Source organism: Magnolia sinica, chromosome 15 (genome assembly GCF_029962835.1).
Source record: "Magnolia sinica isolate HGM2019 chromosome 15, MsV1, whole genome shotgun sequence".
Taxonomy (NCBI): Eukaryota; Viridiplantae; Streptophyta; class Magnoliopsida; order Magnoliales; family Magnoliaceae; genus Magnolia; species Magnolia sinica.
In genome coordinates, this window is record NC_080587.1 from 9,071,882 (window position 1) to 9,216,060 (window position 144,179).

At 40.9% G+C, this 144,179-nt stretch overlaps 3 protein-coding genes and 1 long non-coding RNA gene across 8 annotated transcripts in view; 1 reads left to right on the top strand and 3 right to left on the bottom strand.

Annotated features, from left to right (window-relative positions):
• Positions 1–25,917: 25,917 nt before the first annotated feature.
• Positions 25,918–85,850, top strand: LOC131228092 (cleavage stimulation factor subunit 77). Its single transcript, XM_058223923.1, has 23 exons — positions 25,918–26,200; positions 30,933–31,010; positions 31,107–31,169; positions 33,014–33,123; positions 35,209–35,309; positions 41,838–41,899; positions 42,034–42,174; positions 49,989–50,117; positions 59,313–59,359; positions 60,175–60,238; positions 61,479–61,599; positions 63,181–63,239; positions 63,342–63,410; positions 63,504–63,644; positions 74,369–74,433; positions 74,637–74,733; positions 77,228–77,287; positions 79,453–79,605; positions 82,995–83,061; positions 83,146–83,262; positions 83,696–83,872; positions 84,964–85,176; positions 85,603–85,850. The coding sequence occupies exons 1-23, from the start codon at positions 26,195–26,197 to the stop codon at positions 85,767–85,769; spliced, it is 2,307 nt and encodes a 768-aa protein (XP_058079906.1). The 5' UTR covers positions 25,918–26,194; the 3' UTR covers positions 85,770–85,850.
• Positions 85,851–88,979: 3,129 nt separating this feature from the next.
• On the bottom strand, positions 88,980–102,540 carry LOC131227475 (signal recognition particle 19 kDa protein-like). Its single transcript, XM_058223261.1, has 4 exons — positions 102,432–102,540; positions 99,573–99,767; positions 98,634–98,733; positions 88,980–89,354 (listed from the first exon to the last, which is right to left on the bottom strand). Exons 2-4 carry the CDS (start codon positions 99,756–99,758, stop codon positions 89,224–89,226), a joined length of 417 nt encoding a protein of 138 aa, XP_058079244.1. The 5' UTR covers positions 99,759–99,767; positions 102,432–102,540; the 3' UTR covers positions 88,980–89,223.
• A 9,682-nt stretch (positions 102,541–112,222) lies between these two features.
• Positions 112,223–122,422, bottom strand: LOC131227377 (uncharacterized). 3 transcript variants are annotated; one of them, XM_058223168.1, is made up of 4 exons: positions 122,158–122,422; positions 119,917–119,990; positions 116,800–119,626; positions 112,223–115,068 (listed from the first exon to the last, which is right to left on the bottom strand). In XM_058223168.1, exons 3-4 carry the CDS (start codon positions 119,542–119,544, stop codon positions 112,858–112,860), a joined length of 4,956 nt encoding a protein of 1,651 aa, XP_058079151.1. In that variant the 5' UTR covers positions 119,545–119,626; positions 119,917–119,990; positions 122,158–122,422; the 3' UTR covers positions 112,223–112,857. The 3 variants fall into 3 exon arrangements, with proteins under 3 accessions (XP_058079151.1, XP_058079149.1, XP_058079150.1); XM_058223166.1 differs by having other exon boundaries at positions 119,917–120,023; XM_058223167.1 differs by lacking the exon at positions 119,917–119,990.
• A 19,802-nt stretch (positions 122,423–142,224) lies between these two features.
• The window catches only part of LOC131227989 (uncharacterized), a 3,711-nt gene continuing 1,756 nt past the window's right edge, over positions 142,225–144,179 (bottom strand). Inside the window, exons 1-5 of one of the 3 annotated variants that reach the window (XR_009162664.1) lie at positions 143,675–144,179; positions 143,475–143,546; positions 143,370–143,388; positions 142,992–143,234; positions 142,225–142,609 (exon numbers count right to left, since the gene is read on the bottom strand). The exon at positions 143,675–144,179 is cut by the window's right edge and continues 1,383 nt beyond it. This is a non-coding gene — a long non-coding RNA (uncharacterized LOC131227989). The other 2 variants (XR_009162665.1, XR_009162663.1) reach the window with 2 other exon arrangements.

Below are 144,179 nucleotides of genomic sequence, written 5' to 3' on the forward strand. Positions count from 1 at the left end.
TATTTCAAAATTTAGCATCAACCCCTAAAATGATCTAAAAAAACTGATGGACGGTGTGGATAAACTAAAAATTTCAAGATGGGCCCCACATGATTTACTTAGAGAGATAAAAACGCAACTTCTTAAAGAAGCTTTACACCCGCCACATAGCTTCTTAAAGAAGCTTTATAAAAGTAAAGCCTGTTGCCTGTTTGTAGCTAGCCTATAGCTAGTGTCAGCTATCTAGCTACTCTAGGTACGTGTCGTGCGAATACAGCACGGACGCTCCTCGAGCTCTGAGTTGTAAGAACGGTTCAAAGGAGATCAAAGTTACATGGGCTCCACAGTGATGTATTTATTATATCTACACCGTTTATCTATTTTTAGAGATTATTTTAGAGCATTATTGTAACACCCTGGAAATCGGGGGTCATGCATACGCTCGACTCTCGAGTTCCCGGGTGTTACAAAATGGTATTAGAGCAATAGTTTAGAATCCCTTGAGCCATGGGTCATGAACTCACTAACACGTCCGCTAACTTGAGAGGATACGTATTAGAAAACGTAACAGGGACTTAGAATGCTAGGAAACATCCCAGACCCTGAACCAACAATTGTAGACGGAGGGTAGGACTTCCAAGGAGTTAGGAATGGGTAGCAAGAGAGGGAATAATGACGCTAGAGAAGGAGATCCGAGAGTTTTACAATGTCACGACTCATTCTCGGGCAAGAAATTGGAAACCTGACGGCAAGACTCAATATGATTGACTAGGAGATTTAGCTAGTTTAATCCACCAAATTCCTAGGGCCCGTTAGGCCAACTGAAATAGGTGGGATTAGGGTGAAATGAATTTTAGAGTAACGATAAATGCACGTGTAAGGTATTGTCCCTAGGATGAGTGCATCCTATGTTTTATAATGCCCCGTCGGGAAGTATTCAATTAAGGATAAATCCCGGGTCTTCCTTCCCAATTATGCTTAGAAATTCGTCATCTTGGGATTTGAAAATTCTACATTACACCGTCCAACGCATGGCTCATTTAGCAAAGCCTGTGAAATAAATGTGAGTCCCATCCCGTACTCGTTCCAGACATGTCATTCTCAATCTTGAGCTGGAATTGGCATTGTAACCCCAGTTAGTACAACTTCATATCACTGGCCAAACTGGCCTAAGTCCAAATTCCTCTCCCCAACCTATCCCCTTAAAATCTTCACCTACCATCACTCTGTCCTTTAGTCTTTTCAGGACGTTGATAGAAAAAGAGCCGGATACTGAACGATTTGACGGTCAAAACCATTGTCCTAGATCAAATGAGCGAGTATTGGGCCAAGTTTGATAGTTTTGACCTATTTAGGGGTAAAGGGTTAGGGGCGAACAAAAATTCATCGAAAATAGTGAAACTGACAAAAAATAGGATTTTGGCCCCTAACCGAGGGGAATTTTATGAAATAAATAGGCTAATTACGTAGATCAGATCCTCCTACCCCAAATTCATATATGGCACATTGCGTAACTCATTCGGGTTTACGAGATATGGCCGTCGCAGCCCCCGCCTACCCGCGGGCTCCCCGCCGCCGGTCCGTGGGGCCCCCGCCGACTCGCGTTGCCCCCGCCGGAATTCCTGCGAATTTGGGTTAACTTCGAAAATTCATATCTCATTCGTTACAACTCCGATTTAGGTGATTCAAAAGCCAGATTAAATCTGGATGAGTCGAGTTTTATATAAAAATAAGAAAGAAATAAAATAAAAATTATAATATAGTTAAAATTAAGATGTTTTACCAACTATCCAAAAATTATTAATTTCGGACAGCTGTTGCTCCTGGAATTTTAATAATTTATTTGCAACTTTAAATGATGTGAAATTTTATGGAATGACTTTAAAATTAGTGGTGAAACATTATAAAAATTTTAAAAATATCAAGTTACCAAAAGAACAAGAAACCTTACAAGAAATAGAGACATTTTTACAATCATACAAAAAAAAATTGTTAGTTTCAGACAAATGTCAATTCTAAGGTCTTAATAATTTTTCTATAACTCAAAATGAGATAAAATTTTGTAATATGATAGTAAAATTACTGATAACTTATTATAAAAATTTAGAAACTAGTTTAGTTACTATAAATATGAAAGACTTTACCAGAAATAGAGGTATTTTAGAAACAAATAAAAAATCATTGGTATTGGATGACTGATACTTCTAGAATTTTCATGATTTTTATGAAGCTTGAAATAAAATAAAATTTTATAGAATAAAATTTAAATTATTAATGAATCACTATAAAAATTATTTAAAATAATAATAATTTAGTAGCTAAAGTGGCAAGGATTTACTTTCAAATAACACTTGAATTGAACTAGATGAAGCAAAAATCCATCATCCATGGGATTGGTAATCCCATCTCACACTTTCTAACACAAGGCTCATTTTCCACAGCCTAGAAAGTTAATTTTAATCTCATCTCAAACCCCTTCCAAACATGTCATTTCCAATTTTAAAGTGGGATTAGTAATGCAATCCCATTTGATACTACTTAATACCACTGTCCAAACACATTGGGAGAATCCTGGGTTCTAAATCCCGGGGGGCTTTAATTCCACTGACCAAACAGGCCCTTAAGGGGTGTTTAGCACATGATATTTAATAGGATTAGGTGGGATAAAATTGCATTTGGTCTGTGTAATTACATCCAACATTGAAGAGGATGGAAAGGGTAAGATTAGGTGGGATGGAATTGCATTTAGTTCCATGAAATTACATTTGATCTCATGCATGAATTCCATGGATTCTTGAAATCTACTACACATGTAGGCCCTACATTGAGGCATGCGTTAAACCATGCCATCCATCATATGCATCATTTACATGTGACATTCTGATTATATATGTTTACAAATGAACGAAATCCGTTGTAAATTTGGTTTGCTGATTACAAATTTCATGGTCCACCAAACATGATTTAGCTTAATCCGGTGTTTTCCGTGGCAATTTTTTTTTATCCTAAACATGGGATTAAATGGCTGCAATACCATGGTATTTCCAGACATGCAATCATTGTGAAATAATGATGTTAATCCCATCTAATACAATTCAACACCTTTCAATTTTACTAACCAAACAAGCCCTTAGGCTTCCAAATCCCAACCCATTTCCTCCCTATTCCACTCACCTCTCTTAAATCCAAGGGCTTCGTGGGGCCAATGTCATATATGGATTGTATCCATGCCATTCATTCAGTTTTTCCGAATTATTTTAGGGTATGAGCCAAACAAATAAACGGCTGAAGTGAACCACACAGTGAGGACTGAACTCCACCACTAAAAATATTTTTGAGGTATATGTGGAAAACGACATGTCAAAGAATGCACTCTACATGTTCCATAATATGGGGAGGTGTGGATGAGGCCTATTTTGAGATCCTGTAACAGTCTCTTCAATAATTTGGTTAGGAGCCGTGAAGCCCGTGTAGCAATTCATGTGTATGATCAGATAATTTGAGTTAGGATCATGCCTGATCTTTTCACCTTTACAATGATGGTGAATGTTTGCTTTAATAATGAGATGATGCATAGGTCAGCTGAGTTTGTTGCAGGTATAGAAGATAAGGGGTTTGAGCCAAAATGTGGTTACTTGTAATTCATTGATTGATGGATGGTTTGAGTTGGGTAAGACAGAAGTTGCATCGGACATTTTGCTGTTAATAGGTGAGAAGGGTGTTTTGCCGAATGAGGTTAATTATACCCGTTGATTAAAGCTCATTGTAAAGAAAATGAGATTTAAAATATATATTTGTATATACATGATATATCTCATTTAACTCTATCGCCTAATTTGCCTGCTCGACTTTACCATTTGAGGTGTGCATGTAATAGTTGTGTTGGGTTTAGTACTAGATGAGACCATGTTAAGATGCGAGGGTAGTCAATGTGAGGCTCCGCCATGGCCGGCTCCTGGATCCTAGTGTGTCATATCTCGAGTACTTCCCTAAACGCAGACTATAAAGCATTCGCACACACCCTCGTTGCGAATGAGTCAGCCTACCACCATAGTGTAGTCACGCTATTTTGGAGAGGAGAGTAACATAAGAGAGCCTTCAAGGTAAGAGAATTTGTTATACTATAACTGAAGAATGAGGTTTATTTGGTTTGTTACAAATGAGGACCCGTCTTCCTTATATAGACCTAAGATCCTTTTAGGTACCTTACATGGATAGTTAAGATAAGGCTTACGATGTCATCCTGCGGCTGAGAAAACTTTAGAAACCATCTAGATAATTCTACGTAGTCTCTACAATACATTCTTTTACCACTCTAGAATTTTCTATACACGTAGGAACCTCTTAACCTACAAAATGTGCCAAAATGCCTAGTTTTATGGAACAACCTCCTTGTAATTTCTGGTATACCCATATCATCAGTTAACAGATGAAGATTAATGCCCTGTAGGTTGCCAATGAACCAAGTGTATTTTTTTCATATTTGAGTTTTAGTATTTTGTTTCTTTTTAGAAATTACTTCTAACCATGATAGAAATCGTCTTGTATGATTAAATTAGCTTATTTTTAGTATATTTTTCTACTTCAAATAGTTTCTAGTACTGTTGAACTTTGACTCTTGAATAGGGTTGAGTTTGATTGTTTAATTCTTTCTAAGTTCATATTCGATGCAGACTTCACTAAAATATTGTAAGTTTTCTTATTTTCTTATGTAATCAAGATTCATACCACATTGAGGAGATGATGTTCTTCCTTTTTTCATTCCCGCGGCCTTTCTAGGGTCACCATCTCTTATAAACCCTAGAGAGAACTCTCCCATTCTAGATATACTTCAAACCCATCTCAAACCCCATTCACAAATCTAACACTAAACTCATTTCATTTTTCCAAAAACATTCTCATCAACAATCCATTTCCTTGCCGAGGGAAGTGACATTCGTAGCAACTGTTGCCTCCTTCTTCTTCATTCTGGTGTTCTTTCCGTCATGAGGAAGAAGCACGCCCACCCTCGTCTGACCCAGAAGAATAAAAGCTTAACACACGGATAATTAGTAGTTTGTTTTGAGTCAGTTAGGACTATTTCCATGTATTGAAGGATAATTATAACTTTTGCTTGACTAGGTTATATTTCCCTTACGTTTGGAATATCTATGCTGAAATTCATACTGTAGGATGTAATTGGCCATGCTAATGGCACTTTGAATCCAATATATAGGTATGGATTGCCTTGAAATTTTCTTGTTGCCTTGTGAATGCTTGTATGTATGATTGCCTTACTGTGTCGTTATTAACATTATTTACACTTCAAACCACCAGAATACTTTAAAATTTTCGACTATTCCTTCATTTTTGAAATTTATGAAACTAAAGTACAATCTGCTCTTAACCCACTAGACATGAGACGAAATTGTGATATACATATAAGATTTTATACTACTAGAAACCTTTTTAAGATAATCATTTGACCATAAGCACCGTTGGAGATTTAAATCACTAAGTTAGACAAGAATTAAAATGAGAACTCTCTCGGACCAAGACCCAAAGGACAACCTTATAAATAGGGGATTTAAACATTCCAATAATGGCCGTTTCCTAAACATTTAGATTGATCGGACTACGGAATTACGGAAGTATACACCTGCGAAGCATTCGCGGCTTGACTCAATTCTCAATCCTATGCGACTACCAATGGACTCACTGCTTTAGCCGAGCAGATGACCAGGATCCACCAGGGCGAAGAAGGGATACGATGAGCCTTCTACCCTGGCCAGGTAGATGATTGACGTATCGGGTTCAAGCCTACTACAACCGTCTCTCTGTATTGGTCTACCATTGAAAACAAATATTTTTACTCCAGATAGAGGAAAACTGTCGCCATGAATCTAAATCTTTATAAATAAATTTTAGTAAACCATCAGGGTGAAAAAGTTTTAAGGAGGGTAGACTAAAATGAGCCAGCCTAGCATAGATAGTATACACCCTACCATGCATATAAACTTAAAATCAACAAACCTGGGCAAATGAAATAATGAAGCCTTTACTTACTACCCTTAGGTAATTTTGGAGATGAAATTGTTTTTAAGGGGGTTAGACTGTAACATCCTGGATTTTCACTATTTTGGATTTTCAAAAATCCATCAATTTTTATTTTTATTTTTAATTTTATTTAATTAATCTAAATATTACTTAATAACCATTAGCACTCAATGTCAGTGTATACAAGGTTGGTACCAGTAAAGAGCTACACCAGTCCGATTAATCAGCTGTAGGAAGCCAATGAATCCGCCCGATCACTCAAACATCAGGTGTAGTGTAACATCCCGCCCAACCAGAATAGTGTCTTGGGGCGTCCACGTAGGATTTGCCACAGGACCATTCGTTTAAGCCACTCATAGTGAGGTATCAAAAATAAATTAGACAAAGATTAGCCCAATTGAATAGGTCAGATGGGTCCTGATAGAACCTGGTGCGGGCCTCCAAGCCAGATGGCCGTTAACACATAGCGACAGCCCGTGCAGGCTATACCGCGACACGGGAAGTGTAAGACTCGTATCCTAGCCTGTACCATTCCATAAACTTCCGCGGTCCTCCCAGTCGAATTTCGACGACCTGCGACGCGTAGATAACATTGGCACACGCTCTTGAGTCACATCCTGTAAACCCAAGCCGACTCAAAACGAGACCTATGTCATTGCGACCACGGCATCGCCGCGGTTTCGACGACGCGTCTCGTGCGTCAATGCGATGCTCAGATTATGAGATCCGGCCCGTGCATTATCTAGGTCGTTGATCGCTTGATCATGGGACCCACCTACCCCTATTGTTGTACTTTCCTAGAAAAAATAATTACTATGATGTCACCCTAGGGGTGACATCACCCTACCCTACCACCTTACCTTCCCTTTTCCCCATAAGTCAAACTCATTAATTCCCATTACCTCACCATACCTCTCTCCCATCACTCCCTTACATCATTTCTCTCTTTCACTTCTCTCCATTCCAAGCAATCCCTCCATGGAGCAACCCACGTCCATGGCTCCCATGAGAGAGCTAGTGTGGCCCACCTCCCTATCTCCCATCTCCACCATCCAATGATCATCTCCACCATTGAAATTGTTTCTTTGGGGCTCTATCATGCATTGGCGGAAGAAGGAAGGAGAGATCTCGAGGTGGGTGCTTCTCTCTCTCTCTCTCTCTCCTCCTCATTTTTTTCTTTTTTCTTGTGTGATGTGTGGCCCACTTGGATGAACCCCACCTTGAGGTATGTTTTATCCAAACCATCCAAGTCATGTGGGCCCTACCTTATGGCGGTGGAAATACAAGTATCGGTTTGATTTAAATCAGGTAGGCCTCGTTCATGTGAGGACCCACTTTGATGAAATATGGCCACATCGGCATGGGACCCACCACTGTGTTTATGCATGCCGTCCAGCGTCCAGGGATGCTGGACGTGAGGGTGGCTAACGTGAAGTGTGTGTTTTGGCATTGGCGTGTACTATCTGTACAAAAAAAAATATGCTTTGCTTTTAAAGTTTAGGGTGGGTCACTCATATAGGCCCTACCTTGATTCATAGAACTAATCTACACCGTCCATCCCATTCCTTAGCCTATTTTAAGCGTTGAACCGAAATTTGAGACCGATCTGATAATCAAGCAGGCCATACCATAGGAAATAGTAGTACTGCCATTAAAACCCACCGTGATTCTTCTATGCATCAAAAATATGTCGCATATTGGTCTCAATAGGTTGGTCTGAGGCCGTAGAACACAATAGACGGGTTGGATTTTTCAAATCCAGGCCCTATATATGAAAAACCACAGGAATTTTTTTTTTAAAAAAAAGAGATTTGGCAGCAGCGCCTGCTGCTGCCGCTGATGCCAGCAGCGTCTCTGCCGAGCGGATGCCAAACGGGCAGGGATCACGGGTCCCAGCCGTGGGTCCCACCGTGATGTGTGTGAACATCAGAACCGTGCATTTGGTGGGTCTCCCTCCCGGCTATGGCCTACCCAAAAATCAGCCGTATACGGAACTTATGTGGGCCATACCATTTAAAATCATGTGATAACATGCCTAAAAATATAAAATCATCTGGTGGGGCCTTCTTGAGTTTTGGATGTGATTGAAACTTGGTTTGGGCCCCTAATTATATGGGACACCTATAATGGACGGAGTGGATCTGATTAATGTGGGTCCCACCTAGTATAAAAAAAATAAAATAAAAATAATAACAATAAAAATTGCTTTGACGTCCAGAGGAGTCTGGACGTCCAGCGTGAAATAGGGAGGCCCCCTTGGCCTCAATTGTGGATCCTACCATGATGTATGTTCTACATCCATGCCGTTCATTTAATAGGTCTCTTTTTATGATGCGTTGGTTCCAAAAATTAGTCATAAAAAGTTCTCGGATGGCCCACACCATCACCTTTCATGCAGTGGTGTACCAAGCCACATGGAATCAACTGCTGGGGTCCACATGCAGCTTGGATCCACCTGAAACTCGGTTTGGACCCTTAAATTGGTGGGACACACACAATGAGTGGGTTGGATTTGTGAACTACATCACGGTGGACCCCCGGGACCACATAACCATACCAAAAAAATTTGGTGGATAAATAAATATTACGGGCCAAATGCCCACGTGACCTTAAGAAGGTTGAATGGTAAGTAAACATTGCGGTGGGCCCTGGCCCATGCGACTTTATCAACAGTTGGATGCAAGTAAACATTTCGGTGGGTCCCATGATCATGTGACCCTATCACAAGGTTAAAAATAATAATAAAAATAATAATAAAAATAAATAAATAAATAAATCGTAGTGGGCCCATTGTCCGTATGACCTTATCAACAGGTTTGAATGGAAATAAACATTATGGTGGGCCCCAGGTCTATAAGACCTTATCAACAGGTTGGATGCAAATAGATATTATAGTGGCCCAGGTTGGATGATAAATAAATATTACAGTGGGCCCTAGGCCCATATGACCCTATGACTAGTTTGGATGGAAGATAAACATCATGTTGGCCTCATTTTGGATGGACAGTATGTTGGGCCCTAGGTTGGGTGGAAAATAAACATTTTGGTGGGTCTTACTTAAGACCTATTTATGTATGTGTTGTGTCCACAACTGTGGACCTCCATCATGGAACATGTGACTTATCTATTCCTTCCATCCCTATGGGACCCACTATGATGCATGTGTTTCATCCAACCGTCCAACCATTTTTTGGAAAATGATCCTTTTTTTAAAGGTTTGGGACGAAAATAAGTCAGATTTACTTATCAAGTGGACCATAGTGCACGGTGAGGATTGAACGGCTATATTTGAAATCTTGAGACCCTATGATTTGATTAGATGGGAAATAAATGTTATGGAGGACCTTGAAAATTTTAGTAGTGGAAATCATTATCACCACTTATATTGAGTGTGGCCCATTTGACATACATGGGGCTCATTGATGTGGCCAATTTGATGTATGTATGACCATGTTATGAGGCCTACTTTGATGTATGTTGTGGCCCATTTGTCAGGCCCACTTTGATGTATCTTTATCCACGCCATCCAAGGCAGGCACCCCATTATGATATATATATCAGGGCCCATGGGTCGAGGCCCATTAGTGCTGCCTATTTGATACAACCCACTTGATGTGTACGAGGCCCATTAGGGCGGCCCATTGATGCAAGGCCTATTGTGACATGTATTGGGCCCATGACGCGTGACCCATTTGATGTGTATAAGACCCATGGGTAGGGACCACATATTATGTATTTGAAGCCCATGAGCAGAGCCCACCTGAGGTTTATATATGGGCCCCATTAATGTGACCCACTTGTATTTGAGGCCCCCGGGTTGCGGCCCATGGGTCGTGGCCCATTGTGATATATACTCGGCCCATACGTCGTGGCCCATTGAGATGTGTTTCCGACCCATTTAGTGAGGCCATTGTGAAATATTCCTACTCTTGTGATGAGGCCCATTGAGATGTATTTCTGGCTCATTGATGCGGCCCACTTGTTGAATTGAGGCCCATTGGTGTGGCGTGCGGCCCAATGTATCGACCCACCGTGATGTGTAGGTCCACGTGCTGTATGTGTAAGGTCCACTTGTGATGACTATTTGAGGCCCACTTGTTGGATATTTGGGCCCATCTTATGTTTGACTCTATGTGGACCACTCCTTGGGAGCAATGTTGGTTAAATGTCCACATTGCTGGGCAGTGATGGTTGGATGTCCACATTGTGACCCTTCCTTAGGCCTTATCAGGCCCATTCTCGTCATTCTCTTAGTGGGTTAACCCAAATAAGTGGGGCCCATTTACCACGGACGGATGGCTCCATGCTACCAGATTTGATATAACCACGGCCGAGGGCTGATCTTTATATTATGGTTGATCAGATGTTCATCTATGGACCCAGTCTTGTCTATATGACTGGTCGTCGGTGTTGATTATCGATGCTGATTGTCGGTGCTAATTATCGATGTAGATTATCAGTGTCGATTTGTCGAGGCCGATTGTCGAGACCTATATGATGTATATGTGACCCGTAGTTGAGGGCCATTGTGATATGTATTAAGCCTATGATGCATGGTCCATTTGATGTATTCAAGACCTATGTGTAGGGCCCACATGTCCTGTATTTGAGGCCCATGGGCAAGGCCCATCGTGATATGTATTAGGCCCATGAGCAGGGACCACCTGTTGTGTATATGTGACCCTTGAGTAAGACCCATTGTGTTGTATATTAAGCCCTTGTGTGAGGCCGTGGGCCCATTATATGTTTGACTCTATGTAGGCCATTCCTTGGGGGCAATGTTGGTTAAATGTCCACATGATCGAGGTCGATTATCGATGCTGGTTGTGGATACTAGTTGTGAGTATATGGCGGCATAGCATCATGATACATGCTCATACGCATCATCTGCATGTTTGTTATGAGAGGTGGTTGATCATTGCATATGTCATTGAGCATGTTGTTATGAGACTCCCTGATAGGTGGAGATTATCTCACATGAGCATGTGCAGGATTGATGCATAACTGGATTGCATGACTCATGCATCTCGCATTATTATTACTGTATGCCCTAGCGACATCAGGGCCGTAGCCTCCACAGACATATCGTGGATGGCCAATGGGACACCGGAAATGTTTGGTTCTAGCATACGGGCGCCATAGATGTCCCTGGGTGAAAATTCCTAAACCTCCATGGCCAGGAGACGCCCCAACGTCGAGACCGAGTGGATACATGAGCGCCCGAGTGCCGAATACCAGGAGGTCGCGTCTCCCACTGTGTCGTGGTCGGTTGGGAGGGGGTGTGGCCTTACCCGCCCGAGGGTAGGGGGCAATATTAGGCTGAGTTTGACCAGCTCGTGAATGGGTCCACTATCGACGTGCCGGATAGGTATTGGCAGACTATTGGCCAGGCGGATAGTGAGGTTTCTTACGCTCACTTGGACTGTGCGGCCAGGAGAGCGGCAATGCCATTTGGAGTGTACTAAACCCCGGTGATGATCCCAGAGATGAACTATACTGATATGTGGATTTAGGGAGCAAGAGTTGCATACTCATTCATGCATTCATTCATTCACTATCCACTCGGGTTGGTGGTGCACAACTATTTGTTACATGTGCCTTCGCAATGGCCAGGATTTCGGTTGGGGCGCGCGACTAACCTGAGATCAGGAGTTTACCACATTGAGTCTTACTATCCAAATTAGGTATGGGACTAGTTTGGATAGAAGTTCCTTGTGATGGATCCCATAGCCTGCGATACTACGTACTATCATCCCGACTTCACACTCCAGCATGGTCATTCCATTCGCACCGCATATTGCATGACATTCGCGGCATATGACATTTTGGGTTATTGTGTCCCTGCATTTATATGGTTTGGGTACGACTGATGCTATTTGTGTTACTCATCAGAAATGTATATTGTATTGCAACCTCTACATCTGATATTTGGCCATCTATGATTCCTCACTTGCATAGTTGTTCTACATTGCATATTCTGACATTAATTGACTCATGGACTTGTCCGTATTTTCGCTTACTCTGTTATCGTATGTTTGTGATCATGTCGACATTCTGTTTACTATGACAATTCATGCTCTTGTCAATATTTCTGCTTATTTCGACATTATACAATTTATGGATTACAAGTACTTTCGATATTGTGTGATTTATGACATTGCATCCTCGACATCTAATATTTGGCTCGCTTTAATTCCTTATTTGCACAGTTGATCTGTGTTATGTACCCTGATATTGTATGATCCATGGATTTATTAGTACTTCCGCTTAATTTGATTACTCTGATATGGAATACTTGGCACTTACCTTGTACACACACTTACACCACCCTCTAAGCTTTCTATAAACTTATGCACGATAGATGCGTGCAGGTGATGTTAGGTTACAGCAGTGTTGAGCTTGGAGCGTGCAGCGGTCTTCTGGAGCTTGATTTTTTATTGATGTATTTTCCTTTCAGCATTGTACTCAAATGATTATATTAATGGATATATGATGGTGATGTTGTCTTTGTGAATTGGGTAATCTTGTGGTTATGCTTATTACAAATTAAACGTACATTGTAAAAAAAATAAAAATAAAAATCCTCCTTATAAGATCACAGGATCGGAATCTGGCGTATGAACGCTAGGAGCCGAGAATGGGGTACTATGGAGGCTGTCGGCACCAGATTCGGCAATCGGAATTCCTGTGAATCCGATTTCCGGGTTTGGGGCGTGACAGGAAGGTCAGAAAATTATAAAAATTTAGGGGAGCATAGATCTCACTGGGCTTGGGGACCATCGCTGACCATGGACCCAGTGGACACGCAGAAGTGGAATCTGACACTTGCCAGATGCACCCCACCAATGCCAGAATTGGAATCTGACATGGGTAAATAAAATCGAGATTTCAGGCATTTCAGCTGTCAAATTTCTTCCAAATTTATGGTAAAGGTTTAATGCATTTTTCTATGCTCGCCCACAAAATTTGGGTCCCGATCGTGGCATGGTGACCATTGATCGTGAATCAGACCCGTGCGACTAAACCCCATATCCGATCATCCCCAAATTTTACATGGTCCTTCATTGGGACATGGAGCACCTATCCTATAAGTTTCATGGCCAAAGGGCCACTAGAGCTGCCCCGATTCTCCAAACAAGCTCTAGACCGCTCGTTGGCGGGCCACTAGTTCTAAAACTATAGAATAATGTCCGTTTCATTGGGCTTGACATCCATCGCGGGAATCGGACCTGAGGACTGTCCAGAACCGGTCAACTTGAGCTGAATGACGAGTTCATGAGAAGTGCAAATACCCTAAAGGAAGGAGTTGGAACTTAAGTGAATTAAGTCGTCCACTCTTATGCAAAGTTGAGGATTTCAGACCGTCGGTCTGCGACCAAACTTTACCCGTGAAGTAAGGATATTTCCCTGCTCATATCCGTATAGTCGCGGCCCCGATCGACTATCGGTGACCGTTGAACAAACTTTTAATTATATCTGTCGATCAGCGCGTCCAAATGGCGGGCCGATCATATACATACGCAGATCATCATTAGGGCCAATTATCCAACGGTGGGTGTCGACTCCTACGCCCCATAGTGGGCCCTAGAGCTTAGAAAGACCCTCTTATAGGTCTAGTATAGTAAAAATCTAGCACTTGGGGCCATTTGTACCAATCTGGCATTATAAAAGGGCCTCATTTGGGGCACCCCTCTCCCCATACGAATTTGCCCTAAGGAAGGAAAGAGAGAAGAGAGAAAAGGGAGAAAGAAGAGAAGAAGAAGAGAGGAAGGGAGAATGAAGGAGAGTGAAGGTGGGCCATAGATCAAAGTGGGGCCCAAGGGAGTCCCATCTTGCAAAACCCTACCTCTCCCTCAAGAAAATCTATCATCCACAACCGAGAGAAGCCCTCTCCGCCAATTGGGTAGGTAAATCTCTCATCTTTTTGGAAACCCCTCATGTTGAGGGAGGTTTTGCATGAGATTCTAACATGCAAGTGTATTGTCTTAGGATTTCGGCCGATCAACATGGAGTTCGGCGCTTCTAGGTATTTTTCCAAGATCTCAACGATCCATAGGTGCGGACTATTATCCTTAGGTGGCCTAACACCAATTATAGTTGGAGGTTAATGATTTTGTTTGCTTGGTATGTTGTATGGAAGAATCTAGAGGAACCTAGGGATGATATGTTGTTGGAATTGTATGAATTGCATGTTTATTTCTCTTTGATGTTAATCTTGCCTCTCTCATGATCTAATGCATGGATGATTACATGCTCATGTTTGGTTGATTTCTTTTTCTCATATGTGTTGCTTTATATTGTGTATGATTCATTTGCTCTTATGTATTTGATCCCTTGAGGTGTAGGAAGTACTTAACTTCCTCACCAACCCACACTACACACATACACCTCATTCATGATATTAATAGTTTGCTTGCTAGATAAATTTGAATTGTATGTTGAGCAACATGAGAACATAATATTGAATATGCTTGATGTTACATTGATAGTTGGCATGCTATGAATCACTATTCTTACCCTTGGGTTGGTCAGGAACATGAGGAGAGCGAAGGTGGTTCCGTTGGTAGAACTACCTTGAGGCTAAACCCATGGGTTTGGGTGAGTGCATGTGGGCGGCAGTAGTTAGAATATATGGATCGCTTGTACCCGATGTCGTTCCGCCACGTACTTGCCTGGGCTCGTGCGGTTTAGTCCACTGGCTGACCCCCCTGGTTTGTTAACCTTGTTTGCTCACATATGTATGAAAACTGAAATACCTTACCACCGTTGTAACCCATTGATAACGAATTGAATATCGATCCACTGTCTCGTGAGCCGGGTATGGTGGAATGAGACACTATGTCCGAGCTGTCGGCCTACGCTAGGGTGACGCGCCTCCCCGTAGTGATCGCGAGCAATCCCACATTCAGCACCGCCCATGTGCTTGAAGTCGGGGATGAGGGAAACCCGACGAGGTCAAGGATCGCGGGGTCTCGGCCTCACACATTGAGGAGCATTGGCCTCGCAACTAGTTCAGGGCATTTGATACGTGGGGTGTATCAGATTCCCAAATCTTCTGGATGAATGGACTTAACTAAGAACCCGGTTAACATCATCATTGCATGACATTAGCTAGGTTGGCGACTTGGCAATCGAGGTCCCTCTGAGGGAGTGTTGACATACGCGATCGTTAGACGGAGTCGCTTGAGAGAGAGTTGTGGCGAGGGCATACATCATATCATATACCATGCATGTGCATTAATAAGATTAGTTAGGTGTTTGTGAATGATTGCTTTTCATTAAATTCTTATTATAATTGATGCTTGTTACAACTTATGGCTAATAGCACCCATTGAGTTGATCACTCACTCCCACTGTAACACCCTTGATTTTCACTGTTTTGGATTTTCAAAAATCCATCAAAATTTTTTATTTTTTTTATTTTATTTAATTAACCTAAATATTACTTAATGACCATTACCACTCAATGTCAGTTTATACAGGGTGCACCAGTGAAGAACCGCACAAGTCTGGTTAATCATGTAACGTCCCGTCCAACCAGAACAGTGTACTGAGGCGTCCTCGTGAGATTTGTTGCAGGACTGTTCGTTTAAACTACTCATGGTTTGGTGTCATAACTAAATTAAGTTAGGATTAGCCCATTAGAGTAGACCAGTCGAGTTGTGATTGGGCCAAGTGCGGGCCGTCAAGCCAAATGGCCATTTACACTTGGCAGCAGCCCGTGCGAGCAATACCGCGACATGGGAATGTCAGAAAATTATAAAAATTGAGGAGAGTATAGATCTCACTGGGCTTGGGGACCATCGCGGACCACAGACCCAGTGGACACCCAGAAGTGTAATCTGACACTTGCCAGATGCTCCCCACCAATGCCAAAAATTGGAATCTGGCACGTGTAAATAAGACTGAAATGTAAGACATTTCAGCCGTCGGATTTCTTCATAATTTACGATGAGGGTCTAATGTATTTTTCTACGCCCGTCCACAAAAATCTGGGTCCCGATCGTGGCACGGTGACCGTTGATCAAGAATCAGACCTGTGCGACCAAACCCCATATCTGATCATTTTCAAATTTTGCATGGCTCTTCATCGGACCATGGAGCACCTATCCTATAAGTTTCATGGTCAGAGGACCACCAGAACTGGCCCAGTTATCCAAACAAGCTCTAGACCGCTCGTTGGTGGACCGCTAGTTCCAAAACTATAGAATAATGTCCATCTCATTGGGCTTGACGTCCATCGCGGGAATCGGACCTGGGTACGATCCAGAACCAGTCAACTTGAGCTGAAGGACGAGTGCATGAGAAGTGCAAATACCTTAAAGGAATGAGTTGGAACTTAAGTGAATTGAATCGTCCACTCTTATGCAAAGTTGAGGATTTCGGACTGTCGGTTTGCGACCAAACTTCACACATAGAGTGAGGATATTTCCCTGCTCATATCCGTATAGCTGCGGCCCCGATCGACCATCGGCGACCGTTAAACAGACTTCTCATCGTATCTGTCGATCGGCGCATCCAAATGGCGGGCCGATCATATCCATATGTAGATCATCATCAGTGCTAACTATCCTACGGTATATATTGACTTGTATACCCCATAGTGGGCCCTAGAGCTTAGAAAGACCCTCTCATAGGTCTAGTATAGTAAAAACCCAACACTTGGGGCCATTGTCACCAAATCTGGTATTATAAAAGGGCCTCATTTGGGGCACCCCTCTCTCATACGAATTTGCCCTAGAGAAAAAGGGAGAGAGGAGAGAAAAAGGAGAAGGAAGAGAGGAAGAAGAGAAGAGAGGAGAAAGAGAGAAGGAGAGAAGAAAGAAGGGAGAGAAAGGTGGGCCAAAGGGAGGTGAGATCTAGAAACTCCTCTTCCCTTTCCTCAAGAAACTCCACATCCACAAATGCAAGCGATTTCCATCCTATTAGGGAGGTAAGCACCCATCCTTTTTATAATCTTTTGTGTTGAGGTAGGATTTGTATGAAATCCTTATATGTAAGTCTATTGTCTTAGGATTCCGGCCGATCAACATCGAGTTTGGCACTTTTAGGTCGTTTTCCAAGATCTCAACGATCCATAGGTGCGGACTTTTACTCTTAGGTGACCTAGCACCAATTTTAATACGAGATTAATGATTTTGATTGCTTGGATGTTATTTCTGAAAGCCTAGGAAATCCTAGGAATTGTATGTTGGTTGATATGATATGGATTTATATGTTTAACTCTCTCTCTCATGATGTCGTTTATGTTTCTCACATGATTTGATGTATGGATAATCGTATGCTCATGCCGTGTTGATTTTTATACGTTGTTGCTTCATATTTCGTATGATTTCATTACTCTTATGTATATGATTTCTCAACATGGAGGAAGTGTTAACTTCCTCATTAACCCACACCACACACATACACTTTATTTATAATATTAATGATTTGCTTGTAGGGAAATTTGAATTGTATGTTGAACAACATGAGAACATAGTGTTGAATATGTTTGATGTTACATTGGTAGTTGGTATGCTATGAGTCACTATTCCTACCCTTGGGTTGGTCAGGAACATGAGGAAAGTGAAGGTGGTTCCGTTGGTAGGACCACCTTAAGGCTAAACCCATGGGTTTGGACGAGTATGTGTGGGTGGCAGTAGTCAGGCTACATGGGTCACCTGTACCCGATGTCGTTCCGCCACATACTTGCCTGGGCTTGTGCGGTTTAGTCCACTGGTTGACCCACCTGGTTTGTTAGCCATGTTTGCTCACATATGTATGGAAACTGAAACACCCTACCACCGTTGTAGCCTAATCAATACCGGATGGAATATTGATCCACAGTCTCGTGAGCCGGGCATGGTGGAATGGGACACTATGTCCGAGCTGTCGGCCTACGCTGGGGTGACACGCCTCCCCGTAGTGACCGCGAGCGACCCCTCATTCAGCACCCCTCATGTGCTTGAAGTCGGGGATGGGGGAAACCCGACGGGGTCAAGGATCGCGGGGTCTCGGCCTCACACATTGGGGGGTCTTGGCCTCGCAACTAGTTCAGGGCATTTGATACGTGGGGTGTATCAGATTCCCAAATCTGCTGGATGAATGGACTTAACTAAGAACCTGGTTAACATCATCATTGCATGACATTAGCTAGGTTGGCGACTCGGCAGTCGAGGTCGCACTGAGGGAGTGTTGCATTGGCGATCGTTAGATGTTGTCGCACGAGGGAGTGTTGTGGTGAGGGTATACATCATATCATCCTGCACACATGCACATTAACAAGACTAGATAGATGTTTATGATTGATTGTTTTTCAATAAATTCTTATTATAATTGATCCTTGATGCGACTTAAGGCTAATAGCACCCACTGAGTTGATCACTCACTCCCACTCTGGGACGGTGTTTTAAATCACCAACCGGACTCTATTATAGATGCAGGTGATGACGGAGTCTATACATCTGAGATGGACTTCTTTGACGAGCAGGAGGAGTTCCCTTACTTCCAGTTGATGAGCAGGACCCCATCGGATCAGTAGATGGGTCGTTGGATCGCTGCGCAGAGGGCTCAGCTTTATTCCTTTTTGTCATATTATTCTTTATGATTTTATTAGGTGACACCATGTGTGACCCTTTATATTTTTCTTGGTCATGTATATGTGTGTATATATATATGTATGCTAGTTCTCTTTCATTTCAGTCGGCAGGTGCATTTGTGCTTCATGTTCCAGGAACTCCAGGCTGCGCATTTAAACATAGATTAATCGCATATTAATGAAAATCGATTACAAGTGACCCTGGAAACTCGGGAGTCGGGCGTATGCACGACCCCCGATTTTCAGGGTGTTACACCCACTCTGAGACGGTGTTTTAAAACACCAACCAAACGCGCTTGTAGATGCAGGAGATATAGATTTCGTGGAGCCTGGTGATGCGAGTCTTGTAAAACCCTGGAAATCGGGGGTCGCGCATCCGCTCGACTCCCGAGTTCCCGAGAGTTACCATTTTCGGATATTCATTAATGCGCATTTGATCCGTTTGAGTTGCGCATCCTGACGTCCCTTGGACATAAAACATGAACGCAAAAGTCTGCTGAAATGAAGAGGTCTCACATAAACGTATACAAGTCCAAAAATACAAATGGGTCGCGCATGGCGTTGCCCACAAATCAACAGAAAAATATGATGTCCAAAAGAAAGGGGCTGAGCCCATAACCCAGCCATCCAATACCGCTCCTCAAGCGGGCGGCGATCCCTCCATCAGCTGAAAGTACGACAGCTCTAACTCCTCGTCCAGGCTCGTCTCGCTAGGCTCCTCCAGTCCTGTGTCACCTGCATCTATAAAAGGGCCTGGTTGGTGTTTTAAAACACCGTCCCAGAGTGGGAGTGAGTGATCAACTCAGTGGGTGCTATTAGCCATAAGTTGTAACAAGCATCAATTGCAATAGGAATTTAATGAAACGCAATCAATCATAAGTATCTGTCTAGTCTTGTTAATGCGCATGCATGCAGGATGATATGATGGATGCCCTCCACCCAACACTCCCTCGTGCGACGCCATTTAACGATCGCCAATGCCAACACTCCCTCAGTGCGACCTCGACTGCCGAGTCGCCAACCTAACTAATGCGATGCGATGCGGTCGTGTTAGCCAAGTCATTAGTTAGGTTCATTCATCCAGCAGATTGGAGAATCTGGTACACCCCATCTATCAATGCCCTAATCTGGGTGCGAGGCCTAGACCCCCCTAATGCGTGAGGCCGAGGCCCCGCGGTCCATGATCCCGTCGGGTTCCTCATCCCCGACTTCAAGCACATGAGGAGTGCCAAAAGAAAAGGGATCGCTCGCGGTCACTACGGGGAGGCGCGGTACCCCAGCGTAGGCCGACAGCTCGGACACAGTGTCCCATTCCACCATGCCCTGCTCACGAGGCTGTGGGCCGATTTCAAGTGGGTTGTCATTAGGCTATAATGGTTGTGGGGAGTCCCAGGTTCCATACAGATGTGAGCAAACAGGGTTAACAATCGTGGTTGGCCAGGCAGTAGACTAACCCGCACTAGTCCAGGCAAGCGTGTGGCGGAACGACATCGGGTACAAGCAACCCACGTAGTCTAACTACAGCCACCCACACACACTCGCCCAAATCCGAGGGTTTAGCCCCAAGGCGGTCCTACCAACGAGACCACCTTAGCTTTCCTTATTTCCCTGGCCAACCGCATGGTTTGAATGGTGGTCCACAACATATCAACGGACGGAAATATCAGCAGGCAAGATCGTCATGTTCTCATACCTCAATCATATAATCCAGATTCACCTAATAAGCAAGCTAACAATTTGAGTAATGGTGCAGGTGTGTAGGGTGTGTTGGTGGGGAAGTTGCTCACTTCCTATAACTCATGGAAACAACTATGCATGTGGTAAATAGGGCATTCATACCATAGGGCACTAATCACATGAGCAATCCAACAAGTATCAACAAGTAATCATCAAGTTTCAACAAGTCATGTAAGAACCACGAATAGCATCATGTGAGGAAATCAAATAAACATACAATTCCACACCATTAAAATAAGCATAAATCCCTAGGTTTTCTCTACACTCTCTAAATGCATCAATCAGACAATCATAATCATTAAACTCATATTGAAATTGGTGCTAGGCCACCTAGGAGTAATAGTCCGCACCTATGGCTCGATGGAGACTCGAAAAATGCCCTAGGAAAGAGGGCTTTCGGGTAAAGCGATCGGAATTCCTAAATCAAGCTATTGCATGTTAGATTTTTCAACTCAATTCCACATTACTACTTGAACTTCAAGAAGGATGGGGGAAAAACTCACCTAGGCAACCCACGGATGGTTGTTGAGGCTAAGGAAAAGAGTTTTCTCCTTGCAAGAGTGGTAAGGTGTTGGAAGGGTTGGCTTCCTTGGGGCCCACCTTGATCTAGGGTCCACCTTGGATCTCCTCCTCCTCTCTCTCTTCCTCTTTACTCTCCTTTACTCTCTTTCTCTCTTGGTAGTTGTAGCAAATGGGAGAGGGAGTTATGAGGGATAGGGTTTATTCCCTAGACTTGGGCCCTTTGGCTTTAAGTTCCCTCATATTCCCAAAATAGCCTACAAGGTCTCCCTTTTAAGTTGGAGCGGCCTTGACACTCTTTTGGCCACCAAATTTGGTGGGTAGGTGCCTCATGGCCCGTCTAGGGTCCACGTAAAATTTGGGAATAAACGGATAGACGAAAATGGGATTTGAGTCAAAGGCTTTGATCTTTAAACGGCCTTGTGGGGTCCATTTTAGTGATTCGAGTAATCCTGGTGGTCCCCAGGCTATGAAGTTTTTAGGATGGGTGATCCATGGCCCGATGAAGGGCCACGCAAAATTTGGGGGCGATCGGACCTGGGGTTTGACCACACGGGTCCGATTTGTGATCGACGGTGACTGGCCCACGATCAGGTCCCAGAGTCAGTGGACAGGCGTAGGAAAATCCATTAGGCCTCCACGGTAAATATGGAAGAGATCCAATGGTCGGATAACCTGGAATCTTAGTTCTATTTACAAGCGCCAGATTGGTCCTGGCATGGTTGCGGTGCATTAAGTCGGTGCCAGATCCCACTTCTAGGTGTCTGCCAGGTCCACGGTCCGCGATGGACCACAAGCCCAGTGAGCTCAATGTCTCCCTAAATTATTAGATTTTTCTGACCCTTCGGCGTCGCGGTACAGCATATATGGACTGTTGTCCAGTGTACATGGTCATCTAGCTTGGCGGCCCGCACTTGGTCTTGCCATGGCCTGTCCGGTGCAGGCAAATGGGCTAATCCTAAATTAATTAGCTCATTGCATCCCTGCCACGAGCGTTTCAAACGTTCGGTCCTGCGGAAAAGTCCTACGTGGACGCCTCAGGACCCTGCCCCGATTGGACAGGATGTTACAAGTCTCGAGGAGGAGGACGAGTTCCCTTACTTCCAGTTGATGAGCGTGACCCCGTCGGATCAGTAGATGGGTCATTGGATCGCTGAGCAGCGGCACAGCTTTATTCTTTTGGACATGCCATTCTTTTTGTGATTTTATTGGGTGTCACCTTATGCGCTCATTTGTATTCTTTTAGACATGTATATATATGTATAGTTGATTTTCTTCCATTTCAGTAGACTTGTGTGGTTGTGCTTCATGTTCCAGGAAATTTCGGAATGTGCATTTAGACTGGATTAATCGCATATTAATGAAAACTGGTTATAAGTGACCCCGGGAACTCGGGAGTCGAGCGTATGCACGACCCTCGATTTCCAGGGTGTTACAATTATCCAAGAAATGAATCATATCTAAAGATCATTTGGACCACACCATAAATAGTGGCGGAGATAATGATTTTCACTTTTAAAAATTTTGTAGGCCCACCATAATGTTTATTTTACATCCAATCTGTTCATAAGTTCACAAGTACCTGATTGAAAAGGAAAAATAAATTTCACAAGGTCACACGTACCTGAATGAAGAGGAAAAACAAATTTCATATTATTCGAAACTTCTGTGACCCTGGAAAGGGCTTCAATGGTAGACGTTCAATCTCTCACTAGTTTTTGCAGTGTGGTCCAGTTGATGGTTAGATATGTCTTATTTTTTGTCTCAAGCCTTAAAATGAGATCGCTAAATGAATGGACGGTTTGGATATAAAACATACCTCGCGATCAGACCCACAGAACTTGCTAACGTTACACGAGCCGATTCGTTTCGTACACCCTTCTTCAATCAATACCTGCTGCAACTCTCTTTCTCTTTCCCTCTTTCTCTCTTCCAACAAAGAAATCCAAGATCCAAAACTCAACGGCAGAAAGAAAAGGATTTGATCTACGGGACATCTAGCTAGCCTTCTTCTTCAACAGAAATAGAGAGACAGATATAGAGAGAAAATCACATATATTGAGAAAGAGAGAGAGATAAAGTTGACAGGCTTATGTGTACATTGGGCAGAATTTTTTGGCACCGAACGTAAAGCCTAGACGGTAAAAGTAATATATATATATACATATACATATATATATATACACACACACACACACACATACACACACACACACACACTCACTAATATATATATATATATATATATATATATATATATATATATATATATATATATATAGTCCTCGGGCCATATATGAAGTTTCGAGCTGAATGGGTGGTTGGAACCCTGTGATCTTGCATTCTGGACTAATATAATTCGGATCTGGATTACGCTACCCGATCCTGACCGATCCTGACCATTGGTTCTGTTCGAATCGGGTCGGATCGGGCTGGATCCACCGGTTCGAGTATGAAATGCTCAGCTCTATTTAGGGGCCGCGTTGGGGCGTGGCATTGTCAAATCATTCTGATTGGGCCGAGTCATCGAATCGGGTCAGCTCAATTAGTTAGGTGAATACATCTCAAATTTTCTAGATATTTGAGAATAAATTAAAATTTAACCCAAGATTAATGGAATTAGATTGAAATTGACCGTAGGTGTTAGGTTTTCTCCAAAATCTTGCACATTTGAGCGCTCTAATTTTAGGAACCATAACCCAATAGGTGTAGATTTACCTTTGAAGTTTTTAATTTTGGCATCTTAGTTTCGTATATGCTTTGTATTATTGTCTTAAACTGTATGTATCTCTAAATTCATAATTACATACGTAAACTAGAATGCTTCTATTGAATATGAACCTTATCATTCTTCCTTTTATATAACATGTGTTGGGTTGCTAATATACTTAGAATCATGGATATCCATGTGGTTTTAATTAATATTTTTATGAATTATTCACGTGGATTTAACTACCGCCATTATGAAGCGACAAAGTATACCTTGGACTAGCGGCTAGTCTTATGATATTCATTTGGACCTATTTGAGGAATATCATATTTTGGTATTTGTGCCATTGTGGCTTTTAAGATCAATTATTTTTGGCCGTCCTTTAATCGGACTTTCTTTACCTGAGAGGTTTTCTTGTTGGGTCGAATCCCTTTCACATATTTGTAATTGGACTACTGGGTGGAATTGATTGTTTCATATATTTGATATATTTTGTTGTAATCCATGTGGGAATGACCACTAGTTGAGGGGTTACTATAAGTTAGACTCTATGTAAAATATAGTGCTCATAAATTGGGTTAATTGTACCTTATATTATTTGTAAACTTAATTAATAATGGTTAGACTAATCATGCATACACGGCACACAGACTTTACTGGGTGACCGACGTAAGACACGAGGCTTCTCAAGTCACTTTGGTCGTACCTTAGTGTATTTTACCGTATGACGTTGAGTTATCAGCATGTGTTGTTGTCTGCTATGGGTGCCATTTCACATGGATTTTATTGGGCGGTTGGTTACTATAGGTGTACCTTAATGTATTTTATTGAATGACCAACTCATTATAAGTGTCCTTTTTGCATGGACCTTATTAGGTGACTAGTCAATATATACATACCTAGTATTTTACCGTCTGTCAAGTTTATTATAGGCATCTTTTTGGTTGGATGTGCATCTCCAAACTAAATGTATTTTGTGTATTCATGCATTTAAATAAGATAAACTTATATGATTTGTGTGAATACCACGGTTTCTCACTTGCACTTATACTTATTAACACGTATAAATTGCACGCTTAGAAATGCATATGTGCAGTAGAACTTTATTTGGCTAATATGTCACGTGTTTAATTATGAGAGTATTTCTTTGATATGTTAGTGACTAATGCCTTTTATTTATCGTATACAAATGACTCATCAGTAGCTCCAGGTGCTGGTCTTGATGATGCCCCCGTCGAGTCCACCGAAGAGTTGAGAGATAGCGAGCTCCAGTATAGCATGGCTGAGCTATATGAGTTCAATCATAAGCTCACTAGCTCACACCCAGATCCATTCAACTGGTAGACCAGTGGAGATACCTCGTTTCAACACTTGAGGTCTTGGTATCGATCCCTACTGGGGGTGGCTAACATCGGAGTGTTTGTACTGACATGGGTGGGTGCTGACAAGCTAACCCCAAAAAAAAGAAAAATAAAAGAAGCTCGCTAGCTCATTTCCTTTCGATATTTTGAATCAGATACACATTAATTAATGCGGTTTGTATAGTCCGGGTGGGAGAGTTCCAATTGCATATATATATATATATATATATATATATATATATATATATATATATATATTTATATCTGGGCTTGTAATCCACTGTATTGATTAGCCCATGACGAGGTCTTGCACAGAACTAATGATGGATATTCCATTCCAATAGTTTTGTGGTATGGATTACCTTAGTTTTTATTACGATGATTTTTTGAATCAACGGTTAAAACGAGGCAGAGTACCTTATGGACGGGGTTGATCCATTGAAAGTTCTTCCCATGTTGCTCTCGCTCTGCAAAAGTAATCCGGTAGTACCTAGTGCCAATTAGGTGTATGGCACGGGCAGGCCCCACCACCAAAGATGTATCTATTTTATCCATACCGTCCATCCATTTTTCTATATCATCTTAGGGTTAAGTCCTAAAAATAAATAAGATTCGAAGATGAAGTAAACTACACAATGGGGATTCAACACCCACCGTCGATAACTTATTGGGGGCCACATATGTTTTGGAGCAAGCTGATATTTGTGTTTTCCCTTTATCCACGTCTTCCTGACCTTACGAACAGGTTGGATGGCAACATCACGGTCGGCTAAAGAAGATTTCAACGGTGGGTGTCATTATCACCGGTACTTCTTTTGGTGTGGTCCACATAAGCTTTGATCTTCCGAATTTTTGGTCTTGTACTCTAAAATGATGTGAAAAAATAGATGGACGGTGTGGATAAAACCCATACATCACGGTGGCCCCTCAGAGCCCCTGCCGGTGCCGAACTCGAGATGGGAGGTATAGTACCATCCCTTTCTAAAACCCTCATCCGAGGGCCGAGCCACCTTCTTCTACCCGCGGAGAGTAACGGTACACTGCGCTGTATATATGATCGGCTACACCTGCAACCCCATCGGTTAACCACAACGGTGGCTGGACTCTTGAAGCATTCATCCACAGTCTATCAACAGCTACAGTCGATCAACGGAGAGAAAAAAACCAGAGCTCTGCTCTAAATAGCAATTTCAAAGGGAAATCTTCATCTCTCATCACGTCGCAAGAGAACGTCGGCTACTAATCCATCTGCTGCTGGCCGGAAAATAACCTATGGCGGTGATCTTTCTTCCCTTGCCTAACTTCGTTTTTGGTTCTCCTATTTTCGTTTGATTAGAATCACAAATCCGTTTCGAAATGGAATCGAAAACTGTGGGGAATGGTGTCACCACGCCTCGCAGCGAACGTTATTCAGGTAGACCTTTCCAGGCATGGCGGGTACCATGGTTTTAGGACTCGTCGGAGTTGATTCGGACTCGAAGGCACCCGATCCGGTTCTAGACAAGGATTCGGTAAATAGGGTGGGTGACTCGGTCCGAGTCGGGTGAGACTGTTGGGGAACCATGGAAGTACACAGAGACGAATCAAGCAAAGTACTACCAATCGCACAACCAAGTCAAAACGCAAACAATCCGAAAAACCCTTTTGGGAAAAAACCATGGCACGAAGCTACAAGTAATGCACTATGAAAGTAGAAATACAAGAGATAGAGCGTTACTGATTCGAACAAGGCTCGAATCCACTTCACAAGCCCAAACTATGCGCTCCTAAGTCCTAACCCTTAGGAAGGAATTAGAAAGCCCTAGAACTCTTCTACCCTTTTACAAATCCCGATTACACCCGATATATATAGTATCACAATCAGAATAGGAAATAAATCCCGCACTTATGCAATTCTGTACGCGCTTGAGGGGACTTTGATGGCATCGACGATTTGTCGATAGCATTGAACAACTTTGATGACATCGACTAACAACACCAAAACGTTTTAGCAACCAACATGTATTTTTTTGAATTTTTCGATGGCGTCGAGCATCTGTTGATGGCATCGACCTCTGCTCATGGCATCGAGTGGTTTGTCGATAGCATTGACAGACCCTATTGCTTACAGATTTAAGACATCAACAACAGAGACTTGGGTGATTCAACCAAGTCTGATCGAGTCAACCTAGTGGTCTCTCTGAGAAAAGACTCGGGATAAGCTCGAACCTATTATAGGGACCATGCATCAGGATGTCTATGTGAGTCATCTGCTCCATCCATCACTTTTGCAAGATCATGTTAGGACACGATGCAAAAAATGAGGTAGATCCAAAACTCTAGTAGTCTACACCATGGGAAGTGATGGCGATGACACGCCCACCATTGAAAACCTTCCTAGGGCCCACTGTGACGTTTACATGCCATCCAACTTGTTCATAAGGTCATTTCCACCAGGGTGAAAGGAAAGCATAATGTCAACCTGATACAGAACTGCTGGGGCTCCAAGAAGGTTTCAGTGGTGGGGGTTTAATCCTATTGTTTCATGCAATGTGGCTAATGCACCTAGAACAACCCGTTTGGGAGCTTGTAAATGGAGGTAAATGGGAAATGGAATTGGAGGTGAATGAATTGGGAGTAAATGGCGTACTTAGTTGTGTTTGGATGTAAATAAATGAAATGCATTTGAAATCCAAATATTCTGTTTGGATGAGAGTAAATGGGAGGAATTGGAATGCATTGGAAAATTTCAAATATATTTATAAGAACATATGTGATATCCGAAATCAGCTTTAATATTTTAAATTTGTGTACATATGTGATATTTAATAGATTGATTGTAATAAGCCCATTGAAATATATACTTCAGCCAAAATTTTTTTAAAAAAAGAGCTTTGGGTGGGCCACAAATGTAAGGATCACAAACAAACAGCTTGCCAATGGTTTTTAACCATCAATTTATATGGCCAACCTTTGGACGGTTTGGATCATTCTGTTGGTGTGATTTTAGTGACGTAGTTGGTAATTGAATTGTTTCGAAGTCTCATTCACATGCCATGTGTATGGAGGACATGAGCGTAGCGCTACCTTTGTTTACTTGTGCGACTCTCCAAGGGAGCTCAAAAAGGCACTTCATCCCATTTACTTCCAAATTCACTCTTGTAGAGAGGATTTCATTTACATGTCCATTTACTTCCATTTCATTTCATTTCCATGCATTTACTTCCAACCACACACACCACTCTTTACCTCAATTCACTCCCAATTCCCTCCCTTTATCTCTATTTACTCCCATCCAAACGGCCCCGAAACTAATTGCAATGAAATTCAATGTAGTAGATTGAAAGTTCAAATCAAATGAGAAAATAAGCAATGTCTATAAGGAAGCTCAACTGTCCTGTAATAGAGATTACAACTGCCCTCAACACTATTTTTTTTTGAAAAACCGTGGAAAGCAGGAAAGAATACAAAAGGAAACATAAAAGAGAACAAAATTACATCCCCAAAAGGGCAAATAGGACCCAAGCATCCAATTCCTTGATGCCAGTGGCCCACTGAAGCACCCAATTGGTTGCTTTTCGAAAAATGCCCTCAACACTACTACCATGTAGAAATGAGATTTTGCTAAAAAAAAATAAAATCATTCAACCATCTTATTTCAGATGGCTTGTACCTTATTTGTAAGGAGAGGTATAAAAGATTTTCTTCTTGAGAAAATCCCTTGCTCACAATCTAGGAAATCTAAATATAGATTCCTTGCTAGCAAAAATCTCCAAAATAAGAAAATAAAATAAAAATCTAATGGTATGTTTTTTTTTTTTTTTTTTGAGAGGTAACAAAAAATCAAATGGCATGTATTCCCTCACTAGAAATAAAAAAAGGAAATTAGAAACAATCTAAAAAAGAAAATTTGGCCTTTTCTTATGCGCTTGTGTGGAGAGTACACATGTGGGACGTGTTGCGATTGCATTAGTGACTCACATGAGTTTAGAATCTACCCGATGTTTGAGTTCATTTCCTAGCCTAAGATTTCACAATAGATGGATGGAGTGGATACAATACATACATTTAGGTGGGCGCCACAATTGCCTAAATTGAGTAATAGGGCTGAGTTGGCCTGACTCATCTAAGTATGATCGGACTGGTCTGGGTGGACTCGACTAGGAATGAATGAGTCAGTATGAGTCACTGAGTCTTTAAACTATGGTGGGTGCATTCTAGCTATTCAGGTAGCCCTTTCCACCTTGTGGCAACTTTCACTCTGTTATAGGTTGCACTTCCCATAGAATGCCCTTTTCCTTACTTGAACATAAGACATGGTACTGGCTCTAATACCAAATGCTAAGAATCTAACTAATAGGCCAAAAGCCCTAGGGCTGTTATGATCATACGGGCCTGTTTGCTCCATGGGATTAAATGGTATGGAATTGTATTAGATGGGATTAACATCATTATTGCACAATGATTGCATGTCTGGAAATAGCATGGCATTTTGGCCGTTCAATCCCCATGTTTGGGATAAAATTCTTGCTATGAGAAAAACACTGAATTAAGTAAAACCCCGTTTGGTGGACCATGGAATTGTAATCAACAGACCAAATTCACAATGGATGCCGATCACTTGTGCACGTATATAACTAGAATGTCACGTGTAAAGGGTGTACATGAATGGACAGCAAGGATAAAAACATAGGCATCCATGTGGGGCCCACATGTGTAGTGGATTTCAAAATCCACTGGAAATCCTGCATGGTTCAAATGCAATTCCATCCCACCTAATCCCAACCCTTCCCGTCCTCCCCAAACACTGGATGGAATTTGCACGGGACCAAATGCAATTCCATCCCACCTTAGCCCCCATTTAAGCCCCGTACCAAACAAGCCCCAAATGATTTTGGGTTTGAGCTGGATTCATTCCATCACTCCTAGGGCTTTTGGTGTATTGGTCATGTTCTTAATACTTGGCATTAGAACTAACAACATGTCCCATGTGTGGGTCATGGAAGGGCTGACCCACGGAAAAGGCAACTTAGACTAGAGTAAAAGTCGTCTGAAGGTGGAAAGGGGTACCTAGAAAACAAAGTGCAGCCGCCGTGCTTGGAAAGTGCAACCTGGACAACTAGAGTGTAGCCACCACAGTGGAAAGGGATACTTGGAAAAGAGGCGAGAGTGAGTGCCATCATGGAGTGGATGGCTGCGGATGTTGGTTCTAGAGCATGGTGGTATGTTGCATTCCCCAATGATTTAAGGGCCTAGCTTGATGTAACCCGTCGGTCCTAGGGCTTTTGGCCTATTGATTAGGCTCTTACAAGGGCTTTTGGAATGTGTCAAGTTAGGCCCTTAAACTATTGATGAAATGAGAACGCAACGATGGTCTGGAGGAAGGCCATGGATGAGATGGCTAGAATATTCTAGCATAGAGGAATTTTGGGCAATCATCGTTCATTTATAAGTTGGTAAGATTAATTGTCTAGATACCTGAACTGTGGGCCCCACATGGAGGTATTGGGTGCATATAGAAAGCCTCTCTATAATTTCCTTTTTTGGATTCTGCTCACTTTTCGTCGGTGGAGGGAACTTCGTATACAACAGCTATGCATATTTTGTTCATTCTGGCACTGCGTCAGTGGGGCCAACTACTTTGTGCTCTTGACCACTTGTCCAATAACCAAGCCCTAGAAAACTCGTTGAATGATTTCAACTATCTTACAAGTCATTGGTGGAATGCATGGATTGGTGGATGACTGTCTTTCTAGGAGAAAAGAAGGTCCACTATTCTTCTGGATAAAATTTTCCATAGTGGAAATTTTTGGGACATGATCCATTCATGATGGGTTGTACCAGATGAATGGCCTGCATCACAGAAGGTGCCCTGCCTTTACAGTTTCTTGCTGAACAAAAATACCGTTTAATTTGACTAAGAAGTGTATATTTTGTCTTTGTAGGTAATACATATGCATGCTTTTTTTGAAGGACTTTTCAGTTTAGGTTCCTTTTAATTTCAATTTGGCTTCTGTGATTTCTATTACAGGAAAAGAAAGCAAGGGAGAGCCTTATTGCAGATAAATACAACGTTGAAGCCTCAGAAATTCTCGCGAATGAGGCGCAGGTGAGATTTTCTTTTAATTAATTAATTAATTTTTTGTTCTTTTTTCACTTGTAAAGACTGCACCTTAATTCTGTTTGACATATATATTCTCTGCAGCTCCTCCCAATTTCAGAGGCGGCACCAATATATGAGCAGCTTCTTTCGGCATTTCCAACAGCTGTAAGCTTGTTTAGTTGTCTTAGGAAGAGTGGTTTACTTGAATGTTCCTGAAGAACAGTGCTTGTGCGTATGTCTAGTTTGAATGGGTTACCTATGAACTGTGAATTAGACATTTAAAATACTACCATGTGTTAGATCAACAGGCGGTCAGGTGTAGTGCTTAGTGTTGTAGAAGTTCGGACCAGTGACCTGGGTACGACTCCTGGCAACCTTTCAAAAAACCTGTGTGCATGCATGTGCACACTCACATGTGCTTATGTGTTTATAATGTTTTGAAGATGGTATGTATCATAATTTTTGGACAGGCAATAAAACACTTGTGGCGGGTGGCACTCTGTTGTGCTCCTATAAATAATTATAAACAAAAACATATCATTGCCTGAAGCTGTGTGCAATATGTATTTATGTCATGCCAATGTTAGATGTTGCTTTCTTTCCAGTGTGGTGGATAGAAAACTAATAGTTCACACCATCTCTTCCATAGTACCACATGCACCATAAAAAAAGGACAACATTTTCTACCTAGCTGTCCTCTATCTAGATTGTTCTTTCTGTCAGCTCCACAGCCAAAAGGTACACTTGATGGGCGACCCTAACCTTCTACCCCATTATGGGGTGCTAACTCCTGTTCCTGCACTGAGCACTTGAATCGGTTGCTGCTTCCCTTCATGGTTCACACAATATAGTCCACAATGTGATGGTTGGGATTTCTGACTGTTGTGATTATTGTTTTTTTGTTCGAAGAGTAACAATAACTTTATTAAGAAGTGCTGAGATGGCACAAGAATTACAAACGAAGAAGAAAAGCAAAATTACAATCTTCTAAATTCCCTTTTGATGTCCATTTATTATAAAACATTTAATTTCATTGGGTCGCCTTGTGGATTTTTTTGAGCACTAGGGGATTGAGGCAAGGGGATACCTATTTTAAAAATTTGTTACTACTGTAAATATTTTAATTGTCGACCCCAATTACTTGGGATAAGGCTGAGATTAGTAAGATGATAAATAATTTGATTATTAAATAACAAGGCGAATGAAGTAAATACTTGGTCGAGTTGTTGAGCTGAACTGAATTGAGTCGAGTTTTGAGTTTTTTACGCTGTGTTCTCTCACAGGTTCTTTTGATTATTTACATTTCTTTGGATCCAAATACTGCACCTAATCGCAAACAGAAGCATTCTCCATGTAATCCTAGCCTCCAATACATGTCCACTAAATCATCAATCTTCTTCTTCTTGTTCTTATTTCGAAAAATACCTGCTCAGTACCCAACGAGGTTTGGGCGAATGGTCTTCACCGTAGGTTTGCTCCCTATAGGTGAGGGTTCGATTCCCCTCCTTGGCTTTACCCGATACACGTGGTTGTGGGTGATTGCGTGTATCCGCAGGGATTAATCTCACTTCAAAAAAAAGAGGTGGGGACACCCCGTGTCTTCAAAAAAAAAAAAACAAAACCTGCTCAGTGCCAAAATGGTTAAGGAAGCAATTCCATACCGCTCTCATCTTCTTGCAAATGAATGAAGATGAGATCCATTTATTCCTCAACCTACCTATACATTATTCACATGTTGGGGAACCTTTCTTGTCTACGTGACATCATTATTATTTGCTGACGAGATTCTCACAACAATAACTATTTCTTTTCCTTCTGTTTTCCTGGATTGATAATTTGGGATCAAACCTGTCACCTCTATGTTGTGCCCTTGAATTGTTCACTGGACTTGGCCTCAGATCAATCCGTAATTGACCTTGTTACTGGTGCAGAACAGACATTTACTAGATTCGTAAGCTTATCTGATTTGGATGGTCTTAGTATCCAACTCTATCTAAACGTTTCTGCAGGCAAAATTTTGGAAGCAATATGTGGAGGCATACATGGCTGCTAACAATGATGACGCAACTAAACAAATATTTAGCCGTTGTTTATTGAACTGTCTTCAGATTTCTCTCTGGTAAGACTATGCTTTGGCTCTATTAGCTCAGATTGAAGAATGTCATCTTTTTGTTCTGTTGTTGAGGGTTATCTTTATTTGCTAAGCAAATTTATTTTAGCTCAACATACCCCACCTCTCTATGCCTACCTCAAATAGATGGGATGAGGCTATGGTGATGATGATGCTTTCTCAATCCATCACTCTCACCAGCAAATTTGTTAAGGACAGCAAGAACTGCAGTTGTAATTGTTGTAGTAGTAGTACTTCATTATCTATAAAAACACTTTCAATAAATCCATACTATACTGTGTTTCGATTGATTCACCGATAAGTTGATTGACTTACAACTGATGGGGCTTTCGAATTTGCATTCGAGTTTGAACCAAGTTGCTTGTAATCTTGTATGATATTCTCTATGCACATCAATGGAGGTTCTTTCAACTTGAATCTGCTTGGAACTTTGTCCACTTTAGCAGAGGATGCATTTAGAATCTATTGTAACAGTCTTTATCTTTTCAGAGATGACCTAATAGTCTTTATCTTTTCAAAGATGACCCATATATGTATGTGAAATGCATGAGAGCATAAAATCAAATACGGCAATCTTCCAAAAAAGACAATGATTTTTTTTCTTTTCGCCAACTACCACACTTTGCTTCTCATTTTGATGGGGCAGCGCCATATTCAGCAGTGAGTCATACTCATATTGTTATCCATTTGTGAATATCAAATATACACGTCCCTCTATTTCAAAAATCTTTTAAAAACATTGCATTAAGTCTAACTGTAAATGTTGAGTTTCTTCAGTGGCCACTTCTCAGAAACAAGTGCTTCAGCCACCAGTTTGGGCCCTTCTATTCAAAACTAGGTAGAATCAGTGTACCTAGACACATGGCACCAAGTGTTGAAGTGTCCAAAGTGTCTGACATGTCAAACTCGAAAAATCTTGGCACAGGGACAGTTCCGTACACAAATAAGTATTATTTTAATTAAATTAACAAAATTTAAAAATAGTAAAATAAAATAAAATGATGAAAAACATTAAAAATAAAGAAAATTAGAAAATGATATTCATTCAAATGAATCCAATTGCTTGTAATCTAAAATAAGAAATAATTGAGTAACACAACATAAAAAAATTGTGTATAATCATCTCAAGAAATAGTTTTTATGTGAACATTTATACTCTTAAAAAATTAGAGAACCCCAAGAAAAGAACAAAAATAACAATTCAAGCTTGTGCCCTTTTGTCATATAAGAAAGATTGTAGTTCTTTGGTTTATGGGTCATGATACATCTGTTGAAAACTGAAACAATCTCTAGACTGAGAGGAAGTCCTTCATGAGTAGTTTGTTCAACAATTATATTTGGACGTCTTACTTGATGTGTCCAACATACTACATTTCTGTATGGATTTTTAAGTGTTTTGTCATGTCTGGGAGTCCAAGTGTCATCAAAGTGTTGACACGACAAAATCCCGAAAAGTAGAAGTGTCCAGGTAACGCTGGGTAGACTGCAGTGAACCGAGAAGATAGGCTATGCCTTGTTTGAGTCATTCAAATATAGGGGAAGCATGTAAGATCGACTTGGCCATTTTCTACTTCGAGTGAACTGATTATACTTGCATAAGTTAGTTTAACTCTATTACCATTTACCACCAACTTTAAGCTTTGTCATTGCTTTTCCAGAGCGTTTCTAGGAGTTTGAAACTCTACATTCCACACTCCTTGAAGGTGGGGTTAGGCATGCTGATTCCAGAATTTGCCATAAGATCATTGTTTAAAACTTGATTTTAACAAGAGTGTCGGTTACACACACACACTCACACACACACACACACATATATAGATGCCCCTTGTTATGGTTTAATTACTTGTAATGTTGTGGTTTCCATGGGGAAATAACTTATTATTGCTTGATAAAATTCAGTTACTTTTCTGAAAAAGAAAAAAGTTGTTATAGGTATTGTTATTGTTTTTTGAATGATATAGGTATTGTTATTGTTATTATTCAGATTTTCTACATTGTCAAGAAATGATAGTTTCCCAACTGTCATCATATGAACTTTGCAGTCTAATTTTCTGGTTAATATTGTATCTGCAGGCGGTGTTATATTCGTTTTATCAGGAAAGCCAATGAAAAGAAGGGAGCGGAGGGTCTGGAGGAGACTAGGAAAGCTTTTGACTTTATGCTGAATTATGTCGGTAAGCATTGTTTTATGCATTTCTAGATGCTGGGAATTCTGTTTCTTGGAATGATTCACTGTGCCAAATAAGGATGGCAATGCGTTCAGTGGCCCACCCTGTCCCAGTCCATCTTTCGGCTGGTGGATCCAGCCCAGGGGCTAGCCTTTTTGGCCTGAATGAATTCGGGCTGTGCTTTGACCTATATTCTAGGCCTTTAATGTGGTATTTATTAGGTTACACTTATCATTAGAGTATAGTTTAATGGGCATTTTTATACCCCAACAAAAACTCTGCTAAGACACCCTAACCCTGGATCTCCTCTAGGGCTGCAACTTGGGTTCAGGTAAACCTCGAACTCGACTGATCCAACCCGTGTTCGGATTGGGTGGGATGGGCCGCAAGGTCCTCTGGTTGGGTTCAGGTTGAATGGCAACCTGATTTGAATTCGGGTTAGGTTCAGGGTGATGCATTTATATCCAAATGGAGTTCATGTAATTCAAATGGCATACAATGCAGGCAATAAAATACAAACAATACAACCAACCAAGTTAGCACAAAGGGGAGTGTTGTTATGTAAGTTTGAGTGGTGTCTTCTTATGAGTACTGGTATAAAAAGGATAGAATACAAGCTATTAACATTAGTAGTCTCTTATGGGGCAGACGACCCATAAATAAAAGGGATAAAATGTTGTATATCAAATGGCCCGTTGGGAATAACAATATAAAGTAATTAAGGGAAATTACAGACCAACTAAGTCTTGAGTATTAAGAGTTGCTAATGGCTGTCAAGTAAAAGAACAAAATCTTCAAGGAAGAAGACATGACAAGGGAGTTGTAGTATTAAGTGATTAAAAATCACTTCCATGATTGAAAGATTCAAAGAAGACGAGATGTAAAATAGAGAAGATTAATCAAGAGAAACCATTTTCATTAAGTTCTCTCTCTCTCTCTCTCTCTCTCTCTCTCTCTCTCTCTCTCTCTCTCTCTCTCTCTCTCTCTCTCTGGTTCCTCTCCAGATCTCCTCTTTTCTACCTAATTGGGTCGAGTAGGGTTGAACTTGGGTTTTCTGAAATGGATCCGCCTTGGGGTCAGCCTCGGGCTTAGCTTGCCATATTGTCTAATATGATTCGCTTTTGTCAAAGTCATATTGGTTTTGACCTTCACTACGCTGATAAGGTGGCTTGAAACCTAAATGACCGCTCAACTTGGTGTGACTCATCCTGAGTTGCAACTGAGTCAGTCATGTACATAAAGGTGGTTTTTTCCCCGAAAGCCCCCATTTCGTAACTTTTTCTCATTTTGAGGGTTAGGGAGGTGAAGAAAATAGATTATGGGTTGTACGTTGTTGTCTGTTTCAAAGAAAACACACTTCTTAACCTTGGTTGTATGAATTTCAGTCTAAATTTGTGCGAATTTTTCCTGGTTTTATTTTAAAATATTTTAATTTATATATTTTTTATTTCAAGCTTCCCCGACTTGCCTCATTTCAGATGAGTCATATCAATTTTGGTCATGGGCAAGTCAGGGTTCAAAACTACTATATTAAACTATGACCGCAAGCAGTCACTCTCCTGGGCCACGCTTAGGCCTAGGGCCTCCCAGTCGGGTCGGGATTGGTCTTTGCCTGGCTTGGATCCAACCCAGCCTGGTGCCATCCCTAATGTCATATACTATCGTTTATTATGTTTAGTAATACGAGAGGATGTTATGCTCCAGCTGATTTGATGAATAATTATCAGCCACTACACCTTTCATCTGGCGGGACTCATGGTGATCTGGGCATCTATTTGGTGGGTTCCAAGAATATATCACAAAGAGTAGAGCAACTGACAAATTACAATGTGTGCAAGTTCCAAGATGCTTATAGGCACTTCAGTAATGTGTCCAATCCTAAAAACTATTCAAGTTTATTGTAATTCATCGTTCCTTGTTTAGTCGTCAATTACTAAGCCATTTGTCATTCTAAACTTGATTGTTGGAGCTAGGGCTATATAATCATCCTCGGAATTGTTAGCCTCCAACGAAAAAATAAAGAGGAAGCGGGAAATGAAAATGTGTGCGAGTGAGAGAGATCCTAGCTAAATGAGAGTTTTTATAATCTTGGAACATCATCATCATCATCTAAGCCTTATCCCAACTAATTGGGGTCAGCTGCATGAACCCTGTTTCACCATTCCACTATCACTAAGTCTGTTACACCATAGGTCCTTGGGTCTTTTCTTAGTATTGTTATGATCATCCTTAGAAAGAGACATGATTACACACTTGAACTCAAAAATCACAAAAAACAAGTATGCACATAAGTGATGCAATTATATCCAAAATGAGTTCATATAATTCATAGATCATACAATACTAGTATAAAAACGGATTCCCTAAAAAAGGAGGATAAAATGGATTTTCATGGATTTTTTTTTTCAATTTTCTTTGAATTTCCAGTAGGGGAATGTATTGCAATGTACATATCGCAATGTATTGCATATATTGACTGTATGGGGGAATTTTATGTTGAGTTTTTGGCCAAATATCAGAATGTATGGATATATCACGATATTTCAGCGATGCATTGTCATATTTTGTTCGATACAGGGAAATTTAATAACTCTCATTATATATAATATGGGCCACATGTGATCTCTAAAAGGCTTTTTCAAAGGATTGTTCGGTATTAGGTCGAGTGATTTGCTATCGTTGAACTTGTCTGTGCTTGTGACAGAAGTTCTAAGTAGAATGATGGCCAAAACATTGGAAGTTGGTCTTATTAGCGGCTTTAAAATGTGTGGAGGTAGGACGCTGGGGATCCATTTCAATATGTAGATGATACACTCTTATTTTGCAATGTGAGACATGACCAAGTTGCAAACTGAGAAGAGTAGTGAGGTGTTTGAAGCGATTTCTGGACAAAATGTTAACATGTGCAAGAGCGAAATGTTAGGAATTCACCTTTTTGATGAAGAGCTCCTGGTGTTGGTCAATGAATTTGGCTGCAAGGCGAGATGTCTCCCTTCTACTTATCTAGGCTTTCCGCCATGTATTAGTGACCTGGGTAAGCACTTGTGAGATGCCATGATTGGAAGGGTACAAAGGAAGCTTCTAATGTGGAAAGGAAGATACTTGTCAGTGGGTGGGCGCTTACTCTGATTGAAGCTGTTTTATCTAACCTTCTAATATATTATATTTCTACGTTTAAATGTATCAATGTCATCCATCAAATTGAAAAATTGCAAAGAGACTCATGGAAGGGTTGGAAGAAAATAAAAGATTTCACTTGGTAGCTTGGGAAGAGGTTTTCAAGCCAAATAGAAGAAGGCAACATCGGGTTCTAAGATCTAATAATTATGAGTAGAGTATTAGAGTAAAGTGGCATTGGAGATTTGGTCTGGAGGCTGATAGCCTATGGAAGAACATTATCGAGGAGAAGTATGGTAGACAAGACTGAGAGTGGTTCTCTCCTAGCACTTCTCGATATAGGTCTTTGGGGTGTAGAAGGTAGTGATGGGAGACGCTTTTTCTTGCGAGATCTCCTGCGTGGTTGATGTGGTGCTCGCATTAGATTTTGGGAGGATAAATGTTGTGGGGAGGCTCCTCTCATGACAAATTTCCTAGGCTCTTCAGTATTGCTGTAGATTAAGGGGCAGATGTTGCTCAATGTGTCTCGGTTTTGAGATCTTTGGTTGTCCGGTCCCCTCATTTTTGTACGAATTTATTAGATTGACCTTCTATCTCAGTCTACTTGTACCTTTAAAAAAAAGTTCATTCCTCATGGATAAGACCGGAGATTGAAGAGTTTGTCAATATGCATTTGTTCCAAGCTAGCAGCCCCATGACCTCGTAGGCAGATTTTTGGCATTGGAGGCTCGATTCATCGGGGAAGTTCTCGTTCGATCGTTTACTGTCTCCTCGAGTGAGATAGTGGGGTCGTTGAGGTCAAGCCGTCAACTTTTATTTGGCAATACCCCAGAAAGTGGTTGAGTTTGTCTGGTTGGTGGGAAAATACAAAATATCAACCATCGACCACCTTTGTAGCAGAGGCATGATGATTACAAATGGATGCTAGCTGAGTATGGAAGACGCAAAATCACTCAATCTATTATCCATTGTGGTTTTGTTTGTGAGATTTGGAGCAACATGCTGGCTTTATTCAGTATGGCTTAGGCAGATCATTCAATGGGCACCTTCTTTGATCCTAGGATTAGGTGTGTGAGTCGTAAAAAGAAGTTCATCCTTTGTCAGCTAGTTCTTGGGCAGTGATTTGGTTAGTGTGGAGGGAGCACAACAACATTATTATCAAATTTCAATAGCCAATTGGATTCTTTTGAGTTGGTTCTCCTCAGAGGCAAAGTTTGTCTTATTGAGTGGGCCTTGAGGGTGCCCTACCTGAAGGGTTGTAAAAAAAGGAAGATTTGTTGGGGGTTTTATGATGAATTCTTGATGGGTCTTGTGCGGCATTGTTCATATGCAGGTATGGCGCTTGCGTGGCTAGTGGGGAGGAAGAAGGTGCTTACAATAGATAACCTTTGAAAGCAAAGCTTTATTCTCCCAAATGTTTGTTTGATGTGTATGCATGGTGAGGAATCAGTGGATCACCTTTTTCTTCATTGCCCTTTGGCAAAGAGGTTATGGGATCATTTCTTCGCTTTGTTTGGAGTTGATTGGGTAGTGCCAAGTTCCGTCAACAGTTTTTTCCCAATTTGACAGGGAGGAGGGGTGAAAAAGACGGGGAGAAAAATCTGGAGATTATGTTTACTGGCAAGCATATGGACCATTTGGCAGGAAAGGAACAACCAATGCTTTAAAAATGGTGGTAGGTAGTTTCCTAAGGTGTTTAGCAGAGCAAAATCTTTTTTAACCGAATGGGCTTTATTCAAAGATCATGAAGTCCTTTCCAGTTTCTTGGGGGGGAGTTGTAATTTCCCGGTCTCTTGTATATTTGTAAAGTTTGGGCTTTGGCTCCTTTAGAAATAATATTATCATCGTTTCACCAAAAAAGAAAAAATAAATCTTGTTTTGTTTGGGATGCTTCTAGGATGATCTCTCATCATCCCTTTCTTTTGTTGCGATTTAAAAAAGTTATAACATAATATTATATTTTTGAATGGAATTTGATTCCATGATTTGCATATTTCCATTGCTTCTATGAATTTAGTTTCTCCAGAGCAACATATTTACCCTAGTGTATGTTCATCGCCATCTCCGTCACTGTCATCATTGCCTTCTCCAATCAAGTTGACTTTTGAAAGACATATTGGCATAAATTCTACAATCGGTTTCCAGCCATAGATGAGCCTGTCTCCTTTACATGGGCTCTTGGAAAGTGGCATTGGTAGAGGCTTACAGTGCCAACACTTGCATGCTAAAACAGTCTAAACCCAACGCATCTGTCATGTGCACGCCTCAAAAAGCAAGCAAACGAAGTAGCATCACAGTGAGGGAGAGTTGCTGGGCATATCATTGAGCACGGGTACACACACATAGGATCATGCTGGAATACATTCTTGAGTGGTTGGTTGCATAGAATAGCAAGGGGCCCACTTGTCGATTTTTATGCATTATGCCGCACGTTAGCCCAACTATTCCGTGCTACTCACAAAGGGGAATATGTCGTTAGTGTAACCAATGTTCAAAGTATCAATATCCCTATGAATTTCGCTGGCTGGGGATACAAAAACAATATCAATATCATTGATAACATCGCCCATAACCGAAATGTGGGGAAACATTGGAGAAACATCGAGAAAACGGTGGAATTTTTTAGTGAAACTTTAGGAGGTTTTAAAATACACATATTTGCATGCTTAGGAATAAAAAATTGCAAAAAGAATGAATACATAATAAGTTTTCATTTAATGGGGGCCTAAAAGCATGTGCTGTCATAAGAAATTAGTCCAACTATCCCATCTATCCATCCAAACATCCATTAATATTTTAGAATATCAACAACACAATATTTCGCAGAGAAATTGTTGACAACTGGAAAGGAAACGAAACGAAACGAAAGATTGTGGTCTTGATATCGCCCATGTTGCGATAATGATAATATCGAGATATTATCGATAAATTAAATGCTGCATATAACCATGTGCCCATTAAAAAAAATTGAAATGGAATTTTTTTAATAAACATTTTTTGGGCGATATCAATACACTGACGACAGTATTGAAATATCACCACGACACACGGAATTTACGTAGTTGAAAATATTGGCGATGTATTGGTGATATCGATACATTGGTAATACAAGTGACACCTGAAATTTACATAGTAAAAAATATTAGCAATAAATTGGCAATATCAATACATTGGTGATACTTTGCGATGCATGGAATTTCTGAAACTACCGGTGTTATCAGTATTGCTGAGCTGGAGATACAAATAATATCGGGGATACTTTGAACAATGAGTGTAGCTACTTGCGAAGGGGAATATAGTTGGGCAGTGTAACTATTACCCTGATTTTTTATTGATTTTCAAATATAAATTTATAGAGTGATGGCAGTTATAACTTTTAGTGGTTTGAAAACACTTATGATGTGAATGTTGTATCAGGAACTGACATTGCCTCAGGACCTGTATGGATGGAGTACATCACTTTTCTGAAGTCACTGCCGGTTCGTCAATTGCCTTTCCATTATTTTATCTGCTAATGTTTTTTGGGAATTCAAATGCTATCAGCCATATTGTGTAGCATATGAGTTTCTCACACCTTTCAATCCTTCTTAAACTTTTCATGATACTCTTGCAGGCTACAACAGCTCAGGAAGAGTCACAGCGCATGACATCTATGAGGAAAGCATACCAAAAAGCCATTGTCACCCCAACTCATCATGTGGAACAGCTTTGGAAAGACTATGAAAATTTTGAAAATTCTGTTAGCCGTGCACTGGTAATGTGTTTATTCCACTTTACATACATTCACACACACCCCAACATCCATATATATAACCAGAAATGTTTTACTCCACTTATAGATGTAGTTTCAACTCTTGAAGACGTCCATTTTTTAAAATTATTTCCAAGAACTTGCAAGCTTTGGGTTCAAGCCCATAGCTCAATGGTTGGCAGGTTGTGCTTCAATGTTGAGGTCTCAGGCTTGAGCCCTTGTATGTATATTAAAAAACCCCATAAACTTTGACTTTATGGGCCATTTTTGGATAGTCCTTTTTTATCCACTTATTAAACAATCATCTTAGGGTAGATTAGTGTTGGGAAAGAAAGGAGTTTCAAGAGGATATATTGATGTGATTAAGGATGTGAGTGAGGGAGCAGTAATAAGTAGTGGAGAGACAAGTGAAATTCCCAATTAGAATAGGCTTACACCATGGGTTGGCATTGAGCCTGTACCTTTTTGCATTGGTTATGGATGAGTTAACGAGGAGTTTGCAAGAAGAGATTCCCATGGTGTATGTTGTTTGTAGGTGACATAGTTTTGATTGACAAAGCGAAAGAGGAAGTAAACATAAAAGCAAATTTATGGAGGGATGCCTTAGGATCTAAAGGATTTAAAATTAGTTGGGCTGAAACATAGTATATGGAGTGCAAGTTTAGAAACAATAGGAGTGAAAAAGAGGAATTAGTTAAGATTGCTTTATTATTTATTATTTATATTTTTCAAAGAGAACAAAATTTATTAGAAGCACGCAAAACGGGCGAAAGAATACAACCCAACACTACACAAAAAAAATGAGGATATATTAGCAGATTTAACTACCTTAACACAAGAAGCCCAACCCAAGACATTACATTTAATTTCCCTAATGATCTCTTGAAGCATAGAGCTCCTATTTTGGACATACCGCCTATTACGATTGCTTCATTTGGATAAAAATCTTTAGAATAAGCAATCTCCACACGTCTTTCCCTACTTTACTCACCCTTCCTCCATGCCAAGCCCATAAAAGATCCACAACCTACTTCGGCATCACCCAAGTAATATGAAAAGCATCCAGGAAGTGGTCCCACATCTTTCGAGCAAATGTGCAGTGAATGGAGAGGTGATCAAACTTTGCATCTCTTGTACATATCAAACAGATGTTTTGGAAGGACTAGGAATCTTTTTTGTAAATTATCGATAGTTAGCACTTTCATTCTTCCCACTAACTAAACGAATGTCGCCACCCTAGGAGTAGCTCCATAAAACCACATATGGAACGGATATAAATAAATGTGGGGCGATCCACGGATCATATTATAGAAAGAACGAACATAAAAGTGGCCTGAACTATGAGCATGCCAAATCATCTGAGTCATGAACTAAAGGGATCACATTCTTGAAAAGATTTAACAACTCTGTCAGCTCCATAAATCTCCTCATCTGTTATATCCATACGACAAGAGGGAGACCACACCATAGAACTGCTGCATATCGAATAACATTTGTCCACAGAAATAAATCTATCCGAAGCAATGTGAACCACTATGGGGAAAGCTTCTTGATGATGGGGACATTTCGCGCATACGCAAGCCCCCCTACGTACGTACGCTAGGAGGAGGGCCCCACCATTGATCTGGATTGATGACGACGTCCAGGGAGGGCCTCCTAGTTAGAGGACCGTGTTTTGATTCCTTGTAGTGGACCCGATCGTCATGTGGATCCCACCATTGGATCTCATGATCGTGGCCCACTACTCTAGATGATCCAGTACTTTGAGTTTTGCTTATTATTGTTATTATGAATATCATGGACGGTTTAGATTGCTTTGATTAGTTGTTATTTTTGTTATTTCGTCTCTAAGTAATAGGGTGCGCACATGACGCGACTTTTGGGGTATAGGTTTTTCTTATAAATAAGCAACCCCTTGTAGGTATTTTTCATTGAATATTATGAATAAAATTTTGCGTTTTCCTGCTTCTCTAATTCTCTGAGTTGTGGAAATCCAATTGAGTGCGAAACCCTCTCTTCTTTGAAGGGCTAACTACCGTGGTATGAAGCCACATCCATTTCAAATCGCCCCCATCTCCTACCAGCTATATTCATCATCTCCCACAGCCATCCATGCTTCAAATCCACCCTCTTTTGCAGCCCTGATCCTTCCTCTACAGCAGATCTGTAGAATCAGGCCCCGAGGGAGGGCTGAAACTTTGGCGGAGCACCGCGCACAGACCAGACGTCGGATCATCCTGAAATTTGGTGTGTGTGTGGCCCACTCCTGGCCGACCAGACCCAAGCTCTCCGTTTTTTGGGTTTGTGGGTCCCACACACGTGCGGGCAGGATCCCACGCACGTGCGTTTGGACCCTGCTGCTGTCTACACGTGTGGTACATCTCGGGTTCATTTCTCTCCTCTATTTCACTCCTCTCTTGTCTTATTTCTTGAATCCTAACCCTAGATGATCCTAAATCCCAAATTCTATTCCCCTTTTACAACCCTAGGGTTTCCGAATTGAAACATGTGAATCCCTTGGATAGGGGAAATAATCCTTTGCATGTGTAGATAAATCTACTCTCCGTTGATCATTGTTTGGTCTATAATTTTAATTGATCCAGCGCTAATATTTGTAGGCTTGGACCCTTGTAGATCCCCTTTGTTGAATGTTTGACTTTATGTGGGATGTGAAATTTTTGTGATTGTTTCTAAATTAGTATAATCTTAAGCCTGAAATTTTGCATATCATATTTAATTTCCATGTCCTACATCACTTGAAGTGGTTGATCTCCGCACCACACGTCCACCCAAATGTGAACTTGATTTCCGACTCTCAAAGAGAAGGAGATCCCTCTACTAAACAAACACTCAACCGAAGCCACCACCTACCAAAGACTAAACACATGGTATAGAGATGAGCTCTTCACACCCCATTCACCCTTCTGCACCGCGTATTTACTAGCAATAATCTCCGTCCAAAGTCTTCTCCTTTCGGAACCAAATCTCCATAACCACTTCCCAAGATGCACCATGTTCATAGTTCCCAAATCCTTTATACCCACTCCGCCTTTAGATACTAGCTTATAAACATCTTCCCACCTAAGGAGATGAAACTTCCTTTTTGACTTAGGGCATTTGAATAACGACATTAATTACATGGCCATATTAGAAAAGACCGCTTTAATAAGAGTTAAGTAGCCTCCTAACGATAGAAAATGACACTTCCAACTCGAGAACTTCCTCTCAAATCTCTTGATAACCTTATCCCAAAGGTGCCGACCGGCTTCCCAATGCATAGAGGCAAACCCAAGTAAGTCATAGGAAAGGCCCCCTTTTTACATTTGAATACCATGGCCAACTGTGTAAGCTCCTTACTATCCACCTGGATTCCAAGCATTTCACTCTTGGTGATTTTGGTACTTAGCCTAGATATTGCTTCAAGGCACACTATGATTTTCCGAAGATTATCAACTGATCCCACCTTCACATCGCAAAACAAAAGAGTATCATTTGATTATTTGCCCCCCATTTTACATCTGAATACCATAGCCAACTGTGTAAGCTCCTTACTATCCACCTGGATTCCAAGCATTTCACTCTTGGTGATTTTGGTACTTAGCCTAGATATTGCTTCAAGGCACACTATGATTTTCCGAAGATTATCAACCGATCCCACCTTCACATCGCAAAACAAAAGAGTATCATTTGATTATTTGCCCCCCTTTTGATATTTGAATACCATAGCCAACTGTGTAAGCTCCTTACTATCCACCTGGATTCCAAGCATTTCACTCTTGGTGAATTTGGTACTTAGCCGAGATATTGCTTCAAGGCACACTATGATTTTCCGAAGATTATCAACCGATCCCACCTTCACATCGCAAAACAAAAGAGTATCATTTGATTACACACAGAAAAAAAGGAAGAAGAAGAAGAAAAACCATTTGCTACTTCAAATCTTCTAATAGACCAATCTCCTCCCCTTTATGAAACATCTTACTCAACGCTTTCCTGACCACAACAAACAAATAGGTGGATAAATGATCACCTTGTCTAATACCCCTTGGAGCTTTGAAGTAACCCTTCAGCGACCCATTGACTAAAATGGAAAAAAGTTGCCGATTGAATGCAAGCCTGAATCTGACCAAGAAGTTTTGCAAAATGATCACTTTCGATACCTTGGATCAATAATCTATGAGAGTAGAGAGGTTGAGAAGGATGTTGCCCATAAAATTCAAGGGCGCAAGAAAATGGAGATGTGCCTCTAGAGATTTATGTGATCTTTATGTACCACTCAAACTGAAGGGGAAATTTTATAGGATTAGTATAAGACCGGCCATGCTTTATGGGATAGAATGTTGAGTAGTTAAGGAAGAACATGTTCATAAGAAGAGTGTAGCTGAAATAATGATGTTGGTGGGCTGTTTGGGAAGACAAAAAACCCCTATATGGCGAATAGCCCTTTTGGCTGTTTGGTGGGCTGTTTGGGAAGAAAGAAACGGCAGATGCTACAGAAATGAGTCCAAAACGGCAGATTCTTCAGCGCGAAGAGTTAAACAGTTAATCATAGAATGGGCTTCGAATGTTGATTCCCTAAGGGCTGTAATCTTTGTTTCCTAGGAGCTTAGTTGTCATCGCCTTCTTGTGATCTTTCTTTCTTTGTTTCTCCTTTTCTTTTAATACAAATTTCGTGATCGTTTCAAAAAAAAAGAAGGATGAGTGTAGCTGAAATGATGATGTTGAGATGGATGAGTGACAAGACAAAAGGATAGAATTAGAAATGAATGCATTTGAGGGAACATAGGGATGACACCAATAGGTAATAAGATGAGGGAGAGTAGACTTTCGTTTGGTCATGAGCAGTGTTCAAGTTGTCGGTATCGTTACAAGTTTCGCTAACCGGAGATAAAGATATAATATCGTTATCGCCGATAATATCGCCGATAACTGGAAATGCGAAGAAAAATGGCGAAAAATGGGGAAATTGATGGAATTTTTCAGTAAAACTTCAGGGCATGCCTAAATACACATATTTGCATATTTAGGAATAAAAAAAATTACAAAACAATGCATTAAATAATAAGTTTTCATTTAATAGGGCTCAAAAAGCATGCGTTGCCATAAGAAATCGCTCCAATTGTAATCAAAATGAGTTTATATAATACTTTATGGGGCCCACTATAATCAAAATCACTCCAATTGTAATTAAAATGAGTTCATGTAATACTTTATGTGGACTGAGTCAACTCTATGGGGTCCATTGATTTATATACTTTTATCCACTCCATCCATCCACTTTACCGTATAATTATAGGGCTTGATTCCAAAGATGAAGCATATCCAATGATTAAGTGGACCACACCGCAATAAACAGTGTGAATTTGAACGTCTATCGTTGAAAATTTCTTAGGGGCCATAGAAGTTTTGGATCAATGTAATTTTTGTTTTTTACCTTCATCGATGACTATGCAATCTTATGGACAGCTTGGATGACAAATAAAGATCATTGTGGGCCCTAGGAAGTTTTCAACGATAGGAATCATTGTCCCCACTGCTTTCTATGGTGTGGTCCACCCAAGATTTGGATCTGTCTAATTTTTGGGTTCATGACCTAAATTGATCTCGCCAAATGGATGGACCATGTGGATATAACACATTCATCATGGTGGGGTCCACGGAACTTGGTGACATCCAAGCCACCGAGGTCAGCACCCCTGCTGCTTTCACTCCAAAGGGACGCGGATTGCAGCCTACCCCCGCCCGGACGTATTACCGTCTAAGCAGGGATTTGCGGGGCCCACCGTGATGTAAGTGTTTTATCACGCCGTTCATCATTTTTCTCAGATCATTTTAACATATGAGCCAAAAACTGAGGCAAGTATAGGGCTTAAGTGGACCACAAACTGGGGATTGAACGTCCACCATTAAAAACTTCTTGGAGCTGGAGAAGTTTTGGATTAAGCTGATATTTGTTTTTTCACTTCATCAACGTCTACATGACCTTATGAATAGGTTGGATGGTAAAAAAGCATCATGGTGGCCCTTAGGAAGGTTTCAACGGTGGGTGTCATTATCTCTGTATCTTCCTTTGGTGTGGTCCACTGGAGTTGTGGACCTACTTCATTTTCATAGTAAGATCTTAAAATAATCTAAGAAAAGCAATTAACGGTGTGGATAAAATACTTACATCATGGTGGGCCCCATAGAGCCCTGCTCAGACGGATTACCGTCTGAGCGAGCGGGGTAGGACGCAATAGAAGGGGACGCGGATTGCGTACCGAGTAACTTAGCACGCTAAGCGTACTGAGTAAAGTCTGTGGGGCCCACCATGATTTAAATATTTTATCCACTCCGTCCATCCTTTTTAACATATAATTTTAGGGCTCTAAACCAAAAACTAAGTACATCCAAATCTCAAGTGGACCTCACCACTGGAAACAGTGTGAATTGAAATTCTACCGTCCAAAATTTCTTGGGGCCACAGAACATTTGGATCAATCTTTTATTTGTGTTTTCCCTTCATCCATGTCTGTGTGATCTTATGAACAGGTTGGATAATAAATAAACATCACTATGGGCCCTAATGAGGTTTCAACGGTGGAAGTCATTATTCCCACTGTTTCCTGTGGTGTGGTCCACTTGAGTTTTGGGGAATTCTTCAATTTTTGGCTCAACCATTGAAATGAGCTAGAAAAATGTATGGACGGTGTGGATAACCCACTTACATTCACAGTAGGCCCAACTGAGTTTACTCAGCACGATAAAAGCGTACCGAGTAACTCATACGCAATCTGATTCTGTAAAAGGGTTTCAAAACCCGAAACCCTAAAAAAACTCGAGCAAAAGCTGCCGATAGAAGAGGTTCCGGAAGGGAACCCTAAAAACTCGAAAAATCTCTCCAAATTTCTCAAGATTTCGCATATTTTTCGCCCCATTAATTCCGATCAACGATCCTATTCTACAGGTACATACTTCCAAAAGTTTCTTTTTTCCCTTTTTTTTTCGATTTTTTTTGGTATTTACGCAGCTCCCTATATTATCGTCCCTTTTATCATCAAGGAGTTGTTGGCTACAGTTATCCCTTGACAGAGATGCGATTTTTGGTCGACAACTGTATTTTACATTAAAAATCGATAAAATCGCCGAATATTCGCCGATATTAGGAAGAGAAACGAAAAAAGTGAGTTTCGGTGTCGCAACTCCAGCGACACCGATAATATCGGCAATATTATCGATTTTTCGCCGATAATATGAACACTGGTCATGAGCAATAGAGATCCAGAACCATGTTGGTTTGGAGTGATTTGATACAAGTTGAAGGCTCTGAAAGGACAAGGGGAAGGACCAAAAGGACATGAATGGAGGTAGTAAGATGATGATGATGATCTGTCTTGGGGTAGACACCTTTTCTCATGGGGTTCTAAGTTGCAATATTTTGCATAGCTGAACTTTAATAAAAAAACTTGATGACCTATGGTCTAACTGAAGGTTTGGCCCTTAATAGAGTGGAATGGTGGAATATGATTCATGTAGCCGACCCCAATTAATTGGTATAAGGCTTAGATGATGATGATGATCTGTCTTGGGGTAGACACCTTTTCTCATCGGGTTCTAAATTGCAATATTTTGCATCGCTGAACTTTAATACATTTTCAGCCTTTTCCATTCAGCACTTCTCCTGACTTTTTAAAATTTGTGTATTCTCTAGAATGCAGTAACCTTTCTCTATTTATTACTAAAAATTGTGTTGCCTAGACTGCAGTCTCACAATTTCTTACTGCTGAAAGAATTACGTAAAATGGATGTATGGAAATTTATGATGATGTGTGTTGCAGGCAAAAGGACTGTTATCTGAATATCAACCGAAGTATAACAGTGCGAGGGCTGTCTACAGAGAGCGAAAGAAATATGTTGATGAAATTGATTGGAATATGCTTGCTGTACCCCCAACTGGTTCCTGCAAGGTTCATTTACAGTTTTTAATCTTCTCTTTCTCAAACCAACATGCTAGGTCTAAAACTATGCTGTGTGTTTTGTATATCTGCAAATCCTTGATATTTCTCCTCTATTTGTTGCTCCCAAGGGCTTCCACTTCAGTTAGAAGCCAGACTGAAGTCCTGCTGGCCAAGTGATTTCTGATATTTGATTACCTTAAGGAGAAAGATGGTGATATTCCTGCTCATTTTAGCTTTTGCAATCATTTTGATGTGCATCGTCTCTTTGAAGAAATGTTTTCTTAATTTTGGAAGTGGCAATACATTGTAAATGAATTTAGAGAACTACGTGGCAAGACATTGTAAATGAAATTAGAGGACTACTTTCTCTGTTCTCCATTTCTTTTAATCTTATCCCTGGGGAAGCCAACGCCATGGCTGATGTTTTGGTGGAGGGAGGAATGAAGCTTCATGCATTACCTTCGATAACTTCGCTGCTCCCTGTGTGTGCAGAATTATTTTTATTCCGGTTATTTGTCTTGGACTGGATGTTTCTTCCTAAAACCACTTTTATGCTAGCTGGTTTTTCCTGGCAAAAGTGGTGGATCTTTTGGAATGATGGGGAACCCTTTCATTACAATGGGCATGTGTTATGGAGAATTCTTTCGCATGCAATTGTATGGGGAATTTGGAAGGAGAGAAGCGATAGGTGTGTTGGGATGAATGGTATCCTTGTTCAAGACTAGTGGAGAAAATAATTCTTGCAATTTTCTAGGCACTTATTTGATAGGAATCATTTTGGAGCACCAATGGCCAAGACCTAAATTGTAATTAGAGACTGGTGCTAGACACATTAAAAGAACTCTGGTTGGGCTGATTGAGAGTACTTTTGGTGACCTTCCCTGGATTTGTAGCTTCAAATGTGGGAAACATGCCCCAATTATGTGCATTTTGAAGCCCTTACCTGTAAGTTTAGCTTGAAAAGTGGGCAAATTGCTTTGAGGATGGGCATTTGGGTGCCTTCACATGGATTTTTTTTTTTCAAAGATAACGGGATTATATTAAGGAAAATAAAAAGTACAAGAAAAACAGCTGAGATAGCAGAAAAGACTAGAATCCTAGAAATAAAAGGTCATGGGGGGGCTGGGTAATTCCAGATGAAAGGGGAAATAGGGCCCGCTGAATTGGGGGAGGAAGCAAGGTATGAGTATAAGGATTTCGCCGAAAAAACACTTGTTTTGTCCGGGGTCGAGCAGTTTGTCTAATGAGGATTGGTCGGGAACCACCTTAGAAATGCACTCAAGTAGCCTCACAAATTCAGTTACCTCCTAGTTGTGAAGGTTTCTTATGCACTTCACATCCCAAACAATGCTGTCAATGGAAGCAGCATAGCAACTAGCAACAGGAATTTTCTTATCTGGAGTTAGGCGATAAATGTTCGGGAATCCGGTTTTCAGCGGCTCCTCACCCACCCATTGGTCTTCCCAAAATCGAATGGCTGATCCATCGCCAAGGTCAAAGCTGATATTGTCGATCAATGCTTGCTTGGATCGCAAGATCCCTTTCCAGATGAAAGAGGCCCTATACGCTGAAGAGTCTTTAGTCCACCATCCACCGGGAGAGATGCCATACTTGCCTTTGATGAGGGTGTTCCATAGAGCACTTCCTTCAGAGCCTAATCTCCAAGTCCATTTGCCGAGGAGAGCCTTGTTCATTGTCTTCAGATTTTTAATGCTGGCACCCCCATCTTGGAAGTGCTTATAGACCTCTTGCCAATCGAGAAGATGGAGTTTTTTCTGGTTATCCTTCCCGCACCATAGAAAGTCTCGTCTAAGCTTGTCTATGCGATGCAAGATCGACGAAGGACATTGGAACAGAGACATGTAGTATGTGGGGAGGTTTGAGAGGGCTGACTAAATGAGAGTCAGGCGTCCTCCCATCGATAGATACTAACACTTCCACCTAGCGAGGTACTTCTGAAATTTATATACAATCCTGTCCCACATTGATTTTCGGGGGGGGATCCCCACAAAAGTGGATGGAAAGGAAGCGGCCGGGCATTCGAGAGAGTCAGCATAGGTGGATAGATCTGAATTCGATAAATTGATGCTGTAAATTTTAAACTTTGCCAGATTGACTCTTAGCCTCGAGACAGCCTCAAAGCAACGTAGGGTCATGCGCAGATTGTCGATGAGCTCTGGGTCCGCTTCAGAGAGGATGAGAGTGTCATCTACAAACTGAATGTGGGAGATTGAAGTGGGCACCCCTGGCATCGCAATCCCTTTAAGGATACCTGCAGCCTGGCCTCGAAGCAGCATCTACGATAGGGCCTCGCTCACCAGGAGGAATAGGAGAGGGGATAAGGGGTCACCTTGGCGAATACCTCTCGAACTGTTGAAGAAACCTTTAGGGGTGCCATTGAGAAGAATAGAAAAGTGGGTCGAGCCGACACACTTTAATCCACCTCCTCTACCTCTCTCCAAATACCATACGGGTTAGCATGTATTGTAGAAATTCTCAGTCCACATGATTTTAGGCCTTTTCGATATCCACCTTGCAGAAGATGCTCTTCATTCTAGACTTGTGGCACGAATGAAGGCACTCATTAGCAAGCAGGGCACGAATGAATGCGTTCTGATATTTCAAAATTAGCTTCCCCATCACTTTAGATAGTCTAGTCGATAGGATTTTAGCCAGAATCTTGTAAGGACCCCCAATCAGGCTGATAGGACGGAATTCAGAGAAGGAGCTCGCGCCAGCTACCATAGGAATTAACGCAATGAAAGATGCACCTAGACCTTTGGATAGTCTTCCCCTGTGATGAAATTCATGCAGAAAATCCATAATATCTTGGCTGATGGTCTCCCAAAATGTTAGGAAGAACATCATAGGAAACCCGTCTGGACTGGGAGATTTATCTCCCCCCAGCGATTCAATGGCCACTTGGGCCTCTTCTTCTGTAAACCGAGCCTCCAAAAGGTCCACCTCTGACTCCTCGAGCGAGTTGAATACTATGCCATCGAGTTTGGGTCTTATCCACTCTTCAGCTGAGAGAAGGGACTTGAAGTGGAGGACAATGTGCTCGGCTATCTCCTGTTTGTCATCGATATGAGTTCCATCCACAGTGCTTTTGAGAATGGCTTTAGCTCGGGCATGCATGTTGGCTATGCTGTGGAAGTATCTGGTGTTCCTATCACCCTCTGAGATCCATCTGGCCCTCGATTTCAGTTTCCAGGATATTTCATCTTCTAGCGCCTTGGCCGAGATAGATTGGATGATTTGAATGCGCTTGGTCAACACTTCTAGGGACATGGAGACACCTTCTGCTACAGAGTCGATGCGTTGGAGTTTAGCGAATAAGGCTTTCGTATCAGCTTGACGCTTGCGTAGCTCTCCTTCCTTCCATTCTTTAAGAAGTCTGAGTTTACAGAGAAGCCTATGACCAACAAATCCATCAACCTAGAAGGCGGGCCACCAGTCCACAATCTTTTGATGAAATCCTTCAATCTTGAGCAATGAGGAATTGAATCTGAAGGGTTTAGGGCCCCAGTTGTCTTCTTCCATCGACAGCAAGATCGGGTAGTGGTTCAACATAGTTCTGGACAGAACCAGCTGGGACACTGCTGGGAAGGCCTCTAGCCAGTCATTGGATAGGAGAAATCTATCCAGTCTAGATTGAATTTGAGTCCTTCGCCCATTAGACGAGGTGAATCTTGCCCCTGATAGTGGAAGATCCACCAGCTCCTGGGATTGGATCCATTTTGAGAAGGCCTCCATGGCCGAGGAAGTTCTTCTTTTGCGGGAATGCTCCGCCGCAAATCTGACCACATTGAAATCTCCTACAAAACAACACGGACCTGTGAAAGACTGTCTAATATTGGATAGTTCATCCCAAAATTCTAATCTGTTAAAATCCTCATTAGGACCATAAACAGCAGAAATGAGACAGCGGACATTAGAGAACTTATCTTGTAAAATTACTGATGCCGAAAAAACCCCTATTGTGGAGGACAAAAAGTCCCACTTGGAAGACTTCCGTGCAACTTGAATGCCTCCCGGAGAACCAGAGGCATCTAGAGTAACCTGCTTAGCGTCCTTGGCTTTCCACAAAGTAGCCAGCAGATGATCTTTGAACCGGGGGACCTTAGTTTCTTGGAGACATATAACATCCGGGTCTTTCCTACCTGTGGATTCCTTGATCAGACATCTTTTTTGTTTGGAACCCATCCCTCTTACATTCCAAGAGAGGATTCTCATTGGGGCACAGAACTTCCCCGTTTCCCCTTACATCCTTGCCTTACACTGGACGCAGCTAGAAGGCCCGGACTCGGTTGCAGGCTTTGGAGTTCCTGATTGCTGATGGGTCTAGGAAACTGTTTGGTAGGAGTTCTGGAAACTGATAGGGGTCTACCTCTATTTTCGATACACTGAAATAGAGCGATGTAGTCCTCATCTCTGTCTCCGAACGATAATCCCAGGGCTCTTCCAACATGACCAACCGCATCTCTGATCCATTTCTTGTTTTGGATCGAGTCGAATAATTCCTCTTTACTTTTATCCTCAGTGGAGACCATATTAATGGCTTCTTGATGATGGTGGGGGAAATCCGCACGCATCTGCAGAGGCTCTGCTACTATCACATCACCAGGTATGTCTTCCTGGAAAAGGGTTATGGGGCCCAAATCGGCCTAGTCACGAGAGGGAGGTACGGATGTGACTAGAGATGTGGGGAGCGAAGGGTAGGTTTGGGATTCAGAGTATCGACTGTCTGATTCTTCTCCTCTTGAAAAATTATCACCCATGATTGTAGGACATTGTGTCCTGTTGACAAGGGAGGGTAATGGTAGCTGAGGAGAGGCTGGTTTGTGGAGGTGTGATGCAGGACATGAAATTTAAATATGATGTGCGAGATTTCAGGCTTAAGATCACATTAGTTCAGAAACAATTACACAAATTTCATATCCCACATGAAAGTCCATACCATTCAATTAAGGGGAATCTATGCGGGTCCAGGCCTACACATGTTAGGGCTGGATCTGTTAAAATTATAAACCAAACGATGCTCAAAGATGAGCAGTAATCATCCACACATGCACAACAATCAGTCCCTAATCTAAGGGATTCACCAATTTCAATTCAAGGAACCCTAGGGTGAGAAAAGGGGCAAATAAATTAAGGATAATGCAATCTAGGGTTAGGGTTTATGAAAAACTGGTTTGAGAGGGTAAAATAAGAAGAAAACCTGTACCAAAAGACAGTTCCCGCGTGCGGACAACCACACTGGCCCAAACGCACGTGCGTGTGATTACGACTGCACGTGTTTGGGGCCCACTATTCAGAAAAAGGCCATCTTGTCCCTGGTCGTCCAGGGATGGACTCTAAACTCCCAAATCTTAGCTCGATCCGATGCACGGTTTGTGCGTGGTGCTTCGCCGAAATTTTAGCCCTCCTGCAGGGCCAGATTCTGAAAATCTGCTGTAGAGAGAAAACGGCTGCAACTATTGATGGATTTCCAGATGGAATGCTTGTAGGAGGAGAAATATGGATGGAAGAAGGTAGGGGCGAATCGGGATAGATGCGGCTTCGCACCACGGTAGTTAGCCCTTCGAAGAAGGGAGGGCTTTGCACCCAATTAGGTTTTCATAACTCGGAAAGGAGCAGGAAAACGCAACAATTTTTATTAATCTTCATTGAATTAAAAGAACTACAAGGGGTGCCTATTTATAAGAAAACCCTATACTTCAAAATTCGCGCCATGTGCGCAACCTATTACTTGGCGATGAAGAAAACTAAAATAAAAACCAATCAAAGAAATCTAAAGCGTTCATGATATTCTAAATAATATAAATAAGCAAAACCTAAAGTATGAACTTAATCCGACTAGTGGGCCACGATCATGAGATCCCATGATGGGCTTTACTTGACTATCGGGCCCACTCTCTTGAACCAAAACTCCATGTTCTAACTAGGAGGCCCTCCTTGGATATCATCATCGAGCCAGATCGACGGTGAGGCCCTCATTTTCTTTGCGTATGTGCGTAGGGGGGGCGGTGTGCGTGCGCGTGATGTCCCCATCAAGGTGGGCGAGAACATTGATCCGAGAATTTTGCAAAATGCCTTAAGGACAGGCATTTTGGTGGCTTTATCTGGATTTTAAGCTTTAAAAGTAAGAAAAATGCCTTAAAGATGTTCAGAGCCCATAACCAGATTTTTAGCTCGAAAAGTTGGAAAAATGCCTGATGGATGGGCATTTGGGTGTCCTTTGCGGGGTTTTTTTTTGAGGGGTAATGAAAAATTTATTAAAAAGCCCACTGCGAAAGCAAGACAGGAAGTGAATAAAAGAGGAAGAACCTGGGAAGCCCATTCATTACAGTGGGTATGTGTTATAGAGAATTCTTCCATATGCAATAGTTTGGGGATTCCAGAAGGAGAGAAGCCATAAGTTTCTTGGGGATGAAGGGTATCCTTGTTGAAGGCTAGCGGAGAAAATAAAAGATCTTGTATTTTCTGGGCATTTATTTGAGAGGAAGCTTTTTTCGGAATATGAATGTTAAGGACATAAATGTTAACGAGAGACTGGCGGGTGCTGGACACATGGGGGGAACCCTGTTTAGGTTGATTGAGAGTATGTTGATGGAACCTCAATTTGTAATATGCATCCATTGGTGGCATAGTTACTTCAAGCTCAAAATTCTCGGATCTTAATCTTCGGCTCATCTGCTCATCTGAATCTTATTGGATGATCTCTAAAAAATAATAATTTGTTGGATGAAATTATCCCAAATGTGTCTTAAAATCAATCCACAAATGCTGCGCTTGGTTTATGACTTCAATGCAACATGTTTGTTGCAAAATAATGTAGGCTTGTGATACAAAATACTCAACTCTTGACCTAGAGGCTTAGTGTAGCCCTATGATGCAAAATATGATGGTATCATATTAGATACGTAATCTCATAACATATCGTCTCTATCATCATAGCCTTGTCCCAGCTAATTGTGGTTGGCTGATCACATAATATATAGGTGTGAGTGGTGTGTGTGTGTGTAAAAAAAAAAATATTTTTAAAAATAATATATAGGGTTTTGCTAATGTCCCCGCCTTCATGGGACGTTGACACTTGGGATGACCTCTCGTCGATTTGAACCGTTCATTTATTCATACAACTAGGGGCAAGCCATGTTGCAAAAATTACACCAATCGGATGGATCCTAAACATCCGATCAATAGCATAAAAAATGGACAGTCAAGATTGAATTGAGAAACAAATAGGTCCCATCATCCTCTTGAAACATCTATTTGATAGATCCCACTTTGTGTTGCTTATGATTCCAAAGTAGCACTTTGGTTTGATAATTCAAATCATGTGATCTATGGCTTGTAAACAATGGACGGTTGTATCAAATTGGCCACATTCAAATGGCTAGGATCATCCAATCTGTGTGATTCTTGCACGCTGCACCATGGTTTGCTCCCAATGTTACTGGTGAATGAACTGTCCCAATTGATGATTAGGCGTCCCACATGTCATTTAAAAGCTTTGGGGATGCTGTTAACCTTCCCATGGAGGTGGGGATATTAGCAAAACCCTAATATGTAATATAATTCAAAAGTTTTCAAAAAGTCTCAATCTTGGCATGACTTATTTTTGCCTCTCAATTCCGATCTGCAGTTTTGTGCTGTACAGGAACTCTGTTTCTAAAGGGAGGAATGGGACTTGAGAATGTCTTTACTATGTGAAGTCCCTTTATAAAATTTCTTTGTTCCATGGATTGTTATTGATGAAACCAAGATTATATTCGATAGTAATAAGATGGTCTTCATCATTGTTGCGTCCACTTGAAGTTTTTGAATTGCTTCAACCTATTCTCATTTACCATCCATCTTGCTTTGTTGGATTTTGTGACAAGATCCAACTATAAAGTTCATCTATCAGGGAACTTCTGTTTCTTTAGTGGAGGTTGTTACTTGCATTATTCGAAGTATCTTTGATATAATCGAAATATCCCTGATATGATTTGCATCTCTAGCTCGGCGATACCGATAACATTGGTAGTATTAAAAATTCCTAGTATCAATGATATATTGCTTAGTATCGCCAATATATCAATATCGTCAATGTTTTGCCAATATTTTCCACTGTAAATTTCGGGTGTCACTTGTATTGACCATATGTATCGCCAATATTTTTGACTGTGTAAATTCAATGTGTTGCTTGTATCGTTAGTGTATCGGTGATATTTTGATAACCTCGCCAATGTATCGATATCGCCAAAAATCTGTTTTAAAAAAATTCCCATTTCATATTTTTTATGGGCACATGGTTGCATGCAATGTTCAATTTGTTGATGATAATATCACAATATTATTGTTATCGCAACACGAGCGATATTGAGACCACAAACTTTCATTTCCTTTCCAATTATCGATGATTTATTGGGAAATATCGTGTTGCCAATATTCTGAAATATTGATGGATGTTTGGATGGAAGGTTGGAGGTTGGATGGATAGATGGGATGTTTGGACTGATTTCTTATGACAACACATGCTTTTAGGCCTCCATTAAATGGAAATTTATCACGTATGCGTTATTTTTGCAATTTTTTATATTCATAAATATGCAAATATGTGTATTATGACATCTCCTCAAGTTTCATTGGAAAACCGTTTTCCCCATGTTTCCTCGCATTTCCTGTTATCATCGATATTATCAGCAATATCGATATTGTTTCCATATCCCCGGCCAACGAAACTTGTAGCAATACTAACACTTTGAACACTTGTTAATAACGCAAACATGTGTGCAATAAAACTCATGTACACAGCACACATGTGCCACCATGGCACATACGTGCGAAATCCAGTCCATTCATCAGGTTGGTCCAACCTTGTACGTGTTGGAAATCTGGTCACTCAGCATGTCAGCCAATATTGGAAACAGGTGGATGGGTTAGAAAACTTCAGTGAAGTTTTTCAGAGCCGTACATTTGTTTTGCAAACTGTGGCCCACCTAACCACTGTATGGATCTAATATGTGGTTTAGGACATCAATATAATGGTGCTGTTCTGATAGATGGATTGGATCTTTGACCTACCCTGCCATGCTGGCAGATCTATGGCGTGTACTTGAGCTTTATTGCACACACCTGTGGACTTAGCAAGGCTCTACTTCTTACATGCCACATCAATTGTATTAACTTAATTTTTTGATTGATGTCCTGCAGGAAGAGCAACAGTACCTGGCATGGAAGAGGTTTTTAGCCTTTGAAAAGTAAGTGATTATCCAAAATGTACATGTTTTGAAGCAAGCAAGCAATGTCTCATTTGGGTATATTAATGATGATATTTTTTTTTTGGTCTACATATTAAAAAGTTTTGCCTTTATAAAGATGCATTGTTTTTTGGGATGCACTCCAGTGGTACAATTCCCATTGTAAGGTTATGGTGGTATCAGACAGACGTGGATCCCAGCGATGTGTTTGCGGAATAAAACATGTATGCTTCACCTCGAAAAACCCCAAGCCTGCAAAATCAGCCCGATCCAAAACTCAGGTGGGCCGTAGCACATGGAACACATTGAGCGGGAATGTCCACCATTTTTTTTTTTTGAGTGGGGGACCTACTGTGTTTTATATATAGAATCCACTCTCTACTTCAGATCCTTCAACCATGGCAGATGTAGGGTCAGGTAAAAAACCAGGCTGTTTTATGACTCGGCTGTGTCCCTGCAAAATTCATGGGTGGGTGTTCCCTCTCACATTGTTTCCTTTGCTGTGATCCACTTCTGTTTTGGACCGGGCCGAATATTGGGCCTTAGGGCTTTTCTGAGGTCATGCATCTGATGGATGAGTTGGATGGTGTGAATACATCAGATGGGCCCCACATCTGGCCAGTACTCCTGGAGTGTCCCTTGTTTTTTTTTTTTTTCCAAAATGTTTCAATGTTGTGTAGTCTAGAAACATATAGGTGCATGTTGTGTCAGTGTGACAAACCTGTATGGTTTTGCACGTTGCATTAGTGGGCATATATTTTAGTTGAATGAGCCTTTCCATCCTTGAGCTTGATTCTACGCTACGTGATACCCAGGGGGAACCCACAAAGGATTGACACTGCATCCTCCAACAGACGAGTTGCCTTCACATATGAGCAGGTATACCAAAATGGCGATGGCTTAGTGCCTTTTACTCTTTGCAATGGTTTTTATTGTTTGAAGATTTTTTCTCTTTCGAGTTTTGCTGGGCCCACGCACATGTGCAATAAATCTCATGTAAGCACCACATGTGCTAGCATGGCACGGTAGGTCCAAGATACAATCCATCCATCAGAACGGCACCACCATATTGATGCCCTAACCCAAGAATCAGGTTGATCCACTGGCCAGCTGGGCCACAGTTTGAAAAACAAATGTATGTCTCTGAAAAACTTCCCATCCACCTGTTTCCAATATGCGGTGCACATGCTGATTGGACCAGATTTCAATTTTGGGAAAACATGCAGAAGTTTGGACCAACCTGATGGATGGATTATATCTTGTACCTATGTGCCATGCTGGCACGTGTGTCGCATACATGAGCTTTATTGCACACATGTGCGCGCTCAGCAAAGCTCCTTTTTTTTTTTAATATTTTATTTTTAGGAATAGATAGTGAAATTTATTCAACAGGCTAATAAAATACAACACAACGAGGATAAAACATTGTGAAAACCTATAGTATAAAATCAGTACAATCCCAAAAACGTGAAGAAAAACAATAAACACATTAAATAGTTATGAGATTGGTCCATAATGAAACCTTCTAAAATCTGACAGGTTTTATTTTACTTTATTTTTTATTTGATCAGAATCAATCTACCTTGCTGTTGGTTCAGAGTGGGAAATGGAAACCGCATTTAGTGGGTCCTGTTCTCCCCATTTTTCTAGTCTTGATCATGAATTCATAATAAATCTGAAACATTCTTATCTTGTTCACTGCTTTTAGGGAACACCCCTTAAGTAACTGTTTGGATTAGATTTGCCCTTCAACGCTTTTTTTCCTCTCTTCTTTTCTATTCTTCTGAATGCATTTTTCCTCTCTTCTTTCTTTCTTTCTTCTTCTTTATTAACTTCTCTTCTTTTTCTTCTGAATGAATTTGTCTTATTGAATTTCTAGATCTACTGATTCTGTTTTTTAGTTGGCAAGTCTTCCACGTATTGGCTGGATATATACCATCATATTTGTGGAATTAAACCTGGCCTGTTTATTTCCTGTTCCCCATCTAATATGCATCTTTCTGGTTGTTATGTTGCATACCGTCATTCTTCTTTACTAGAGGTTTGCTATCAGTTTTCAATTGGGATTGACTCGTATAAATTATTCATCGACTTTTTTTTATTTTTCTGTCAAGTTCAGTGCCTGATGTATCTGTATCATTATCCGGATATCTGGTATGACTATGCTACATGGCATGCGAAAAGTGGTTCGATTGAAGCTGCAATGAAAGTATTCCAGCGGGCTTTGAAGGCTCTTCCTGGTATTTACAGAATTTTTTCTTCTTTAAAACTTGTCAAGTAATTCATGCTATAAAAGAAGAAGAAGAAAGTAATTCATACTGTCAACATCACTCTGTTCATGTTTAATAGTCTGAGCTGGACTTCTCTCCTGTCTTAAATCATGGGTAAGGATTTGATGCTGAATGCTTATATCTACATTAGTCATCAAGCTCCCTATCCCATAGATGGGACACATGTTTGAGATCTGGACCGTTCATCCTGCCATGGATGGATCACACCATGGTTTTTTTTTTTTTAAAATCATCTGATATGACTTAGTTTCGTCTGAGCTGTATCAGTTTCGTTCCAAACGAACGAAACAAATCACCAGATTGGAACGGGACTGAAACTGACCAAAATGACTGTTACAGGGTGTGTTGTAATGGTTTCAGTCCCAATGGTGAGTCGTGCTCCGAAACCACTCATGTTAAATCCATGGGTCGTATCTGATGTTCGAAGTAGCAGCATTGCTAAAAGTTTTGCTGGCCGGGGATGCGGACACAATATCGATATTGCCGAAACCGGAATTGTGGGGAAACATGGGGAAAACAGTAGAATTTTTCAGTGAAACTTCAAGAGATGCTACAATACACATTTGCATATTTAAGAATAAAAAATTGCAAAAAGAATGCATACATAACAGCATGTGCTATCGTAAGAAATCAGTCCAACCATCCAACCTTCCATCCAAGCATCCATCGATATTTCAGAATATTGACAACACATGATATTTCGCAGAGAAATCGTTGACAACTGGAAATGAAACGAAAGATTGCGGTCTCGATATCGTCCATGGCATAACAATAATATCGCTATATTATCATCAACAAATTGAACACGGGATATTATTGTCGACAAAATTGAACACTGCATACAATCATGTGCCCATAAAAAAGTTCGAAATGAATTTTTTTTAATAAACAGATTTCTGTTGATATCGATACATTGGCAATATTGTCAAAATATTACTAATACATTGGCGACACAAGCAACACCTAGAATTTACATGGTCGAAAATATTGGTGATGCATTGGCAAATGGCAATACAAGTGACTCTTGGAAATTACATAGTCAAACATATTGGCGATACATTGGCAATACTTGGCGATGCATCTCTGATACCCGGAATTTCTGATTCAATGAGTGTTATTGGTATCACCGAGCTGGAGATTCAGATAATATCGGGGACATTTCAATAATATTGGGGATATTTCGAACAATCATCGTATCCCAAAAATAGCCATAGCGAGTTGATCCTAGCTGTTGATAGGGGGATATCTGCCATTGAACGCACCTTTGCTTCATCTTTTGTATCCATTCATTTGTAATCTGCACTTTGTTGCTAAGATCATCCAAGAGCATGGACCATCCACAGTAGGACCGGCAGATGAACAGTCTGGATCTCTGACATGTGGTACATGCGTGGGGATGGAGTGCTTGAGATAAAAAGGTATATGTGATGACATTGAGAACTTCCCTGAAGTTGTTATAATGAAAAGGCAGTTTAGTTAAAAGGCACCCACAATTTTGCTGGCTTAACTATTTCATAATTGTTTTGCTAGATTCTGAAGTGCTTAGGTATGCCTATGCGGAACTTGAGGAGTCCCGTGGAGCAATTCAGGTTTCACAAGTCTTCTTCTTCTTCTTCTTCTTTTTTCCTTTGTGAAATACTCGATCTTCCAGTTATTACTCTCTTTACTGCTGATTTTGGCTTTGCATGCAGCCTGCTAAGAAAATATACGAGGGCCTTTTGGCTAATGCGGTCAATGCAACAGCACTCGCGCACATACAGGTAGCAATATTTGGTTATCTTAACAGATCCATTCCTTATGCCATGGAATGTATTGTTTGTTTGTGATCGATGCATTTGGGTTTATGGCTGCAGTTTATCCGCTTTTTAAGAAGAACTGAAGGCATTGAAGCAGCTCGCAAGTACTTCTTGGATGCTCGGAAGTCACCAAGCTGCACATACCATGTATATGTTGCCTATGCAATGATGGCATTTTGTCTTGACAAGGACCCGAAGGTTGTTGGGCATTTGCATGTTTCATTTTTTTCAATGCTGCAGATTCATTTTTCACATATTGCAATCTCATTAAAAAAAAGAATGAAAAAAAAGAACTGTAAAAACTGTGTCCAAACATGCTAATGTCTTTCAATCACTGTTGTGGAAGGCCAAAACTGGGTGGAGGTGTTCAGCCCTTGCAACAGAGGGGTATGAAGCACCTGTTGCATGATTTCTTTCTTGAACTTCGAGATAAAATAATAGATTAGAGAAAATTAGGAAAGGTGTACATCTCAGGGCTGTATCATTCCTCTCAGGCAATGCCTCAACTGAGCATACTCCTCACATTAAAGTTTATGCCTTCATCGCTTCTAGAAACAATGCTTTCTGATTTTGGATAGATACATGTGCAGACTGCATAGCTTAAATATAATGTACATACTCTTGTAAAGTGCCTATCATGAATAGTGAAATAGACCTTTTTGTGCTTTGAAGGAAGGAGCTCAACATGTAAGGATTGTGAATTGATACCATGTGAATCTCTGGCCACTCAACATAGACCAGTGCTCTTGGATGTTTGCATTAGTGGTTGGAAGAAAGGAGCATAGTATAAGTTGCTTAGAAGTTAGAATAATGTTGAGGAACTTAAAAGGGATAGATTAAGGCTATTTAGGAGAATGTGATATAAGAAGGCAATTGAAATGTTGCAGCACGGGCGATGAGATGAAGCAGTGGGTTATCCTTTCTTCAACAACTTGCGTTTGGAGAGAGTCTCCAGTTGTAATTCTTTCCATTTTGATGAAATTCATTCTATCCTTCAAAAGAGATGTTGAAGCCATGGGCAAGGAGATGTGCATGAGTTGGTTGAAAAGAGTGGCAAAAGAAGTGCTCATGAGACCTAAGGGCAAGAACTGCACACAAAGAAACTTGGTTGGGGGATGGTTCCAATGGTGTTTTGATCAGGGTTTTTGTAAGGCCCGTATCTTAATCCGTACTGTTCTGTAGACTTTCGCGATCCTTTCTGTCGAATTCCGGCAACCCGCGACCTATAATTGACGTTCGCGCACGACCTTAAGTCGTATCCTGTAGATCTGAGTCGGCTCAATCCGAGACTTGTACCCTAGTGACCACACCGTCGCCACGGTTCCGACGCCGAGTATTACGCTCCGAGGCGATACCCAGGCCAGGAGATGTGGGCCCGCGTTTAGTTCGAGAAAACACCGCGCGTTGCAAAACCCAAGAGAATCTTTACAACATGTCCCATCAATCAATCAATCACCTCATGTCAAGTACAAGAGCAACCCCAAAGTCAACTCTCTCCCTCTCTCTCTCTTATACACTCATACATGTCAAGTACATCTATCAAATCACATCCATCACTCACACCCATCACCTCTCTTACAACCACCCTCTCTCTCTTTCTCAACACATTTTCCAAGCAATCAAAGTGGTGGACGTCCAAGCATTTCCAAGGAGAGTGTGATGTGTGTGGCCCACTTCCAACCCCAAGATCCATCATCCTAGCCATTCATTTCTCATCATCCTCCATCAAAGTGAGACATAAGGAGTTCGGCGTTCCATCGGACCAAGAAGATCGAACGGTGGGTGCTTTATAGGCCTAGATTTAATGCTTTGATGATGGGCTAAGTGAGGCCTACCGATTGGTGGTATGGATCTCACTTTGGACCCTAGATGTGGCCGATGACCCACTTTGATTCTCATGATCATTCCATGATGTGGCCATTCTCCATGGACCCCATCATGATGTTTATTTTCCTTGCATGAATAGGGTCATCTAGACCTTGCATTTTGGTGGAGAAGGAATCTCCACCATTAATTTTGAATTGGTGGGCCCCCATGTAATGGGGCCCACTTGATTTGGATCAATCTGATACTTGTGTTTTCCCATCACCCCAAGGTAGGGCCCACATGGCTTGCTAGATTTAACATGTCCATCAAGTGGGTCCCAGGAAGTTGGACGACTTGGATAGAAAGCACACATCATGGGCCATCAACAACGGAAAAAGAGAGAGAGAGATCGAGTGATGGAGGGACCCCGGAACTATGGGCCCTCCCTTCCGTACATCACAACATACATCAAGTGGGTCGCATTACATGTGGGTCCACCAATTCAAAATCAACGGTGGAGATTCCTTCTCCATCAAAATGCAAGGTCCAGATGACCTTATTCATGCAAGGAAAATAAACATCATGATGGGGTCCATGGAGAATGACCCTATCATGGAATGCTCATGAGAATCAAGGTGGGCCATCGGCCACATCTAGGGTCTAAAGTGAGATCCATACCATCAATCGGTAGGCCTCACTTAGCCCATCATCAAAGCATTAAATCTAGACCTATAAAGTACCCACCGTTCGATCTTCTTGGTCCGATGGAACGCCGAACTCTGTGTCTCACTTTGATGGAGGATGATGAGAAATAAAGGGCTAGGATGATGGATCTTGAGGTGGGTAGTGGGCCACACACATCGAACTCTCTCCTTGGAAATGCTTGGACGTCCACCACTTTGGTTGCTTGGAAAATGTGTTGAGAAAGAGAGAGAAAGGGTGGTTGTAAGAGAGGTGATGGGTGTGAGTGATGGATGTGAGTTGATAGATGTACTTGACATGTATGGGTGTGTAAGAGAGAGAGGGAGAGAGTTGACTTTGGGGTTGCTCTTGTACTTGACATGAGGTGATTGATTGATTGATGGGACATGTTGTAGAGATTCTCTTGGGCTTTGCAATGCGCGGTGTTTTCTCAAACTGAACGCGTGCCCACATCTCCTGGCCTGGGTATCGCCTAGGCGCATGATACGCGGTATCGGAACCGCAGCGATGGCGCGGCCGCTAGGGTACAAGTCTCGGATTGAGCCGACTCAGATATACGGGATACGACTTATGGTTGTGCACAGACGTCGATTATAGGTCGCAGGTTGCCGAAATTCGACGGGAAGGATCGCGAAAGTCTACGGAACAGTACGGATTAGGATACGGGCCTTACAGCTCTCCCCACCTAATAAAAATTTCGTCCTCAAAATTTACAGAACAGACAAAGGAAGAGAAAACATCATCAAGTATATTTGTCAAGGCATAATCAATCTACAAAAGGATGGAGATAGCGCTCTCTAATCGTAACCTCGCCCTCCCAAGACGCATCATCAATACTATGGTGATCCTACTAAACCTCGGATCCCGGTCAGAAACGGTCTAGACTGGAACACTAAGCAGCCTCACAACCTCATCGGTAGAGAGCTATATCAAAAACTCTCTAGGTTCTCAACGATCATAGTGTAGGGTAGCTATCAGCAGATATGTGATGTTATCTTCAGGTATTCTCAAGTTATGCTTTGATACCATCTTCTGTCACGCCCCAAACTCGGAAACTGGGCTCACAAAATTTCTGATCGCTGAATCCGATGCCAACAGCCTCCGTAGTACCCCATTCTCGGCTCCCAGCGTTCATACTCTATTTTCCGATCCTGGGATCCTACAAGGAGGATTTTCCAATGTACATTTAACTCGTAATAAGCATAACCACAAGTTTACCTAAATCACAAAGGCAACATCATCATCACATATCCACTAATATAAACATTTGAATACAATGCTGAAAGGGAAATACATATGACAAAATCAAAGCTCCAGAAGATTGCTGCACGCTCCATGCTCAACTCTGCTGCAACTTAACGCCACCTGAACGCATTTATCGTGCATAAGCTTATAGAAAGCTTAGAGGGCGGTGTAAATGTGTGCACAAGGTAAGTGCCAAGTATCCAATACAATGCCATAATCATACAATATTGGAATCACTGTCAAGATCATGAATCATACGATATCAGAGTAAGCGGAAATATTGCAAGTCTATAAATCATACAATATCAGAGTACCCAATACAGATCAGCTATGCAAATGAGGAGTCATAAAGAGTCAAATATCAGATGCTGATGATGCAATGTAATATATAATTCCTGAAGAGTCACGAATACCATCAACCTCATCTAGGCCACACATCAAACCTGCGCGTATCGCGCGATCATGTGGGGATAACTCCATCTCACAAGGAGTCCCATAAACATCTCGGTCCAATGACATCTGCTTTAATCAATCGTCTATAACATGCATACGAATGATGAGGGTTCACAGAAGGACGGCGGATCTAGTCCAAATATCAAGATAGGCTCACTGATTTAAAACACGTCACAATAGTTAAGGAAAGAATCCAACTTATAGCCACCATAACATCGGACGATGCTTCCGATGTGGGACAAAGTTCCATCAAGTGGGCCGCATCAATGGGCCGCACCAATGGGCCTAGAAAAGTGGATGAACCGTGTGCATGCAACACACACATCATGGTAGGCCGCACAAATGAACGGCATAGATATACAATACATGCATTAATGGTAGGCCCCACATGGCACCGTCCAAAGGTGGTGGTGTGAATATAGAATACGTACACCAAGGTGGGCCCCATCACATGGGCCTTGTATACATCACATCGGGCCTCACTCATGGGCCCAATATACATCCAATGGGCCATATCAAAAGGGCCTTACCAAATGAGCCAGTCAATTGGGCCGAAGCAAAAGGGGCCGAATCAAATGGACCAAGTTGAGTAGGCCGAGTCAAATGGGCCAAGTCAAATGGCCGAGTCGAAAAGGCCGAGTTGAATAGGCCGAGTCAAATGGCCGAGTCCAATACACCATACATCCATTGCTAGGGATCATTATAGTGCATAAAAAAAAGAATCATATCCAAAGGATCATGTGGACCATACCACAAATGACAATGGTGACAATGATTTCCACCGTTAATTTCCAATGGGCCCACCATGGTATTTATTTTCCATCCAGTCCGTTCATAAGCTCACAAGGACCTGAACAGGGAAGGAAAACAAATATTATATTGATTCAAAACTTCTGTACCCAAAGGGGTTTCAATGGTGGGCTTTCCTTCCACTGTTTTCTGCAGTGTGGTCCACTTGATATTAGATCTGCTTTACTTTTTAGTCTTAAGCCTGGAGACATGCTCGCCAAATGGATGGACGGTAGGGATACAACACATGCATCATGGTGGGACTGTGCATGGTTTACATCACGGTGGACTCCACCCGCAAAATGGATTGACGACATGGATGTCAGGCTTGTTGCACCATCCAACAACTGGACGGCGTAGATATATACATCATGGTACGGTCCACGTAGTGGCCTACTACAATATATATATATATAATATTATTATATATAATATAATATTACATATTACATACCTGTAAAGTGGCAGGAGGTGCCCATACTCACCGTCCAGACCCATCTGGATGGTGCAGATGGCATGTTTAAAGGTGGGTCCCACGTACATAGCCCACCCCACTTCCCTCTCTCATAACACACACACACACGCACACACACACACACACAAGTGGGCCACGTCTATGTGGGACCCACCTCGTAGGCATTGTGAAGTGTGAACAGACAGTGGATGTACTAAGAACAAAAAAAATATTAGCTTGGTTTAAGCTTTTGGGGTGGGCTGCTCATGCAGGCCCCACCTTGATGTATGGGGCTGATCCACGCCATCCATCCCGTTCCCCTGTTCATTTTAGGCATTGAGCCGAAAAATGAAGTTAATCCGATTATCTAGCGGGCCATTTAATAGAAAACAGTGGTTTTTACCATTAAAATCCACTCTGATGTTTTTATACACCAAAACACATCAAATATTGGGCTCATTTAGACTGTCTTGAGCCGTAGAATCCAATGGGTGGGGTGGATTCTCCTGATGCAGGCCCCACCTAGGAAAAACCCCAGATAAATAAAAAAAAAAACAAAAAAAACATATGCAGCAGGTGCTGCCGCTGCTTACTTCCATAGGACGCTACAACAGCATCCTGCTGCTGCGTAGGCGGGGAGCCAGGGACGTGGGTCCCAGCCATAGGCCCCACCGTGATGTGTGTTGGGCATCAACACCGTACATTTGGTAGGCCCCCTTTGGGGCAGTGGGCCCCCCAAAAATCAGTCGTATGTGGAAGTCAGGTGGACCACACTCCAAACAGTGAGGGATTGAACGTCTGCCATTGAACTCCCTTGGAGTCCAGAAGTTTTGGATAAATATAATATTTATTTATTTTGGTCTTTGTGACCTTATTAATAGATTGGATGGAAGATAAACGTCATGGTGGGCCCCATGCACGAGGTATGTGCTATATCTATACCGTCCACCCATGTGGACCCTACCATGATGTATGTTTTGTGTAGCCACACCGTCCAAACCTTGGACGGTGGGACCCACCATGATGCATGTGTTGTATCCATACCGCCCAACCATTTTGGGAGATCGTTTTATGGCCTGAGAAAAATGAGACAGATCTATAGGTCAAGTAGACCCCACCATTGAAAATAGTGGGGACAGTGTCATCCACCGTTCAAACTTCTTAAGGGCCATGATAGTTCCGATCAAGCTGATGTTTTTGCTTTCACTTCATCTACCTCTATGTTAACTTATGAATAGGTCGAATCTCAAAAATACATAAGGGTGGGCCCAATTGATATACATGAAGCCCATTTGATTCGGCCCATTTGAATCGGCCCATTTGATTCGGCCCGTTTGATGTATTTGGGGCCCATTTGATGAGGTCTAATGTAATGTATGTGGGGTCCATGAGTTGAGGCCCATTGTGATGTATTAGGGCCCGTGGGTTGAGGCCCATTGTGATGTATTTGGAGCTCATGGGTAGAGCCCTATTGTGATATATTTGAGGCCCATGGGACGTGGCCCATTGTGATATATTTTCGGCCCATTTGGTAAGACCCATTGTGATGTATTCCCGGCCCATATGATGAGGCCCATTGTGATGTATTTCCAACCCATTTGGCAAGGCCCATTGTGATGTATTCAAGGCCCATGGTTGAGGCCCAGTGCGATGTATGTATGGCCCGTTAAGTTGTGTATGAATCCCTTGTATGGGCCACTCCTTGGGAGCAATGTTGGTTAAATGGCCACATTATTGGGCAATGATGGTTTAATGTCCACATTGTGACCTTCCCTTAGGCCTTGTTTGGCCGATTCCGATTGTCGAGGCCGATTATCAGTGCCGGTTATCAATACCGATTATCGATACCAATTATGAGTATGTGACAGCATAGCATCATGATACCTACACCTTGGAGCCCACCTTGTGTATATATTGGGCCCCATAAGGAAGTCCAGTTTATTGCGCGATAGAGAGGGTAAGGAAGCCCACTTATTGCACTTATACTCGGATCTGCCCTCGGTGGGGGATATTGTGACGCTCCATCACTGTGATCACATGTGGGCGGGCGCATGTGGGCGGACACTGAGTGGGCGGGGTATGAGGACTTGAGCGAGCTACCAGTGATTGGCAGGCTACTGTGCACACAGTGAAGACAGAACTTTGTCCCACATCGGAATCCTCGTCTTATGTTATGATGGCTATAAGTTGGATTCTTTCCTTAACTATCGTGACGTGTTTTAAATCAGTGAGCCTATCTTGATATTTGGACTAGATCCGCCGTTCTTCTGTGAACCCCCATCATTCGTATGCATGTTATGGACGATTGATTAAAGCAGATGCCATTGGGCCGAGATGTTTATGGGACTCCTTGTGAGACAGAGTTATCCCCACATGATCGCACGATACGCGCAGGTTTGATGTATGACCTAGATGAGGTTGATGGTATTCGTGACTCTTCAGGAATTGTATATTACATTGCATCCTCGGCATCTGATAGTTAGCTCTTTATTGGGTACTTTGATATTGTATGATTTATAGACTTGCAGTATTTCCGCTTACTCTTATATCGTATGATTCATGATCTTGACAGTAATTCTGATATTGTATGATTATGACATTGTATTGGATACTTGGCACTTACCTTGTGCATACACTTATACCACCTTCTAAGCTTTCTGTAAGCTTATGCACGATAGATGCGTGCAGGTAGCGTTAGGTTGCAGCAGAGTTGAGCATGGAGCGTGCAGCGATCTTCTGAAGCTTTGATTTTGTCATATGTATTTCCCTTTCAGCATTGTATTCAAATGTTTATATTAGTAGATATGTGATGATGATGTTACCTTTGTGATTTGGGTAAACCTGTGGTTATGCTTATTACGAGTTAAATGTATATTGGAAAATCCTCCTTATAGGATCCCAGGATCGGAATCTGGCGTTTGAACGCTAGGAGCCGAGAATGCGGTACTACGGAGGCTGTCGGCACCGGATTCGGCGATCGGAAATTTTGTGAGCTCGGTTTCCGAGTTTGGGGTGTGACAGTTTTCGTGCCCATTTCTTTGTTTTGAGAACTCCCTCCCTTCTTTAGTTTAATGAATTTTTTTCATCTTCTCAAAAAATAAAAATAAAAAGGTAAAAAAGAAGGATGCAGAAGGCAATTAGAAAAAAAGAGGCCTGGCTAAAAGGAGTGGCAAAGAACTAAAATGAGGATTCATTTAGCTGACCCCAATTAGTTGTGATTGACGACGATGAAAGAAGTAAAATGAGGCAAACAGTGAAGCTTATAAAAATGTTAAAAGGGAAGTGGAGAAAGCTGCACGGTGAAGTTCAAGACATGATAAATTGTACGGTTGAACACTTTTGAAGGAGAGATATCTACAAACTCACAGACATGAGGAAGAGAAACAGTATATGCATAAACTGACACTAGATTAATAAAGGGTGGAAACCACATTAGACAAGACAAGGGAGGGCGTCAACACAATACTAGATTAATGGTGGGGTGTTTTAGAATACGAAGGATTTAAAATTTATCGAACTAAAACAAAGTATATGGATTGCAGATTTAAAATTTATTGAACTAAAACAAAGTATATGGATTGCAATTTTAGTAATAGTGTGAGTGGAAACAAGGAATTAGCTAGGACTGTTGGCCAAGAACTTTCCCAAAATGACCACTTTTGATATCTTGGGTTGATATTTCATTGGTGGAGAGATTGAGAAGGATGTTGCCATAGAATTCAAGTTGGGCGGAAGGGAAATTTTATAGGATAGCTATAAGCCTAGCCGTGCTTTATGGGACATAATGTTGGATAGTTAAGAAATCACATGCTTATAGGATGTGTAGGTGAAATGAGGATGTATCTAGATGAGTGGCAAGATGAGGAAGGATAGAATTAGAAATGAATGCATATGGAGACCACGAACCGCGACAGTTAGGACTTAGGAGTGAGATGATACAAGTTGAAGGCTCTAAAAGGGCAAGGGGAAGGCCCAAAAATACTTAGGTGGCGGTAGTAAGAAAAGATTTAATGACTTATGGTCTAACTGAAGTTGTGGCCCTTGATAGAGTGGAACGACAGAACATGATTCGTGTAGCCAACCCCAATTAATTGTGATAAGGTGTAGGTGATGATGAGATAAATAAAGAGTGAGGACTAGAGATTTGGTGCAAGGTGCAAGCAAAAAGACATGAAGAGACTGTGTTAAGAGCTTGTTGATTTGTTGGTGAAAATCAGGGCACACAAATAGAACTAGGAGGAGCCTCATACCCTTTCTGTTGGGAAGGCATGTGGGTATCATAAAATTTGGTAGGGGTATTAAAGGTAGCCTTAGTAAGGATTGAAAAGAAGGAAAGGCTGTAAGGACAAATGATATACTAATAGAGCATTTGAATATTGGATGAAATTAGTTAAGTTTGGTTGACTAGTCTTTCAACGAAATTTTGTAAATAAAGAAAATACTTGAGTGGAGGAGAAGCATTACAAGAGCAAAGGAGGTGAAAAAAGTTGCATTAAGTATTAGGGATAAAACTTATGTGTATTTGAAGTGTCGGTATTGCTACAAATTTCGCTAGCCTGGGATACGGAAACAATATCGATATCGCCGATAATATCGCTGATAACCGAAAATGTGGGGAAACATGGGTAAACGGTGAAATTTTTCAGTGAAATTTCAACAGATGCTAAAATACACATATTTGCATATTTAGGAATAAAAAAATTGCAAAAAGAATACATACATAATAGGTTTCCATTTAACGGGGGCCTAAAAGCATGTGCTGTTATAAAAAATCAATTCAACCATCTCATCCATCCCATCTATCCATCCAACCTCTAACCTTCCATCCAAACATCTATCAATATTTCAAAATATTGGCAGCACAATATTTCCCAACAAATCATTGACAACTGGAAAAAAAACAATCACATATCAATTTGTGTGTCTATGTGGGCGTGCATGCATGACAAGCACGTGCACACACACACATTTAGATGGAAACGCACACAATCTACAGGTGAAGTCACACACATACACAGAGTCTACATGTAAGTTCACACACACAAACACAATCTTCATGTAAACCCACACAAACGCACTGACACACAAAATCTACATGTAAATTCTTGCTCACATGCATAATCTACGTGAAAATTCACACACATGACCTACATGTAAATTGACATTTGACACACACACATTATCTACATGTAAATTGACACACAAATGCAGAAAATCTGCCTGCAAATTTCTAAATGGCTGGACCTTTTTTGGGTTCAATCTTCCAGGCCCAGCCCATTGACAATATTAATTTATTTCAAGGGAAGGATATTTTTCTTGCACTGCGTATTCTCAGTGTCTTAAAAAGGTAAGCTTTATTAAAACAATACTTAATAAGTGCAACTTGCTTCAACTTTCACAAGAATTTATCATATCATGTGCAGTTAAGAAAAGTTTCTGGAACCATAACCTGACACTGGCTATGTTCCTGTAGGTTGCACACAATGTTTTTGAATCAGGGTTAAAGAAATTTATGCATGAGCCTGGGTACATTCTCGAGTAAGTTTAATTCTGCCATCAATTTTCTTCTTACATGGATAAATGGAATTTGTTGTGATTATGTTCTTTCCTCAAGTTTTAGTGTGAGGTAGAAGTGTCTGCTTACTGGATGGCTTATTGGCATCATGTAAGATGAGATAAGCTCTATCCACTGTGAGAGCCTTTTCAGATGTATATGTGTGGGTCCTAACATGAAATTGCAGATATGCAGATTTCTTGTGTCGCTTAAATGATGACAGAAACGTTCGTGCTTTATTTGAGCGAGCTCTGAGTTTGCTTCCTCCAGAGGAATCTGTGGAGGTACTCCCTTTAGCTTTTATTCAATTCATGCTAAGTAAACTTTCTTGCCCTATTTTGTACATTTTCATGGTACTTTACCACAAAACTGTTCTACATGCAACTGAAATCATGAAGATTTAAAGAGCAATGATATGCCTCAGTCTTTCTTATATTATTGGTTTAGTCATTCTTGAGATGAGGCAAACTGGAAGCTTACATAATTTTTGTTCTATATGTTAGTATGAATGCTATCAACAGTCATTCACTGCTGGATTTTGTATAATAGAGTAGAGAAGTCTCAAGTCTAATCAGCTGGACTATAGTTATCGTCCACCCATTGGATAACTTCAAAACTTTCATGTGTGTGTGACATCTAACATGAGGATTGCCTTGTGGAAAAAAAATCAGCCATATCAACTCAGTGGACCACGCATGTATTTTGTTGTTTATCAATGACTAGAGAGTTTTCTATGCTGTACCCACCTGGTGAGTAGATAGGTTGATTTTTGCACTAGGTGATCTTCATGATGGTGCCAACGTATTGGAAGGGTCGGATGTCACATGCACTTGAGGGGTTGGGAAGTTATCCGATGGGTGGATTGTAACTTGTGGTCCAGCCGGTTAGACTGGAGACCTTCTTAATCTAGTTTATGCTCCAGCCATGAAATGTCAACCCCTATGTTTTGAGGAAATGGATGAAACTTTGGGAATAAAACCTTCAGCGTTGGTAGCTGACTGTTTCTCTATTATTGGAGAGGAGGTGGATTGGGAGCTCCTGTGATGCAGGACAATTAACCACTTGCTCTAAAAGCTCGAACTGATGGAGCATGGCGAATTAATCCCCTTATCTCATAGCCTAGGCCCCAAATCCATGGGTTAGGTCCTCGGCCGAACCCTCTTAGTGGGCCCCAAATCCATGGGTTCCACCTCACACGAGCCACCCGCCTCACAAGGGCCCCAAATCCATGGGTTCTATGGGCCGCCCACCCTGAGTGTGCCCTGCATTCCACAGGCCAGCCCACTCAAGTCCAGTGTGAAAATGCTCCCGCATTATCCTGCATAGGAGATTCTTGCATGATGAGGTTGAAGAATTCGTGGCTCTGCTGGATCGCATTCATCTTTGCCTCCAAGGAAGGTCCACCCCGGATAGGATGGTGTGGAAGGTCTATAGATCGAATAGTTTCTCGGTTCGATCTCTTTATCACCTCATTCGTGATGATCAAAGGCCGGAGGGGTTGGGGCAAACCAAGTATATTTGGCACCATGGCGTCCCCCCAAAGATTGCTGCTTTTGGTTGGTCGGTAGAAGGAGAGTAGTAACCATTGATAACCACCAGAAACGAGCAATGTTGCTACCCAATATGCCTTTCGTGTATGAGAATGAGGATATGGCTGACCATCTATTTGTGCATTGTCCCTTTGTAGGAAATATCTGGGCCGATATCCTCTCTAGTTTTAAAATCCTTTTGTCTTTCCCTGCTCTGGTGAGTAATCTCCTGTTAGCTTGGCATGGGGTGGAATTAAGAAAGGCAAAAAGGCGCTGTGGAGAATGGCCTGGGCTGTTTGGGAAGAAAGGAATGCAAGATGCTTTAAGGATACAAGTAAGGTGGTGGAGGGGGTGTACCAAAGGGCTAGGCTGCTTGTTATTGAATGGGCCTCTTGTGTTTCTAAGCTTAAGGATTATAATTTTGCTTTCTTGGGATGCAATTAGGGTGCTAGCTTGGCGCCTTGTTGCTGTTTTTCTTCCTTTTGTTTTAATAAAATTTCCCTCTCTCTCAGAAAAAACGAAACACATGGCCAAAGCATAATGTGGTTTGCTCAGGGGCAGATTCCATATCTTGCAGTATGTAACTCCTTGTTTGTATTAGTTAGCTTGATAATGATGAAGTTGAGGGGTTTTAAGCAATTTGAGGTGCTCGTATTTATTATTTAGAAGCTCTAAAATTGGTTTTGGATCATTGGAATTGGTTCTTGCTGATTCAGTTTCTGTGTTTGGCTTAAAGAAGGATTGATAATGTTAATGGTCTCACAAGGACCAGATAAAAGGAGATATAACTTCAACTTGGGTATTCAGATAGAATTGATTGCTTTTAGTTGAGACCATGTGTGTGCTAATAATGCAATTTAAATATTTATTTTGTTCGACATGTGATTATGTGTTTGTATGCCCATAGTTTTAGAAATCACTACACCAGGTCAGAAATTGTTTGTGGAACTAATTCTAACAAATTTTTTTTTTTCAAGTATGTGAGACACCTAATAAAACATCCCTGTAGCTTTTGAAAAAATCGTTACAGTTTTCACAGTTTTCCAAGGAAAACTATCTTCCACAGATTCCCTAGTCTGTGTATGTCTCTTAAGCCCTTGTTACTGAACATGTTCTTTTTTTTTTTTCCCTTTCTTTCTCCTTGTGTAGCCCATAATCCGTTCTCTATCTAATCTTTGACTTGGGTAAATAATGAGGTGCATATATTCTCTATTGACGTGTTCTTCTAACGTGCTATTTTCTTATGCAGGTCTGGAAACGGTTTACCCAATTTGAGCAAACATATGGAGATCTGGCAAGCATGTTAAAGGTAGGGATATTTTCTTTCTTGTTTGAGAATATTTTGGTTGTTGATTTCAGTGATTTCTGTACCAACATGAAGGTCCTGGATCTTCAGTACGATTTCTTAGTTACTTGGTCATCTAAGAGGGTGTCCCTTTTTTTTTTTAAAAAAGAGTGAATACCCTATTAATGACGGAATTAGATACATTATTGGGAATGACTCTTAATTGAATTTGGGAGGATATTTGGTGTTGATCGGCGTCTTCACTTCCTTTTTGAGACCCATAGGCTGGCCCCAGTGAAGGAAACTGTGGTCGATCATTGCTTCACTCTTATGAGAGAACAAGTTGTTTAGAACCCTCCTTTTAGAAGAAATCTTAGAGACGTGGAGATTGTATTGTTTGTGAACTTCTTATAAAAGGCAGAATATGGAAGTGGGAATCAATTGGAAGTTGGAACTTTTTCCATTTTGTCCTATATGAAGCTTCGTGGCAAAGATGAATATAAAAACCCTATGAAATATGCCTCATACTCAAATAGCTTCCCACAGTCATCCCTTTCTGTTAGTAAGTAGGCATCTATGAGAAATTTAATGTTGGACCACCTTTGTAGTAGGCAGAAATAGTTGTCATGGTGTTGTGTCTGAGAGCAGGAGGTCTGTTGGTCACTGCTCTATCCACTTCCCAGGGAGTCTGGTAGTATATCCTTAATAAATTTAGGTGGGTAGGAGGATGCCGTCCTCCATGGTTAAATTGTTCAAGGCATGAATTTTGAAAATTCGGAATTTTGTGGAGATCATCTCCTAGAAATGTGGTGGTCGTTGTGGAAGGAATGAAACAATAGGGCTTTGAGAAACAATTTGGAAAGCATGGGGCAAGTGGCCAAAGGTGCACATGGTAGAATCATCTCTTGGGCTTTAGTATGCAAGAAGTGTGATTGGATCTCGGTGATGATCTCAAAAGAGGATTAAAGGAGGTTATTCATGGTTAGAGGACGTACAACAATTCACATGGCCTCCACTTGTTGGCATGTGGAAGATCCATTTTTCACATGGTTAGTTGCATGATCCTTCTAAGTAGGTGCTGCTTGCGTTTCGGATTGTGTTTTAGACTCCCACTCCTGCTTCCCAGCTGTTTATACTTGTGAACATTTTGAAACAGATGCTTCCCACTCAAGTGCACCCAAATTTGCTGCCATTTCGCTTCACTTGGTGCAAGTATAGTTAATTTTATTGGCTTAGCCTATGCCTCAAGACAGGAGGTCAAGTCCATTGATGGGTGCCTCAGGGTTATCCGTTGTCCTATCATTGGAACACTGGCTCCTTAATGGATTGATGGGTACTCCAAAATTGCATCCCACTGAACCTGTCAAGAGGCCCTTTCTTATTGGGGCTTTTTTAATATTTCAAGTTGGCTTTTCTACTTCTGGAGTTTGGTATCGTTTGGTTTGCATCATGCTTAGGAAAGCTAGCTTCGTGGCTGAATTCCTCACTAGAAATGAGGTTAGAGATGGAGGAATTATATTTAAGGTTCTACCTCTTGTAACTTTTGTTCTATTTTCATATCATTTTGTTTTTTTTTTTTGTTTTTTTTTGAATATTTGTTCTCTGAGATTTTTGTTTCCTCTTTAATAAAATTGTTTTCTGGTTGCCAATGGAAAAAGGCCTTTATATCAAATCTGCACATGAAATGCTAGCGGTATTGTGGGTTTGTTTCTTAGCTCCTGTAGTAACATATCTACATTGCTATAGCTAGGGGTGTAACTCGGGCGGGTTGGGTCAGGTTGAGCGTCAACCGGAGCAAAACCTGACCTCAAGAGGATCCAACCTGCAACCACCTGAGGTGCCCAACCAGAAGTCATCTATACCTGACGCAACTGAACTCAACCCAAATACATGTGATTATTCCTAACCTGATCCGAATTTGCTCACTCCAAACCCAACCCGAATTCAAATAGAGTTGGCATTTTTCAACCCCAACCCAAACCCAACACGGGAACCTTGACAACCTCACCCAACCCGACCTGAACTTGGGTCGGGTTAGTCAGGTTCGGGTCAACCCAAACCCAAGTTGCAGTATGGTAGATATTACATGGTGTCATGTTCATCTATTATCTTTTCATTGGTGCATTTACTCTTCCATTCATAATTCAGAACTTAAATACCAAGTCATGTCAATTATGTTATTGATATAGGTTGAGCAAAGAAGGAAGGAAGCTCTTTCCAGGACAGGGGAAGAGGGCTCATCAACATTAGAGGGTTCTTTGCATGATGTTGTCTCTCGTTACAGTTTCATGGATCTTTGGCCTTGCTCTTCCAAAGATCTAGATCATTTGGCACGGCAGGAGGTATTTCTATTGCCATTCAGTATTTTATACTGGCATTGAAGGAGATGATATAAATAAAATGTAGGGCAAGTTATTCAATTATCAACTGCATGCCATATTTCACAATGTTTATCTCGAAGTGCTTCTCATATCCAATATGTTACCAATGGCATTTTTCGTTTCAAAGGATAAAGATATTTAAGAAAAAAAATATTTGTACATTCAATCTCATGCCTATATGACTTACGATTCCTATTTTAGGAACGGAAAACCATTTATTGGGTTGTTGGATGGATCATGGATTCCATTGATCGTAGATGCATTTTCTTTTTTTGTACATTTAGCTTTCTTATGAATTAAATCTGCTTTAACTGTTGTACATATAAAAAATAGTGATAGATCCCATATAATTCCATTTACCTTTGCTTCCTGTGCTGAGACGGTGTTTTCTACTTGTCCTCTCTTTGGGTTATAGTAATACTCAAGCCCCTTTGTTTTACATACCACAGCTACTCAGAACCTCGTCCAGAGTTTTACATATCAAATAGACTTAAGCTCTCTCTTCTGCTTTGCTTGGGTAGGATTACATATCATTTGAGGCCAGATTGAAACCTGTACAACAAATGGACCTGAGACCATGACTTATGCTCTAATAGAGGGCGTCTTAACCAGCTTGGCTACCAAGCATGAGGCGGAATTTCTGATCATATTGCTGCCCATTTCTCTCTTTAATGTTCATATGGGTATCATAGAGCCATCTAAAATGTTTGTTGGAGATCCACATTTACTTTTGATAACATAAAATTTTGGATGAGAAAACCGTGATTTAACCTTATGCTTGTGCTTGACAGCTGGGGATGCTGCTCAAAGTGGGCCATGACCAGTTCAGTCAAACTTCTACACCCAATGTGTCCAAAGAGTAAAAAATAAAATCCGTTAACTGTTTTAGTGTGCTGTAGATGTGTTGTGTTTTACCTAGGCATGTGGAAATAGTATGTAAACTTGGGCTGTGCATGTGAAGTTGGAAGGCTGTGGAAGAGTCAAGATTTGTTTAATGGAGTTAATAAAAACTTTCTTTGATTAGGAGTCCGTGGGAGAGTGAAGTCTTAATTTCCATGTCAAGTGAGTATATTTGTCATAGTAAGGTTGGAGTTTTAGAGGGGGCAAATTTTAGTGCTATTTTGTTGAGCAGTGCATTCCAATGATTGTGTTAGAAGCCTTGTAAGACTTTCTATTGGTCACAATGGTCCCCAACACTTTAATAAGTGTCCTGGTATTAATTTTTAATACACTTGCTAGTTTTTCAATGGGGTTTAGTGTAGGCGTCTAGAATATTAGTAAATAGGGACACTCACAGTCAAGTCTCTGAGTTTTCTTTATAGAGGTCTCGAGTCCAACCAGTTGGACCACAAGTTACTGCCTACCTAGCAGATAACTTCCAACCTATTAAATACATGCAACATCCAACCATCCAATAGGTTGTATTGAAACATATATGTATATGAGTGTTGACAGACTAAATCCTCTACTGCTCCAGCTGGTGGTTTAGGTATAAGCTCTCCATCTCCTGATGACCTTCCTATTGCCTTGCACAAGCCTTTCCGGTCATGCACAAATAAATCATGTTGGTCTACTTATCAGCTAGGGCACACATGTACATTAAACTTGGACTCTTGGTCAATTCACTGTAACCGTCCAAAAAGTAATTCTACTTTCTTGCTCTCTAGTACACTTCAAAAGTGCACTTGCTTTACACGTGGAAGCACATGATACGTGTGTGTAGATTAGATGAGCTGGGTGAGTGATCTCACTGCTCATTTCATACATATGAAGTTAGGCCATACGTGTCTAAAGAATCTGAACCATTGGTTGATTACATGTGTGGATCAAAAATCACGCCTTCTTGCTGGTGGAGTCTCATGTAAAGACAAAACAGGAGGTCATTCTTTCATCCGCAAAAGACCAAAATATTTTTAAATTAATGAGATGGAATGTGGCCCACCTTTGCACAAAGGACAACACTTCATCAAGTAGATTGGAAATTTCGATTGTAGATAAGTCATGTTGACCATGTTTATGCAAGCAGCCCACATCTTTGCATAGTATTCATGGTTTCCAATTCTGACAAGTGAAGCCCAAGTTGTAATCCAGACCATCGGTCTTTTGTGTCCCACCTTGGATGGTAATGCAGGGGCATTTTCACACTAGGCTTGATTGGGGTGGCCTGTGGGATGCAGGGGCACACTCGGGGCGGGTGGCTCGTGTGAAGCGGCCCCCACCTGTGTGAAGCAGGTAGCTTGTGTGAAGCGGAACCCATGTGAAGTGGGGGCCTACGAGGGGGTTCGACCAAGGTCCTAACCCATGGGATGTGGGGCCTGAGGTAAGATAAAGGGATTGATTGACGATGATCTATTAGTTCGAGCTTTTAGAGCAAATAGTTAGTTGTCCTGCATCAAAGTGGTATTAGAGTGGGAGTTTTCATATTTGAGACTCCTCACCGAGGGTGATTAATGCAAGGGCATTTTCATACTGGGCTTGAATGGGGTGGCCTATGGGATGCAGGAGCACACTCGGTGTAGGCGGCCCATGTGAGTCGGGTGGCTCGTGTGAGGTGGCCCTATCCTTGTGAAGTGTAACCCATGTGAAGTGGGGCCCACAAGAGGGGGTTCGGCTAAGGTCCTAACCCATGAGATGTGGGGCCTAGGCTATGAGATAAAGGGATTGATTCACGATGCTCTATCAGTTCGAGTTTTTAGAGTAAGTGGTTAATTATCCTGCATCAGATGGACTATGCAATTATGCATGTGTTTGGTGGCATGACAAAAGTAGGTTTGGTCTCATACTTTACAAAAAGGTATTAATTGAGACAATTGGGGGCAAATATGACAATTTGCCAATTTTCAGACGTTTGTGATTTGTGTTTATCAAACAAATTTTTGTGAAAAAAAAAGTGCTTATTTTCAGATATCATGACTTTTTTCAGACAAATTCCCAAACAGATTTTTCAGTATTTGAAAGTACTATAATTCAGCACTTAATTTAATTTTCAGACTTTATTTTTCAGCTTACTAACTGGCATCTTAGTGATACCCTTATTTCAACTTTTTAACAGCCATGTGATTTTTCAGCTTACTAACTGGCATCTTAGTGATACCCTTATTTCAACTTTTTAACAGCCATGTGGCACTAGTCAATTGGTCTTTTGCTTCAAGGGGTATTTGGGAATTCAAGTTTGATCAATTGGGGTTTTCAAACCCTGGGGATAACTTTGAAACCCAATTATGCACTTTTCATGTGTACTCAGCCTCTGCCGTTGTGATTGTTTTCATAAATTTAGATCATAAATCCTCATCCTTCCCATTACTCCTTTATAATCTAATTACTGATGCTGGGATGTTTTCTTTTTTCAGTGGCTTGCTAAAAATATGAATAAGAAAATCGACAAATCAACTCTCCCATATGGAACTAGTTCCGTAGGTAAACATCTTCCATTCCTTTTATAATGATTTCAAAGTACTGTGATTCTTCAAGGATGGTAAGATTGAACGAATACTGTTTTAGGTACGGAGAAGGGTTCACCCGGAATGGCGACTAATTCAAAGATATCTGCACCATCAACAAAAATTGTTTACCCAGATACCTCTCGGATGGTGATATATGATCCTAGGCAGAAACCCAGTAAGCAATCTTCTTTTTCTTATTTATATATTGCTGTCCAAAAACCTCCCAGATAGAATTTCATATCCTATGGAAGAGGTCAAGGCATCCACATATGAGAAAAGATGTTTTAAGGTTTACAGCTGCCACAATGGCAGATGAGAGATGAGTAGCAGAAATTACCGAGCAAAGGTTACAAAAATCTCAGAATCACGGGTTTTGCCTCATCAAGTTGTTCAGCTATAATGACTGGAGGACAGTCGCATGGCATGGCTAAAATAGATCCAATGTCTCAGACTGTGTTGAACAGATCGAGTGTCCTTATCTGGTTTTGTAGCAGCATCCTCTTTATCTAAATTTGTATACATGGGTGGACGTGCAGTCTGCAATTGCTGCAGCAAATCTTGATATATTGTATAGTTTCTAAATCAGCGGTTGTCTTGCTCTACTGTAGGTTCTGGATTTCTTCCGAATGCAACAGCACCTGGACTCCCAGCGGTTTCAGCCCCAATACCTTCTAGTAACAATGCAGCTTTAGCTAGTAGCGGAACAATGAAGGGACTCGATGATATATTGAAAGTACTGCCACCAGCATTGGTGACATTTATAGCACACTTACCGGCTGTTGAAGGTACTATCATGATCACTATTGCTGATTTTGTTTCTTGAATGTAGTTTCACTATCATATTATATGGGTGGTTTGCTTATGATTGTCTTTTCGTTCATGTTCTATTAGAACTTGTCATTTATGATTAGGGTATATGCAGTTGTCATTTTATTATCTTGTAGCTTTAGTATTATCTTTTCCACTGCCTGGTAGCAGCCCGCCAGCGCTCCCCAGCCAGGGTGGGTGGCTGGTCATCAAAACCTCACTAAACAATAATGACAGTTCCTGTACAAACAGGATTCGTAAAGCCAACCATAAATAGCTGGGACAATGCTATGATGATGATGATGATGATGATTGCAAAGTTTTAGTAGGATTGGAATTTGGGCCTGGAATTGTGACAGTTGTCTTTCTCAATAAATTTTTTTTTTTGGTTAAGAGTCGATTTCATAATTCTTTTGGATGTTCTTTGTTATAATCGAGTGCATGGAGAATGCAGTTCTAATATTTTGATGAACTTTTTGGTAATATAAATTTTCATGTTCGACACCTTTTAAATCTTTTACATTGATGCATCAAGACATTTGATAAAAGCTGTGCATATGAATCTTGATTCACTAAATGTGCCCTAGACCCAAAATAAGGCTGGTCTATTCTTCAGCTCATGGTTAAAAAAGGGTAACCAAATCATATTCAATGTACATGTGGGACCCGATATTTGGCTAGGTCCACATTCACTGTAGAGTGCCTTCTTGATGAACATGCCGAATCAGATCTTGCATGTGGGCTGCATATGCTAGTTTTTTGGGGAGCGTCCATGTGTGGTGCGTTGAAGAAGAGCATTCCGCAAAAGTGGAAGCATGTCACGTGGACGTTGAAGAAGAGCATTCCACAAAAGTGGAAGCATGTCCCACTGTTTAAGACATTCTGATAAAGCAGTAGATTTAAATCATGAACTTCATGCATGAGTTGGGTCTCTGTTTGGTGTTGATTGTCGAATATCAAGTCCAGCTTCATTGGTCCCCGTTAAGTGTCCAGGTTGGTTTAGCAAAGATAATGTCTCAGCTTTCGGTATTTGGTTTTCAATCTTTGATCTCTTTTCCCAAAATGGCAGGCCCCTCTCCAGATGTGGATGTAGTATTATCTATTTTGTTGCAAGGCAACGTGGCAAGTGGAAATACGGGAAAGCTGGCTCCTTTGCCGCATCAATTACCGGCAGGCCCTGGTCCAAGCACAAGTGACCTTTCTGGATCCAACAAAGCACGCTCAAACCATAATGATTTGTCTTTCAGGCAACCCCATTCAGGAAAAAGGAAAGATCTTGAAAGTATGTTATGTTCCGCTCTCCCCCTCTATATGTGAAATTTTTATGAGTATCCCTGAGTTCTTCATGATGATTTGTATGATCCTGAGCCCGAGGGTATGTACCACATCCTCGGATTCCATTTGCATGAGTAGGGTCTGTGGTTGGGTTGGACTGTTGATTTGATGGCCCACCTTGGATTTGAAGGTCCTAGAAACCCGACCTCTGTTTTCAGATGAATGTAGGACATGCTATATTTCATACACTGCTAATCAGAGTGTTAGGACTGTATATTGAGGAGATTTTTGGAGTGAGGTCCGTCCATTGTGGGGGCCATGATATCAGCAGTCTGGATCACTCAATCTCAGGCAGGTCATATAAGATTGCAACAGTGTCATTCCTTATCCAAGACACTCACACGTGCTCGTGATTGGATGAATTTTTCAACAGGGCAAGAAGATGATGAGTCAGCATCTGTACAGAGTCGGCCGCTGCCCCGAGATGTTTTCAGGATTCGACAGATTCAAAGGGCCCGAGGAGTGAGTAGCTCACAAACTGGCTCAGCAGCATCTGGCGGGAGTGCATTGTCGGCCGAACCATCTGGGAGCACAGATTGATATACTATTATTATTATTTTTTCTTTATTTATACTCCTTTTTGTAATTCTCTTTATATATTGCAAGTAATTTGTTAGAGCATTTTATTGGGTCTCACCTTGGTGTACATGATGCGCACTGAATTGGGTGTAAATGAACCTCCAACCATCCATCAACAATGGGCGGGAATCTCCGCAGGCATTTCAAAATGGGATTTTGGACATCGAATCATGGAATGCGTGTTGGGATTCTCACCTGCTGTGTAAAACTGTGAATGGGTGGCTGAAGGTTTATGAACCCCAGCTACAGTCTGCACAGTTCAAGCACAAACTCTCCGTATGGTTTCACCTTGTTTTCATGTATTGTTTTAGAGCCTCGCGCGGACAAAGTTGGGAAATTTTAGTTGTGTGGTATTGGATTGCAAAGTGAGGGAATAAGGTCGCATTTGGATGTCCCCTCAAAAGAGTTTGATGGGTGGAAAGGTGGGAAATCAAAACCAATGACAACTTGTGGGGTGCATCCAAACGGATGTTGTAGGTTTCACCGAACAGAAATGTAGAATTTATTATATGAGATCAAGTGCTGGAGCTGTTCGCATTTCTAGTTTATGAGTAATTGCCTTAAATCTAAAGGGTGGATAAACTGGCCAATTTAAGGATATCTAGCTTGGTCGACTGGTAAATTGGCCTCAACTGGCATAAGCACTGATTGTGTGGGTCCCACCATCACAGTCGTGGATGCAGAAATCAAGCCCGTCTGCACCGTACAAAAACTATGGACGGTCCACAAATCAGAAATGCAGGTGGATCTGATTCAACGAGCTGAGCACTTGTTGCAGGGGCACATCCAAAGTGTGAGCTTTCCACCACTAAGTGGCTGCAGTGAATGGGCCATGCCCAACCATCAGGGCTGGTCCACTCTGGGTGGTTCACAACACCCTGATGGTTGAGGCGTGATCTTCATTGTGGGACCAGCCTTTTGGAGGGCTCTGCTGGTGTGGGCCTAATATATATATATAATGGCCCGGGACTGGCCCATTGACAGCTCACACGGACCTTCACTGTTGACGTGATGGCTCATCCAAATCAAACAGTTCCATACACCAGCCAGATGAACGGTGGGGATTTTATGGTTCATAATCCAATAATATGAAATTTAAAGAAAACATTCAGCGATGAAATAGATGATCATGATTGGCCAACAAGCTCGATCCAACCGTCAGACCTTACAGCCGAACCTGGGCCATCAAGCTTTTCTACATCAAAATGGACCATTTGCAAACCACCGATCATCAGATGAGGCATGGCCCATCCCTGATGTTCAATCTGGACGCTTTATCTGAATTAAGATACATAACCATCCCACTTTGCTAAGTATTGTTTTCTCTTTCCAGTTAGCAGAGAAGAGGGTTTCTCCAATCACGTATGTCTATCTTGGCCACTGAAATTGTGGGCCGTCGTCTTGGACAGCCCATATCTCAAGAATCTGATATCAAGCAATCCTATCCATCTAATTGGTCGCTTGGATGGTTAGTAGTAAAATAATAAGTATTTCAAGAGGGAAAAATTAGATGATTAATATCATATACTCAGTGGAGTTATACTCCATCTAAACAGGCCGAGGATTTGAACGGGTTGGATTGTTTCACCACTACGCCATGTGCATAGTAGAAGAGTCACCACCATTTTTTTAATTGTGGCAAACTACCCTCGGTGTAGACTATGATGATAGTCGACTGCCATTTTGTACATGGTGGTGACCATCTCCCCAGATGTGGCACTCTTGTGCAGCTACCCATCTAAACCATAAAAATTGGCAATCATCGACTGATCTTAACCATCCAATTGATGGCTGTTAAATGGACGGTAAAAAGAAAGTGACTCAAATTCTAAGGTCAAAATCAGATGGTTATTGTCATCAACTTAGTCTGACTTTTAGGTTATGTTGCATCCATAATTGGTCTTTTAACTATTTGGACGGTATGGATTGTTGTGAAACGATGCCATGTGTATAATGGATGACTCACTACCATTTTTGAAATGGTGGTGAACCATCATATGGTTCTAAATCTAGCCCAAGCACAATGCAAGGGAAGTTTTGCTAGCCACACATCCACCCATCTCCATGAAAAAAAAAAAGTGGATGTGGCATCCCCTTGAGATTGGAAACTCCTAGCCACCCATAGAGGTTCAGCATGGATTTTGGGCGGTAATGATTCGCAATCAGGATTTTGAAAGCAAGTTGTGCTTAGCACCCTTGATTTTGGTGGATTTCAAATTCACTTAGTAAGTGCCGTAATTATTCAATGCTGATTTCCAAATATTTTTCATGAGCACTGGCTCTCATAGATTCCATTTTGAGGGTCTTATTTGAATATGAAGTGGAAATTCAAATAAAGCACTAACAAAGTCAACATAGAAACGATTGCATTTTGAAATTTAACGTTTCATTTACCATCCAAACCTGTTGAAACATCCCATTATGAAAAAGTCATCGATTTTCTTTTCTTTTTTAATTCCTTTCTCACAATCCAAACAGGCCCTTTGGATTACAAATCCTCAAAAGGGTACCCTTTAAAAATAATAATAATAATAATAAAATTTAAAAAAAAATTAAAAAAATCCTAAAAGGTGAGTTGTAAAATTGAAGGATTTTCAATCCTCTCCTGTTCTCATAACTGCTCACCCCTCTATAAAATGACATTTTTCAAATCTAGGTTGCCAAACACAGCTCCTACACTCCATAGGATTGAAAACCTAAGCTGACAGACACAACAGTGAGAATGAAAATCTCATGGATTGAAAATCGTAGACTGGGATTCTCAAGTTAAAAATCCAAATCCATTGTAGCTAAGGATCCCTTAATGAAATTTTAAGACATACTAGATTGATTATTGGGCTCCAAATGGCATTATAATTAAAAAACACAAGATAGACATTGTCACCCAAACAACATTTTTTGATGAGTTTTAATAAGCTACCATCCACCTTTCAAGCTTTTTAGTAACTAATTTCAGAACTGTCATCCAAACAGGGCCTTTGTGATTTTTATTTTTTTATTTTTTTTGTTTTTTCCTAAAACTTCCATATTTGTAATAGCACCACTTCAACAAGCCTAATCTGACATGCAAGGATGGTATCTGCCAATATCAGGATTCGGTTTAAATCCAGATTTAGCAGGGTCCTACCCAAACGGACCCTCAGCCATTCCAAGAAATAACAACATTCCAAAGAAGAAGAAAATGATCAATTTTGTTGAGAAATTCAAAACCTAGTATGAATGTTACCATGTGTTTCAATGCAAAAGCAAAAAGCCAACTACGTCCTTAAGACCTCATTTGGGAAACCAATTATAATTTCTTCTTTCTTCCACCCTTCCCTGCCTCAGAAGTTCCTGCACCATGAATGTAAAACCCTGTATTTCAATGCAAAGCAACAGGCAGAAGATGCCCTCCATCATTTGAGGAACCAGTATATCATTTCTTCCTTCTTCCACTCTTCCCTGCCTTGGAAGTTCCTGAAGTAGAAGTCACTGAAGGCTCCTGTTTCGTGGTCCTGCCAGGGTGTTTTGGGACTAACTCGGCAACCTTGAGCATCAGTTGTTTCCCTAGAATCAAATAATAGCAAGCTTCGTAAGAAACATGCAGATGCATCATGTTATCCAAACAAACACATCTTTTTTCGTTTTTCTTTTCCTATTAAAAAAAGAAGAAGCTGGCACTCGAAACTGGAATCCAATATTATGTGGTTTTCGGTTGCTTTAGCAGAATCATACGATCTTAGACATGAAAGGTTCATGTGGTTATCTTGTTTCACATAAAAATCTGGCACTTGAAACTGGAATCCATTATTATGTGGTTTTGGTTGATTTAGCATAATCATACACATGAAATTCAGTTAAATGCCAGCAAGATTCAACTGGATTAAGCATTTCTCTGCATAGACTGGCATTGTTAATAATTGCAAAAAACAACGACAACGTTGTAGAGGTTTGGTAGCCCCACAAACACCACTCGTGAATACTTCTAGGATGGATTACAGCATTACAGTTTTCTCTTTTAGTAATGATCTGGTAGGCTGCGTATGGCAACCTTCAAATGCACAGTTGCATTTGAACTTGTTGGCATTCACATCAGCTACCTGAACCAGCAATCATCATATGGTTCTAAACATCCATGGCTAGGCCTACCTGCTACAAATAATCCTCTATTTTTTAAAATTATTTTTTAAAGGTACCATTACCAGAGATGATGGAAAATGATGGAAAAGGAAAGTATGTTTAAATAGCAATATCAACTTTTAGTTCCATTGTAAGGACAGAGAAATCAACCAGAAAAGGTAAGGAGGAGAAGAAATAATGATCACGTCGCAGCAGTGGCTTCAAAGCAAAGAATCTTCCCTAAGGAAGCTTTAGGTTGTACCATTGAATTGCAATTTAAGATGTGTGTGTGTGAGGGGGGTGGGGGGGGATTAAAGTTGGACATTCCCACCTCCCTTGAATTTATTTACTTCAATGTAGAAAAACCAAAAATACCCTAAATACCCCTCCCTTGTAACAAATTGACAAATATGCCGTAGGACTCAAATATGATAAGTGAGGGGCCACAATGCTATAGAAAAGACATAAGATGACAGTACAAGTGTACTATCCAGATTACAGTCATCCATGTGGGCCATATGATAGTACAGTCCGCATGTTCATAACTTCCAACACTTTCCCTCAAGCTGGTGCATATATATGAAGAAACATTCAAGCTGATTTCTCTTGAGAGCTTTACTAAACGCACCAGCTAGCTGATCTTGAGATCTAACATACAGTGTAGAGAATTTTCACCACTTGAGACCTCTCACATGAAATACCTCTCATATGAAATGGTAGTCAATCTCAATATGCTCAAGTCTCTCATGAAAAACCAAGTTGCATGCAATATGAGTGGCCACTTGATTATCACAAAACAAATGCATTGGAGTATTCACAGCAAACCCCACTTCATTTAGAACTTATTTAACCACATAAACTCACATGCGGCGTGAATCATTGCTTGATACTCTGCTTCAGTACTAGACCGTGCAACCACTTTGCTTCTCTCTTCAAAATAACTAAATTACCTCCCACAAATGAGCAGTATCGAGCAGTGGAGCACCTGAGAACTTGTCAATTTGCATCAGAGTACCTTGTAATATGAAGATGATCGTGTCACTTACACAATATTCTCTAACCTGGAGCTCCTTTAAGATACCGAAGAATCCAAACAATTGCATCCACATATGAGATTCTAGGAAAACTCATGAACTGACTAGCTACACTCACCACATATGATATGTCAAGTCTAGTGATAGTCAAGTAAATGAGTTTTCCCACCAGTCTTCAGTATCGTTCTAGATCTTCAAACAAATCACTTGGTCATCAACTAGCTTGTGATTTGGATATGTCGGTGTCCAATGGATTTAGCGCCAAGGAGACCTGTTCCTTCAGGTAAATCCATAACATACTTTCTTTGAGATAGATTGGTATCTTCTTTTGATTTAACCTCTATTACAGGTAAGTACCAAAGATGGACCCAAGTCCTTTGTTAGAAAGGCACCTTGAAGATGTCACTTAAGGTACTCAGTCCATTTACTGTCACTACATGTCACCACAATATTGTCCACATACAACCAAAACAATTTAGTCTAGACACACCTCTGCATATGAACAGAATGATCAACACGACTTTGCCACAATCCATATGCCAACACTACATTGCTAAACTTGTCAAACCATGCACGGGGAGATTGTTTCAATGCATATATCGCCTTCTTTTTTTTATTTTTTTATTTTTAAAGATAACTGCAATTTTATTGAAAAAAGAAAAAACAAACAAGGAGGAAAAGGAGAGAGACAACAAGGAGTAGACTGCTGAGATAGCAGCGAGCACCTAGCCACCGAGAAACGACAAATCAACCCCTTTTAAAGCATTTACATTAAAAGCCCATTCGATCACCCATTTTTTAGCCTTAGCCCCTACTACCCTAACTGAGGACGATCGATCGTTGAAACACCTTTCATTCCTTTCCTCCCAGACAGCCCACCAGATGGCAAGGATAGCCATACGCAGATTATTGTATTGGTTCTTCCAAGCTTAAACCCATGCCAGTCAGACAACATCTTCACAACTGATTCAGGAGCGCACCAACTGACCGAAAACTGCTGACAGAAGTCGTTGAGAATAGAAGTGATGAAAGGGCAATGAACAAGTAAATGATTAACTGATTCGGCGTGGTGCATACAACATAAACAAATGTTTGCGAGCTGCATGCCTCTCTTCATCAAATTATCTATGGTGAGGATTCTATTTCGGCTCGCCAGTCACCCGAAACAAAGATACTTAGGAGGAGCCTGATATTTCCAAAGAAAAGGAGAGACGTCGCTTCTGATTTGTGCCACTGGATAAATTGCTGCGTAGAGAGATTTAACAGAAAAGAAGGCTGTTTTCTCCAAAGGCCAAGCAATGCCATCAAGCTGAGAACTGAACGGCTTTAGATCCGAGATACACTTCTAAAGATCCACATATTCGTCCGCTTCACCTTGATTTAGATTTCTAATACATCTGATGTCCCAAATAGGGTGATCGGACGTGGAGTAGCAACACCTATTAATGAAAATATTCCTATCCAGGGCCAGCCTGTATATTTGAGGGAATAGGAATTTGAGAGCTTTTTCCCCATACCAAATGTCTTCCCAGAATCTAATTGAAGCACCATCTCACAACACATAACGGCTATTGGAACAGACAGGGTCTTTTGCTTTTAGAATACCCCTCCATATGTAGGAAGCCTTGTAATAGGAAGAATGTTTAGGCCACCAGCCTCCCTGGGACATGCCGTATTTGCCCTTCATTATTGAACACCACAAGGCGTCTTTTCGGACGCAAATCTCCAGGACCATTTCCCCAACAGCGCTAGATTGATAAGCTTCAGATTCTTGACGTTTGCACCTCCCTCTCTGAACACTTTACACACCTCTTTCCATTCGAGCAAGTGGAACTTCCTCTGATTCTCCTTTCCAAACCATAAGAAGTCCCTTTTGATTTTGTCAATGCACTTAATAACCGGCCCCGGACAAGAGAACAACGACATAAAGTATAGGGGAAGACCAGAAAGAGCGGATTTAATCAGGGTCAGCCTCCCACCAAGAGACAAATACCGACTTTTTCAAGAGGTGAGATACTTGTGAAATTTACTAATGACCTTGTCCCACATATATTTCGGCACGGGACCAATGGAAAGGGATAACCCAACAAAGTATGTTGGAAAAGACTCTACGCTGCAACCAAGGGTATCCGCATAGCTCTGTAAGGTGTGCTGAGGAACGTTTACTTCGAGCAATTTGGATTTGCTGAAGTTGATCGTAAGACCCGAAACTACTTCGAAACAGCGGATAGCAATGAAGAGGTGTTCAATTTTTTCTTCCGTGGCCTTTAAGAAAATGAGAGTATCATCAGCGAATTGGATATGCGTGAGAGGGGCCACCAAACCTGGCACTGATATGCCTCGAAGAATACCTTGTTCCCGCTCTTTCTTCAGCATTTGGGATAACGCCTCTGCCACAATCAGGAAAAGATAGGGGGAAAGAGGATCTCCTTGCCGAAGACCCCTCGAACTTTTGAAAAACCTAAGGGAGAGCCGTTCAGGATAACAGAAAATTGAGCCGAACCAATACACTCAGCGATCCACCTCCTCCATTTGAGACCAAAACCCATCCGAGTTAGCATGTAGAGGAGAAAATCCTATTCAACATGATCATAAGCCTTAGAAATATCCAATTTACAAAAGACAGCTTCAGATTTAGACTTGTGACAGGAATGAAGAACTTCATTAGTAATAAGAGCTCCATCCGTGATATGTCTACCTTTGATGAAGGCATTCTGATTACTAGAGATGAGAACCCCAATGACTTTTGAGAGGCGGGAGGATAGAACTTTCGCTAAGATTTTATAAGGACTCCCAATCAGACTAATGGGCCTAAATTCGGCGAACGAAGCAGCCCCGGCCACCTTGGGGATGAGCAAAATGAAAGTAGCACCTAGACCCTTCAATAATCTGCCTCTATAATAGAATTCCTGAAGGAAGGAGAGAACATCGAGCCAAACCCTTTGCCAGAAGTTCTGGTAGAAACTTATCGGGAAGCCTTCTGGTCCTGGAGACTTATCAGCACCCAATGCCTCAACTGCCGCCTTAACCTCCTCTTCCAGGGATGGAGATTCCAACTGGTCACCATCAGCAGCCTGCAAACAATTGAAAGAAATATTTTCTAATTTCGGTCTAACCCATTTATCAGTGGACAGGAGATTTTTGAAATGGGCTATCGCAAGATCAGCTATCTCTTGTCTATCCTCAACTCTACTTCCCTTATCGAAAATACTGAGAATGGCCTTCGATCGAGAGTGCATGTTGGCCATATTATGGAAGAACTTGGTATTCTTGTCCCCCTCAGCAATCCATTTAGATCTGGATTTTATCCTCCACGAGGCTTCCTCTTCCTGGGCTATAATTGAAAGATCCTGAATAATAGATATACGCCTTAGCATCATCTCTTTCGACATCGGGCCAGATTCGGCTTCCGCATCCAAACGCTGGAGATCAGCTTGGAGCATTTCGATTTCAGCCTCTCTCTTCCGAAACACTTCCCGCCTCCATTCCTTGAGATTAGTCTTGAGAAGTCTGAGCTTGCATAGTAATCGATGACCAGCGTACCCTTTCACCTGGAAGGACTGCCACCAGTCGATGATCTTCTGCCGAAGACCCTCTAACTGGAGCCAAGCAAAGTTGAACCAAAAAGGTTTCGGTCCCCAATTGAGATCTTCCTCACTTAAGAGGAGAGGACAGTGATCCGAGGTAGTGCGAGGCATGATGAGTTGCTGGACAGATGGGAAGGACTCGAACCACTCCGTAGAGAAAAGAAATCTATCTAGCCAGGTTTGGGTAGGATATGCCCGCCCATTGGACAAGGTAAATCTGGCTTCCAGAAGAGGTAAGTCAATAAGCTGCTCCTTTTGAATCCAATCAGAGAATCGCAGCATAGCGGCGGAAGGCCTTCTTCTTCTTGAATGATCCTCCGCAAAACGGGTAATATTGAAGTCGCCCACCACACACGAAGGCCCCGAGAAAGACGCTCTAGCCAGCGTAAGTTCTTCTCAAAAAGCAGTCCTGAGAGAGTCATTGTTAGGCCCATGAACAACAGTCAACAAGCACTGAAAAGAAGAAGACTTATCTTTGAGGATAATTGACAACGAAAAAGTGGTAGCGTTGGAATAGATAAGATCCCACTTGGATGATTTCCAAGCAATGAGGATCCCGCCCGAGCTTCCCACCGCGTCCACCGTTAAGAACTTAACATCCCTTTCCTTCCACAATGAAGTCAGAAGGTAGTCCTTGAAATGGGAGACCTTCGTTTCTTGGAAGCAAACAACGTCCGGATTTTTTCTACTGATGGAATTTTTAATCAGGCTCCTTTTGTGTTTAGAGCCCACCCCCCTGACATTCCAAGAAATGATCTTCATTGACTAACCACACTTCCCCGATTACCCTGGCGTCTTGGTGTTGACATAAAAGCGGAGATAAAACCCGGGCTTGCTTGTAGCCGTTGTAACTCTCGACTGCCTGAAATCTTGACTAACTGCTTTGATGAAGGTCGGCACATCCCAATGGGTCTACCTCTATTTTCTATGCATTGGAATAAAGCAATGTAATCCTCCAGCCTATCCCCAAAAGACAGACCAAGGGATCTCCCTACCTTACCGATGGCTTCTCTGATCCATCGTTTCTTTTGAATTTTGATTAACAAATTTGCTCTGTTTGTATCAGGTGGTTGAAGATCGGTCTGGGAGTCGACTATCATTTGCAACGGTTCCGCCATAAGGATATGAGAGGGGTCGTTTTCTTGAAAAAGAGTAATCAGGCCCACCTCTCATTCCAGCATATATCGCCTTCTTCAACCCATAAACTTTATCTGACTCCCCTTGCGCAACAAACAAGGTGACTATGGCTTAAGTAACATTTGCCGCATCAAAAGGGCCAAGGGTAGGGGTGTACCCAAGTGCCAAAAGAGGTAATGATCTTAATGCAACAAAGTTTGGATGAGTAGAAGGGGAAATGAGATGTTATGTAGAAAAAGAAAAGTGAAGTTCAACAAGAGGTGTTTGGTCCTTAGTATATGAGCCTTCGTGATGTGGAGAATGTTGAATCTGATGAATATTTAGATCGGGAAGTGACTATGGCTAGGAGAGACACATGTTTGGTGGGAGGGGGTCCATATGGGAAGAGGGGTAGTAGGTAAGAGTGGGAGTGCCTGTGGATGTTGGCCACAAGAGATGCTCACGTGATTTGATCCTGTTTAGGAAGGACTAAGGAGTCAAGTAAACAAAAGAAGATTAAGCAAATGTGGAGTAGAACTGCCATTGAGAAGGTGGGTAGGGCAACATATAAGTTATTTATACATACCAAACGCAGCCAACTCCCCATGCTGGCAAGTGATAATCGATGCAACAATAGAAGCAGGCGAAGGAATTAAGGCACCCACAACCAAGGAGATTAGGGGAAATGGATAGATGCAGAGTATGCGAATGTGAAAACATATGTAGAGTATACGAATATGAAGACAAACATGGCTAGCTACCTTTAGACCCAAATGGCAAGCCAAAGGATGCACAATTATGTATGATAGTTGGAGTAGTCCAACCAGATGCCACATGATCAACTTCATAGTGTACTGCCACTTGGGAATGATATTCCATGAGTCAGATGGACACAACAACTCCACTATGATCTTCATGCAGCAAGTTATTATCTAAATCCGAGGTACATATATGCCCAATCATATGTCAAGGATGATGAGGTTGGTGTCAAGCTAAGAAATGTGATAAAAAGATTATATCCTGACTTAGATGTGCAAATAATAGCATTGAATGGATTTAATACATTTGGAAATCATCAGGGCATCTTCGAAGATGCTCTTGCATAACATGCAATACTTAGGTTACAATCGGCACTAACAAGAACAAGAAGAGAAGAATGAGGAGAAAATAATTTTAGGGGAAGGGAGGACACTTGCTTGATCAAACCCGCTCTGATACCCTGTGGTTTATTAAAAGATGTGAGAGAAAGAGGAGAGGAGAGAAAGAATGAAAGAAGAGGAGAGTTAAGGATGGATGTCCCCACCTCCCTTGCTTTTATTCACTAAAATTTAAAAAAAAAATTAATAATACTGAAAATGCCTCACTTGTTACAAATTGATGCATGCACACACCATAGGATTCAAATATGAGGAGTCACAATGCTAGAGAAAAGAGATAAGATGGACCTTACACTTGTAACGTCCAGATTCCAGTCATCCAGGTGGGCCATATGATTGTATTGTCCACATGTTCATAGCTTCAACTAAAATCATTAAGCAAGTGGAATAAAGTGGGACTGATCTCCAAATTGAAATTACGCACTTTCAAGTTGGACATGAAAGAAGAGTAATGGCAACTATACGGCTACTTATTACAATTATGAATACCACGAAACATCATTGCCTTTTGTTGTTTCTTGCTGATTAAACTGAATGCTCTCAATTCAACTCACTTGTACATCCAAAGGCCTTTTTAAAGGTTTACTGATAACAATCAATTGTACATAAAAATAAAAATAAAAAATAAAAGATCAAACATATTCTTTTATTTATGAGAAATGCTCATGTGCTCTCTGAGCACTATAAGTTTAAGTGCTCTTGCATCGGTTCACTTGGACAGTCCAATCCACTCAAACTGGCCACTAAGTTTAGAACACGTTGCATGGACAAATATGCCAAAATCCCATGGATTTTTTTTATTTATTTTTTATTCGATTCCATTTCCCTTTAAAATTCATCTCCCATGGATTGGATGATCTAATCCATTCTTGATTTCACCTTATTTTCTATAGCCATCCTTTTTCCAAACATATGGTTTAAATAGCTATGGTTGCCTGACAAAAGTGATTCTTTAGAATAAAAAGCAATCCATAATGGTCCCTGACAAATAGATGGATCAGCTTGATGATTACACCTATTTTTGCACAAATGATCTTGACCATCTATATTAAGGCAATTGATCAAATGGCTAACATTTTCCATATTAGTAAGATGTTTTCAAGGTAGCCCATAAAATGTGAATTGGACCAAATGAGCAGTCTAGATCAATGGATTGGACTAAGTATCCCAATGCAACTAGGAGAACTATAACTTATAGTGCTCTGAAAGCACTGGAGCATTTCTCTTTATTTATAGGGGGGGTTATTTGATACTTCGGCTGTGAATGACACTTAATAACAGGCACACAGAAATTGTAAACGTGGCATACATTGACTTAAACTAAACTGACTAAATTGTGCTGCTGCTAAGTCACAATCCTAAAATCAGATTGTTTGAACAAGACGAACCTCTGATTCTTGGACACTCGTTTGTTGAAATAGGACCACTGGATGCTTTTCATTTTCAACCATTTAATGTCCACCAATCAGATAGTCAGATAAATTGAATAAGCATAAATTTTGGTTCCTGATACATCTTATCCATAGTTTGTGCGGTTTTAACTTGAATTATTTATATGCCACGTATGCAATTTCTAAGTGCCTACGCATCACCCGAGGGCATCATGTAAGAGGCAATGAAGACATACTCCCTCCCTCCTTCCCTTCCTCCTCCCACCAACCCAAACACACAGACGCACAATAGCCTTTCTTTTCTTTTTTGGCAAATTCATAGACTGAAATCTTTAAATTTCATATTACGTCCTTCCACAATTAGTTCAGAAAATAAAGGCCATTTCAATTATGAATAGAAGGACTTTAACAAGGGCATAAATTCCATAAGTTTGATCCTTACTTGAACTTATTGTTGGATTATACAAAGTTCCATCTTCATATTTAAGCAGTACTCTCACCCTCCCTCTCTGCATGAAGTCACGTGGATATGCCTTGTCAACCTGCAACAAGTAGCTATTTTTCAATTTCCAAATGCCAGATATCGAGTAATGCTACAGAGATTTTTGCTCTTATTCGTACATGTCTTCTTATTGGTTCACTTCTACTCTTTCAAGAAGGGAGAAGATAGTGATACAGGAGAGAGAGGAACCGGAATACGGTAAAGCCATCTCTCCACAATATGTGTGGCAGGGTGATGCATCAATCAGGTTCCATCTACTTGCCACAACTTGGACGGATTATGCTTAAAACATCATATCTCTTAGACAGGCCTATTCATTGAATTGGTGGCGCTCAAAGAGACTGAAGAAAATGAAAATAGTTAATGGCCAAATATTAAGTGGAGTGAATAGAAAAATGTGATGGATGGATTGTCTATTAGGTTTGATTAGTTAAATATAAGCCATCAATGCTAGTTCCTAGTAGATGGATGGACCCGACTGATACATCACCCTGCCACTTGTACTGTGAAGAGATGACTCTACTACATTCTTTCTTCTATATCCATCCTATCATCTCCCATTTAAGAAAGTAGAATTATATGATACATGGCATGCACCTTTGCTACTATGCATGCTTTCGTGCATGGTTCAATAATAGACCATTTGTTGTCAAATCCCACCTTGGATGGACATTTTTATAGGCTTTAAAAAAAAAGGGGGGGATAGGTGACAAAGAGATATTATTCAAAAACAAAAGGTCAGAAGAACTGAAGAAGAGACTTTGTCTATTAAGGTAATGGATAATGGTCTCAGACAAACAAGGAATCTCGATATTTAACTGAGACCTTAAACATTCAAAATTGATTTTAGAAAAGAACAGCATGAGAAAGACAACAGACCTCAATTGCAAATGGAAGCTTTAGATACTTGCAGCAATCCGCAATCTCCATACAAGTAGGATTTTCACATGCATTACTTGCACTAATCCGGCGCCCTTCAGCTATTGTCTTCTTTGAATTTATATAAATAGGATAAAAGACCATCCACTTCTTTATGTTAAGAAGATCTCCATCCATGCTTACCATGTGAAAATCCTACAAAAGTAAATTAAGAATGGTTGAGAAACTAGCTCAGAGCAGCTTAGGAAGGGCCTTGTTCCTAAGCAATAGGCACCATTCACTGCATACTCTAAAGTCTAAACAGGGAAGTGTTCAAACAACGTCAATAGACAGAGAACATAAAAACATAAAAATAGTACATGTTAGTGTGAGATTACTGCTGGAAATTGGGGCTTGGTGTTAAGGGAGAGGAATAATTCTTCAAGTAAAAAAATCCAATGGGTTCATCCTCCAGTTGAGTTCTTGAATCTTTAAGCCAGTGGGAGTTATGGGAAACCTGGAAAATCTGGGGTTGGGTGAGTCCTGAGAAATGACTGAGAGATTAAAGTTGGTTTTCTCCAGCCAAACGGGTATTGTAGATTCTAACAAAGTGGTTTTGGAACTTGAAAGCTTTAAAGATTGGTATTTTGATCTCTCTAGAGATCATTCAAATCACCCTCTTATTGTTGACAACTCTTCTAACAAGATCACTTGGATTTTGGATTCTTCAACCCCAACTTGGAAACATATTTCTAGGGGTAAGAAAATTGAATAGTTACTCTATTATGGTTTCTTTAGCCATGTGCTCTGGGATGCTAACTCTTTGATACACTTGCTAAAGAAGGGGTTGATGAAGTTAAGATGTGTGTTGGCGATGCCTATCCACCATTTTAATGGATATTCAAGTAGTCTTTTTTGTTTCTTATTTCTAATAAAATTAGTAATTTCTTATATATATAGTGAAATGCTCACTTGCAAACCAGTTTTCACGAGAACTCGTGAGAACTTTTTGAGAACTCATCTCCCGTGATATGAGCATAAAATCTGAACCGTCCACATAATGCAAGACCCCATGAAACCTTAGGGGCCAACTTTCACCCTGATCCAAAACTCTGGTGGGCCATGGCAAAAGAAAATAGTTTCCTCCCTTGATTTCTCTTCTCTTTGATATGGCACACTACAGTTTTGGATCAGGGTGAAAGTTGGGCCTCGGGGGTTTCATGGGGTGCCACATCATGTGGACGGTTCAGATTTTGTGCTCATATCACATAAGATGAGTTCTCAAAAAGTTCTCACGAGTTCTCGTGAGAACTGGTGCGCAGGTGAGCAGACCTCTCTCTCTCTCTCTCTCTCTCTCTCTCTCTCTCTCTCTCTCTCTCTCTTTATATATATATATATATATATATATATATATATAAAGAGAGAGGTGGTTAGACTGGGGACTTGAAAACCATGAATTTGGCCTTAATGGAGAAATGGCTGTGCGGATTTGGAGTGGAGGATGGTTTATACTCGGAGGGAAATGACAATCACACTTGTTTTTTTGGGAGGATGGTTGGTGAGCCGACAATCCTCCATTTGGGTTATCCCCAGACTGACTTGTATTGCTTTTGAGAGGGAGATGGCCATCTCCCAATGTTTCTCAATTCTGGGAGGCTGAGTGGTTTGGAGTCCTTGGTGTAGGAATTTGTAACATGAAAAATTTGAGGAAATGGTGATATTTCTATACAGCAGATTACGGTCCTGTTTGTGTCTAACAGAGGGTGTTGGGCAAGGAGGTTGGACAGATCGGGGAGTTTTACTATTAAATCCTTCTATGCAGTGTTGCGCACTCCTTCCCCAGCTTGTCACGATCCAATAGAGTATATTTGGTTGTACAGGGGCTCACCTAAAGTCATCACCTTTGATTGGTTAATGGGCAAGAACGAAGTGCTAACAATTAACAATCTTCAGAAGAGACACAAGATTGTTCCTAATGTCAGTAGTGTGGGTCTTCGGGATTTGGAGTCCATCTATCACTTTCGCATTGCATCTTCCTGAGATTAGTGTGACAATGATTCTTTGATATTTCCCAGTGTTGCTGGGTGATGTTGGCATCCATTGACTCTTTCTTTCATTTGTGGCATGGGGGTCGTTTCGACCATGAAAGGAAAATATTGTGGAGGCTCTCTTCTTGAGCATTTATGCACGATTTAAGCAGAGTGCAACAATCAATTTTTCGCAATCATTTTGGTAATCCTAATGAGGCATTCAGATAACTCAGACCCTAAGTCTCAAGCCATTTTTAGTTCTTTTGAGTCTTTTGATTCTCTTTGGTTTGGATCTTTGTAGTCTTCAGGGCAAGCCGTTTTTTAATTCTTTTGAGTCTTTTGATTCTCTTTGGTTTGGATCTTTGTAGTCTTCAGGGCATTGACGCCTCATCTTCACCCAATACTTTCTTCAACTTTTCATGAATTCTCAAAAAGGGAGAGAAAAAACAGTAGATGATGCAAACAAACATAATAAAACCAGATGTTAAATCATCCGTTAAAACATCATAATCGACTGAAATTCAATCGAGGATTTACAGTTTCAAATATTGAAATTCGCTAAAAGCCTCTCATTTTCAAATGGCCCAAATATCTTCTTTCCTTTTTTTCTTTTTTTCTTTTTAAAGATGGATTATTCATGGATTTATGGTCTCGAACGTCGAAATTCCGCAGATATGGTAAATATCATTCCCAAAATTTCTAAATTCTTTTAAAAAAAGCAAGAGATTCCATCGAAGATTTTTACAGTCTCTAACAACAACAAGCAATCGATCTTACCACAAAGCGAAACCCTAATATCAACAGTTCGATGTAAAATCAACGCAATCTGAAAGAAAGAACACGAATTTACCTGTTTTCCACGGATTTGTAACAAAATCGCCGCAAAATGCTTCGATCTCGAAGTTCTTTCCTGTTGAGAAATCAGAGGAAGCCTTTCCTGAGAGAGAGAGGCAGAGGATGCGATTGCGTCCTACCCCGCCCGTCTCAAACTGGGAACGGGCAGCAGCTTTGAGTGGCCATCGTGATGTATGGGTCTTATCCACACCGTCCATCCATTTTTTAGTATCATTTTAAGTATAGTAAAAAAATAAGGAAGATTCAAGGCTAAAGTGGACTACACAATGGCGATTAAAATCCTACCGTTGAAAAAATCTTAGGGGCCACAGAAGTTTTGGATGGATCTGATATTTTTGATTTCTCTTCATCCAGATCTATGTAAATTTATGAATAGTTTGGATGGAAAATAAATATCATAGTGGGCCCTATAAAATTTTCAACGGTGAGAATCATTATCACCGATGCTTCCTGTGGTGTGGCCCGCTTGAGCCATGGATCTGTCTAAATTTTTTATTTTACTTTCTAAAATGATACGAAAAATGGATGGACGGTGTGGATAAGACCCAAACATCACGCTGGCCACTCAAAACTGCTGCCCGTTCCCAGCTGGAGACGGGTGGGGTAGGACCCAATCCCCGTTCGTGGGCAGAAGCTCTGTGGGGCCCACCTCCATGTCCGTCAGAAATCCACTCCGTCCATCAATTTCTACAGATCAGGTTAGGCATGATTTCAAAAACGAGGCAGATATAAAATATAACTGGGCCACACAACAGGAAATAATGGCTATAGAAACGTCCACCGTTGAAGTCTTCAAGCGGCAAATCATGATGTTTATATGCCATCCAAACCGTTAATAAGGTTATTCCCCCTGAGATTAACTGAATAGACCATTACCAGCCTGATACAAATCTTCTGTAGGCCCACGAAGGTTTCAATGGTGACTGGTGAGTCATCAATCCCCGACATTTTATTTATTTATGTACTAACATAAGCTAGTGAAACTAATACACGAAGTGGATGTCAGAGGGGCATCAAGGTGGGCCCCATGTGAAACTAACGCATGAAGTGTGGATGTCCTAAGGGCATCGAGGTGGCCCCACACAACTTCCCCATTTCCCGTAAGGGCAAAGGCAATTAGCGTCCATCATTAGATCAGTCATCCATATAGCAGGCTACGCTGCCCTTGTTTTTCCTTTTAGTTAGCATGTTAGTAAACACACTGGTTCATAGCTCAAGTGGTAAACTAGGTGAAGATACCTTGTTTTAACACTGAGGTCTAGGTATCAATTCCCTGGTAGGGCAGCTGGCTATCAGTGAACACACTTGGTAATTGATACCAAGACTTCAGTGTTGAAACGAAGTTATCTTCACTCAATTTCCCACTTTAACTATGGATTTCATTTTTTCACTTCATTTTATTGCATGGCCGATTCAAATTAAGATAAACCACACCATTAGAAATAGTGGTAATTGAATTGCTACCATTAAATTTGTTTAGGGCCCACCATAATATTTATCCGCCATCTAGCCTGTTGACAAGGTCACACGGTCCAAAACTTATGTATTTGGATTTTATACTTTTAAAAAATATATATTTAACTTCACCACATAAGTGGGATATTCTTTCTTTTTTGTAAGATACTTGACAAACAACACTAGATTATCTAGTCAACGATTTTCCGGCGTAGATAACCTATTTCAGGTCAGTATCACCCGGATAGCATATACTTTACTTAAATTTTCGCTTTCAACCTCATTTGGAAGGTTGTAAATGGAGGAAAATGAAAATTGTAATTAGAGTTAAATGAATTAGGAGTAAATGGCTCACTCAATTGTGTTTAGATGGGAGTAATGAAATGCATTTGAAATCTAAACGTTCCGTTGGATGGGAGAAAATGGGAGGAATTAGATTGTAAAGGAATTTTTTAATATATTCATAGGAGCAAATGTGATCTTTCAAACGAGCTTTAATATTCCAAAATAGTGTATATGTGATATTTTACAAAATAATTATAATAAGCCCATTGGAATATTTACTTTTGTCAAAAGTAAGGAAATTTTGGCGTTCAGGTGGGCTACAAATCTAAGGATCACAAATAAGCAATTTGCCAACATTTTTTACTTGTCAACTTAGATGGGCCAACCTTTGTACAATTTGGATCATTTTATTGATATGATTTTAGTAATGTAGTCAATAATTGGATTGTTTCGGAATATCATCAACACGCTATATATATGGTGGACATGTGCATAACAGCACCTTTGTTTACTCTTGCGACTCTTTAAAGGTGCTCAAAAAGACATTTTACTCATTTAAAAAATGATTTCATTTACAAGGCCATTTACCCCCATTTCATCTCATTTTCATGCGTGTACTCCCATCCTAACCTATGAGTGTCATTTAATTTCATTTACTTCCAATTCTCCTCATTTACCTCTATTTACTCTCATCCAACGGCCCATTGAGATAATTATATTTGATTCAAGAGTGCCTTAGATAGCCTTTTTGGGTGACACCAAAAGCCAATTTCTTTTGCTTTAGCCCAACAAACTATATTTCAATAGCCAATGCCTGTGAGGGAAATCAAGCAATGGTTTGGACTTCCCACCACCAACTTTGGATTTTTATGCAAGTATATTAGTTATTAGTAACACCTATCTATATCATAATGTCAATTGTGGGACATTTTTACCCCCATAATTAGTTTTCAATGGCTGATAACTTTGTGTGCTATAGAATGTGAAAAGGCATTTTAAATAAAAATCTTGGGCATTTTTGGAATTAAGAATATGATTGCTTAATGACATCCGATTAAGATTTTACAAGCAAATGCCACTCAACAGTTTATATTTTCCGAAATAAAAAGAAGCCAAAAGCCTTAATATTCAACATGTAAGTTTCATGAAATCCACCCTGTCCATCAGGTATGCTGCCCCCTTCTATAACCATGAATCAGTTGGGAAGAAATGCCTTTATGTGCCATCCATTCCATTCATCCAATGCGTCTTATCATGATGAAAGAATTACCCAAAAATCACAGTAATCCAAGACTTTAGTGGGCTGTAGAATGTAAAATTAGAGGTTTTACTTTAGGTATAATGTTATAGGATAAACCCACCTGAGAATTGAATCAGCTTGTTCTTCAAATCAAACCAAACAAGGTGTAATTTACGGCGTAGATTCTCTCCCTTTCCCTCCATGCGGTGTAGATTCTCTATCCCTTTCCCTCCGTGCGTCACATGGGCCATACACAATAGTTGCTATAATACATGCACATTCTGAAAAAGAAAAAAGAAAGAAAGAAGGTTGTTACACATACTTAAGAGATTAATGGGGCGTTTGGATCATAAGTTGCTTAAGATAAGCTGCTTATGCCACAAGTAGCTTATCTTAATTTCGTAAACAATATACTTATCAGCTTCCCCTCTCTTTCATCTCTCCTTATGGAGGCTTATCTTAATTTCGTAAATAACATACTTATCAGCTTCACCTCTCTTTCATCTCTCCTTATGGCTCTCTCCAGCAACTTATAATGAAAAGTAAAAAAGCTTTTAAAAAATAATTGAAGTGATTAAATACTTTCGAGTAAAAAAGTTACTTATAACTAATCATAAACCAAACTTATCTGAAATAAGTCACTTTATCTACTGTTGAAAGTAGAAAAAGTAACTTATTTGGTGGTATCTAAACAGGCCCTAAATTACAGACCTGAACCCAAGATTGAAAGTCAATGTCACACTCTACATCGGCCCCCAACCAAAACCAGGTCCTATTGCTTCGAATAACCTTCTATGGGCTCTTTCGAAACAATATGGCTAATGCAACTATATCATTCATGGATGAGACCGGTACATATTGGGAGATCTAGTTAGCGACACAACTATATCATTCAGAGATCTAGTTAGCGACACAGCTATATCATTCATGGACGAAATTGGTATGTATTGGGAGATCTCATTTACCATATGACCTGGAAATCTACTTAATCAGAATACATAATATGAGAGATGATCGATTGCGCTCTAAGAGCACTAACAGTTATGGCGCTGCTAGTTGTATCGGGACGCTTATTGATCAAATGGCTATATAAAATGGATGACCAATATCATTTATGAAAAAAAAAAAAAAAAAAACATCTAATCAACAATTCAAGCCATCTCATTGCGAGGTCCATCTGTTAGACAGACTGAAATATACCTTGTATAGCTAGCATACCTTATATAGTTGGTTTTCCATAGATAGATGATTCTGATTTCATTTCTTTCCTTGTATAGATACTGTAATCTCTATATATTCAACCCCTTTGGGTTGTCTCAAATACACAAAAGCTTTCAGCTCCTCTCGGTTTACATGGTATCAGAGCTTCACTGATCCAAATCCGACCACCCCTGCGTCGTCCGACCGTCCCCTGTTGAAGATCCGACCACCCCCTGCCCGTCCGACCACCTCTGCTCGTCCAGCGTTGCCCCTCTGCTCGTCCAGCGTCGCCCGGTTACCTCTATTGCTCGTTCTCTTCGAGTTCCAGCAACCTCATCCAGATCTGTTGCTCCCATCCAGATCTATTGTTGTTGCTGCTGCGTCGCCGGATCTACATTTTCCAGATCCAGAGGTCCTGTTGCTGTTCCTATTCCGCCAAGATCCAGATACTGCTACCCGTTGGATATCTCCTGCTGTACGGTACACCTAAAACATTCTTCTGCTGCAACTCTTTGCGTGCTTTATATTAATTCCGATCAATGGACAAGAACTCATCACGTACAGAGGCCCCAAGGTGTAGTTTTGATGGTACCAACTATTCACTATGGGCCATCCATTTTCAGAACTTCCTGAAGGGTCGTGGTTTGTGGGGACTAATTGATGGATCTTTTACTATTCCCACTTCCACGGATGCCGATAAATTAGCTGATTGGGAAATGAACAATGGACGGATTATTACCTGGATTCTCGATTCGGTCGATCGATCCATTGCTGTTAGCCTCACACCTCATCGCACGGCTAAGTCAATGTAGGACCATCTTCAGACAATTATTAACAAAGTAATGCGGCCCGGTCATATCGTCTGGAACAGGATCTCGTTAATCTTACTCAGGGTGACGACAGTATTCAATCATTTTATTCTAAAATTGTCACAATTTGGACTGAGATGGCCTTGATGGATCCAATATTTCCTAATGACTTTAGGATTTTTCAAACTATGTGCGAGAGTGCGCAAGTACGCCAATTTCTTATGAAACTGCGTCCGAAATTCAAGCATTATCGAGCTGCTCTCTTGAACCGTAGCCCTACTCCTTCATTGAATTCGATTATTAATGATCTATTGGCTGAGGAACAACGACTGAAAGTTCTATCACTTCCTTCCTCGACTCCGGGATCATCTGATATGGTGCTTGCTGTGTCCACCACTACACTAACACGTGGCTCCTCTCTTTTAACCTGTCGTGGCTGCAACAAGGTAGGTCATGTTGTCGCTCAATGCAAAGAATGGTGCGCTTATTGTCGACGAACTGGTCATAGTATTCAAGACTGCCGTACATGTGCATATGCATCTTCTTCTGTCCGTGGACGTGGTGGTCGTAGTCGTGGCCGTGGTCGTGCTCTTTCTGCTACTACTGTCACTATTTCTTCCAAGCCGTCTATTAGTAATTTTACATCTACTGTTTCTGCTGAAGGTCTTTCATCTCCGTTGACTCCTGCGATGCTCCAGCAAATCGATCAGGCCCTTTCTGCGGCCGGTATGTCAGGTATATCCCCATCTTCTACATGGTTCTTCGATTCGAGTGCTTCCAATCATATGACCGGTGCTGTATCCCATCTTCGTGACATTCGTCCCTACACCGGCAATCAGGCTATTTCTACTGCGGATGGCACTAGACTACCTATTCAGTCTGTTGGATCATTGACTTTCTCTCCTTCTGCTCATCGCCAGTTCACCATTCGTGATGTGTTTCATGTCCCTAACCTCTCCTCCAATTTAATTTCAGTTGGTCAACTCACATCAAATAACTGCTTAGTCATATTTCTTCCCAACTGTTGTTTTGTGCAGGATCTGGCGACGGGGAAGGTACTTGGGAGGGGTAGGCGGCATGGTCGTTTGTACGTGTTGGATTTTGATCCATCTGTCACTCCGGCTCATTGTTTCTTTTCTCCTTTTTCATCAGATATTTCTTCGGCAAATAAATTGTGAAAACTATGACACTTTCGCCTGGGTCATCCACATTCCGATCGGTTACTTCAGTTAATTTCGTCTGGCATGTTAGGGAATATTTATCTTAATAAAAATGATTTGGATTATTCTTGTTCTTCCTGTTATCTTTCAAAAAGTAAGTGTGTTCCATTTTTCCTAAGTACTACAAAATCATCTTCTATGTTTGAACTTGTGCATACGGATGTCTGGGGTCCTTCACCAATTATGTCTCTCTCTGGGTTACGATACTATGTTATATTCATTGATGATTTCATACATTACACTTGGATTTACTTTCTGCAATCGAAGTCACAGGTTTTTGAAAAATTCAAGTTATTTCACTCTATGGTGAAGACTCAATTTCGGGTTTCAGTTCAAACTCTCCGCTCTGACTCAGGGGAGGAATATCTCTCAACTGATTTTTGTACATTTCTTCAAGGGCATGGAATTATTCATCAAACCACCTGTTCTGATACTCCACAACAGAACGGGGTGGCTGAAAGAAAAAATCGTCATATTGTTGAAACTGCCAACACCCTGATGACAGCTATGAGTGTTCTTCATTCTTTCTGGGCTGAAGCAATGTTACATTCCGTCTACTTGATTAACCGGATGCCAACCAAAGTTCTGAACAGTAAATCTCCTTACTCTGTTCTCACTGGCTTACCTCCTGCATATTCCACATTTCGTGTTTTTGGTTGTATCTGTTATGTTCACTTGGCTTCACGTGAACGTAACAAACTATCTCCAAAATTAGTCAAATCTATGTACTTGGGATTTGGAGAAACTCAGAAGGGTTTTCGATGTTATGATCTGGTTTCTCGTTGTGTTCGGGTTTCACGACATGTTGTTTTTCTTGAGCACATTGCTTTTCATTCATCTCTTTCTCCTCCGCACACTCCAAACTCTCCTGGTCTAACTGCCTTTCCATAAATTCCGTTTGCCTCAAATACTCTCCCTCGTCCATTGCAGGTTTACTCACGTCGACCATGTACAGATCCACCACCTATTACTCAACCCAAACCTGCTGTACCCATTGCTGATCCCGAACTTACCTCGATCCGTCGTTCCGCTCGTGAACATCGAGCGCCTGATCGGTTGATATGCTCTATGTCTGCCATGAATGCTACTCTGGATACCGTTTCTATTCCTACTTCATACTCTCAGGCAGCCACTCATGATTGTTGGAAGAAGGCTATGGCAGAAGAACTTGCAGCATTGGAAGATAATCATACGTGAGACATTGTCACTCGACCTGCTGACCAACAGCTAATTGGTAGCAAATGGATTTATTCGGTCAAACTCAAGTCTGATGGATCATTGGATCGATACAAGGCTCGACTTGTCGCTCAGGGATACAAACAGGAATACGGAATTGATTATGATGAGACTTTCGCTCCCGTGGCCAAGATGAAAACTGTTCGTACCCTTCTGGCTATATCTTCTATTCGCTCATGGCCACTCGCTCAGATGGATGTGAAAAATGCCTTTCTTCATGGAGATCTTCAAGAAACCGTGTATTCGAAACCTCCTCCTGGCTCCTTAATCCCTGACAATAAGGTATGTCGCCTAAAGAAAGCCCTGTACGGCCTCAAACAGGCACCTCGGGTATGGTTCCAACGCTTTCACGATGTTGTTACGGGTGCTGGCTTTACTCAAAGTGGTCATGACCCATCCTTATTTTTGCGCATCACTGCTCACGGAATTGTCATTGTTCTGGTCTATGTTGACGACCTCCTACTGACTGGTAGCGATACTGCTGGCATCTCGGCTTTAAAGGAAGTTCTGCAATCCTCCTTCAAGATGAAAGACCTCGGCCATCTCACATACTTTCTTGGGCTTGAAATTTCACGTTCTAAACGTGGGATCCTGGTCAGCCAGCGTAAATATGCCAAGGATCTTCTCGCTTTGGCATCATTGACAGATCAGAAAACAGTTCAGACTCCCTTAGAACTTAACATTCATTATGGTTGCGACGATGGTGATCTACTTGCACAACCCGACTTATACCGTCGTTTGGTTGGGAGTCTGGTTTACTTAACTATGACTCGCCCTGATATTGCCTATGCTGTCCAAGTCGTCAGTCTGTTTCTGCTCCTCGGACTCTTCATATGACTGCGGTGTTACGCATCATACAGTACCTACGTGGAACTCTAGATCGATCACTGTTCTTCTCCTCCACGGCGACTCTAGACCTTCGTGCTTATTCGGATGCTGATTGGGCTGGTTGCGCTCTCACACGAAGATCTACCACTGGCTACTGTGTTTTTCTCGGCACTTCTCTCATCTCTTGGAAGTGTAAGAAGCAGGCCACTGTTTCCAAATCAAACACAGAAGCCGAGTATCGAGCGATGTCTGCTGCGTGTAGTGAGCTTGTTTGGTTATGTGGACTTCTTTCCGACTTGGGCATTCCTATGCAGAATCCTACTCCACTCCATGTTGATAATCTCAGTGCCATTCAGATTGCCTCTAACCCGGTTTTTCATGAACGGACGAAGCATATTGAAGTTGACTGTCACTTTATCCGTGAGAAATTTCAGTCTGGGCTCATTTCTCTACCACATGTTGCATCCCATGATCAGATTGCAGACATTTTCACCAAGTCCCTAACTTCTGCACGTCACTCATTTCTCGTTGGCAAACTATTACTTGTCGATGACCCGCATTAGTTTGAGGGGGGATGTTAGACAGACTGAAATATACCTTGTATAGCTAGCATACCTTATATAGTTGGTTTTCCATAGGTAGATGATTCTGATTTTATTTCTTTCCTTGTATAGATACTGTAATCTCTATATATTCAACCCCTTTGGGTTGTCTCAAATACACAAAAGCTTTCAGCTCCTCTCGGTTTACACCATCATGGATAGCTTATAGTTTCAAAAAATCACTATCTCATAGAATCCTAACCATCCCATCCATTGCTTGGAAAACTAATGGCCCTACAAGAAAAAAAAAAAAAGAAAAAAAAGCACCTAATAAATGGATAAACGGTCAGTATGATTTCATATTGTAGCCCACAAACTGGATTTTGTATCTACTAGAACCAAAGCATGCACTCCATTTTCACAAAGAGAGAGAGAGAGAGAGAGAGAGAGAGAGAGAGAGAGAGAGAAGGGGTCGGGGGGAAGAGGAAGACGGGAGGGAGGGAGAGGGAGAGGGAGAGATCAAAATGCAAGTGTTCGATATTAAGGAGATCGTCAAAACACAAATGTTCCATATTAAGCACTCAATCTCCACACAAATGGCACACATGGAAACAATCCAGACAATCCATCACCTGTACGGTTGTTCACTGCCATGGATGGGCCATAAATCAAAAGAGATACCAGTCAGTGATCCTAGCCATCAGTTGGAGGGATTTTCCGTAACCAATCACATCATCCTACCCATCATTTGGGGAGCTTTTTCCTAACACACATATTGCAACTTATCAGGGGTATTGGATCATTCAACTGATGCAATTTTCGGGTAGGCCCCATCCACACTAGGCACAATAGATGAAAGGTCTAGATCCCATACAGTGGATCCTATGCACCTGTTAGATGTATCAATACTAAACAAAATCAAACGAGAGAGTTCAAACAAAATCTCAACCATTCAAATAATACACCGATGATAAAAATCACCAACTAGCAAACGCATTTCATTGCAATAGATATAATTTACAATCTGCACATGAAAAACAGCCTAATTCTCATAGAAAACCTCAAAAACTCAAAAACTTTCACAATATCAAAAGAACCCAAACACTTCAAGGAACCAAGCAAAATCCTATCCCTGAAGCATTCAAATCCGATATCAATCTACTCAAAAAACAAGAATCCCAAACAACCCAAACTACCACTACCCAAAATCATAACCAGTAGCAGAAACTGGCAAACCAACAAATCTGTCAAAGAAACAGTCACTAAAAGAAACAGATCTGCTAAGGCTCACTTGCAAGCATAGGATATTTTGAGACTCCCTACTCTCCTACCACATGCCAATGTGTGCGCAAGATCCAGGCCGTCCATCAGGTCAGTACCACCACATACGTTCCATGACCTGAAAATCAGGTCGGGAACCACGTGGGCCACACATCTTTTCCACCATTAATTTCTTCCGTGGAGCCCACCTGTTGAACAGGTCAGGATGCTTCACACATGTACACATGGGGAGGCTAGGACCCAAAATCCTACTACCATGAGCAGCCTTCACATTTCTCAAAAAAATCACAACCAAACACCTTTTTTTTTTCAAGTAATCCCACTGTCAATCAGAGTCGCTGGAGCTTGAACTCGAGCTCGAGCTTGAGCCAGATTTACCCGAAGATTTTTTCTTGCTTTTTTCCTTCAAAGCCACTGCACTGGGGCTCAAGCCTTCAGATACTTCTTTGACTCCATTTGATTTTCCAGCACTTGATTCTTCTGTACTTGTGCTGGTTTCTCCTGCCACAGACTCCTGGAGATCAGTTTGGAGCACTTCGGCAGGCTGCGAGAGAAATACAGGCTCTACATGTCTTTCTGTTGCCTCAGTCTCTAACGGTTTTGGCTGGTTCTCAACATTCTCTTCCGAGGCTTGCTTCAAAGCAGCATTAATGTCTTCAAGAGACCTCGCTTCAAGCACTTGAACATCTGAATGTATCTCTATCGGCTCCCGATGCTCGTCATCTAGTGTGGATACAGATGACCCAATTTCAGATTCCACCAATGGGGGCCCATTGAAGGTTGATTTCTCAAGATCTCGCTCATGGAGTTGCTTAAAAGCCGAATCGATATCTTCAAGAGACCTTGCTTCAAGAACTTGCAGGTCAGAACTGGTCTCTACCAGATCTGCATTTCCCTTTGCCGGTTCTATTTCAGTGCGCCCCATGTCAGCATCCATCACCACCAGCTTTGGTGAATCTGGATGTTTCACATCTAGCAAGGATACAGACGACCCAATTTCAGATTCTGCCAGCTGGGGCTCAGTGACAACAGATTTCTCATGAACCCCCTTGGAACTGGTCTCCACCAGATCTGCATCTCCTTTTGCCAGTTCTATTTCAGTGGGCCCCACATCAGCATCCATCACCACCAGCTTTGGTGAATCTGGATGTTTCTCATCTAGCAAGGATACAGACGACCCATTTTCAGATTCCACCAGCTGGGGCCCCTTGACAACAGATTTCTCATGAACCCCCTCAGGGAGTTGTTTAAAAGCTGAATCGATATCTTCAAGAGACCTTGCTTCAAGAACTTGCAGCTCAGAACCGGTCGCTATCAGATCTGCATCACCCTTTTCCAGTTGGATTTCGGTGGACCCCACTTTGGTGTCCATCACCACCAGCTTTGGTGGATCCAGATGTTTGTCATCTGGCGAGGATGCAGATGACCCAATTACTGACTCCACCAGCTGTGGCTCACTGACAACTGATTTCTCACGGACCCCTTCATGAATTCGCTTGAAAGCCGAATCGATATCTTCAAGAGAGCTGGCTTCAAGAACTTGCAGCTCAGAACCAGTCTCTATCAGATCTGCATCTACCTTTGCCATCTTGATTTCAGTGGACCCCAGTTCACTGTCCATCACTACCAGCTTTGTTGGATCCGAATGTTTATCATCTGGCAAGGACCCAGATGACCCAATTTCAGATTCCACCAGCTGTGGCTCGTTGATGACTGATTTTTCATGAACCTCCTCATGAAGCTGCTTAAAAGCCAAATCAATATCTTCAAGAGACCTTGCTTCAAGAACTTGCAGCTCGGACCCAGTCTCCATCACATCTGCATCTCCCTTTGCCAGCTCGATTTTGGCGGACCCCACTTCAGTGTCCATTGTTATTGGCCTGTCCATGAAGGATTCAAGAACAGACTTCTCAACTTCCCCTTCGTGGACCTGCTTAAAAGCCAAATCGATATCTGCAAGCCACTTCGCTTCAAGAACTCGCAGCTCCAAACTATGCTCCTTCAGCTCCAGATCTCGATCAAACGATTCAAACTGGGTGTACCCAACTTCAGGTTTTGGCTGGTCCACAGCTGACTGAAGCTCTGTCGATCTTTCAAGGCTTCCTTCAATACCAACACCTTCAACAAATTCATCTTGAAGAATTTGCAGCTGGGGGAGGCTCTCTCGAATCCCCACATCAACCGGAGAATCTGTTATGAAATCTGCATCTGGTTCCAGCTGCTTTTCAGTTTCGATAGCATTTGATTTTGGTTCTTGAATGCTGAAGTCGCCAACGGCATCCAATTCCAACAGCAGCTCTTCATCAATCCCTTTGATTCCACCCGCTTCATCATCTTCATCTATGACAGGTCTCTCACATGTGATAAGCTCTTCTGACTTCATCTCGAAATCTCTTGAAGATTCAATGCTTTTTTGTTCCAGTAAATGCAAGACTGTTGAATCATCACCGTCAGGAGCAGGTATTGAAGGAGAGACCTTCGAGTGGATGCTGTCCTCAGGCTCATGGACCTGCTCGTTTGGATTGCTGTCGTCATCCTGTTTAAATTAAAAAAGAAAAGGGGGAAAAAAAAAAAAGACAACCCAAGCTTAGGCTCTATCATGGGCACGTGTGATGCAGGACAATTAACCACTTGCTCTAAAAGCTCGAACTGATAGAGCATGGCGAATTAATCCCTTTATCTCATAACTCAGGCCCCAATTCCATGGGTTAGGTCCTCGGCTGAACCCTTCTTGTGGGCCCCAAATACATGGGTTCCGCCCTCTCGTGGGCCCCAAATCCATGGGTTCTGCCTCACACGATCCACTCGCCTCATACGGGCCCCAAATCCATGGGTTCCGCAAGCCACCAACCCCGAGTGTGCCCTTGCATCCCACAGGCCACCCCACTATAGCCCAATGTGAAAATGCCCCCGCATTAACGTGGTTCGGTGATGCAAAATGTTGACATTGCACATGGGGGGATGGGATATGCCCTGAAAATCTTCCAGTTTGGAAGATCATAGCCTTCAACCAATGGCCTACAGCAGAGGAGAAATACAGCAGCAGTACACATTGAATGGAAAATTAGACAATATCGAAGGGTTGGGGGCCATCTAATCTGGGAGATTGCTGGGGCATTCATCATCTATGGCAGGCCCCATCAGATGAACAGTCTGGATCACAAAACCATGGACCTATGTAAAGAATCCAGTGCATAAGCCTAACTGTAAACTTGGTGATATGCATGACACTAATAATTCCCCTTATCTGTAAAATGAGGTTGACGTGCTTCTCCTAATCTTTTAAATCCTTCAATTGTCTTATTAAAAGAGGTTTTCTGCAGCAGTAATGGTGCCACCATAAACTTATGGTGGTACCGGGCAGATGTGGGGCCTATGTAATGTATGTAGGACATCCAAACCACCCATCAGTCGCCTGAGCTCATGTTACTCCCACATATGACCCAAACACAACACTAAGGTGAAACAGTACAGGGAACAAGATGGGAAGGAACACCTACACTTGATTTGCACCAGGGCCCACCTGAGTTACAAAACAGTCTCATTTTAGGTCTGACCCTTCATTCACATGAGTTTAAGGGTCTGATAGGCATGGATTGCAGATGCACTACACAGTGTCCCCCTACTCAAATCAATGGTGGGGATCCACTCTCAAACTGTTCTCTGTGGTGTGGCCTCGCGTTGGGTCAGTCTGAGTTTCGGGTAAATGGTGTAACATAAGGTTGCGTGTCTAATGTATGGTTGGATGCATGAATACATCATGTGGGCCCCACTTCTGTCCTACACCACTGTATCTTACAGTGGTACCGGAACCATCGGATCATGCCCTAGTTAAAAATACAAACGCATCTAAGGATATTCGCATGGACGGGACTCTGGTCCAGGGCATGTCGCAGTGTTGCCCACCAGATATCAAGCTGGTGGGCTCACCAGGTGGGCTGCATTTTGTAATACATAAACAGACAGTTAATAAGTTCACCAACTGTCCACATTCAACATACACCATTGTGATCATCAAGCAGGCACCAACGCAACATGCCTGGACCACATATCGTGCTGTTCCGCTCATCAGGCGGGCCACATTTGTACTACAAAAAATGGAGAGCTAATGAGTTCACCAGCTGTCCACATTAAATGCACACATGTGGCCCACCTGATGAGAGAACCAACCTAGGGGAGCTCATTAACAGTCCAGATCTGGCATATGTGCTTTGAAGAGTATTCTCATGCTCTTTGTGCATATATCATTTGCATTTAAAATACTGACCTTGGATTCTTTGTGATGGCCTTCAGAAGATGGTTCCACTGCTGTTTCCTCCCTTAAAGGCTGAGATGCAAGGGAAGTCGAAATGCCAGCTAACAGCAACCCGTCTGAAGTAGCAGTCACAGCATCCGTCTTCTCAACCACATCAACCTGGGGTCGCTCAACATGGGCCTCTTGATCGGAACTAGATGTGATTTGAGCCTCTTCTGATCGATGATTTGAGTCAGCCATCGCAGCAACCTCCGCCATTATGACATCTGATGCCAATGAATTCGAGCCTTGAGAAACTTCCTTGATCTCTGATTCCGTTATCTCAAGTGGTTCCATGGAATCATCATGATTTTGGACGACCCCAGAAAACCCAACTTGGACAATTTCCCATTCACTGACTTCAGCAACTTCCCTCGATCTTGATTCTTTTTCATCTACCACAGATAAGCTCGGTGCTTCTACCCACCTTGTTTCGCTGCTGGATGCTATTTCATTTCCCACCTCTCCATTGCCGGTCGAAATGCTTTGTCCAATCGTCGTTGAAGGCAAACCCCCTTCTAATATCTCAACTTGCGTGTCTGAAGCTGCAGCAGCAGCAGCATTGAAAATCTCTTTGTCCACATGAAACAAGATTTCAGCAATTGCAGCCAAGTTAGAATCGGATTTCCTGATAGCCAACGGGCTAGCATCATAAACCGGTCGTTTAAACTGGGTGCCATAGACATGAGTTTCTTGCATGGATTTGTGTGATTGTTTTGGAGAAGCAATCCCTGTTTGATCGAGATTATCTGACTCTTCATCAGCATTCATTTCGAGATTCTTTTCACTTGTTTCTGATGAGGAAGACGAGCTCGACTCACTGTAGTTCTCTTCCACCACCTCTGAGTCCACTAATGCTTCAGCTGCATTGGGCCCCACAGGTGAAGCCTTGGATGCTGTGTCGACAGCTTCAGTCGGCAAGCTTGTTTCCCTATCACAGCTAACTTCCTCCACCCCTTTGGAAGCGTCAACATCTTGAGTGTCTCTGACAAAGTTAGAAACATTTGAATCAATTTCCACAGAATCTTCTTCTTTGGAGGATTTGCTTTCTCTTTCAACAGCTTCGATAGCAGGGCCTGCGAGAGAAATCAATCCAGCTTCTTGAAGTATTTGTTCTGCAAGAAGCTCTTTCTGAACTTCCTGCTCTACAACTGAAGAAACCATATCGGTTTCAGGAGCAGAACTCACTTTAGAATCACTCTTCTCGCTCCATTGTCTCTGAATCGGAGCAAAATCCATCTCACCTGATGAAGCCCGCTCTGCTACAAAATACTGCCGCAGTCTACTTTCATGCCTCTCTTGCATTATCTCACCCGGAAATGATGCCCCCAAAGTAGAAGTTTCATGCCTTCGGGAGTACATTTCCCGCTGCTGAAGTGCCATGAACTCGTTATGGCTCGAGTTCTCCGCCATCAGATTGCTTGTTGATTCATGAGCTTGGTCGAAAGGAAGATCGAAAGGATTCCTTCTCGGTAACAGAACCGACGGAGCTGATCCGGGTATAGGCGGCAGTCCTGCAAATTCATCCGAACCATATGGAGGATCGAAAGGGTTGCGCCTCGCCGTAGAAAGGGATGGTACTTGAATTGGGATGCGCGACATTTCCTCGCTAATTGGAAAATTGATCTGTGAAGAATCATTGATTTCTAAGTCTATCAGATTCCTCTTCCAAGCCTCGGCTATCCGATTCTTCCGTGCAATCCGTTTCGCAATCAAATTCTCCAGCCTTTGATTCCTTTCAAGCTCAGATGTTCCAAGATCCATAAGATTCTTCTCGTCATCCTTTGTCCATGTGACCACAGCTTCACTTCCATCCTTCTGATCCTCACGCGCTTCATCTGGGTTTTGGGCATCACCTACCAGCTCAACACTGCCATCGTCAGATTCAGAATCAGAGTCATCGAGTGATATGAGAACGGGTTGAGGTGCTTCGGAGCCTAACAGTGGGTGAAGCTCATCAAGCATCGGCATGACATCGGCCATGGAAGCATCAGGCGAAGAACTCTCTGCGCAATCGGAATCAGAATCAGATGACATGTCATCATGGCCATCCAAATGGGCATCAAGAGTTCCACCAACAACCACATCGCCCTCTGCTTCAGGACCCACAATTTCCTTCTTTCTATCATCTGTAGGATGACCCTCACCCTCCTCTCCAACCTCATGAAACTCTCTCTTCTCAATGAATCCATGATCATGGTATTCTCCCTCTTCAACTGCTTTATTACTCTCACCATGAAGTACTTTCTCATCACCCTCGATCACAACACTCCTACTGATCGAATCCGCATCATTCTCCTTCTCCGCCTCATGTGCCGTTGAAGAAATCACGCTTTCATCCAAACCAGCTTCTCTTCTCCTTTCAACATGGGTTTCCACAGCAAAGCTCTCGTCTTTCTCAACAACAAGATCATCACCAACACCCCCAGCTTTCAAAGAAGAGATGTCGTGAGTTTGCTTCTCCTCTTCTTCGATTTCAGGGATATTCGGTTGCCCAAAACTCAAAAGGGTTCCGAGAAGAACAGCGGTGCAGAAGATGACAGGCGAAGAAGAAACCAACAAACCAAACAGGGAAGGAAAGAGTCTATACAACAAAACAGAGAACAACACCACACCTAAAACAGCGGGATAATCACGAACAAATCTATAACAAATCCTGACGGAAATGATCACGCCTTTCTTGATATAAATTCCAATCTGCTTTGCTTCAACAGCCATTGCTTTTCTTCTTTCTGGTTTTCTTAAACTGCTACAAGGATGGCTAGTCTGGAGAAATATTAACAAACCCAAGCTGTGAAACCTACCAAAACCGAATCTTTGTTAGAAAAAGTGCAGTTTTGCTTACAATATGATTTGAAGAAAGGCTAATCTGAGAAAATGTTCAAAATTCCACCTCCCAGTAGCTATCAAAATCAAATCTTTTCGAATAAAAATGGAAACATAAGATGATAAAATAAGAGAGACGCAAACTCTCATACAAAACCTTTTAAAAAATTCAGAACTTTGGGAAGAAAATGAGACCGGATTATCAAAATAATGCAGTTCAAATCCTAATATGGTGTCGAGGATAACTAAATATTTGAAACTCACCTTTGACAAACACATCAAATCAATTCTTTTGGAAGAAAACTGGATCAGGCGACCAAAATAATGCAGTTTCAATCCTGATATGGACAAAAGCCTAGCATGCTCAAAGCCTACATCATATAACTGATCAAATAAATTAATAAATAAATAAAGGAAAGAAAGAAAGCTTGTATGATCAACAACAAGCACATTCAATCATGAAATGGTTTCAAGGAAGACTAATCTGTAGAAATATTCAATACCCGCCTACCAAAACCTATCAACAACTCAAAATTGAATATTTTGGAAGAAAATTAAACGGTACGATAACATTAAACAAGCACCTTCAATCCTGACATGGTTTCCAGGAAAACTAAGCTTGTAGAATATTCAAAAATTGACCTTTGGAACTCAAATCTTTTGGAAAAAATGAAATTATGCAATCAGCTTAATTTATATTTTAAAAATAAAAAATAAAAAAAATCTACAACTGATATGGTTTGAAGGAAGACTGGAAATATAAAAAGGGCTCACCTCCAAAATTAATAAAAATCAAACTTTTGGGAAGAAAATGAACCATGTGATTGGATTAAATAACGGCGGGTTTGTTCTTGATATGGTTCCAGGGAAGATATCGGTAGAAATATTTAAAAGAACCTCCCAAAACCTATCAAACTCAGATTTTTAGAAAGAAAATGAGACCCTATAATTTGGTTATAGGGTTTTGATCAGACACTCAATATCCAACCTCCCAAAACCTATCAAAATCAAATCTTTTGGATGAGAATGACATCATATGAGCAAAGTAATGAGGTTTCAATTAAAAACTCAAAAACCCACCTCGCAGAACATATCAAAATCAAAGCTTTTGGAATAAATTCAGATCAGAGGGCAGTTTCAATTAAAAACTCAAAAACCCACCTCACAGAACCTATCAAAATCAAAGCTTTTGGAATAAATTCAGATCAGAGAATCAAAATAATGCAGTTTAAATCCTGATATAGCCTCAAGAAAACTAATCTTAGAAATATTTTTTTTTTAAAAAAAAACACCTCATAAATCCTATTTTAAATCAAATATTTGAGAAGAAAATGAGATCAAATGATAAAATAATGCAGTTTCAACCATGGCATGGCCTCAAAAGACTAATCCTTAAAAATAATTTAAAAAAAAACTCAGTGTCCACATCCTCTCAGAATTACATAATTTGGAAGTAAATGAAATAGAAAATCATATAACTGCAGTTTCTATCATGTATCCTCTCCAATAAAAAGACCAATAGAAATAATTAAAAACCCACCTCCCAAATCCAATGAAAATCGAAACGTTTGCAAGAAGATAATGATCAATTGTTGCGGTTTCAATACTGATATGACCTCAAAAAAGGATAATCTGTGAAATTTTCAAAAACCACCCACCAAAATCCCATCAAAATCAAATCTTTTAGTAGAAAATGAGATGAAACATGGAAGTGCTGAAGTTTCAACCCCGATATGGCCTCAAAAAAGGACCAATCTTCAGAAGTTTCAAAACCCCAACTTCCAAAAACCAATTAAAATCAAATATCATTGGAAGAAAATGGGACGAGAGTGATTAAAAAAAAGTGCAGCTTCAATATTTATATGGCCTAAATGAGACTAATCCATGAAAATTTTCATAAACCTACATCCCAAATCCCATCAAAATCAATTCCTTTGGTAGAAAAGATCGAATGATCAAGTACTGCAGTTTCAAACCTGATATGGCGTCATAAGAAAAAGAAAAAAGAAAAAAGAAAGACCAGTCTTGAGAATTTTCAAAAACCCATCTCCCAAAATCAATCAAAATCAGATATTTTGTAGAAAATGAAACCAGAATTATCCAAAATAATGAAGTTTGATAGTGATATGGCCTAAAAGAGACTAATCTGTGAAATTTTTCAAAAACACCCCCCTCAAATACCATCAAAATCAAATATTTTTTGGCAAAACTGAAATAAAATGATCGAAATAACACAGCTTCAATCCTGCTATTGCCTCATCAAAGACCAATCAGAAATTTCAAAAACCCATCTCCCAAATCCCATCAAAATCAAACCTTTTGGGAGAAAATGCCACCAGATGATCTAAAAACAAGCATTTTTCATTTCTGAGACCCAAAAAAAATGCGAAAAAAAAATAAAAATAAAAGAGAGGAAGAAAGATGAAGTCTAGCTGAAATCTTCTATCAAAAGAAAATGCTGAGGATTACAGATGAATATAGAGATTGAGAAAATAGAAGACTTACTTGGATTACAGATCAAAATGGGAAGGAGAGATGACAAACAAATAAAGAAAGAGCAATGATTTTCTCCTCCATTTCTTGCTCCGCAGAAGCTATGGGTTTGGTGTGTCTTGGATTGCAGAGAAGAAGAAGAAAAGGAATCATTTTCTTTCTTCCTTTCTTTTCCGTGGGGTTTCTTTTGTTAAAGGAAATGACCAACAGCCGTTGAATTCATGTTTAGATAATCCAAACCGTTTCTACAATGGGCCACGCTATGGATGAAGCGTTGGGCGAAAAAAACCACCTGTGCAGAGGATTATCATTTCCGATAATTTCAAATCTCTCTCCTTAAATATATACCAAATGCTTCGTCTTTAAACCGTTGATTTATGGGCCACTTATGAAAATGTTTGATTTTCAAAACTTACATATATTTAAATAATCCAGATAGGATTTAGTCATACAAACTGTCTGGATTATATATACAGGGAAATGGTTCCATGCCGTGGAAGTCATGGGAACTTCCATGAGGTCGAGCTGTGTAGACCCTGCTGTGATGCGTGTCAAACATCAACATTTTTCGTTTGATGGCCCACTTAGATTGATGGCATTTGCCGAAAATCAGCTATATATGGAACTCATGTAAGCCCTATCATCTAAAATCATGTAAATACATATCAAAAAACTTAGTCTGAACCCTTATCCAAATGGGACACACATAATGGATGGCAAACCACATCTCGGTGGGCCTAAATAATGATTATAAATGTTTTAATAGTGCACGGCCCCTCCTCACTTCTGCATGTGGTGTGGGCCACACAAGTCACAGATTGACTTAATGTTTGAGACCTAGGCCCATAATAGAATGGTGCATCTAACTGATGAGGTAGATTTTCGAAACCCATCACAATGGGGCCACACAGCTTGACCTCATGGGACGGTCCCATCAGCTTGAGCACATAGTACCTTTTCCATATATATATATATATATATATATATATATATATAATAACATATCATATCATACCGGGGAATTTTCCGGTACGGCAATATGGTGTACCCTATTATAGGGAGTGGATTAGGTGTTACCCGAGAAACATCACGTCAGTGGATGTTACCCCTACCATGTGGGGCCCATTTCAATGAATTTTTTTATATCCACACCGCCCATTTGTTCTTTCATATAATTTTAGGACATTATTCCAAAATTCAAGCAAATCCAAATCTCAGATAAACTATACCACTGTAAAAGGTGGCAAACGATCATTAAAAACTTTTTAGGCCACACAAGTATTGGATCAATCTGATCTTTCTATTTTATCTTCATCTAGGTTTGTTTAACCTTATTAACGGTTTGGATTTTAAATAAGCTTCCCAGGATTTTCTTTCAGTGGCCCTAGGAAGTTTTAATAGTGGTCACTTAATAACCACGGTCTCCTGTGGTGTGGTCCATCTGAGATTTGGATCTACTTAATTTTTGGATCTACGTCCTAAAATGTCTGGAAAAAACTGATTAACGGCGTAGATATACAACAAATCATCAATGTGGGCCCCACAGTAAGGGTGACACCTACTGCGGTGTTGCCCCACCTAATCCACTCCACATATTACAACAATCCTCTGCTTTTGCTTTTGTGGTTCTTGGGCTGCTGTATGTCGGGACTTTTTCTCAAAGATGGTAGAATCAAGAGAACTCTAATCTGGTAGAGCTCTCTATGCACTGCTTTTGTAAAATCCATACATTAATCTATACCGTCCATCTATTAGATCTAATCTTAATAGATCATATTTATGATAATAAAATATATTTAATCACTTTTTTTTTCTAGTATTAAATTCAACGGCTGAAAATTTTCACTTTTTACATTTGAAGTTTCCTGATCATATGGATAGAATCATCTATAATGGGCACCACTAGATGAACAGTGTAGATTTATAGATTCGATGCCACGTGGAGAGATGGATCTACTGTATTCTTGTTTGAGGCGCTCTTCCGAATCAAATCCTTTTCTTCCAATCTCTTCCTCTTTTCAGGGGAATTGAGTAAAGGAGGAGAGCTTTGATACTCTGGCCATAATAGGCACCTGAGAATTACTTAAAATTTACACATTTTGGATGCAATTATTCAAATTAAACGGTCTGGATATTAATGGGTCTGGCTTCATATGTGTTATTAACAATAATAAAATTAATATTGTTCCATTAGTGACCGTTTGATTGGTGAACATTGATTGGATGGTTACAAATGCAAAAAATCCAACGGTTTTATTTCAAGAAAAAAAATATGGATGAATCAGAGGTTGAAATTATTTAAGAAACCTGATTTTGGAATTGGGATTTAAAGAAAGTTGGATCAAAATATATTTTCTGTTCATGTTTATCGAGATCTTGAAGAGGTGACTCGCGTGAGGAGAGGTTGAAGAGGGACTTGCGGATTGCAGCCACTCAAGTCTCAATAGGCGTGGGTCCCAATGAACATTATCTTGCCTGAAAATTACGTTGGACCACTCGCGCAAGTACTTGAAATTTTTTAATTTTTTTTATTGGTTAGTGCATTAGTACTTTTTTTTTTCCTTTAATGAGTCCAGCCGTCCCATTAAAGGTGGGTGTGGGACGGCTCGACTCATTTGACCAGGTTAGACCGGACTTGATCGGACCGAGTAGATGAGTCCATGTGAATCCATTCCACACTCAAATCGGGTAAAGCTCGGATTATCCTGTAACTTGACTCGACTGACGTAAAATCTAACTTGGTAACGTTTACTCCATTGGAAACTTGTTTGTAGAGGAATGGTCACTTGCACACTTTCTTACATGAGTACTCGTGAGCACTTTTGCACAAGTGTCATGAGTATAAATTTTGAAAGGTCCGGTTGGTTGATGCAGCACCTCCTTAAACCTCACAAGCTAAAATTAACTATTTCCTTTTGCCATGACTCACCGGAGTTTTTTTAACAAGTTGAATATTGAGCTAATGAAACTCAAGAGAGTGTCACATCATATAGACCATTCAAATTCTGTGCCATAATACCGTGTGCAAAGGTATGTAAGTAAGCATTTCTTATATATATATATATATATGGAAAAGGTATTATGCCTCAACCTCATGATAAGCTCTTGTGAGGTCAAGCTGTGTGGCCTCATCATGATGCGTGTCGACCATCAACATCGTGCATTTGATGGGTCCTTACTAAATTATGGGATATCCCAAAAATTAGTTGTATATGGAACTCAGGTGGGCCATGCCATCTAAAATCATGTGAAGACATCATTAAAATATATAAAAGAATCTGGTAGGGCTCAGCTGAGTTTTGAATGCTGCTGAAACTTGGTCTGAACCCTCATACAAGTGGGACACACATAATGGATGGGCTGGATTTGCAAACCACATCTCGTTGGACCCAAAAAAGATTGTGAATGTTTTAATGGTGCACAGCCCCTCCCTACTTCTATATGTGGTGTGGCTCACACAAGTCACAGATTGACTTGATTTTTGAGACCTAGGCTCACGGTGGAATGGTGCATCTGACTGATGGGGTAGATGTTCGAAACGCATCACAGTGGGGCCTATACAACTCAACCTCATGTGACGGACTCATGAGGTCAAGCGCATAATACCTTTTCCTCTCTCTCTCTCTCTCTCTATATATAGACACACACACACTTAGATTTTATTTAATGTTTCCGGGTTTTGAATTATGATTTTAGCCTGCGGATACCTGTTTTACACAACACAAGTCTGCGTTGCCTTGACCTGATCTGCTATTTGTGGTTAGTGCACTTTTCTTTTCTTCTATTTTTTTTTTTGGGTTAGCTTGTTAGTAGACACCCAAGTCAGTACACACACTTCATGTTAGCCACCCCCGCTGGGGAACGATACCTAGACCTCAGGTGTTGAAACGAGGTATCTTCACTCAGCCTGCCAGTTGAGCTATGGATCGTGTGTTGTCCACTTGCATACCGACAGTTTGATCATATGTTTTTCTAGCCATTGGTTTTTGTAGTTTCAAAGTTGGCCCACGTAATGAGTGAGCAGACCCGATTTGTTGGTAAGCATGTTAACAGCGGCACGTTCTGATACGTGGCCTGGATCTCATACACGTGTGCTTCTTCAATCTACACGCGCGCGAGTTGCCCCAGTTCTGATGTTTCATCATCCCGTCCACTTTCAAGATCCACTGTCGCCCTGGCAAAAGCAAAACCAGGTTAGGTACTTAGGTGCTAAGATAAGGAGTTTTTAGGTAGGCTGGCGGAGTATGAAATCCCATAAACGTGCGTACGGATAATGTGCACGTGGCATGGAATTAACTCAATTCAAAAAAACCACATTGTCGACCCCATCAGATGATTCTCACTGACTGTTTTTTATTTTTTTTTCCATCAAATGAACGGTTAAGCTGCGATGTAAATTAACGGTCCAAATTTAAAGCAAAAGAAATGCATTAACAGAAGGCTAGGATCGTCAATCAATCAAAGGTAGATACCCCCATATAAAATGGATCCCACTATTTTACTGTTTTTCGTTTTGTTTTGTCCCGCTGTTTTCATCGTTACGAACGAGAGCCCAAGTGTGATGATCCAGACCGTTCATCTAGAAATTCCTATAAATCTCACCTAGCAGAGATCCCATCGTCCATACAAAGTGACTTTTTAGTATCAACGGTCCACAAAAAGCTTCACTTTCAAACAATTAGCCATTTTCTCTGCAGTGGCATTGCGGAATGCACTATTGTGTTAGTTTTGCACCATTTTAAAAATGGTGGTGACTCACTCTCCAGGCACGTGGCACTAATGAACAGCTATCCCAGCCATCCAAATTGTGGGTCCAATGGCGGATGCAGCATGTATGTAGAGTCACAAGGATCAAGCAGGCCTAACCGTCCAATAAATGCTATTAAATGAATGGTTAGAAGTAAAATAGAAAATCAGATATTTTATATGAGTGTTGCTCACATTTATGATTTAACCGTTGGACTGTTTATTTATCGTCCAACCAATGGAATTTTTTCATTCTATCATCTTAATTCAGAATCCAACCTGTCCAAAAGGCATTCCCCACCATGAGTATCATGTCGTACGAAAATTATTCTGATCCACAAATTAGATGGGCCACACCATTGTTTATTTATTAAATCAACGGTTATTTATTTTTCTTTGGTATGACCTTCCCAATAAGAGAAATGATATTATTTTTATAATACATAATCCTTATAGTGGTCCAACACATTGGATGGATTGGATTTGAAAAGTACTTTAAAGAATTGAAACTTATAGACTGGTTGGACTGTGACTTCCTATCCAACTTAGCGTTTCTCATGTTATATTATCTTCCGTTGTATTTTGTAGTTTTTAATAAGTGGTTAGATGTTCTATATTGACAGGAAAATCGTTAAATGATATGACTTTTGGCATATTTCAATATATTAATTTTTGTTATCCCCTCTGTAATGAGACCCATCATATAAACGGTCTTGATCATTCCAGCAAGACCCCAAAAAAGAGGGGCTGTTTGGTACTATGCAGAGTATGCTCATCTATACACATGCACTCATATTGTACACCTAGCATACATGTAACTAATCTAAACCGTCCAAACCACGGAACCCAGTGGGTTATTAACATAAAACCATAATTTCTGAATTTTGAGTGTGTGTGTGTGTATGTATGTATGTATATATATATATATATATATATATATATATATATATATATATATATATATATATATATATATATAATTTGAACCGTTCATTTTTCATGTTGACTGTCCATTAGATATCTACTAGTGGACCAACTAATGCATCGGAGTAGTATAATTGCATTTTAATAAACCATCTAAAGTGGGGCCCATCATCCGGACGGTTTCACATCAGCCACTTGTGCTATTTATGATTGCCTGAGTATCATCCATCACACTTTGCCAGAGAATCACAGCTCTCATCTTATTTAAACCACCTCTGCTATCCTCTCCCAACGTGCAAACCACTTTCTCACGTGCTTCCCACCTGATCTGAAGGTTCTCACGTATTTGATATGGGGTGGATTGGGTGCGGCCCCGGCCTCACCCAAGATGGTGTGGCTCTTACCGTGGGGCCCACCTTGATGTATGTATTCTATATCCAAGCTGTCCATCTGTTTTACCATATCATTTAAGGGTATGAACCCAAAAATGAAGCAGAGCCAAATCTCAAGTGGACCATAATATAGGAAACAGTGGTGATTGAAGGTACCACCATTAAAAATATCCTAGGCTCACCGTAACGTTTTGGTAATGTTTATTTACCATTCAATCTATTTATAAGGTCATATAAACCTAGATGGAGGAAAAACCAAATATCAGCTTAATCCAAAACTTTTGTGGCCCACCTAAGATTTGGATCCACTGTTGCCCTAAAATAATTAGGCAAAACCGATGAACAGTGTAGACATAAAATACATCCATCAAGGTGGGCCGACGGTAAGGGCAGGTGTCTTGGGTGAGGAAGCGGATTCTATTGTACCACACACCAGCTACTACTGTAGGTACATGTTGTTAGTGGACGAGCACTAATGCACCTCAGGCTCCAAGTTGGACAAACGGTCCAAGGGAGATCAAAGTTACATGGCCCCACAGTATTGTATTTATTATATGTACACCGTTTTTATATTTTTATAGATTATCCAAAGATCATATGGACCACACCACAAATAGCAATGGAGATAATTATTCGCACGGCTAAACCATTGGTAGGGCCCACCACAATGTTTATTTTCCATCCACTCTATTTATAAGGTCACAAAGACTTGAATGAAGGGGAAAATCAAATTTAATATTGATCAAAAGCTGCTGTGATCCCAAAAAGGGTTTCAATGGTAGACATTCAATCCCCTGCTACATTTTACAGTGTGGTCCAATTGATAGTTATATTTGTCTTATTTTTTGTCTCAAGCCTTAATACAAGCTTATGAAATGGATGAACAGTTTGGATATAACATATACCTCATGATCAGACCCACAGAACTTGCTAATGTCAATACAGCAGCAACATAGGTGGTGTGAGGCACACCAGCTAATGCGCTTCCCTTGGTTGAGGCCTGGCCGCACGTAATCCACTCCCAAATGATATTGCCGTTTGCTACAATACATCCCGTTGTATTTCTATTTTAAAGAAGCGATGACTGTTCTTGAGGGATATGGGTACCTTTCAATGATCCGAACCGTTCGTTTGTATGATGTGCATGATTTTTCGATCGCGAGTCAAAGTCATGACTTTCCTGAGTCAGGACTGACTCGTGCTGCGTTGGATGGACTTTGAAGGGCGAACTCATGGTATTGAATCGAAATGCACTCGACCGAGTGCGACCCAGGTGAGTCAGCAATCCATGCCTGGATGAGCCTCACCTTAGATGGGGATAACCAAAAAGGATACACGTGTTGGAATTGTAAGGCTTTTAACCTTTGGATCACTTAACATTGTTCCTTGGAGATGGTGTCGGGACAAATGCTAATTAGTTTTAGTCGACTTGTATGGTTGAGTTCAATTCTTTTAAGGTATTTAAAAATGATTACGCAGCGGGAAGTTAGTAACAGTGAAATTTTTATGCATTATAAGGCTAATAGCGGATTACACATATACTGAGATACTATTGAGAATCTGTGGAGCCTACTAAGATGTATGTGTTTTATCTATGATGTCTATCTATCTTAACAGCTCATTTTAAGTCACGAGTCCAAAACTGAAGCATATATAAAGCTCAGGTGGACTACACCACATATAACAGTGTGATTTGAGTGCCTACAGTTGAAAACTTCCTGAGGAGCTAATGAGGTTTTGAATCAAGCCACATTTGTGTTTTCCCTTAGTATAGGTCTGTGTGACCTTGCAAATATGTTAGATGACAAATAAACATCACCATAGGCCCTAAGGGCATGTTTGGGCAGTGGGATTAGAAGGGATTAGGTGGGATGGGATTCAAAAAACATAATTATTACCGGTGGTGGCAGGGATTGTTTCCTCTTGCCATGGGATAAGATTAATGCCATGCTTTGTTGGTAGTATGGTGGTACATTGAATGGATATACCCACCATCATTTGAAATTGCTGAAAATGTGTACATGTGTTATATCTAAACCGTTCATTTGTTTTGTAACCTCATTTTATGGCATGGGCCTAAAAATGAGGTAGATCCAAAACTTATGTGGCCCCAAAGAAGTTTTCAACGGTAAGTATTCAATCCCCGTTGCTTTCTATAGTGGGGTCCACTTGAACTTTAGATTTACCTGATTTTTTGGCCCATGCTCTAAAATAATCTCGAAAAATGGGTGGACGGTGTGGATATAGCCCACACATCACAATGGGACCTACACAACTTACTAACATTGAGTGAAATTGGCACGGGACCAATACAATTCCATCCAAGCTAATTCCATTCTTCCCAAACATGGAGTGGTAGATGAATCCCATCCCACCTAATCCCTTCTAATCCCACTGCCCAAACACGCCTTAAGAAAGTTTCAATGGTGAATGCCATTATCCCACTGTTTCTAGTAGTGTGGTCTATTTGAACTTTGGATATACTTTAATTTTTTGTTCATGCTCTATCATGTGGAAAAAAAAAAAGAAAAAAAAAGATAGACAACATGGATAAGACACATACGTCTTAGCACACGGTTGACAATGACCATTAACAAGAAAAATGGCCCACAATGGTGGGTTGGTACAATTTTTTTAGATATCCATGACAATAGTTAGGGGTTGTACCTTAATAGTATTTACAATGATTGTTACAACCATTGTTACTGTTAATGAGTATCATAGATTCAATATGATGTGCAAGTTAGGTTGTTGGGTCGCCACTAAACCAGTGTGACTCAAATGAGTCACCGCTCTAAGACCAACTCATTCAACAATTCTTTTTGGAAGTGACTCAAGCTAAATTGGCATATTTTACATGGTATCAAATTGGATCAAACTCAACCGAGTCACATATGACTCAAAAGGATTGGCTAACTATGGTTTAATGAGTATCACCCTAGATAAAGATACCCAAAAAGGATAAACACATTCAAATTGTAAAATTTTAATATTTTAATTGCTTCCCTTTAGTTCTTGTTTAGGAGCTTGGATTTGAAATGCATTGGATGTAAGAATTCTATAAAGTGAGCTTTATTAAACAATGGTCTAATTTTATTTTTTATTTTTTTGTTGGTTAGCTTGTTAGTACACCCACTATTAGTTCACACTTCACTGTTAGTCACCCCCACTAGGGAATCAATACTAAGACCTTAGTGTTGAAACGATGTATTTTTCACTCAATCTACCACTTGAGCTATGGATTGTCCTATGGGTTAGATAATGTGATCGGGTACACGGTGGACCCCACTAAGTTTGATGCATATAAAATTTGTGTAAGAGATGGAATGTTAGAACTATAATATACAAACAGTATCCAAGTGGGACCGGGATTACCAAGTTCGTGTGGAGCTATAGGGAGACGAGTCTCGATGGATTTTAAACTCTTCTGCCTTTTATAACTATAAGAATATGGCTGAGTCTCTAATCCAACACATGATAGAAGTAAGAATCTGATCAGAATTTCTCTAAGGGTACAAGGAGAGGAAGACTGCGGCATCAAGCTTACAGCAATGGCATCCCAAGCAGGTACGCCATCTAGTTCATTTGATCACCATATCCGATGGATAACACGGTCCTTGCTATTCCGCATTTAGTCTACATTGGAATCCAAATTACAATTACATTGGAATCAAGGTGATTTTGATCTCTCATATATTTAGTTGAAAGGCACTGGAATCCAAATCTTTGATTTGGAAGCTTCTATTTGGAGGGAATTGAAATTTTTTGATATATTCACACGAGTTAGATTTGATTAACAAAATCAGCTTTTATATTGCATTTAGTCTACATTGGAATCCAAATTACAATTACATTGGAATCAAGGTGATTTTGATCTCTCATATATTTAGTTGAAATGCACTGGAATCCAAATCTTTGATTCGGAAGCTTCTATTTGGAGGGAATTGAAATTTTTCGATATATTCACACGAGTTAGATTTGATTAACAAAATCAGCTTTTATATCGCCGCCCCCGTGTGATATTTAATAGAAGAGAAATTTCCGAGCATTGTGTGGGCTACAAATGCAAGGATAACAAACAAGCGATTCACTTATATTTTTTGACCGTCCATTTAGATGTCCAATGTTTGGATGATTTATATCATTCTAGTGATGAGATTTTATTGTTAGATCCTGTACTTGGACTGTTTTTTATATCATTAATGTGTCATGTGTCCAATGAATTAATAATTTAAAGATAATTTTATTACATGTGTGACTTTTTTGTCATTAAAGTCGTTTACTCTAAATATCAATATTTTAGATTTTAAATACCTCAAATTCTATTTACCTCCAAATCCAAGTCCATCAAACATAAAGAGCAATTATTTGAATATTAAATACAACCATTTAACACCATATTAGTGTGCCAAACAGGGTGTTAAAATGTTGTTTGAGTTAGATGTGACTTGTACTTTTGAGTCTATCCAATACAGCACCCTCCGTCAGTACTGAGTCACACCTTACTCAGCCCAACTTGGCTGACTCACGACTCAATTCGGCTGCAAAATCTTAAAATCCGGGAAAATATGGAGAATCTCCTTTTAGCCGTTGCTTTTCATCTCTGCAAAACGACCTCAATCTGATGGCTACAGCCAACCTTAAAAGTAAGAAATACTCTGGGATGTACTGTTGGTTGGGAAGGTAGGACGATTAGGTGCGGCCCTTACGTGGATCCCACCTTTATGTATATATTCTATATCCACACCGTTCATCCATTTTTCCAGATTATTTTAGGGCAGGGTTCCAAAAATGAAGCATAAAAAAAAAACTCTCAGGTGGACTATACTGTAGGAAACGGTAGTGGTTGAATGTTCTACCGTTAAAAATTTTCCAGAGACAACCGTAATGTTTATTTTTCATCCAACCTGTTGATATGGTCATATAAACCTGGATATAGGGAAAAAATAAATATAATATTGATCCAAAGCTTTTGTAGTTCATTTTCAGTTGTTAATGGTCAATCACTACTGTTTTCTACAGTATGGTCCAACTGAGATTTTTAAAATATTAATTTTTAATTTTTGGGTACACGCAATAAAATGATCTAAAAAAAATGGATGGACGGTGTGTATATAGAATAATTGTATCAAGGTCGTCTACACAAAAATCGTGCTGGTTGATTGTGGGCCACATGATAGAAAATAACGGACAACCACCCAAAAAATCCCTTCATACGTGGTGGTTCCTCAGTGGTTGGATCGGCATGAGTTCTGAAACATCTCATTTTCGCCGTGGAGTGAACGTATTAGACCGGTTGGCTAACATACATACAGCTGGGTGGGCCCCACACACAAACCAGCTGCATTTACAACCAGTCGTTGGTGAGACTTTTCCACGAATGCTCGTAGCAGAGCTCTTTCCGACTCGGATTACGTAGTGACCTCCCATTGCCGACGTCGGTGCTGGTCGGTGTTGGCAAACATATGTGGGCCCACCATGATGTATGCGTTTTGTTTGGAAGCGGGTTTCGTACCCACCACTTAGTGTGAAATAGAGTAAACTTTGTGGTCCACCGAGATATATCATGTATGCATCTTATCCGTAATGTCCGTCCATTTTCGAAGCTGGGCATGAGCTCAAAAGTGAATCATATATAAAGCTCAAGTGGACCACATGGCAAGAAATAGTTTGGTTAATGACTTTTGTTAATGCAGTTTTCTGGTTAACTCTTCTTAAACCCTTGAGTACCTATATAAAGAACAAAACAAGGAAGACCCTATCTAGTGCAGGGAACCTCTGATAGGGGTGTACACAAACCGAGCTAGCTCGGTTGGCTCGCCCGACTTGACTCCAAAAAACTTGAATCGGCTCAACTCAAACCTGAGTTCGAACCGAGTCAAGCTGATTTTTGGAGCTCTAAAACGAGTTCGAGCCGAGTTCAAGCTTGCCCTAGCTCGACTCGACTCGGATCGAATCCAGCTCTAACTCGGCTCGGCTCGGCTCGACTCGGTTTGACTCGACTTGACTTGGTGCAAGGGTATATATACCCTTTTTAAAAAAAACCCTACTACTCTAACCTATTTCTCTTGCCCGCACGACCAACGCCCCTAAACCCTAACCCATTTCCCTTACTGCACGGCTCCTCTAATCTCTACTACTCCTCCTTTTCCTTCCTCTCTCTCTCTAGTTTCTCTGTCCTCTTCGGCTCACCCTGTCCGATACACTTTCAAGTCTCAACTCGCCCTGCTCGGATGCTCAGATCGTCTGATCCCTGTCCAGCACGCTCAGCTTGCACTCTCAACTTGCCCTGTCCTGTCCGGTGTCTGGCACGCTGAGCACGCTCTGTCCATGTTTGACATGTTCTGACCTTGTCGTCCGGCACGCTCAGATCGCCCGTTCCCTGTCCAGCACGCTCAACTCGCCGGTAAACTGCAACTCCTTAGAAAAATGATACAGTAGAACACGCTCAGCTCGAACTCGGCTCGAACTCGGCTCGAACTGGTCTGATTACTGACCCAGCCGAGCCAAGCCGAACTGGAGATGATGGCTCGATGACTGAGCCGAGCCGAGTTTGAACTGGGTGTGCCTGGTGACAGAGCAGAGGCCAGCTCGACTTGGTTCGGCTCGATGTACACCCCTACCCTCCGATGCCAAAGTCAGGAATCTGGATCTTGTAAAAGTGGTTTGGCGATAAGGACTATGTGTGCGTACTTTTCATGAGGTACTTTTATTTATATTTGAAGAGAGGTGGTAGCATAGAAGGAACTTCCCTATTTAGTAGGCGCGTGTTGTAGACGCATTAGAATTCTTAATGTATGAAAGATCTCCCGGGATCCTTGACGGAGATCTCGGAATCCCAAACTGGTCGGGAGTTAATTTTCATGATCCTTGGAGAAGAGATCGGCCAAATTTCCTTAAGATTAGGATTGTAACCGGGAATTGAGGCGTGGTCATTCGAGCTTCGATTAAGGTCGGCTGACAGAAGCCGCAGTGCAAAGGGACGTGTCGGCCGAGCTATAAGAAGGTCGGCCTCGTCTGCCGATCAGACCATTCAAAAGTCCTTGTGATGTTCAATTTCTGTAGCCTTTAACTATCCATTGAGGGTCGTGTCGACCATCAAACCGACTCTCATGCCAACCTTAGTTGTCAGTCAAACAGGCGGTTTTTTCATTGTCATTAGCCCATCGAGTCGTGACAGGTCTCGGTCTGACGTGCTCCTGTGGTGACCCAATTTTCTCCATAACAACATCCACCATTGAAAACTTTATTAGACCATAGTGATGTTTATTTATCATCCAACCGGTTCACATGATCACGAAGTCATAGATGAAAGAAAAACACAAATATCAGCTTGATACAAAACTTTCATCCCAAAAAGTTTTCAATGTTAGGTGTTTGTTTAATTCATATTGTTTCCCATGACGTCTCCACTTGAGTTTTGGATATGCTTTTCTCAGGCCCTGAAATGAGATGGTAAAAGTAATGGACCATGTGTATAAGATACATACATCGTGGTGGGCGCGGTAAAATTTACTTAACACACTTGAGTTATGTAATCCACTTACATTTTGCTCATGCCATCCAATTTCTAGCTCATTCCAGGCCTGAGCTTAAAAATGAGAGGCAGATCCAAATATCCAGTGGACCACGCTATAAGAAATAATGGTGATTGAATGCACACCATTTAAACTTCCCTGGGGTATAAAAGTTTTGGATCAAACTGATATGAACTTATAATAGGTTGGATAGTAAATAAATATTACATTAGTTCTTAGTAAGTTTTTAATGGTAGGGTTCAATCAATATTGTTTCATCTGGTAGATGGCCCACCAGAGATTTGGATCTGCCTTATTTTTAAGCTCATGTCCTGAAATAAGCTAAAAAAATGTGGATGACCTGTGCATGTAAAATACATAGATCATGGTGGGGCCCACAGAATACCTACCGGTGCGTCCGTACTGGAGTGGTCACTACCGAATCCGAGACCACATCTTTCATAGATTAAATAAAATAATTAAAAAAACAAAATGGGCCCCACTAAAGTTTCAGTATCTTTTGAGCTGGAATTCCACGGCCCAAAGCTGGAAAGCTTCTTAGACAGTAGATATGAGTCCCAAAATGGTAGTCCGCGTGACCACAGCCATCCGTAGCACCAACCCGCTTTGTGCTTGCTTAACCACCAAGCTAATCAAGTTGCACTAGATGAAGAAGCTGGACTGCAAGCCCTTTGATTAGGTGGCCCACAGTGAGATTTTCGCAACATGATCCGTCCACAGTGGGTGGGCCCCACCTGAAAGAAAGATGAGGATCAGGAAGTGTGGGTCCCACATAAACCAAAATTTCGGCAATCCCAAGTTCCAAATATTCCATATGTACTTTTCTTTCTGGGCGGCTAGCGTGGACGGCCATAAAGGGCTTGTTTATCGCTACTTTTTTGGAAAAGTAGTCAAGATCCAACGGTAAATAGGTGGAAGAATATTTAGCTGGCAGGTAGCCATCGGATCAGGAATTATATAGGTCCTGCCCATCAGCAAAATTGTGGATGGACCACAGTTCAGTAATCTGAACCGTTGATCTGATGAGATGCACAGATAATGGTGGCTGTGTTGAAAATCTCTAGGATTGGATTAGAAAAACCCTTCAATCAGTGGCCAAAGGAAATGATCTATCTTCAAAGCAAAATAGCTTAGTGATCAAAGAGTTCGAATATTTCAATCTGGTATAAAAAAATAAAAAATAAAAATTGGGTGTTTCCATCTATGGTGAGGTCCACCGTATGAACGGTTTGGATCATTGACACATGTCCAGTCATGTAAGGAATCATGGGTCTCAGCAAAGAGTACATTGGTCCATGAGCAGAACCCGAGTAGTTCTAGAGGGACTGGATTAGGTGCGGCCCCGGTCTCATCCTAGACAGTGCGTCCCTCACTGTGGGATCGACCTTGCTGTATGTGTTCTATATCCATGCCGTCCATCCATCTTGAAAGATCATTTAATGACATAGTCCTAAAAATGAAACAGATCCAATTCTCAGTTGGACATACCATAGGAAATACTAGTAATTGATCATTAATAGGCCATAAAAGCTTTGGATCAAGCTGATATTTGTTTTTTCCCTTCATTCCGGATTTATGTGACCTTATAAATGGGTTAGATGGCAAATAAACGTTATGGAAACACTATGGTGGCCCTAGCAAGATTTTAATGATAAGATATCCAATCAACATTGTTTCTTATAATAGGTACACCTTAAATTTGGAACTTCTTAATTTTTGGGCTCATATACTAAAAAGATCTGAAAAAACGGATGAACCGAGTAGATAAAGAATACATACATCAAGATGGGCCCCACTGTAAAGGTCGCACCATCTTTAGTGATGCCCCGGTTGCACCTTATCCGCTCCCTTCTAGAGATCCTTCTCTTGAAACTTCGCCATAGAGAGGAATCTCCTTCTTTCTAAGTTATGGGGTATCATCAGATCATCAATGTAGCATTCATCTCCGGCAATCAGGACCATTCAATTTTGGTCTCATGTGTGGTAATTTGACTTTGTCCGGCTCATCAGACCAATATTAACACATGAACATATTTTCTCAGTAGTGTGGATTTTATAAAATATTGTCTTAATAAACTGAAAATTTTCCATGGTGAATCGAGAAGTATAAACCCTGCATGATACGTGTTTGACATCTAAACCGTCCAACAGATGCAATCTGCCAAGATTATCAAACAAGTAAAAAATATGTGTTTGACATCCAAACCGTCCAACAGATGCAATCTGCCAAGATTATCAAACAAGTAAAAAATATGGTGGTTTGAATCATAATACCAAAAAAAAAAAAAAAAAAACCATTAAAAAAAGGTTAATCAGAAGCATCCAAGTTTAAGTATGGCCCATCTGATGATTCGATTGCCCAGGTTTTTTGTTGTTATGATTATCATGATAGGTTGCATATGTTGAATGGGTTGGATGTTATACATATACCACATGAAACTCATAATTCATGACTTGGACACTTTTAAAGAACAGATAATGAGGGTATGTTGAGTCACGTCAATCAAGCCTAACCTGATTATAATTAAATGGGTTGTGGGTCAGGTTTTGGCTTTTTAATTAATGGGTTGCATTTGGGCTGACAGCGAAAGCAACCCATTGCCCACTCTTTTAAAATTTGGAACAAAGCATAAGTCCATGCAGCCATAAATGATTTTGTAACCAGTCATGATGTCTGTGCCCTGCCAGTGGACCTCCACATGACAATGGACATTTTTGGAATATGAGCTGTGGATTTAAGACTAGTGATGTTGCCAAGTTATGTAGGCCTCACCTTGGTGCATGTGGTCCATCCATATGGATGGAAAATTTTAGTGCATGAGCTAAAGAATGAGGCAGATCCAAATCTTAGGTGGAAACACCACATAAAAAAGTGGGACAATAACACCCACTGTTGAAACCTTCTTGGGCCACCAAGATGTTTATTTGCGATCCAACCTGTTTATAAATTAACACAGACGTGGACAAAGGGAAAACACAAATGTCAGCTTGATTGAAAACTTCTGTGGCCCCAAAAAAGTTTTTAATGGTAGGTGTTCAATTCCCACTGTTTTATGTGGTAGTCCACTTGAGGTTTGGATCTGCCTCATTCTTTGGCCTATGCCCTAAAATGATCTCTCGAAATGGATGGATTGTGTGGATACAACAAATAGATCATGGTGGGGCCCACAGAACTGTAGGAATTTGCTACTGATGATATCAGTAGCTAATCCGCATCTTGAGTTGTGGCTGGATTGGGTCATGAAAGAATCGGCCCAACTCACCCAAGTCGAGGGCGACTCAGTTGTTTTGAATTGGGTTGGGTCTTACCAAATCTTAAAAGAATATAGTGATCAAAATGGTGAGAGGCAAGGTATCCGTATGTTGGATTACCTATAGCAGAAGGATGTATAATGTAAGGGCATTTTCACACCGGGCTCAAGTGGGGTGGCCTGTGGGATGCAGGGGCACAGTTGGGGTAGGCAGCCAGTGTGAGTCGGGTGGCTTGTGTGAGGCGAGCTCCACTCCTATGAGGCAGGTGGCTTGTGTGAAGTGGAACCCATATGAAGTGGGGCCTATGAGGGAGGCTTGGACTATGAGATAAAGGGATCGATTCGCTATGCTCTATCAGTTCAAGCTTTTAGAGCAAGTGGTTAATTGTCCTGCATCAATATAACTATCGGTCAAGTCCCTCATTCATACTAGCTGCACCAACCTTGAGTAGGGGTGGGAGGTCACCCAAACCCTAGCTGATTTCTCTAATCGAGACCCAATAGCGCCGTCAATGGGTTAGGCCAGCCAGTTTGGGCATTTGAACCTGGTCCAACCATATACAAGCTTGGGCTTGGTTATCAAGCCTGGGGATTGGCTTGGACCTGAAAGTTTAACTGTCTACTAATCAAGCCAGGTTTGGCCGTAGTGATTGAGGCCCTTCATGACCATTCTCATATTGAGAATAATAAAGTTAATAAACATGAATGAAAATGCGAATCATCATACACTTAGGATTGATTGAATCATATTGAACTGCAATTCAACGCCATACAATTTTCCATATGTTCTGCATTTCGTGGTATCAATTCAATTGCATTAATAACTTAGTAGAGTGGAAGCAAACAAACTGTAGTTTCGATTCGGGAACTGAAGTTTGCAATTGTGCTTAGTTGAATAGCGGAAGTTCCAAACGCATCGTTGGAGAATCAGTGTGCTGAATTGAATTGATAGCAAACTAAACTGCCAAGTAGTTAGAAACAGTGGTTTATTGATTGGATGAGTCTTTATCGGTTTCCAAACGCAGTCTCAGTAGAATCAGTGTTTCAAATTGAATTGATAGTGAACCAAACTCAGCAAATTAGTTAAAATTCCATCTTTTGTTGATTGCATGAGTGTTTACAATTCAAATATCCAAACACAGCCGAAGAGAATCTGTGCACTGAATTGAATCAACACCGAACTGAACTCAACAAATTGGTTTGGTTTGGCATCCAAATTTTTTGAAATACATGTATGAACAAGAGGTTAAACAATGAGATCCACAACCAAACAGTAAATACAATGAACAATCATCTCCTTAACATAAATATTGCATATAAACACATTTTTTATTTTTTTATTTTTTTATTTTTATTTTTACACATGCACACACACCCCACACACTCACGACTAATGGAATTTCACCACCTATGGGTACTCGAACCCTTGAGCTAAAGTTGAAACTCCTGAGAGTCTACCACCTGAGCAAGAGTAAGGACCCGCATATAAACACATTTGATTACTTGTAAGACGCATAAAAGTTAGACTACAGATCTGTTTTAAATAAATACAACCTCTATTTCTTCCTCTACTTAAACATTCATTTATACACTGGTTTTTCAATTCAATACAATGATAGAGCTGAAAACAGCTAGTAAAGTGACTGTTGCTTCCCGAAAACTATTCATGAAACATAGCAGCAGATGAACTTGCAATCTATCTGAAGAATCCCTTTTGAAGACGAGATTTTCCACCCCTGACAAAGAATTTGAGAGGCCTATTGACTCATTTTCAATTTGGAGCCTGCCCTTATGCCTACTATTGCGTGAGTGGGTCCGCATGCTCATGGGTGGATCATTTGGTATGTCAATCTATGGTTGACGGGCAACTGTATAAATATCACATCAATTGAACAATCCTATCCGTTCGAGTATCAGCCTTCAAGCAAATGCATAACAACAAAAAACACCCAATAGTCCACATTCAACAGAGAAAATCAAGCAGCTAGGAGTCTCTTGATCTTTCTGTTTTTCATACGATTACCCACAAACGGTAGGTACGAGCAGATGTGTGGTCTTCATAATCTGAGTATGCAACTTAATCAGGTAGCTCAGACTCTCCCATCAGTGTCTTCTACGCAATCACCCAAAAAGGTAGGAGCGAGTAGATGGATGGTGGTCTTGATCATCTCACCATGCAGTCAAGTGGGCCTCATCCATGAATAGACTGAGCCACAACCTTTACTTCGACTTGTATCCCTCCTTTCCCTCAAAGACGAACATTGAAGGAATGAGCTGCACCGGGTCTGGTTTAGAGGTCCAGCTTCTCTAAGCCAAGATGGTTGTATTGGATGGAAGTTTCGCTGAATCCCTTCATAGAATGGTATTTATTGGAGGGGACAAAATTGTGGCCAGGTTGTCAGTAGGGAGATTGGAGATCGAGATTCGACCCATATCTGAAATTTCCACAAAGTATGTGGCATCTCTGCAACATAACAATGATTTGGATTAAAATTTTTACTCAAACTACATTTTTTTTGTTTTTTGTTTTTTTGTTTATAAAGAAAGCCATGCGTGTACCATTGAGCCATTGGAAAGTTGAGATCTTCACTTAACAGCAAACAGCAATGCCCCTGTAGACATCGCTAAACATTTTGAGAAATATTTTTATTAATATTACTGTTTGAGGTACTACAAAATACAAAATGAGAGATCCTATAGCCTGGATGGGAAGAATGATGCATAGCTTTGTATACATATATTGTTCTCCATTTTGGATAGAGGGAGAATCTTAACCTTTCTCCCAGTAAGTTGGGGTTGGCTTAAATGGTAGATTGGCAAAGAAGGGTCTACAATTGGCTGCACAACAGGCATCGACCACCATTTTCTAAGCACGTTGCTTTTGAAAATATATGATATTATTTTCATAGGCAAAACTGGAAACCAAAATTTTGGCATAAAAAGGTAGATTGCAGAATACAACTGATTGTGATCCATCCTCTCGAAATTTAGCTAATGTTTACGGCGTACAAATGCTTATAAGATAGAGTACAAGTATTGAACCATCTTCTCATGGTATTTCATCAATTTTATTGTTTCTTTTTGCCTTTTGCTTGTGTTCTCTGTTTTTTCTTTCGGCTTTCGCCTTTAATCCTTCAAAAAAAATATCAAAGATAATATCGCAAAAGCTACTGCCTACAGGGCTGGCTATACTAAATTAAAAACAACATACATATCTTGAAATTAAAGAAGATAGAATTACCTGTACTCAAGGTGAATCAAGAAATTTCATCAGAGATTCTTCCACTACTCTAGTTTGAGCTGCATTATTGACACTTCCTGTTATGGTCCGACAACTACCAAAATAAATAAATCTAAACAAAAAATGTAATATTCTACGAAGTTCCACCATGCTGTACTCTTGCCAAGTCACTAAGGGATAGTCAGTTAAAAACACTTCATGCTCACAAAAATATTTACACCAAGCGTGTCTGGTCGTATGCATGCAGTTCAAACACAAAATGCACAACAGATTTTAATTCCTATAAACTCCAGCTATAGACAAAACACCACTCAATCTATGCTTCACATCAGTAAGCATTTCTTGCAACAGCTGTAACCGATTTTGCAATTCCTGCACATGAGGCAATGATGCTATTACTGTTAACCGAGCTTCTAAAGAACGTTATGGTTACATTACATAAGTTGATACGTTCCTACGAATGTGTGCCAATTCTTTGTTTGTTGTGAGATAGTACACCAATAAAGTAGAGAAGGAACTGAAAATATTAGTCAGGGCATAGAAATTTTACATTTGAAGGAGTTAAGAGGAGTGCTTCTTGTAGATGCACTTTTGTAGAGGACAAACAGAAGGGACCTCACATGTGTCAGTGTGGCATGCGTGTATGAGACGCATTCCACTCATCAGGTCTACCTCTTGGTGAAAGTGTCCTTGTGTAAAATATGGTTAATTCCATCTTCTAAGTATCCATTTTCTCAATACAAATGTGGCTCACCTGATTTATGGACGGTCTTGATCCTAGGTGAAGGCACATTCATTATGAGGCCAGCGTGATGAAGGGCTTGGATCACCACCACTTGTTTCAACTTTTTGTGAGACACTTGTATTTGGTGTCTGCAGATACATGCTTGGAAGTAGCATGCCTCTTAGTTAGTGATTGAATTTGACTCTATATTTCATCGAAACTTTCTTTTACATCAATTTTGTGTTCCTGCCTTTCGAATGGTTTCTGGAGAAACTGCCAGTCAAGAGATATAGACAACCACAAAATTAGGTAAGGAATCATAAGAGAATATAAGAAGCAATAGGACTATATCAAAACACAATGACACATATACTCCTGATGGCTAACAAAGCATAATCTCAATCTTACTTTTAGAATTCCATCATTCCTGCTGCAAGTAAATGAAAAGATTTCAGTATTCATGAATGCATTTAGTAATTATGTTGCTTGTTGCAAATAAGAAAAAAATATCACCTTTTTGCACTTCTTGGATACTTATCCCCTAACATCCTTCAAAGACTCTCAAATCACTGACAGAAGACAAGCCTAAAGAGTAAAGCATTCCATCAGAACACATCTTACACATTTTAAGTAATCAAGGATTTAAAAAGGGGCAGTCAATGTAACCAAACAAGAATGTTGCAACAATGCAATGTAGACACAGATATGTATACCTGTTTCAAACATGGGCAGCATTGCTTTTTCGGACAAGGAAACAAGAAAGTAGACACAAGATCCTGAAAAACCCAGCACGCTGACATGTCTGTATAGATGTATAATGACATTGAAAGTTGTTTTATTAGATATACCTCATATAGAGTCAGTTTGGAACCAAGAACTCATATCCTTATAAAAAAAAAAACACAAGTTGATAGACATCCACCATTATCGCCACGTTGGAGTGTATATTGTGTGTTTTTTTTTTTTGGAGGTGAGAAGCCTGATATTTCATCATTACACATTTTACAAAAAGTTCAGAAACTTCTCTACCGTGGCATTTAATAATGGGTGTCAATCACAGTATGTTTTTATTAACAGATACTCCCTCTTTGTTCCAAACACCATAAGCATAACAAATAGAAATGTATTCTAATAGCTAAACTATGACCTAAACAATAAGAATATAAATACTGCCAGATGTATGAAGAAAATGGAGTGTCAACATGTGTCCGACACAGG

What these genes read in the sequence shown, in the direction of transcription:
- LOC131228092 (XM_058223923.1), top strand. An exon ending in TTCTCGCGAATGAGGCGCAG is followed by an intron (nt 31,011 to 31,106) that starts GTGAGATTTTCT and finishes TATTCTCTGCAG; the next exon opens with CTCCTCCCAATTTCAGAGGC. An exon ending in CTCCAGAGGAATCTGTGGAG is followed by an intron (nt 74,734 to 77,227) that starts GTACTCCCTTTA and finishes TTTCTTATGCAG; the next exon opens with GTCTGGAAACGGTTTACCCA.
- LOC131227475 (XM_058223261.1), bottom strand. Translation starts at nt 99,758, where the DNA reads ATGGTAAGCATGGATGGAGATCTTCTTAACATAAAGAAGTGGATGGTC. An exon ending in AGCTTCCATTTGCAATTGAG is followed by an intron (nt 98,734 to 99,572) that starts GTCTGTTGTCTT and finishes TACTTGTTGCAG; the next exon opens with GTTGACAAGGCATATCCACG. An exon ending in TAATCCAACAATAAGTTCAA is followed by an intron (nt 89,355 to 98,633) that starts GTAAGGATCAAA and finishes ATTTGATTCTAG; the next exon opens with GGAAACAACTGATGCTCAAG.
- LOC131227377 (XM_058223167.1), bottom strand. Translation starts at nt 119,544, where the DNA reads ATGGCTGTTGAAGCAAAGCAGATTGGAATTTATATCAAGAAAGGCGTG. An exon ending in GCCATCACAAAGAATCCAAG is followed by an intron (nt 115,069 to 116,799) that starts GTCAGTATTTTA and finishes TAATTTAAACAG; the next exon opens with GATGACGACAGCAATCCAAA.